Source organism: Necator americanus, chromosome X (genome assembly GCF_031761385.1).
Source record: "Necator americanus strain Aroian chromosome X, whole genome shotgun sequence".
NCBI lineage: Eukaryota > Metazoa > Nematoda > Chromadorea > Rhabditida > Ancylostomatidae > Necator > Necator americanus.
In genome coordinates, this window is record NC_087376.1 from 3,116,871 (window position 1) to 3,260,939 (window position 144,069).

Genomic DNA, 144,069 nt, shown 5'->3' on the forward strand with positions numbered 1-144,069 from the left:
ATCGAATGGAGTCAAATTAGTTTTTATTGATTGGTAACCATGTGAATTTGTGTTCTTTTCGATTAGAGATACTTTCCACCTAGTTGGAACAATCATCACTTGCTCAGCCCACCTATATTGCTAGCGGTGGCCGCGTCGCATCGCAACCGCTGCGCACGTGCGTGTTCACGAATCCACGCCGTATACCTCATTTCTGCCGTCATATCGCGATCGGTTATTTCAGAACGAGTGTCGGTTGTCTCATCTCATCATGTTATACGAAGAAATGAAGAAGGAAGAGGTGGAGGTATGGATTTTCCTCTCATAATTAACCATAGGATGAGGTAAGAGGATATTTATGAAGTCTTTCTGGATGTTAATACAGCGTCGAGAAGAATCGTTGACGAATTTTCTGGTTTAGGCTACATATTCGAGGACTTGTATGCGTGTTTTTTTTTTTCTAGATTTGAAGATTTCTGTGAATCGTGGATTGTTTCATAGTGTTTTTTTTATCGTTGAGTTTCTTGTTCGAATAAAAACAAAGAACTAACAAAGTCGAAATGAGTGATTAGTTTTTTTTTATGTGAGGGAAACATTTGTTTACAAAGTTGGATTTCTTTGAAAATTTTCATAGGTCCCCATGAAAATTGAAAAGTAATGAAAGAAGAAAAAGAAGTCAGTCCATCGTTTTCTTCGTTAATCTTTTGACATCGCAGTTCAACGATGATCCGCACACATTTTAACGGTTATTGTTTATGACTTCTTATTTTTTTTCAAAAGTTTTTTGTACTAATTGGGTTTATTATCTTTGGATAATATTACAAAGAACTTTAGAACAAGAAATGTAAAAGTTTTACGCGTTTTTTTTTTTGCGTGAGATACGCAAAAAAAAAGCGCGCTGTCATTAAAGCGTTTATAATAACTTTTTCTTTTGGATTCTGTTCAAAGTTCTTGGATTTCAGGACGTGATAGCAATGGAAAATCTAGCTTGGAGAGCATATTTTGGTGTGGATCACGAAGAAATAGTAGACGTTTGTGAATTCGACATCACCGATATGGGTGGCCATAAGGATGACGTTGGCGTTGTTCCAGGTAATAAAGTAATGTAATTAACTATACTAGATACTAGAAAAGTAAGTTACTTTTCTAATGAACGCAGTCGTTAACCTCTTTTAGCTCTAAAATCCGTTGAACAACCGTCTAAGGTGAAACGAGGTGCATCCTCGCCGATTCGGGATGTTGTTGTTAACGTTGATGGCGTACCAATTCCTTGGCTAGATGAATATCATCATTTCTGCTCATATCTTTCGGATGTAGTAGAAACTGGTAAATCCTTGGTACCTTGGAAAAATGTACAATCAGCTTTTATGAAATTTCTAAAGGTATCGATTGTTTTTTTTTTCACCATCAATTCATTAGACTAGAACTTATTGGCTGAACTTTATTTGAATGTTTTTTTTTTCTAAGAGAAGGATTAACGTTCTGGAGAAACACTACAAGTTCTGCTGCAATAATATCGACAAGGCGAAGAATGTCTCCAACGAAAAAATCAAGGATTCAGAGATTAAACGAATCTTTCGCTTTGTTTTATACAAATTCTTGACGTTTGAAAATTTTCCATGTACATTCGACAAGTGCGTTTATTCCTTTTTTTAAGATTTTTTAAAGATTTCTCTTTGCTAATTGAAATTGGATTTTATCATCGGATTCAGCTTAATTCATTTGAAATAATTTAGAATATGTGAAGTACTTGTTTCACCACCTTATTGTTGCGATGACATGGCAAAATTCATGGGTTTGTTGGAGGATTTTGTCAACGTGAAGGACACCATCCCTTCATTTTACTCTCCAGATCCAATTTTAAATTCTAAGGAGGTGAGAAATACTGAAAATTTCTTCCTGTTCCGTTGTTGTTTACAGTGACAAGAAAAAAAACCTCTGTTTTGTTTTGTTTTGTTTGTTTTTTTCTTCTCTTTCGGTTTTTCCCCCAGAAACACATCCTAACTGTGGAGGATTTCAAATCTTACTTTTGCTTGAAATTATACGAACCTCAAGGATTACATTTATATTACACTGTTGTTTTCTTGTATAGTAAGTTATAACCTGAGATTTCAAGAAAAACAGGTAGATTCCATCCATCCGTGTTGAATGATAGCATTATTTGTGGATTAGTGTCGCTTCCATGATCGTCATCAGAAATCTAAAGAACGCATGTGCAACCGACTGCACATTCGTTTCAGCCATCCAGAAAACGATAGACATACAGTGCGGTCAGGGGGGAAAAATAGTTGATTTATTGTGTAATATCTCGTTGGTGCTATTTACGAAGCTACGGAGTTTTTATTAGCTACGGATGTGTCATTATGGAATCGCGAACGGTTGGTTGTCCGTGACATTGTTGTGAATGTTAGGGGGAATTTATTCCTGTACAAAATGTTTACTGTGGATTTTTCGGAGACTGTGGTGATATTCGGAATAAGGGAAAGGAAAGTATATACTAGGGATCTATCTAGTTTCATATTTGTTAGTAAAGGAACTCTTTTTTTCCAAGGGTCTCGCGTCCTGGATGATGTCATGGGAATAGTTTTTTTTGCAGTGAAAGACAAAAGATTTCTGTGGACGCGTGGGGGTTTTCCTAGGAACGGAACTTATACGAGTAATGTTAAGTAGTATTTTCTTCAAATTGTTATTTCAAGTAAGATTTTTGTTCAAAAACCACGTTTCTGCAGGCACAATGAGGTTAAGAGGAGGTAAGAGTTCTTTTCTTGTAATTGTGCCAATTTGTTCTAAGCAGAAATTTCTCCTACTATTTGTAGTACAATGAAATATAAACCGTATGACCTCGCGAAAACAAATGGGTCCCTGAATTAAAGGGTAAACTGGGTAAAGTGCCTGGCGTTAATCAATCCGCTACTGATCCGCCCACGCGTTCGCTTCAATTCAGAACCGTTTGAGGTTCAGGAACGTGTAACTAGCCTATGAAAACAAACACTGACTTAATACATCGGCTAGCCTCCGCAATGACTTGAGGCTAGCCGATGTGTTAAGTCAGTGTTTTTATCCTCCCAGTCAAGTCTGGTACCAATTTATCGTCCCTGGCGAGATGAAAAGCTTGGTTGGCACCAGGGCGGAATCGAAACTCCGCTCAATTCCAAATAAAACGGAACCTCTTACAGAAACCGCTATATCTGACCTCCTCCCTATAACACGAAATGAAATATGTAGCATAAAGTACAAAATCAAATATTTGTAACTTTTAAAGTTTTCTGTGAATAGACATGCAATTCTTCCATGTTTTGTAAAGGGATATCATATCGTTTTTAAAAGCACTACTATATCCTCAGTTTATAAGTAGTTTATTTATAGTTCCTATGTTTATTTTTTTTAGGAAAAAGATTATGGAGTTGGCCCAATGCGTTTTCTGCGCATAGATGACAAGGATGTAGATCGTGAAAGTTCTGGAAATGTCGTCTCCAACACCTCAGTGAATCATTCCAGTACTACGATCCACAATCCTGAAGCGAAAACAAAAACACGATCTCGTCATAGAACAAAACGAAAGCGTAAATGGAGATATAGTGAGGTTGTGGAGAAGAGGTCAGAAGATGTTATCAGAGAAGAGGAAAATGATGATGGATACAGTGTTCATCCACGGAATTACAATGAGGGAATGATGGAATTGGACAGCGATTCTGAAAACACATTTGACCGACCAAAGGAGGGATCTAAGCTACGCGAGAGTTCCAGGGTCCGTCAGCAGGATATTGACGTTTTTGAAGAGAAATTCGACAAGACCCTCAATATCAGGGAAGAAATTGAGAATATGGAGAGTCCCATCGATATTAAAGACTATGAAGCTGAGATGGAGGACGATTCGACTGGTTCATACTTGGCGGACATATCGAACCTCAGGTACGTAACCAGTATTTAGAAGTTTTTTTTTTTGAAATTTCGGAGAATTTCCATCTATGTGCAGTGGCGTCGTCATTAAGCCAACAATAACAGTCTTTCAACTTATTGATCTAGTCAAGATGGTTGCGCACGTGCCGGTGCATGAAGCGATCGTTCCTGCACGTTCGCCCCTGCAAGCCTATTTAACGCTATTTCAGTACATTTCTTTCTTTGTTTTTTTTTTCTATTCTTTCTCAACGAAATATTTAGCAAATCATGAAGCAATAAAAATATAACAACAACATCCCTATTCTAGTATTTTAGTGGGAAATTAAATAATATCGTGACTTTATTATAGTTTTACAAATTCGGTCCTTTTTTCAGTGAAATGAACGATGAGGATATGATGTAGGAAAAGGTTACAAGCATTGGAATGAAATGGAATCCAATCAGACGTATGGAATCTTCCACATCCATCAAATTGATCTATGTTCCTGATTTTTTCATGTTGTCTAAGCTAACCTATCTCTATATAATGTTCCGATTTTTTAATCTCACAAATTCTAAAATGTCAATTTTGTTTCTTCTGCGTAGAATATGGATTTTTTTGTCGTTGACTTAAATTGCTTTCTATATAAGTTTTTTTGTTTTTGTTGTTTTCTTGTTTTCATTTTGAGAGTTTATCGTAGTTTCTCATTCTAATCTCTTACCTTTTCTTTTTTAACATTTTGAAATACGTTCACTCGGAAAAAAAAAAACTCTTTTTTCTGTTCGCTCACTATCTATGGTAATACTTGTTGTAGCACATTGTTGTTCTGGTAATATTTCAGTAATGTTTTGAAATTTTCACATATTTTCGTATTATTTCCAACCTGTTAAAGATGTTTAAAGGTTATGTTCGTATTTCTAGTTGACAGTTATTCGTGAGAATCGGTGTATATTTATCAATCGAAGTGATAGTTATCCAGAGTTAATTGGTTAGAGAATCCATACGTACCCAGGAGATCGTATCCCTGGAACAATTCCCTAGGTTCCGTAAATTTAGAAATCAATCAAGCCTTGAACTCTTTGTGCCAGCGATGGATTCATCGCTTCTTACGCTGGAAGAAGAGGAAATCAAGGATTTAATGGATGAGGTAACTCAACGAGCTGTTTTGAGCGTTTTATGCTACTTTGTCGCTCTCGGGAACGAATTTTTACGGTTACAATTAATTAAACGATCTTCTGAAGTTTTAGGCAGAAGATTGCAAAATGTGGATGGTTCCTTCATTAATTTTTTGTGTCATTTGATGGACGGAGGTTCCAGAAATAGGTGTTGATTCTGAGCGATGGTTTTCTTGTAGTTACAGCATGTCTCGACAGTTAATTTACAGTGTAACTCCATGGTGACAGAGTGCAGCATCATTGGTGGTCCAGAACTGGTTCTCCACTTTCATTTTCGTATTTCCAGGACATCAGGAACAGAGGTCAGCCGGATGAATTCCCAGTGTCTATGGAGGTAGATCATGAAGAAGAAATCTACACATCCGAATCTGAGCCTGAGCCCGAACATGATCGAGATACTGGACCAAAAGCATCTAGTGATCGTAAGCGTAGGCCTAAAAAAACCCGAAAACGTGTTGTGAGCAGCGCAGCGCAAAAAGTTGAATTCAAACAGCCTGAGGTCCCTGCCAATGTGGTCCCTCATTCTGATGGAAGTAAATCTGAGCCCAAGCAGGAGGAGGCTAAGAAACCAACTGATGTGGGTAAAAACATAAAGGAAATGCCAGGTGATGTAATGGTTGAGGAAAAGAATGAGGTTCCATTTTCACCTACGTCATCGGATGAGAACAAAGAGCCAGAGCCAGGGTCAGATGATTCGCCTACTGCTTGGGTTTCTGAAGCTGGGCCTTTCTTTGATTATCTTATGGATGTGGTAGATACTGGTAAGTCATCAATGACTTGGGAAGATGCCAAACCAGCTTTTCTGGAATATTTCAAGGTATTTCTCGTGGATTTTGTATCTTTTGATCTTGTACTTGAAATGTTTTTAAGGATGCATTCTACACTCTTGGAACTTATTTCCGACGCTTCAATCGTGAGGAATGTGATATGAGTGAAGGTTCAGAGGTTATGGATATTTATCGATTCATATGTCAAAAAGTTGAGAACTTCGACAATTTTCCTTTCACATTTCGCAGGTTTGTTGTATTGTACATAATTAGTTACGTGTAGGTCTTCGGCGCAAATTATCCTTGAATTATCCATCCAGTTTACTATTACGAGGATAAAATAATTAGCTAATAATTACATTTACAAGAATATTATGATTATTCATTTTCTGTTCGTTTTTCTGTCAATTTAACTAAACCGATGAGTGGAATAATGTCAGTATATTGAAGAGTAAGCGCTTCCATGAAATGGTTATGCCTTTATTATTCAAGGAAAATTACAAAATTACAGTATTTTAGGTTTTTTTTTCCTGGAAATTATTTAGACTATGTGAATTGCTTGTTGATCCGACACGTTGCTACACAAAATTCCCGAGGTATATGCGTGCTCTGAGAAAAGTTGTAGACATAGAGTCGACCATCGGCCCGCCGAACATCGCAAAACAAATCGAAGAGGACACAAAACTCGAATCACTCTTTTTTAAGGTATGTGTCGACAATAGGTGCCTCTAGGCATTTTTCTATCGACTTGTTTATCTGTGCAGAAAGAATTATTTTGCTCATAGCAAAATACAGGACTATAATGCCTTTTAAAACAATTTAAAAAATGGATTTTTAGAATCTTTTATCGCTTCGAACCGGACAAAAATGAATCAAATCCCCATAGGCAGTGTCTCTAATGTGATCCACGTCCTTTTTGGATGTCGTTAGCGTTTCGTGTTAGAATTTGTCAGTTATAGGTTAGGTATTAAGCACAATACAACAGAGCATTTATTCTTTCGATCTATCTATCTGGATTTTTGGATTTTTCCTATGGAAACACCTTAGAAGCTGGTTTCAGTAGTTCGACTTCGAGCAGTATCTTAGTGCAATTAAAGTGCAACTGTTCTTTACCACCTACAATTTTTTCCGAACCTGTGATAATATGGAACGAACAAAGGGGTCTCATGACTTCATTACAAACTCATAGTAAATTTCTAATAGAATTTTAATTTTTATGAATTGCAAACACATTTCAACGGTATGTTTGCTAAACTGATTGCCATACTAGCTCGGAGGAGATTCTAAAAACTCAATGAATTACTTTCTTGAAGGAGAGATCGCTCGAATACAAATATTTAGACTTATAGTTAGTTGTACCGTATTTTTCCAAAACTTATAATCGCGTATAGAAACGACATGAAATTGAGCGCAGTTGAGTAAGCGGCTGCGCTCGAAGCGGTGCGAAGCGTAGCGGTTAGGATCGAAGGAAAACCCTTTCTAGAACCAATCATCGTTGCAGTTCGCGGCGGTCCCGCCTTGATTCCAGCCGCTTGTGCAACCGCGCCGCTTCGAGTGCAGCCGCTTACGCAAGTGCATCGTGTTTCATGTCGTTTTGATCGTACTCTGCGCACTGTTAGACCAGATTCCCAGAAAAATAAATCAGAACTCACAAAAACACGTGTGATCCTGTGTGAGACCGTTCTTACTCAGTGCTATTTTTCAGTCCTCCCTAACATTACTTTTTAGGGTCCAGATGATGATTTTAAGAAATTAAATTTGGCTGATTATGGACTGGACGAAGAGGATGCAGAAGAATACACAAGTAGTTCGGATTCAGATGATTCAAGAAGTTTCTGCTCTGACTCCAGTGATTGTTCGTTATGCAATGCTGAATCCCCGTACAATAGTGATAGCCCCGTAGATGACGTCGAGAATCTTGATGATGATGATGACGATGAGCGCGGCCCACCATCAGAGCGTCAGTCAGCTGGAGCAGATCTTACATTCGATCATAATTTATTTGGTGAAGTGAACCCAGGATATGGGATCGATTCCGACAAAGAAAACGTCAACAAGTTCGCTAGACTGGAATCCTCGAAACACCGGAAACATGAGAATTGTCGCAAACGTGGCCGAAAAGATGAGACCTTTAGGGAAGCGTTTGCTGACAGTACAATTTCCAAGAAGTCACTGATTGACATTCCAGAAGACAGTGGAGCTGCTTCGAACCCAACATCTTGGCAGGTATTTAACAACAACTTTTTTTTAACCGACATTTCCTTCTAATACGTTATTAGGTTGGTGCTAGTGAGGTTAAGTCGGGTACTCTTGTTGCTGTAAAGGATGTCTCTGACTCTATCGTTGCTAACGAGGTACATTTAGAGAAAAACCGGAAGCAAAACCGCTACCGTACACCTTCTCTTTTCAGTTCCACGGTGAAACGGACTCAACCGAAACTAATAAGTACGAATATTACGAAGTTGTTTCTGAAGATGTGATCAAACGTGAAATCGCTGAAGGGGTACTGTTTTAATGATTCCATTCATGTTACTTCCAGAATATTTAAGTAAACTAAACCCTTTTATCAAAACCTGTGCAGAAAAAACGATTTTTGCACTTATTTCCGTGCTTTTTTTCCCTGAAGATAGATGTGCCGACACTTGGGTTCGTTCAGCCGACCGCGAAACTCGTTCGATTGGAGCAACGTTCCTCGCAGGGGGAGTTATTCTAGAATGTGGAGTTACGCTAACAGAATTGAACGTGTCACAATAGCTCGGGCAACCGTAAGCGCCTACGCAACGCTTACGCCTTCAACATTATTCGTTACTTACTTGACAAACGTTACTAAGGATCTTGTCCTAACTAAAATCCATGGCGACTTCGTTTTGGATCCGCCATCAGCACGTTCTATCATACTGAGTTGTTTCTTTGTGGGACCCGCCTTCTCAATGTGAGACCCTGCGATTAGTGTGTCTCGTCTCTGAAAACCACTTCTAAGGATCAATAACGTATTATTTCCTGGAACAGTCTGTTCCGAGGCTTATGTGGATAGAATTTTTTTATTCAAATGGAAACCAGTAAGACAGCAGAGAAGTTGCGCAGAATTTTTGAACGACTTCGGCAGTTTTTTCAGGATTTCTCCGTAACTTTTGAACTGATTGAACTAATTATATGTTTTTAGAAAATATACGATATTTGCGAAGTTCAAGAAGTATACGATGATCAGCTTGGAGGACAGGTATTATTCCATTAATTCAGTAAAAAGATCCCTCAATTCAAGAAGAAAGTGTTAGAATGTAACATATTATTGTAATATGAATATATTTGTTGCCTTTTTAAGATGAAAATTTATGAAAAATTATTTCTGAAAAAAAATTAAAAAAAAATTATTTATGAAAAGTTTTTTTTGTGTCTTCACTCAGCGACTACAACCGCTTGGTTGTGTGAGATGTTTCTTAAAATTCGGTCGTGTCATAAGAAGTATACTGTGAATCCTTCACAAATCAGGAATAATTTATTATAAGTTTTTTTTAGGCTTATGAAGTTGTCGATGAGTATGCTGGACTTCCTGTTGACTGTGAACACGCACATGAATTCCTGGATGATGACGATGAAGATGATCTTCCCGCTGATTGTGAACTTGCACATCAATTTCTGGATGATGATGACGATGATGATCTGGAACTATATGACGAGGAAAGTGTAGAGGAATGACTCTCAAGTCTGTTAGAACCTCAATCGCATACAATTTCTGTACCATATGTATTTATTTAAATTCATATATCATTTCTATATCTAGCTTTTTTCTCCTTAGATCGTTCTTATTTTCATTTGGAGGTAATTATTGATTGGTTTTTTCTTTAAATTTTATAGAGTTCTATGGAGTTTTATTTTAGGACTCATGTGGAATTAGTTCTTTATGTTTCATTCATTTTATTCAGTATTTATATGCATTTATTTGAATTACTTTTCTGGGTCCATGTGCATTTTTCCAAAATTCAGGTACTTTATCTTCTATCTCAATCGTTCTTTTTTGTTGTTTTCTGTCCTGGTGGTTGTTTTCTGAGCAAATTTTGTTTTGAAAAAAATATAAACGCATCATATGTATTCATTTTTGGTAGGATAAACAAAAAAGATAGATATTAATTTATAGAGTATATTTCTTATTTCCCTTGTTGTATGTTTTGCTTTTTTCGAATATTTGTCCTGCCTTTTCATGTAAGTCTCAGGAAAGCTTTGAGATTACTTCGTTTCGATTGTCCTTCTAAGTTATTCTGAAATTCTCTGGTCTAGTTACGGTTGGTTTTTCTATTATAGTAGTATTATAAATAGTATATATTAGTATTAGTATCTGTTATTAGTATGTATCAGTCTTCTTTTGTAAATTATCTAAATTTATCTATATTATTGTTTTTTTTTTCTAAAATTTTCTTTGCAGATTTATTGATCCTTCCTCTGTAAGTATTCTTCTCTTCTTTTCTCTCTGGATATTTTTGCCTTGTTTGGTTTTTTTTTTTCAAAATTCTAAAGCGCCTGCGTTTGAACCCTTAGTATTGGTTCTATTGCTCTTTGACGCGTTTTTCGTTCATTGTTGAGTGTTGAGATCTGGATAAAGGCTACGCTGTTACAAATCCACAATTCAATCCACAATTGAATGAAAATGAAAAAAAAACCTTTTACCACACTTCACCACTCTTGAGAATATGATTGTGTTTTGAAGTGAACTTTAAGTCTCTGGATTAGTCCCTGGATTGACTCTTTTTGACACATTTTTTGCATATCTCCCGCATATTTTTTTGCGTATTTTTTTGCGCTGAATTTCCGACTTCATTCTCGGATAATGTCATCAATGTGTTAGTATTACTATATTTATTTTTATATTTGTTTATCATTTTTGAAAATGATAAGATTGAAGGCAAGGAGATTCGCGGGTACAACGGACCCGAATGCGTTTGTATAATAGATCGATAGCTGGCTATTATTTCAAGGATCATTACGGATATGAAAATGAGCTCTGGATAAATTGTGTTGTTGAATTTGAATACGGAATGATTTTTATGAACTTTTGACAAAAACATCCGTTAAAATGCGGATGACTAATCGCTTAGGAGCATTTTGTTTCGTAGTCTGCGTCTCCAATTCGAATCTCTCTCTTCTTTTCCTCAAGTGATCAACGTTTTAGCCGTCAAAAACACTTAATTTAACTACGATCCTCAAATATCTAATAAAATTGAGGGAAAATTTCCATAGCCTTTCAAATACGGTACCATAAAGACATATTTTAAAAGGTTATCAATGAAAATTACCATTATTTCCCATACCTTTAGAAGAAATCACATTCAACATGTGATCTACCGCTAGATCACACACCTTCATCTCCAAAAATCCGCGAGCCACCAGGTCGGTGGTCTTGTAATCGATACAATGAAGATATATAATTGTAAGCAGTGATTTAATATGAATCGATTAATTATTTATTGCTCAAATATTTACCTTCATACATATTTAAACACTTCAACGGAGAACTTTTTGGGTAGTTATATTCTAATTACATTAACTATTGTATGTCTGATCTATTAAGCAATTGACTTGCGATCTTTGATCTACGTACAATCGTTCGAAGTGCGAGCCACTTGCCAGTTCTTTTTTTAAATGTGTTTTATTGTAGTAAGTTTGACGCATTTCCAGTATTGCACATTAATCTATAAAAACTCAGGAACGTAGCAACCTCCAATGATCCATATCATTTTGTTGGGTGAATAATAATTGGAGTGCCATAGTTTTTGGAATGTGTCCGACTTTCTTATCTTTAGGGTCTTTAGGGTTTACGTATTTGAGGACATTTATCGATTATGCACTAGACTAGTGTATTTTGTTGTTAACGTGTTATCGGAAGGAATACAGGATACCAACAGTTACTTAGACTTTGATCTTTGATGTTTTATCTCGATAACGCGGAAGGATCGCTTTGATGTATTTTGCACTTTTCAGTGTTTAACAAAAAGAAAAAAAAAATCTTTTGATGGGATAAGCGGCACTTGAATGTTTTTCTGTTCTTGTTTTTCTTCCCACACATTAAATTACAACTTTTTTCACGCAAAGTTTTTTTTTTCTCTAAATAAAAAGTAATATTGTGTTCTGGATTGTGATGACCTGGTCTACCAGAGCGAGGAAAAAACCTTCTTTTTTTCAATGGCAGCGGATTTCACTTGCTAATACAATAGTGTATTAAAAAAATATTTACATAGATAAAAATCAGAAAAAAATACTAGTCAAAAGTTAAAAAACGTGTCTGTTACTAATGGTAGCGAAAAATGTTATTGAAAACATTTTAGCATGAACTCTTTTTGTTATCGATCAGATAAACTAACTATTACTTTTGATATGCTCAAATATGTAAAATTTCTAATATCTCAAGAAGGAATACACTAACAGAACCAAATATACATTTTCTCAGAACAAAAATTACCTGAAATACGAGTTTGACGACAACTATGATGTATGTGGACTTTTCTTACTATAAGGAATAGTTCAAAAAGTAAGTTACTAAATGAATTACTACGAAAAGTGCAAAGTCATGTCGATTCTGCGCTCACCTGTTTTTAATTTCTTCAAATCAAAAACTCCGTCACTCTGCTGTTTTTGCTGCTTCCATAATTGCTTTTGCTGGATAAATGACAACAACACGTCTGTATTGAAAATTTAAAAAATGAATTTTTATGAATTTCTTTCTCTGAAAATTTCTAAAATATTTCTGAAAACTCTTGCTGAAAGGACTACAAACAACAAAGTAGATTAGGAAACATTTTAAGTTTTTCAACATTCCTAAGTATTACCACCTACGATGTAATTTTCCAGGATTTTCTCCATGGATTTTCTATTCACAATCATCTCGTACCCAAGTTGGCTCGTACCTTATTGTGACTGTGTGAATTGCGGTCATTTATGTGGGCGCATCGAGAGCGGCAAGAGGTCGAATTTGCACAAGAGCTGGATGGTTGCACTCGCGGCGAACCTCATTGAGGTTGATTGTTAGTTCTTTTCTTGTTCATCATCACAATGTTAGCTTTTACTAGTTTTTTTTTTCGTCTCAAATACAAAATCTAGTGCTAGTTCTCTTCCGGAATCGTTTATTTCGTGGAATATGGAATTGGATATAGTTTAGGCCAAGCGCACGATTTGCGCAACCATCATTAATATTTGCATTCGGCTCTCATCGGAACGTGATCAAAAAATGAGACATCATTAAGTCACGTTCATTTGAGAGTGGAATAGATTGAGGTGATTTTCGTTTTCCACTCTTAGCAATCCTAACTTCCGTCACAATTTTATTCGCACAGTATGAACGTGAGGTTAACATTGTACATGTCCGTTACAATGTGACACCTTCACTCACTTTTCAAATCTCTTGTGTACATTCATTTTACGCAACCACACTGAACACTTTCCTGCTTGGATCTCCTTTCTATTGTATAGGTCCATTCTATGAATTTTTCTCCTCAAAAGAGCATCTCTTCCAATGTTGTCCTAAGTATTTTCACGGTTTTTTCGTCGTTTCACACCTTACACGTGCATCGAAAAGGCGGATAAAATTCCGTTAGTTGGTCTCGCAACGTTTGCTTCGTTCCTTTCCCTGACATGCACCTCAACCGGAGCTTTTTTGTACTTTTCTGAAAATGTTATTTTATATTTTGTTGGTAATTTGCGAGTTGGAGTTAAATTATTTTGGAACGTGTAAACGCTATGTTTTCGTCTTTTTTGCACGGAATATTTCTATTGTAAATAACGATGAAAAGATGTGAATTACATATACTTGCTCTTTGTTTGAACGTTTCTAGAGTCTGAAACTGAAGGATTCTTCAGAAAAATCCAGAGTTCCCGGTCACTTTTGTACCGTGCTCAGTATTTCCACATTCTCCTGGTTTTACACCTAAAATTAAAAATACATATACAAGCATCATCTACCATTCGGGAATGATCACCTTTTGGCATTCACAAAAATGTTTCTTAGGAAAAATAGAAAAAAAAGAGTAAAAACTAAAAAATAAGAGAGTAAAAACTGAAAAAAAAATTAGAAAATTAGAAATAAAAGTAGAAATTCATGTTTTTGTTGTCCTATTACTGAAACAGCAAACTGAGGAATACTTGTTCGATTTCGACGTGAATATTTATTATATTTATCTGTAAAATATAAAATATTTGTAGATATAAAATAGTATGAGATATGGTAGAGTATGGTATTTTGTCAACGATTTTTCTTGAATAACATTGACAACGTCTTTAAACAACAGTCCCTAAAAACCAAATTTGAAACGATAGTGGTTTTTAAATTCTTTGTTTCATCAACGGAGGAACATCTGAAAGCTCATGCGTCCCTCGTGTCATCCTCACCACTCCTCGCACACATCTCACTGCTCCTACAATGGTGCTTTTGTGTGCATTTGCACGCATAAGCCTCGCATCTGTCAGATGCGAAGAAATTTTGTGCAAATTTCTGAGGATCGTCCCGATCACGTTGTCTCGACGAAATCACGCAAACTGTCCTTTTTGAGTGTGTATTCGCGGATTTGCTTGGAATAATGTCATTTCTTACGTTTCCTATCCGGAGGGAATGTAGTACTATGACAAAATCACCTATAAAGAGGATATTAAGGATTTGGACGAGTAATAGCCATGCTCTAGCGAGTAGTATTGAAAGTAGATCTGTCCATTTGGCTCAAATTTTATTTTTTTTTTCAACTTTTTAATCTTTTTTTAATTTTCGCCTCTGAATACTAGATGCTAGATAGAATGCTAAATACTATGTGAAGGAGATTTTCACTCCGATATTTCTCCTCTTTTAATCCAAAGAACAGGAGTGCATTAAAATCGGCTCTACTATGACTGCCACGTTCAACGGATGAACAGATTGATAGAAATATTAAATTTTTAATAAATTCATCAACGCACGGTCTTAAACTACATTTTTGAGCTATGTTCGTTTCTAGTCGTTGGAATTCGTTTTTTTTTTTCGAGAATTTTTGCTGTCTATGCTTATGGTCACATTGAAGGCTGAGCCCTAGCAGTAATTTCCTCAAACCTTTCCGAATATCCTTAATTGATACAACGCCCTTTTTTTAAATTGAAGCATCTATAGCGTCTAACAGCCCAAACACTACCGGCTGCATTCATTTTTTGTATATTTTTATAATTATGATAAAATCCATCTTTTGAAGCAAGTATTAATTCAAATAAAAAAACCTCTTTGTATCTCTCTCTCCTGAAGACGTCAAATGTTTGATTTTTGTTTCTAATTGTGCATTATTCGTGTGGTTGCTCTTGAATATTTGGCCGATATCATTATTTGTTTAGAAAATAGTCGCCGATTCGACGAAATTTATCATTTGATCCTCATTGTTCGACCGCTGAAGTGTATTCGGACCTCCTCCAGAACCGTGTGTGTGTTGTATAAGGATCATGTGCAATATTTTAAGGATTTTTTTGTCCTTACACCTTTTTCAGGTAAGATCATCACGAAAAAACATATAGGTCTTCCAAAGATATGTACATAATTTGTACTTCCAGGTTTCGTGTAGTATTATTGTTCGAGTGAATGAAATTGGTCTACAGGAAGCTGCTAATTTCACTAGGGAATGGCTTTCAATGGCTGGTCCTAATCTGATTGTACCGGATATTAGGGTGAGTGAAAATTAAAGTGAAAAAATTAAGATTTTTCAAATGTGAACAATTTTTATTCCCTTTTATCACTGCGGTAGTCGATTTTTTCCAAACGTAAATCTCTAAACCTTACCAAAAACTTCAGTAAAGTGCACTTCCAATAATAATAATAAATAAATAAATAAATAAATAAATAAAAGAACTATGATAATTATTCTCGGGATTCCTTTAATTAACAAATTCGAACGTTTAAATTCTATTTTTTTTTCAGCAGACATTCGTGAACTCGTTTGCTGCTGGTGAAATGACAGTAAAAAATATCACAGTGAACCGTTTTGTTCCACCACTGATTCGATTTCGTACATATGGAAATACGTCAATATACATGATAACACATTCTGGATATGCCCAGGTTCGTTTCCTCAAACTCATAGTTACCATGTTTACGTCTGTAACTCTTAATAATATAAGTAATAATAGTGTAAATGTAGCTATGCGTAAATTCTTTGGCTTAACAATCCGTTCGGGATGCGCTGATGCGTTTAACTCGGAATCGTTGAGGTTTTAGAAAGTATGGTATAGCCTATACAATGAATAACATGTGGAAGCCATCATGTCAGTGTTTTTACCCTACCCAAATGCGTCTGGTACCAGTTTATCGATTATTCGCATCATCGATCGTGCACTATAGCGGACGGACCACTCACTGACTGCGCTAGTCCCGCCTTATATCCATGTATATATGAGCAATATAGTGGCAGAATGAATATATAAGGAATTTGACTCAATATGTCACTTAAATTTCGCTATAGTCAGCGATAATAAGTGATAAATTGGAAAATTTGTGCTGAGTGCTTGGGAAGTTTTCCGCGAAGTCGAACGAGCGAAACAAATATCTGCTTTTTAAAAGTTAACAATGTAGATCATGGACAAATTTGAAATCCTACGATTTTTTAGGTAACAGCTGAATGGGAACTTAAGTCCGAATTACTTCATCTTCTACGTTTCCCACTGAACGGAACTGTTCTAATGCAAATGACTGGTCTAATCTCTGAAGTAGGCATGAAGGTATGTGGTAGAATTTCTGCTAGTTTTGATAATGTTAACAAAACGAGAATAAATAGTAAATAAATGATAAATGGATGGATTTCAACTCTCCATCCATACGATATTTGTAGAACCATCGTAATAAAATTAATTTTCTGATTATACATACACTTGTGTTGTCACATTTGTTGAAAAATGAAGATGAAACAAATCCATGAAATGAGGTTCAAAAACTAAAAGCAAAAAATAAAAAACGTGGGAATTTAAACTAACCATCAATAAAGAAAATCTTCTAGAACACATCACCAAATCGAGTGGAAGTGAGTCATTGTGTGGCACGAATCCGTGATCTACGATTAAATCTTCAAGGAGGTGTCGCTGCGGAAGTACTTCAATGGTTCAAAACAAGTCTTATTAGTATTATTCGAAGAAAACTGGAAGAGGTTCGAGTTTCTTTTTTTTATTGTTTTTTTATTTTTTCCTTGGATTTCACAAATCATTGTTGATTAACATGGATAGGATATTTTAGGAATATTGTAATGTTATGGAAGAACATTGGATCTCATGGGTAGAAGCACAAATATCACAATTTCCATCAAACATTACTCTTAGCTCCAATCCGGAGGTATGTGGAATTTCTTTAAATATTTATATCTTTCTTCTGTGTTCTCTAACTGAGGTCTTAGGTCATTCTATCCCAATCGCTGGAATCGATCGCTTTTTCAAAAATGATTGTGGATCTACGAATGCGTAGCGATCTTATCTGGAACGGGGATTTGATCGACGGTGACCATGTCGCGAATCAATCAAATTTCCGAGACGGTGCGATTCCGATTTACTTTCGAATTGAACTAAACAAAAGAATTAAAATTAGTTTTGATGTCTAATATTCAGATGGATCCATGACTTCATCTCGGATGATTACTGTTTTTGTTGAAGAACACACGGTGCAGAGTATTCTTGCTGCAACTCATTTTGCTGGTCATTTCCTGTGAGTTCAGCAATTTTAAACTTACATATTTTGGCCCGCAAGTTCCAAGAAATATCCTTAATTCCATCAAATTGGAGGAATTTTCTAGAAAAAGGAGCTTCAAAAAACTGTTACTATTTCTACATGAACGATCAAATAAAACACTATAGAGCTGAGGTTCATATGTCAAGGATAGGCCAAATCCGAACAACAACCCTCTTAAATTTTAAAAATTATAATCTACAATAAAGTTCGTTCCTCAAATCACTAGCACGTAAATACTCATGCAAAAGTTTTTTTTTTCGTGCATTTACGTGCTAGTGATTTGAAAATGGTATGAAACGTTCAAATAAAATTTTTTAAATTTTTTTTTATTGTAGAGGAAAACTTTCGACTATAAGAAAATAACTAAACATCCTGAACATTTTCGGATCTGAGCGCATCTCAGAGAGGGTTCCTTAGGTCAATTTCAAGTGATACGGTGACTTCTTTATTACTGAAAAATTAAACTATTTTTGTTACTTAATTTTTGAATCTAAACAAACGGAGCGAATGTAAAACTTTTGAGTTCTCCTTCCCCATTTTTTCCAAACTTGATTTTTTAAATAGTATTTAAAACATTTGCAATATATTGATTATTTCAGTGCAACTGTTGACAGTCCATTCCTTCAAACTCATTGTGATGTCTTATGTATCGGTACAGTATTGCCAGAGATAGGAGAAGCAATGCCAAATTCTTCAATAACGCTTCAGGTTAGAAAAGAGTTCAGGATCTGTGAAGTTCGGATTCACATTAATTCATATCCGCCACTTATTTACATGGATTTCACAGAAATACATTCATTTTATTCCATAAATGTATCTGGGATACATAGTTAATAAAATATCGAAAATAAGCGTTAATCTAAAGAAGGACAGTAATTTGTTCTATTCTACTGCAACAAATCTCTTCCTGGGTGGATTTGGGTCCTGAAAGGAGCACTTATTTAGTTACGGTTCAGGCATCAACACTTTCCCCTCCAGTTATCGCACTTCAACGCGACAAGGCATTAGTATTTCTCAACGCATCTTTAAATGTGAGTTTAATTTTATTTGTTTGTAAACACAATGTTTTTTCTACTCATCTTTTTTTATATAGACAAGTAAATAAGGATTTCTAACATATAGATGAAAGTCACCTTATGAAACTTATTACGGTGGAATTTTTAGGAGAACAAAATTTTGCATAATTTCCGTAGTTCTTTCTTGTCATCTAGGCAGAAAAGGACACATCCGAAGACAATATTTTTAGAATAGTAGGAAATCTCCACCTTTCTCCTACCTCCATGCAGAAAAGAGGTGGTTGGTTATAAAGGATAATAATACCGCTCTGCAGCGCTTCAGAAGGGAAAAATGGAACAAGTTTACAATAGAATAAAATGTGAAAGGATATGGTAGTGCTTTGAGAGTTCACCTACAGTAATTAGTGGCCGTTCATGTGGCAGAAGATAGTTTTGATCGTATTTATTTGTTGTTTTCTTGCTGTTTCTATTTTTTTATTCTTATCAACCCAATGTGAGGATACATTTCTAGTTATATTTCTTCATACGTGATGTTTTTTTCTAGTTTGTCTCACATGATAAACAAACGAAATTGAATCGAGCGGATATTAGTTGGTCCTGGGCAATCTCGAACTTTTTGATCCAGAATTTTGAAACGTTTAGAGGTCTAGGTTTCTGTCTCACTTTCTTATTCCATCCATGGCCTCTAATTAACCATGGATTTGTTCCTAAAGATAAGCTGTACTTCTTAAGTCAGGTTATTTAGTTAGTTATTTTCAGGTCATCTCAAAGTCAAGTTCAGAAATTTCAAATGGTACGATTGTGAGCATTAATGTGGAGACAGAATTTGAATTAAAAATGGATATTCACCATCGTACGGTATGTCTTTCCAGGATCTACTTTTATAGCACCTTCTAATTGGTCAATTTTTAAGCTGAGATGTGCATCTAGTATGCTGAATGCTCAAGCAAAATTGATGGACAGTAAAATTGGATTAATGTCACAAAAGGTGAGTGAATATAGGGGCGAGGGATGAAGGTTATTCATATTTTTTTATTTTTTCTTCATATTTTCTTCATGCAATGCCTTCGACAAAATTTGAACGGTAACGGCATATCAAATTCGTTTTACCGTTTGAAATTCCTGTACGATTATTTTTAAATAGTGTTTTTCCTTAAAATAGACTCAAATTTATGTCGCGTTAAGGAAAAAAGTAAGAAAGTGAGATACGACTGATCGGAAATAAATTTCTTATAAAATAATTTTTTTTCAGACCATCGATCTGCTTGTGGACATGTCATCACCTTTTCTGGAAGATGCAGTCGATTTACTTATAAGTCGTGGTATACCTGTAACAAAACTATTCCAATTCCCATCTACAAATGAAATTCTAAGCATCCAAGAAAAATGCATAAAACTTGAAGCAGATATCGATTTTGCAACAATGCTTCAATATTCTTTATTAGCGTAACGGTCATAGATATAAAATTATACTACGTAGTAAAAGATGAAATTCACTTTCTTAAAAAAAAATTAGGATTTCATCATGATTTTATATTTTTGTACTGGTACTTCTAAGCATAGGATATATCTGGAAATTCTAACCATATCGATAGGATTTCATTTCATTTATATCCATAAATTTGAGTATCTTTTATAGGCATCAAATATACTACCGTATCAAAATCATTTCTTCAAATGATTTCAGACTACGATACTCTAGTAATAATAGGTACGTATTTGTTATTTCACTGTTACATGGAAACGTTATTTCGTAGCCTTTCTTTCTACTAACAACAATACCGTAGTGATTTCTGCAAATCCAGACGTTGATTTATCAAAAAAACTCGTATTGTCGTATATTTCAAACTTTAACAAAGAAATTTAGAGCTTTAAATATGAGAGGATTTTCTGAGTAATCCTTGTGTCTTTCATTAGCATCGTCTCTTCTCATAGTGGATTTTTTTTTACTGTTCTCGCAATATGATGGTAATTTTTAAGATTTTAAACAAAATGCACTTTGAACTATTGGATTCCGGTTCTTACGGATAAGTGCTTCTTGTGATTCTCTTCGTTGACATCAATCAATGAAGAAACATTGTAACATCTGTGATGTAATGATTATGTAATGTAATAATATAAAAATAATAATATGATAATAAATTCATACCATAATTTTATAACGTGTCGTTCACCACAGAACATCGTTTTTCTTAATGTGTTCAATTTCCTGCACATAACCGCCTCAAGGGGTACCATACATACCGTAATTCTACGATTGGTGCCACTCAGTGTCCGGAATTTTCTAAACAATAAACACCAGAAATCGGCCTGTGCCTCTACGAATACTCCTCTTCTGGAAGTTTGTTTCCGCATTTTGTGGTAGACGATGCATTTAGATCTATTTTTTCCAGATCCTGAACGTTCCATTAAGGGTCTCTTCTCTTTCTTGGGTTTAATATATGATTTACTAGATTTTCTCATTTATGTTTTCCAACAATCCAAATCCTTTTTATTAACCTCAAAATATAAAATGCGTAAACAATGTGCCAATCGAGATGTACACTATTGCAGGAAATTTTTTACAGAGTAACCAGGTTCAGTAAAAAAGCAGACAGTAAAATGACCTGAAAGAAACTACCACATTTCGTATGATCAAGAAGCGAAATCATAAGAACAGGGGTGGGCTAATGCTTCGTTGAGAGACATTAAAAGAAGGACAAAAGACATTCGGCGACATATGACAATTGTGCGAAACGCTTTTACGCTTTTAGCCAAGCCCCTTTATACTTGAAGCCGTAATTTCAACAAGCAAATTAGGGATAAGAGACACGTGTGATCAATTATAGAGAAGGGAGGGAGGGGAGGGGGAGGGGGAGGGGAGGGGGGGAGGGACATAAAGTTCGGGGGATTGAGGAGCGGCCATGGACCCGCGGCGGCCCCGCTCCTCGTGACACCTGCGCGATGGCTGAGAACCGCCTACCCACCTGTCTACTAACGAAGAGAGAGGGAGAGAAACCAACACCCTGAACATGGCAAAGACGACCTACAACATACCACGGGAGCAACGACGAAATACACGTACAGAACGGTGGTTAGTGGACAGGTTTCGTGTGTGTTGCGCGCACCATCTGTGTGTAGTTACACATCTACCCTCGTTTTTAACGCACAACAACTTTTTTTTTTAAAAAAAAAAAGGACTGAGAACAATACACGCTAGACTACTAGAGACACTTGCTACCCTTAACTAGAATGAGAGCGGAGGGCTTGAGGAGCGCTCAGGCAGAGATAAGAATGCGAACGATGCAGGAATTTCATTAAATTGGGTGAAAACAGAGACCGTGCGCACTAGACCCGACGCTACTTTTTCCAGGCCGGGATAGAAAGAACACACATTCCAGAGCACAAGCACGCCGTACACTGAGAATCCACTTTTGGCAATAGGAGAGAACAAATATTGTCACTTAAGGCTCAGCTCGAGGGTATTCACGAAATAATCGGACGTGAACGCTGCTTGAACTACATATACGTATATCATCACGGATAATATGCGAGATATAATATAGAAAATATAACAAATGACAAAAACATGAAATATCAAAGTGAGACAGAGGTGTAATTCTCGGCCATGTTTATAGATTAGAATAAACGACCCATAAGAGAGAGACGGAGCGAGGGATCGGGGATGCGAAGATGGTTTGACGACGGACTGGGGGGGAGCCGACTTCAGCGGCCCGTTGGCGATGAACGGAATAACGACTAACTATAAGGACTGTTCTTGACAATGACAACAGCATACCTGTGCTGCATGTATAGAAACGCAGCAAAATTCAGTGCGCTAAAACGGACGATAATCTGACAAGGTACAGTGAGTATAAACGATGCTTAAAAGAATCTACAATCACATTTCGAGTAACATGACATTCTAACAGAAACCTCACAAGCCATAAGTAATAAACAACAACATCGCAACGACAATAATGGTGAGACACAAGAGAGCACATTGTTGTGGAATCTTATTCTGGACGCGTATTAGCATATGGGTTGAGATTTAGGAAAGGCGTAACGCGGCCCGTGTGTAGGAAGATAGTTTGCGGAGGATCTCTGAGCGTAACAAGACTTGTGATGAACCGTGGATTTGGTGATACACGAGATACCGGATTCGATATGAGAATACGGTGCTGCTGTTGGTGGTAATGGTCATAGTGATGGTTGATTATGTGGCGCATTATGTTTGAAATTATCGGCGATTCGCCTACTCGAGAAAGGAGTAGTGGTACGCGTCGGAGCCGAGTCCCTCAACCGTCGCACTTCCGCTCGACATTCCAGCGTCAGCCAGACCGCGCTGGATCTTCTTCGACAGCTCTGCCACTTCAATTTTCACCGTCGTCACTTCTATGATCAGGCGATTGTACTCAACCTGAAAGTCATGTCGATTAACAGGTGGTAAATTTCCACACAGCAAATTCGTTATTCGATTATTTTCCTTTCTGATCGCCTAAAAAAACTAAGCACCAGCGACGAAATCAGAAAAGCTCTCCAGATTCATCGCCTTTTTTCCAGCAAAATCAGCTATAAATGTGTTTCTCCTTCGTAAAGAGATAGAAGCAAACGTTGTCCAAAACAAGAACGAAGTTGGAAGTGTCATTGTGGGGCAACAAGTGTGATTCCAAGGATTGTTGATTGAAAGAAGGAAAATCCAACAGACAGGGAACGAAAATCTTTCACTAACCGACTAATAACCAGAATTTAATCATAATCTCAGAGTTGTTTTTGTTCACGAATTGTGCACAACATGATTACGTAATGAAATCCAGAAAATACTTAAAAAAATTGAAACCGTTAGATAAACGCTACCTTTTGTACATCATTCATCCACCTTTGGGGACTGTTACCGTCTACTTCACCATCTGGGCGTACGCTATCTACCTGAAAACGAAAACGAGAATATTTCACTGAGGGACAAAGAAAAACGAGTAATTAAGTAAAGTAAAGTAAAGTACACTGTTTACTCTCCAAAAATAAGGAACAGCTGAAGAACTTACAAGCATTTTTAGCTCAGCCTCGCAGCACTCTAGTGCCGGTATGAGGGCAAGCATTTGATTCATGTGTTGGAGAACATGAGGTGGTAAATTCGTTTGTTGCAGCACCGACATATCAAGATAACCCTTCAAAATTAGTGAATGATTCTATTCTAGCAGGGAGAAAACGGTCTTCTCAGAGAAGAAAACAAAATAAACGGTATTTATAAATAGCACCTTATCGACTGCGTATTTCAGTTGATCAGCAACGGCCTGAGTATGAGGTTGCGAGGGACCAGGAGGCATTGGGGCCGCAGCCGTATTCGGCTGTCCCCAGGCAGGTGCTTCTGGAGCGAATGGCTGAGGTTGTTGTTGAGAAGGCAAGAACCATGGCGAGTCACTGGTATGCTGAGAATGTGAAGAAAGGTCGCCCCATTTTCCAGAACCGGGTTGACCTTCGTCTACAAGTATGAACTCAGTAGAACTGCCCCAAACGGAAGTTACATTTTGAAAGGGTCCAAACCGTGTTTTATCGGATTATTGGGGTCGTTTTCTGGCAGCTCACCCCATCCAGTCACTACTATAGGGCGCTTCGACGGGATCGGAAATGGCAAACGTGCCGAGCCATCTTCGTTCTGGAAGGAAGTGGAAATGAAACCAACGATTCAATGACTGTTTGGAGAGGGTGTGAGGGGACTCGACTACTACAGCATCATCGACAGCACGTCAGATGAGATACGGGGTAAGCGTTTTAGACTAACACTTCCATCCACCTTCTTCTGCGGAACTGGGCACTTCATTAAGGCCACTTCCAGATCTTCTTCCTCGCCTTCGCCGATCATCCATAAGCGTACAGGGCGTTCATCTGGAATTGGGAAAAGACCATGTACATGTATATAAAAAGGCATGAGGCAGTATTTTCCTACGCGAATAAATTCAACTGGGATACAAAAGATGGATATGGGGTTTAAGAAAAAATAATCGGTAAACATACTATTTTTCTCTGGATCACCCCAAAGCGATACTCCTGTATCTCGCTGCCATTTTTTCAAATCTCCATTCGGATCGTGCCACATCAAATCGTCTACACCGCCAATTGGGAATTGATTCGGTGCCGCTTGTGGCTTTCCAGACATAATTAACGGAGCTGCCATCTAAATCAGATAAGTAATTTTAAGCGCAGCAAATCAAATCCGAATATATTAATTGGAACAATTTTATGGGAAGGATACTGTAAGACAATGATTGTAACCAACTTGTCCAAATGCTGTCGGACCACGTATACCATTCGGTGCTACACCAATTTCGGGTTTCCACGTTCCTGCTGCGTTCGGTGGTGCCATTTGCCGCATTCCACTCAACTGAATGATCCAAAATTTGATGCTTGAGGGTATAGTTAGTTATGGAGATGTCCGATATTTGATACGAATATGAAGTTTATGAGTTCGCTACTTTTCCCAGAGGTAGTGTAACATATATTATTAACAATCACTGACACATAAAAGTTGCTCAAATTTTCAAGCACGGAATTCGCACTTTGATTCAAATAAATAATGTTAATTAGGGGAATGGTGACATATTTTGCAACTTTTGAATGAAAAAAAGCATTGCTGCGAGGGACTCAAAGAACAAAAACATTCATTTCGGTTAAATACCGCTTCAAACATACCGAAATCTAGGAAAATACAATTTAGGTTCAAATACTACACAAACTATGCAAGTACAGGAATTCTCTGCTGAGAACGATCCAGACTTTTTATTTTATAAGATAGAAAATCCAGCAGCTATTTGGAAAGAATGTTTGAACTATTAGTACTAGTCAGCATTTCAAGAGAGGCTTCTTACCACTTTTTGTCCCCCTAAATTCGCAGTAAAGAAAGTGCATTTTACTTGAAATATATACACCAGAGAAGGGCAAAAAAAGCGCATGGATTTCAGTCATGCGACTTTTGACGAAGATTTAGGAGTGTCGTTCATCCTCGAAATAAAATAGTTTCTTTAGCTGTGATTTTTAGTTTGTTCGAATGATAAAAATATTCCTACGGTTCAACTTGATGCACTTTTTGTGACAAACTCAGATCTGAAGTTCTGTTTTTCGGAATGTAAGATTCTAAAACTTATAAGATATCGATCGAAATGGATCGAGATTGAACGAAACAACTTACAGGTAAATCCATCGGAGGCGGTACACTCATATCCATGCCTCCTGGAGGATAGCGACCACCCGCTGGACCACCTCGACCCATTCCACCTCGCGGCATCCCCGTCATACGTTGTTGATCCCAGGGCATTGCCTGCTTTCCAACTGGTGGACCACCCATCATCCCACCATTAGGTGCCCAAACTAGAAATGAGACTTTTAAACGAGAGTTGGACCAGCACCAAGAAAAAAAAAGAGTGGGAATTCAGGGTGGAGAGCTCGAGAAACTCTCAAAAAAGGAGTGGACATAGCTAACCTTGTGGTGGTCGTTGTACGAACATTCGTGGAGGCTGACCATGTGCGCCATGTTGAGGTGGAGGAGCACTTGGGTGCATCTGACGTGGAGGCCAAGCTCCTAAGCCGCTTGGTGGTCCTCCCCAACCGCCAGCCTGGTACGTTTAAGAGTATTGAGTGACATGAGAACTAAAAAATCATTCATAATGCATACTTGTTGTTGATGTTTCCAGTAACCATCATGTTCCTGCTTCTGTAGGTCGCCCCATAACGGCATCTGGTTGAGGGCTGGTGTTGCACCCATCCAATCACTTCCGCCTTGTGGATCCATCATACCGTTCATACCTCCTAGAAATAACGTTCACTTCGGGAATTACAAATGGGAAAAAGCGTATACGAGAAGGTGCAAAGCAAATCTATAGATAGATTACTGGATTAGACGTCTATGTGCAAAGACAAATTAGGGGAAAAATGGTGGGACGTCATCGCCGTAAGTATAGGCTTTTTTAAGAGAAATGAGCAGAATCAAGCGAGGATGTTTAGGGATGTATCGATAGCGATGGTTGTTCAAACATAGCAAATATCCCGACATCGATAATCCGCTACTATCGTGAAACACACCACAGCGAACAGCAATATTCGTTACAATCAGCAGCACACGGTAAACGTTCTTCATAGATTGAATAGAAGAATCATGGAATAATATTATTATGGTAGCCGAAAAACACAGGGAACATGAAAAAAAAAATTGGAGGAAGAGGAAGTAGCGAGATATGTGCACGGTATTAAGGGGTATAGCCTTTCAGCCATACGGCAATTTTTTTCTCCATCATTCACACGGCTAAGCATGCATTAAGGGTGTTAGAGCTGTTACTTACGATGATGTCCGTGCATGGGGTTAAACTGTTGTTGTTGTTGATCTACGTGAGGGTCGGACCAGATTTTCGCGGCCTCACCAAAGTCGCCTGGCGCCGCTCCCATTGGCGCACCCCAACTTCCTTGACCGCCGGGTGTAGCGCCGATTCCCAGAGCATCATTTACGCCTTGTGCTAAAAATAATATCCTTTAAAAAATATCTACATAATTACATCAGCACTTTTACAATCGGATCCCTATAATTTAACTCACCAACACCTTCCAAAGTTTTTAAAATCTTCTCCCTTAAAAAATGAGGTATTTTCTGAAAGAGAAGAGCTAAAAAAAAAACGGTTTCTGCAAGGTTTAATAGCAGATTTCAAGTAGCGACATTTTTGAAGATCAAAAATCTCCCTCCATCCTACACAAATACTTCGCCGAACTAGACTCAGACCACAATTCTCGAGAGAAATCAGTTGAGAGTATTAGGTATGCATACCTACAACTGTCCATTATTGTTTTATGATCATAACTTACGTCAAACGGTGAAAAAATTCGCGCAATGGATTCAGGATACGAGTACTAATCTGGGAGCGCTGATGGAAGCCTCAAAAAACAAACTCATTTTAATAATCGCTGTAATTTTGGAATTTTCCCCTTGTTTATTTTCCTACGAGAAAAACGATCTTGCTATGGAAAAATGTCAACGAGAAAATGGAAAAAGAGGGAAGAAAAAGGAACCGCAACAAAAAAAAATCGACATTTTCAAGCATTTTATAGAAATTGGAAGGAACAAAATAAAAAATTGCAATGAAGCAATTTTCGTCCATTTTCCAAAACAGTTTCAGTAGTTTTTTTTAAAAATAATTCCTTGATTTTAGGAAAGATTGGCGGTATACCAACAATACATATAGATTAAATCTTGCTAAAATTTTCTAGTTATTTTTCTAACAGGTTCAAGAAGTAAGAGGCAGCCTTTTTTTTTTTGTCTTTTAAACGAAATCTATCTTTTTCAAAGATTGTGTACATCTAGGCAAACATTACCTAATGCGTTCGGATCTTGCCATGGATTACGCATCTGTTGTGGTGACATGTGACCCCATCCAGCTTGTGCGCCCGATGCTCCTCCAGCAGGCATGCCGGATGCCCACGGCTAGAAAAAAGAAAAGGAAAAGTAAATCAGGGAATAGAAGCTTCCGAATTTAACTAATAACAGGATCGATAGGCTAGTGAGTCGACAATAAACACAAAATATAAAGCGTATTGTTCACTGGATGGGCGACAGAATCCAACGTATCGATCGTGTACGAATAGCGCTTCTGAGTGAGAGTGTGCGTGTGTGTGTGTGTGTGCGAGTGTGTGCCGTATGCTGTGCGTACGAACACCGCTACAACTCATAAAAGCGCCTATTTAATTAATTTATTTATTTTCAAATTTATTTAGTACTCATTTGATAATTCCAATTTCAAGTGAAAACATGCTAATGATACATTACGCGAAACGGTATCCCTCAATCCTACACCTATGTTCCTCAGTATACACATCGCTGCGGACAGCGAGGTGATCGATAGACAAAAGAAACAATGGAATCGTCCGCGATTCTCACGAAAAACCCCCCCAAAAGTGCATGGACGCAAAGACGGAACACCAATTCCCATATCCTCTTTTAATGAGGTATGCTGCTCGTATTTTCTGTATCTTCAGCTCATAACGGTACCGTATTCTTATGAAACTTAGTGTTGTTTAGCAATTTAATATTGTGATGAGTGTAGTTGACGCCGATACATCAACAAAACTACAAAATGAGTCTCTACGACTCCATAGTCATCTAAAGTAAACAACAAAGGAAATAAACGTAATCGAGCACCCCAATGTTTTTCGGGATTTATGAAAGCACAATGGAATCCACTATTTTCAAAATTATCGGATCCAATTGTACGCCGTTGTAAAGCCACAGCAATGACAATCATTTTAATGAAAAATCGTTCCACATTTTGCGTGACGATGCTTAAAAAGAATAGCCAGGAATGTGACCACACAGCGTTGGCAACAGCATAGAAATTTTTTTTTCTAATTCTTATAATTTTTCAACTAAAGTGAAAAAAATTAGCCTCGTTAAAATATCGAAATTATCATGTATTTTATTAGTCTTCTTTCTTTTCTCCTTTCATATCTTGTATTGGACTGAGATACCAAAAAAAAAACACACACACACAAAACGACTAATAAAATCGCCCAAGCTAAAGAGAAGATGTTGTACGAATGCGTATGGGTTGCACGTGCGGTGACGAGAAGACAAATGGATAGAGGATATGATAAATTATATGGAAATTTGCTGCTGTTGCTCTTGCTATTTGCTATGAATGCTATAAATCGAACACAATGTCAGCAATATCATAGCAACGGGCAGAAATTAAGCAGATGGAGAAATGTGGTAGCATAACATAGACCATCGAACCAACAACTCTAGCATTCCGATCATGCACAACAACAACAACAACAAAAACAACAACAACAACAATTTTCGCGTTGATATTCATCTGTCAACAAAAAAAAAATCAATGTGCATCAAATCAACTGCTAATATCTGCTTTACTAGGAAGCGGTTCTCCAAAATTACATGAGGGAAAAACCAAAAAAAAAAAGAGAAAAGAAAAACTACATCCTTCGCCTAATAGTCTATCCATGTATGAAATATAAAACAACTTCTAAATCAAGTTCTAGTGACTAGAAGCAAAAATAGGATAATCATTACAAATGTAGAATAAGAATACCTAAGCGAGGAGCTATTCTGATTATTCAAAAACGAAAATGTGCAGCAAATGATCCACTACTATACGACTATCGGTATTTTCCAGAAGGAAAATCCATAGATTCCAGGTGATGAAAAGCAAAATAAGCAATTGAGTGTATCAGAAGAGAGATCCTTCACAACAATAACTCAACTCAGAAACTATCGTGAAATTTTGTCCGGAGGAAAATGTCAAGTGAAACGAAGGAACATTCACATGCATGCAGTAAACGGTGAAGTAAACAAGCGTAAAAATTCGCAATCGATAAGCGAAAAAGTGGACAGAAAATCAATATAGAATTATATGTGCAGGAACAACAACAACAGCAGCAGCAGTGTATTTTAAGCGTGTGAGTAATGTGATAAAATGGTATATATATATATATATATATATATATATATATATATATATATATATATATAGTCGTGTGTGCGTGTGTGTGTATAGTATACATATATATTTCCGTATGCCCAACATTCTCACTCTTTAACAATTTTCTCTTCCCATGCCGGTCGATGGTTATAATGAAATGAGGAGGAGCTCTAATCGGTATGTACACATTTGCTCGATTCCATTCCACCGATATATTCAGCATTTCAAGGAAAAACAGTCGATTAAGGAATTTAAGGAATCGATGAAGTCGAAAACTGGCTGTTGAAAGGCTAGCACTTCGTGCTACCGTACGACGTCTGCGGCGCGGTTGGCTGGCTGTTGGTGAGGAGAAGAAGAAACACGACCGCCGCTCTCTTTCTCTCTCCCTACCATACACACACACATACGCACATACATACACATACACACACGCACACACACTCGCACAGACACCCGAACAGGTTTACAAAGAACCCCTACATCGTTGGACCGTACGCTAAACGTCTACCGTCCGACTCATTCACTTTCACGAAAGCTCAACGACGAACTTCATTAGTGTTCACGTTTTCTTGTTGTGCGTGTCTCATAATAATCCATCTACCGCAGACGTCACATCTTCTTAGCACATGCTCGCGAACTATAGTGGAAAATTACGTCACCGTTATCTTTAGCACACGCTTTGTCTAAAATTTGCGTCTATGGACCGCATCCTTCATCCTTATCTCACATCTTTGCTCTCTTTAAACTCGACACAACAAAACACAACAACGATACAGAAGTTACGATATTTTCAAGCACCTATGAATAATATAAACATTTTGTACCTGTTGAGGTTGATCGTGTTGTGACCGCCATGGCATATCGTCGATGCTAAGATTGGGAAGACTTCGTTCGAGATCCATGTTGCCGGCTACGCGACAACGATATTGCGGATCTGAAAATTGAATGGATTCTTTTTGAAATATAATGACTCGAAAATCCGCGTCATAAACAGCGATTAAAAGAATAATACCTTTAAACATTCAACTTTTCAAATTTAACGGTAGCTTTGATTAAGAATAAAGGAAGAGTTTGGTATCGAAAATAGTAGAAACGTATTCGACGGCTGATACTGATCAAATGCTAGCAGAGAGGATAAGCGGGGCATGTAAATACACAGGAAATGTTGTCGTAATATTCAAATCAGGTGCAGAATAGTTTACTTAATCGATCAATATCCTGATAATTCATTAATTTATTGCATATGATTTAATTTAAACCGAAACAATCACATATACAGTTAATTTCGAGGCGATGACTTCAAAGATGCCAACGATCTCGAAATTAGTTCGAGACTAGAAGCGGTTATGAGAAATTTTACAATCACTTAGATGTATAAAAAGGATAGAAGGTGTACCGACTGAAATTCCTAACTTCCTAACGTCGTTTCCTCAATTTACACAGTGTGCTGTGCATCGCACAAGTTACACTGTGAGCTTCAAGAGAGAAGGATCGCTATTACGTAGGTACTACGCATGCTCCTGTTCTATACACTTATCCTCAAGACTTTAAATATTATTTTTTTGATGACTGATTTATTATCGAATGATACACGAAAAAAAATCCAAAGCAAATACTCGGAACAATAAGCACAATTAAAAGATTTGGGAGCAACTTAGAAGAAATGTTGCTCTATTAGCAAATTAAGTGAACAATTAGCTCTCTAGTTCTCACCAATTTGTACTACAACTTTTCAGAATATTACAGGAGTAATTATAAAAAGTTTAGACCACAAAATAATCTAAATTACAGGACCTGCTATAAAACTTCCGCTCCACTAAACGAATCGAAAAAAACTTCAGTAAAAACTTTTTTCTCTCGTAAACGACAAAATATATATTTATTTTATTTAATTATTATTTATTTTCTTGTATTTTTAAGTAGTAAGCAGATGAATTATGTATCTAGATGACTTAAAAAGAAAGCTCTAGGATGATCTGAGATTAGTGATTGAGGGATCAAAGAGTAGAAGAGTACAATATGGAATGAGAAAATGAGTAAGATATTGGTCAGGCGCTCAATTAAGTAGGTTTAAAATAGATGCAATCAGTGGGTACCAATAGTACGGAGAGCACAGCAAATTTATATTTCAACGAGGGAAATTTAAAGGTGCGGATGAAACAAGAGTTAAGGACTAAGGAATAAATAAGAATCAACTATAGAGACTAAAAATCCGCGCTCAAATATATCAAGTAGAAGACAAGTGTATTCTTTAAAATATAGCAAAATTATCTGGTTCCTAGGCGAAGTCAAAAGATCAGAAATTAAATAAAGTGGAACATATATATGGAGAATATTTTGATGAAAGATTTCAATGAAATACAGCTTCGAAATTTAACCGAATGAGCGCATTTATACCCAAAGGTATACGATTGAATAATAAGTAACCAGTTAGTAGATTCAATATCTACATAGGCCGAAATATACGCCATAAATGCTTTCGTGCATGGATGGGCACACATGAATGAACTCCTGGATGAACACACAACAGCAAAGAACTACACACCAAAAAGATAGGACAAAAAAATCCACAAAGCTAATAAGCTCCAGAGTCAGCAACGACCGATTGGTCCCACGAAGTAAGGCGATAGAATATAGCAACGATGACAGTGGCAGATCATCCAGCGAAGATTACTAGACTTACAACTAGAAAAGTTATGCTTATCAAAATTTTTTAATAGATAAAAACTGCTAATAAGAGAGAGAGGAACAAAAAAAGCTATGAATTCAATGATGGAGCAGTGAACGAAACAGTAATGGTCATTCTTAGTAGAACAGAAACATGGAACGATTCTCACTGAACACTGCTGTATTCCCGGAAAAACAAGGACAACGAGCTTGAACACATCAATCAATCGCGTTGACGCCCTACACTGCGGCCTCAACCATGGAGGCCGGCCACCCATTACGATCGATGGGTGGGTCAGCAAATAGGTCGCCAGAGGATAAGTGAAAATTAAAAAATAATATAAGGATGGTCATAGGATGTGAACAGAAAACAGTGTAGAAAGAGTTCCGAATCTTATTATTGTATTTCCTTTTTTTAGGGAAAATATTTGATGAAAAAAAACAAGGAAGCCTGCCTTGGGAAAAGGTGGTAGATCATAGTAATGTGGAGGTGTTGCGGCAGGGAATTTCATGCTAGCGGAAATTTCATGATGTTGCTATTATTATCCGAAATCCACTCCGAAATCCATAAAGTTTCCCAGAATGATTTTTTTTCAATTAATTCACTTTTCTTTTTAATCTTATCAAAAGGTACAGGCCAATAAGGACAATGTCAAGAAATGTAGTTAATAATATTCCAGAATTTCATTTCTAATGTTGTAAGTTTCTTTTTTGTTTCTAAGATGTAGTTTCCGAGTGGATATGTAAAAAAGCAGTTTTTCAATTTTTTTTTTGGCAAAAAAAGAGAAAAAATCTTCTAAACAGCAATACATGAGGGATGTCTAACAGAAAGCGATTCTAACCAAATTAGGAATCAAAGCGGTTCACTGAATCCATGACTATTTAACTAGAGAAGATAGCCATTTTATTAGGTGTAAGAGGAACGAAAAAGCAAGGATGACAGGGAATTCTATCCATAAAACTAAGAACAAAACAATATGTTTGTAACTCTAATTAATGTCAGATACGAACATATCTTAAAATAAAAATTCTGGATTAAAAGAACAATGCAGCTCTCATTATTATATGCAAGAACCTGAATTCGAAGAAACACGCCCATGACTTCAACTCGCAGCAAAATTCTCTGTTGTCAATTTTTTTTCAGCCAAATGACAGCCAGTATAAACGTTATTTCTAGAGAAAATGAGTAGTGAAGTTGATCGTTTTTTTTTTTTCTTCTGACAGAAAAATTCAATCTCACTTCTAGAATGAACCATATTGAAATGATTGACATGAAATGATGCAAGAGTGCAGGACTCCGACACCACGTTGATGGCGTATTTCTTCAAAATTAATAACAAAAACAGGGTCCGATCTCCAAAACCAAAGATTATAAGCATGATTATCTCATTATAATGATTTTCAACCAACATTAATACCGTAAACAATCACCAATCAGATAAAGGTGTATCCGAAAAAGCTCAGAGATACTATTATAATCCTCAAAAAAAAAGAAGAGTACATATAAAACAATGATACACAATGATTTCACCAGTATTCGTCAGGAAATGAAGAAAACAAGCTAAAATTATAGTTGAGACATCATTTACTCGGCAGAGTACAGGAAATGAAAATAAAAGAGGGAAATTATGTCGTTCATCTCTTGCTGGAATCAAATATCGCCTTTTCTAATTTATAAAATTTGTGCAGAACAATGTAGCTCGCTTCTTCTCGAACAGATAATTGTAGGAAGTTCTTAAGGAAGGTAATGTCAACGTTAAGTATTCTACAATAGCGATTAAGATTTTTTCTGATATCTAGGAAGGCTAAGAAAATGTACTACGATGGACACTGCTTTGCTTCTTCCACCAAAAAAACGTTCACTTCACAGTAGTCGTCGAGAAGTCGCTGAAACTTTACATTATTGCTTATTTTAAAAGCTTACCGGTTAGTTAAGAAAAGGAAAATTATAGAGCAGCATAAGAACAGGGGAACAACCTAAATCCCGAAAACCGAAGAGAAAAAAATATGGACTCTTTCGAATGCCAATGTAACTTAATTATCGTATTTTAAATGCACGTGAACTGGGTTGTGCAGTGAACCGAACGATGCAAGAAGCACTGAGATCAGACGAATTTCCACGGGTCACCGCGAATGTATCGAAATCTCAAAATTTTCGATGGAACGATCCAGTGAACAATGAGGGCACTCCACTGAGTCCTGGGCCATTATAGATGTGAAGTTATGGAATTAAACCACACCGTATGTACAGGCGACGCGATGATCCAATTTCGGATGCCGACCAGCGCCGAAACCGATCAATGTTGAAGGCAATTATGAGGAAATTCGACGTCTGGTTTTGAGGAGATGTGAGTTAATGGTGGTTCTCAGTATTTAGAGGGGCTTTTTTTCGTGATGATCTGGTCAGAATTCGTCGTGCTGCGCCGGCTACCACGCAAGTTTGTTGGATTCGAAAAAAGAGGTAAGCTGTTAGTGAATTGGGTTAATTTGTTTGAGATGTTCGCTTCTATGAGAAGAAGGGGAGCGAGCGGATGGGTAGGATTGAACTGGCTGCGGAAGCTACAGCTGTAGTCCGAACCGCAGGCCCAACAGGACGAGACCGCACAAAGAACGGGGAAGAAGAAGCGGGCAACTGCGTGCACCCAATCAAACGCCTCAATGAGATATTTAGGTGGGAGGAGGAATCGAGCAACGTAACAGTGCTGAAAAAGCATTTGCATCATCTCGCCTCTACATAGTGTGCGTAAATAGACCGGCTCCACGAAAATGAGCGAAAAATTCAGCCGCAGCCACGATGGAGATGCAACACGGCCGATCATCCAGCACTCAAGCCGGTCTGCTAGAATGCGTGGGAGAGAGAGAATGCAGATAAGATGGATGGAACTTCAAGATCGAAACGTCGTCGCCGCTGCGCTGATGCTGCTGCTACTACTGCTGAATGTTGGTGTGCTATATGTGCGGGGTAAGTTGGACAGCGGAGTCTGGATAACGTCGATGTCAGGCAACGATCGGAACACAGAGAAGTAGATTGAGAGCGACGCTGCGAGCCTCTGCGTCCCTGGCGGCAGCGATCAATTGCGCCGAGTCGCCGTTTGGTCGGCGGAGCGAGGAACGGCGCGTCAAGAGGGACCAGTCAGCAACATTATGGACGTGTGGAGGGTGTTGGATAGAAAGACGTCCCAGCGACAAGCGGCCCATCGCCGCCGCAACCGCCGGCGCCGCCACTGCGGGAGGAGCGGCTGCAATGACGGCCGGCCGGGCGCCGCGCGCTAACACTCGGGGACCGTCGCTAACGACGCTCCGCGGTGGTAAGTGCATTGCAGCGTGGACCAACTCCCCACGCTTCGTCCTCATTTCAACCACGTACCCATCCAGGGATTCGTCACTCTCTTCGCTGAGAATGGAAACCCCTGTGCAGAATTTAGTTCAGCGGTCAAACACTTCAGAAAATCATTCTAGAAGTCGTCAGGTAGCGCTAACAATCACTCGAATACTCGATCCCACACCAAAGAAAAAAAAAAGATTCGTTACCGCTAAAACCTTGTTGGTCTCCTTATTGGCCAGCATCAAAATTTGCTTTCATCTTACCCGATTCGAAAATTTCGCTTATGTTCATATGAATGTGAAAAATTCATCGTAATAACGAGAAGCGACCAACATGAGTACACGGATGGAAATCAAAATTTTCCCCTAAAATACGTTGTTTTCCGTCACAATGAGGTCGTAAACGCAACTCATCTTCATCGTGACCATCTATAGAATTTTCCAAGAGAAACAGGGATAATTATTATGTACCGTTAGTTTCATAGTCTTTTTTTTTCGGTTCACTGAACTGCGCTTATCAATACCTGCTCGAACATTCTTTTTAGTGAGCGACAGAGAGGCGCTGCAGTCTTGTGAGAGCTGTACACATATGATCCAAGACGTACAGAAATGTAGGAAAATTTCCTCAAAAATTCACATAGTACAGTTAGTTCGGAGATTTAAAAAAAGACTTACTGCAAAATATGCGAAACTTCAAGGACATTAACGCAAAATTCAATTTTTTTTTTGAATTCAAATTAATAACTTTTAAGGCAATAATTTAAACACTTCAATGGAAAATATCAATGATGAAGATTTCTCCTAATTATTGTAATTTTTTTGCGTGTATTTTGGATTTCTGATCTTTAAATTACAGAAACCGGGATGAACGTGAAAGTGTTACGTCTGAGTAATGAAGAAGTAACTTAACCAGTTTCCCTGTCTATTTCGCTGATGCCGAGGTTAATGCCGAGTTATATAAGAGGTACATAAGAGGTACAACACTTATTCAGGACATAGAGCATGAATATTCCGAGAGTTTTGTAACAACGTGTAGCGTATAATAATAATAATAATAATAATAATAATAATAATAATAATAATAATAATAATAATAATGATAATAATAATAATAATAATAATAATAATAATAATAATAATATTTCGAATAATCTAAGGTGAATGATATAGGTGTCGCAAATTTAAGCTATCATCAACAGAGCATCCGTAAACTTGTTACTCCGTACAAATGAGGACCTAAACCATGGATCTTGGAAAGAACACTAGAAGAAAACCTCTGCAATGCAGTCCGGAAAGCATTTAATTTTTTTTAGATAAAAAAATGGATGCACTCATCATGCTTTAAATTTTCACAAGCCTAAGATTAGGTAAAATTATGACTTGAAAAATGAAGAAAAGAATGTAGAATGGAACAAATTCCATGAAGAAAAAATGAAAGTAGCATTGAAAACCGAACAGATGCGAGAAAGTAAAGATCCCTTAAATTAAATGCTGAACGAAAATGTGAGGAGGAGAAGGGAACTCAAAAGAATCCGATGTTTATGCGGAAACATCCCCCTGAGACCAGTACAATGGACGGAAGCAGATCAGACTATAGATATCGTATCTGTTTAGAATACACAGCGTTAGTTTCGGTAACATGTAATAATTTTTTTTTTGAAGACAATGACAAATTTAAAAAATTACTACTATTATTATTATTATTATTATTATTATTATTATTATTATTATTATTATTATTATTATTATTATTATTATTATTATTATTATTATTATTATTATTATTATTATTATTATTATTATTATTATTATTATTATTATTATTATTATTATTATTATTATTATTATTATTATTATTATTATTATTATTATTATTATTATTATTATTATTATTATTATTATTATTATTATTATTATTATTATTATTATTATTATTATTATTATTATTATTATTATTATTATTATTATTATTATTATTATTATTATTATTATTATTATTATTATTATTATTATTATTATTATTATTATTATTATTATTATTATTATTATTATTATTATTATTATTATTATTATTATTATTATTATTATTATTATTATTATTATTATTATTATTATTATTATTATTATTATTATTATTATTATTATTATTATTATTATTATTATTATTATTATTATTATTATTATTATTATTATTATTATTATTATTATTATTATTATTATTATTATTATTATTATTATTATTATTATTATTATTATTATTATTATTATTATTATTATTATTATTATTATTATTATTATTATTATTATTATTATTATTATTATTATTATTATTATTATTATTATTATTATTATTATTATTATTATTATTATTATTATTATAATATAACACTGAATAATGATTGTGCTAAACGGTCGCATGACCTTGTTTACACCGATTACAAAAAGAATGCCGATCAGATAGATATCGACATAAAATTTGCATAGCCGACCTCAATGGTCGACTGATCCGTTACGGTTCAACAAGTTGTTCAGCAAGCACCAACTTCGACCTTCTTTCAATCTTGGCATCGTAGAATTAAATTGTGTACTATTTCTTCAGCCCTGTATACCACTAAATTCGAGGTTCTGTCGAACATTCTCAGCAAATCTTTTTAATTTTGATTTTGATTGATTTTTTTAACCCTTTGGTCCTGTAAATTTCCCCTCATTTTAAAACTGCAGTCGACTACCCACTATTCTCTGTGTTTATAATTTTCTAGGTCACAAATAATAGAGATAAAAATAAAATAAATATAAGTAAAAATAATAAAAAAATAAACGAAATAATAAAAATAAAAATAGAGATCATCCTCTCGTGAGGATGTATAGAGCCTATTTGCTTCCAGACTTATATGTAATATGCGTCTCCTGCCAGAAAAATATATTTAGTGAGTGATTTCCTAAAAAATTTTCTAATCTCAGTTCCATAGGGACCCTACATTCCTACGCAGCGGGACCCAAAGCTCTAAAAAATGCATGTTTTGAAGTATTGACTCAACTGAAAACAAAATCAGGAGTCGGGAAATACCATATGCATAGGCATTGCAAAGAATGTATGGATGGACCTTCGATCCTGTATTTCCGTGAATGGGATCGAGAAAAAAATCCTTCCGAACCCTAGCAATTTTTTAAAATTATTTTTTTGAGCTCAAGATGGTTCAAATAAATTTAAATATGTGACTACAGTACTTCTGCATCATGTCAGCAATATTCGTGGATTATCCTTGTGGGGACTTGGATTCAGTTATTGTGTTAGTTTTTAAAAATTAGTGAAAACTATGTTCACTGCAACATATCAACCTTTCTGTAGTTTTATTCGCTCTTATGCTGGAAAATTCCTCTCATAGTTCCTTTAACCTTATCATGACTATTCTAAGGAATTTAACTCGGTAGTCTAACGTTTTCTCTAAGCTCTAGCTATATATTTTGATCTTAAATAATTTTATTTTATTTTTTATTTTCCTAGTGCGGTTCTTCCATAAAAGCAACCGCAGTGAATGACCTTCGTTCCCTAACCTTAATAGCAACCCACTTATTTCACTTACTAAGTGCATTGCGGATTATTCAATGAAAAATGGGGATTACTTGAGATGCATAACTGTAAATTTTGCTAAGAGACCAAAGAGGTACTGTATTCGCTCCAGATTTTCTGGTCATGTTCCTGGACTGAGATCATCTCCATGATTTTATCCTTTCGGCTACGTTACAACACAATATCTGCTGGAAGATATGCATGCTGTGAGATTATTTTCCCTTTATGATTATTTCTAAAACAATTAAATTAAAAATTAAATTTAATAACAAAATTAAATAACAAACAAATAAATAATAAAGAATGAATAAATAATACGGAATAAATAAATAAATAAAGTGGATAAAGTGTCTGTCGCTAATTAATCCGCTTGGGATTCGCCACAACGTTAAGTTCAATTCAAAATCGTGTGAAGTTATTGTCAAAACAACAAAAAAAAAAGCAAGTCAGCGTTTTTATCGTCCCAAACAAGTCTGGTACCAATTTATTGACCACAAATGGATGAAAAGCTTGGTTGGCACTAGCGCGCAATCGAACCCTTGCTCGATCATCTTGCAGGTACAGTAGAACCTCTTACCGACTGCGCTACACCGCATAACCAAAAAAATAGATAAATAAAACATTTTGCATGTAAATAAATAAATAAATGAATAAACCATTTTGCATACTGGACATTTAGGGGCAGAAGTGCGAACAACAAAAAAAAATAAAAATAGAAGAGATCATCAATACGGATTGATGTTTTTAAAAAAGTTGTTGACACTACTGACTACAAGATCTCTACTTTTCATCTAGGATTATCCAAAACAAGAGTTCGAAGCACAAGTTCGAACAGGGCACCGGATAAGTTATTACTGCAATAGTCACTAAATACTGCGACCAGCTGTTCAACATCAAAGTTCTAGCAGTAAATAAAATTCCGAGGTTACTTGAAGAAATGTTATTCTAATGGAAAAAAATCAAAAAAAGAGGGGAAAGATGTTCAGTATAACGCCCAAGCTATGCACAATATTTGTAGAAGTCATGTGCAAAATATTTGAGAAGAACTCTTAATCGTATGACGAATTGTAATCAGATCCTGAAACAATACGAATTTTTCAGTGCATTCATCGGTGACTCATAACTAACTCTATCGAAGACTGGTCCCTTTGAAGAGTTGATATTTTCGTTTTCCGAAAAAGTTCTCTCAATAAAAGAATAAATATAGGGAAAGTGAGCAAAGGTTAAAGAATTATGTTCACATAGAATCCAGAGTCAAGAAGACGTCAAATGTAAAAACGGTGGATGACGATGGATGAACGAGGTAAAAATGTATGAGAAGATGTCAAAATGACGGATAATTAATCCTGCGTTCGGACTGCAGAGTTCTATGCAATTCATTTGGAGAAAATACGTATAAAAGCGAGAAATGAGTGAGAAATATTCAGAATTTTTTAAAATAATCGTGTATACACATTTTTTTATTTTTTTTAAACAAAGTAACTGGAAATAAACAGCACATATATGACCGTGGAGGTTAATCTAAACCCATAAAATACGTCTAATAAAATAATTTTTTTTTGGCTAATAGCACCAATTGAATGGTATTTATTAAATATCAGAAAATCATAGCGTCAAATCTTCCAACAAAGAAAATACGATAGTCGTGTGAATCTTTTCTTAATTCTCAAATATCTCGGTATTAGTGCACTTTATGGCAAACAAATGAATCGAAGAAAAATAATATTTTTTAATATTCAGCTATATAAAGATAATATATCTCTTATATAAGTCATTTTGATAAGTGTCTGAATGTACTTTCGTAAAAAAAAATTGATTAACGATGTAGTAGCATGCTTCGAATTTTTTGAATGCTAAAAATAATTTCAGAAAATAGAAAATTAGAAATTAAAAGAATTTAAGGAATCTTTAGAAATTTAAAAATAATTTTATTAGATTGGCTGTTTTAGCATTGTACTTAGCAAGGTGAAATATAAAATGGTAATAGATAGAAAAAAATGTTTTGAATTAATTATCTTCATATAATTGTATGTCAAAATGTTCTCAAAGGGGAACAAATTTCAAGAAGAAAAAAAAAACTAGAATTAGAATGAAAAAACCAGTTTTTTTTTCGCAGTTTATGAGAACGCATTTCGATAGAAGGAAAAGTTTTCTTCTTTTCAAATTTAGTAGAATGAAAGGTATCAAGTCAAAGTGTTGGGAAATGTTAAGGGTGGAGGAGGAGGAGGAGGAGGTGAAGTATTTAAATGTGTTGACTACATGAACAATGCAAAACGGCTGTAGTTCTTTTGAACTTATCACATGACATGATACGTGGGCATTTTACACCACACAGAGAGAGGCTGTATACAGCTTGACTCGGAATGACTGTGAGGAATGGCCCTCACATTGGTATCGCATACTTCATCAAACGAACGAACTCAAAATGTAAAGCAATGGTACCCAGCCAGCGATGCTAAGAAAACAATTCCCTCCCCTACAAAATCAAAGTTTATCCTATGAAGAAATAAGAAAGTGTTCCATATTAAAACAATAAATGAATATGTATGAGTTGAAATGGGATTGAAGTGACAAGTTCCATTTCATGACGTTTATGGCGCATCCAATTCTTTCAACGAGATGGAATAAATCGCGCTCCATTGCCTATACTGTCATAACAGTCGCTCATCGTTTTACAAGGATAATCGATGCTTGCGAACTGTGAGGACGCGACGAGCAGACATCGGACAGAAGAAAAAAAAACGAAATCGCAGAAATTAGTACATATAGAAAAAGAAACACACGGAAAGAATAGAGACGAGTGCGCCGCGAAAACGGAGAGAATAGAAACAGAAGAAAAAAAAGAAGAATAGGTGACAGTAGAATTGCAGTGACAAACTGTGACTCATACTTTCGGATACATAAAAAGTTTGTAGAAATGAAAGATTAGAAAATGCAAGTACCTAAAGTGTACGGAAAATTGACCTTAAAATGAGATATATTTCCACTATTTTCACATCTATGACAGCTTCAAAGACAGAAAAATCCTTCTCAAAACTCATATAATTGTGTAAATAGACTGAGAACAATAATCACCTGTTATCCTATTTATTTTAGGATATATTGGTCGTACATGAGTATTGGACTAAATACGACATGAAAGTTCCCTAGCGAATTGCCTTGGAAGCTAGACGAAATTTTCTGGATGAGCGTATAGAAGCGCACCCGATCAAAAGTCGGACAGCAATCCAGGAGCTGACACCGCTGCTTTATCTCCTTATAAATTAAAGCCCAACAAGGAACGAAATGCAACACTTGAAATTTTTCAGATCAAACTGGCAGGAGAGAATGAAAGAGGAAACGTAAACGTAGCATACGTAAATAAGCCGTAATAATTGAAAACAATAAAAAAAATCCACACAAAGCCAGCAAAACGTAAACGTTTCGAAATATGGAACACTGTGTTGGTTTGGAAGTCAACAACATATTTGACGCCAAAACTCCTCTGGAACTTACATTCCGATTTTCGAGCAGGTTCTACAATTCTACCTGGATGCTTCGCTGGCTGATCGCTGAGTGAAGCTTAGTCACTCATAAGGAAACGGTATTCCCTCAAATGTTTGCGTTTATTTCTCAGAAATTAGCAGAAAATTGTCATATGAGATCAGAGGATTAGAAAGAGGATGAAATGGATATGGATTGTAGTTCTTTTTTTCTTCCAATAATGATGCAATAATGTCCATTGGTCTCAGGGACATGAAAAGTTCACTGCACACAGGACAACTGACACAATATAGAAAAAGTTTGCACACAGTTAGTCTACAAAACAACGTACTTGCATTAATACAATTTAGGCATGCGTGAAGTGGTGGGGTGTCTGACCTTGGACGTCGAAGTAACACATATTTTGGTTGTGTTGGAGACGTTGCCATGGCTAAAAGAAAGAAAAAAATATCGGCATAATTTCTAGGAAATTACTAGAATAGCACGAATTTAATGTGAGAACGATACGGATAACAGGATGCGTAGAAGGCGGTGTAACTATTGCGACTTGTGAACTATGCATTTATGCATTTGTTTACATGTGTCGATGACAAAATTGCACGTGTTTCACAAGTTATGATGAAATCATCTGTTACGTGGCACGAAAGGTCCGAATCGTTCGTCGCGCGCGAGTCGCCGACGAGAATGCAAAACACAAAGTCGAGAGGTTGTCGAGGGCAACACGTACGTATGTGCACATCTGCAAAATGTTACAGGACGCCAACGCTTCCGAGCAGAAGTGACACGACTATTGACTGAAACCATTGTCGTTCGCCACGAACGAATCCTAGTCATCGTTGTCCCTCATCGCTAGCGCCGACGAGACGACGAGACTCGCAAAATGCCCATCGCATTCCACGAATCACTACCGTGAACCCGATACAAATCGATTGCTATCGATATATCTCTGCTTTGGCATTGAGATATCCCATATATTTAACGAAATCAACTAACATCCGTGTGCTTCCGGAAAGAGCTCAATAAACGCGCGCAGGTAAATTGGCGGCGGGCCACAGCGGCCGATCAATCGATACGGCTGCAGACCGCCGACCCCTGCATACTGCGCGATGTTCGTCGGACCGCTGACGTCATTCCAGAAGTTTTCCTGAAGCATTTCACTTTTTAAATGATATATTCTGTACTATAGAGTTGTATTTGTTAGGGGAATTGTCATAACTGTTCCCGAATTTACTTGCGGGTTCTCGAATCAACCATCCAGGAGCGTTTTTCTTAGCCTCACATCTCCATCGAACATTTGGCCTTGGCTGGTATTTATGATCGTTATCGACTATTACTTCAACACATTTTACACTGGTATTGACCTTCTGATGAAATGTTGTGCGAGCTGTCATGGATTAAGCTTTAAGGATTGTTTTTTTTTTCAAAGAAGCAATTGCCAGATCTCGGTTCTTTTCCTTAAATTACTTTTCGTTTTTGTTTATTTGTATGTCTGCGCCTTATTCAGTGCAATTCCGTGCTAATTTATATATTTCACTATTAAAGAATGAATTTTCAAAGCAAATGATAACCATTCTATCCGTGTTTCTCGTGCAAAACTTGTTGCAAGGTTTTTCTTTTTGTTACAATGCATATCAAAGGGAAAGTTTCTTTTTTTGCACCTTCTAAGATCTTCAGATTTTCAAAACTTCTCAATTTAAGAGGATAACAAATGACTGAAATAGTTAGTTGTCATTAGGAATGCGCCATGCTTTGCTGTACACTGATGCTGGATTCTTGGGATTTCACCTTGTGCTTAAACATTCCTGATTTTCTTCCTTCATTACACATATCGTTTGGATGATGACAGCTTTGAAAGATGTTCGTCAGTTCTGTCGTCATAGCATTCCTATTCTGGAATACCAATAAAAGTATGATATTTAGTGTCCTTGTAGGAGGAGTTTGAAAAACAATCTTTAGTGAACGTAATTGAGATGTAAAAAGGAATCAAACAAGTAAAACTCTTCAAAGTGCATCGTTACTCTTTTCCCTCTATTCTATGTTGTAAATCGTTGAAATTCTGTTCGCCTGGTATTGCTGCCTAACATTTTCATTGATGACTTCATTCCAGAAATTTCTCCTATGATTCTCAATTTTTCGGCTGTAAATGTCATTCGAATGTACGAAATTGTTGTTGTTCAAATTAGTTCCATCATTTTTTTTTATAGAGTAGAACATATGGCAGTAAGCGAGAATAAGCAACAAATCGATTCATGTTTTACGGATTAATGATTAGGTGTGTAGTAATATATGTCTTACGTTTCACTTTTGCATTAATGACAGACAATGTCGTCATCGTTAATGACACTAGCTCTTCTGGATATACATCCATCCATCTCTTAAACGTTCATTTTCGTTGTTTCTGCTTCGTTCTTCCATAATCATCTCAATGCTGGTCAAAACTTGCTCCAAATGATCCAACCGGGTCCCACTTGATCGCCTCCAATTTGAGTTAATACGTCGTTTGTGAAGGATTTACTGTGCTATTACGATATTTCTTCAATATGGTGGAAATAGTTAAGAATGTTTCACGATTATGATGAATTCCAGTTTGAGAAACTTCTGGAAATAATCCTACCAACTACTTTGTCAAATTTTTAAGCACTATTTTGTTGTAGAAATGTAATAATATGAAAATTTTCACTGTGATTTTATCATTCGCTGTTGTTTCTGTTGTAGTTTGCTAGCATTTAAGGGAATTTAGGAGTAATATTTTAAGAGTAAATAAGTCTTTTTTTCTCTCTATGAATTGAATCCATCAGAAATATTTAATGTGAAGTTTTCAAAAGTGCGTGTACCTTCGAGGCCTCATGTGACTCATTGGTGTGACGCGTCCTTGACTGGTTCCCCCCTTGTTTCATTAGGCAGTGCATCAGAGCGATGTTTTTCATTCATTTTTTCATCTTATTGCCGCATTATATTTAAGATTCCAGATATGGAATCGGCCGAACGGAACAGCCGAGGTCGATCGGCTGAGTTGGACGGAAGGCGGATCAACGCTGTATCGCCGATGCATCTCGGCGAGTCTAAAATGTTGCAGAGCCTTTGGAAAGAGCACCAACAACAGCAACAAGAACAACAACAACAACAGCAGCAGCAACAACAACAACAACAACAACTGCAACAAGCCTCTTCCACAACGAGTTCCACTGAGAATCGAGGACACATAAAAGGTTGGATTTTTCGCCTGTGATATTAAACTGTAATTCTCCACAAGTACAAACACGAAAAATCCAGAACTCCAGAAAGAGAACCGATCTAGACTCGGTATTTAGATAGTATCTTGGCAAACATCTCATATGTTATGCTATCAACTTTTTGTTATCGCAGTGATATTTGTATTAAAGATACCTCCTCAAACTTGACAATTTTAGATGGGAATATTTGTTAGAAATCGAATTGAAGTTTGAAAATTTCTTTTTGTTTGCGCATTTGGCTCAATAATAATAGAAATAATAGTTAAGAATATGTGGTGAATTCCGAATTTAGAACAAAGGTCTATGAATCCTTAACTTTGTTTTTATTCAATAACTTTTAAACATCGTCTCAGCCGATATGCACGTATAAGCGTGGTTTTCGGTCTATCAATTCCCTTTCTTTTCGAAATCTTTTTATAAAAAATCACAAGCATCCTCAGCCAATATCTTCCAATTAAAAACATAATTTTTGCTATAATGTCGTTATCGATTGAGATATTCAGTAGCATTTAGCTCATTTCCTACATCAATCCTTCCCATATTCTTCCTTCCAGCTTTTTTTTTGCTTCTATTCCACTTTCATTCAGATTGGATCTTTTTTAAAGGTATGGTGGAGAATTGTACGAGAGTTTTTTTTCATATAACAAGGGAAAAAAATGAAAGAAAAAATGTATGATGATTTCTGATTGACTTTATGGGTAAAATTGTTATTATTAACCGATAAATTCACAAATTAAATTTGTTATAGAGTTGTAAGTAGATTATTATTAATTAATTGCATTTTTAAACTTGGGATATTTTCTTTTGGTGTGATCCAGTGGGTTTAGTTTGAAAAATAGTTCTTTACCTTCGAGCAAATAGTTTTTTCCATTTAGAATGTGTTCTTAAAATTCCTTTGTTCCATCTGCTTTCGAATCCTATGTCGTGTTGGCTTGGAAGGTGCGCTTTATTCATTGTCATCGAGGATCTTTAGTCGTAATTAGGGAAGAGTGGACAGAAGTGGGGTTTCCGAGCAATCTGTCAGGAAATTACTATGGGATTCTCGCCAGCTTCTTAATAGGTTCTGTATTGCTCTTTCCAATTTCATATATTACTACTCCTTATTATTTGTTATTTCATATGTATTTTTTTCTTTTTCTCTTGGGAAGTTTTGTTTTTTTGTCCTTTTCTGATTTTTTCTACTGCCTTTACTTCGGAGACCATGCTGTATTTCTGACCAACCACACCTTCTCGGAACAGCAGAGGCTTCGGGAAAAAGCAATCGCTTATATGCTATGCTATGGTTTTCGTTCCTAATTTATAAATTTAGGTGATGATGGAGATCGGAAACTACAAATGATGCTTGAAAAATATCAGAGCCAAGTAAAACTGCAACAACAGCGAGCTCCATCTTCCTCACAAACGAAAACACAATCCAGGAATAATATTAACAAGATCGAAAATCAGTTCGTTTCAAATGTTACGAAAGCATTGAAAATTCATTGTGAAAGTGCATGTAAAAAGGAATGATTACAGTGGTGTAGCATCTGTATCCGTGGCTCCGTCACCAGGACGATCACATCCAATGAGTCATTCACAACCGTGCCTCATCGCGATTTCCGACAAACCACCAGATTAGTGCGTTTTTTTCTCCCGTTTTGCATTTGCAGAAACATTCTAGAATTTGCTCGATGAATTATTTTGAAAAAATTGTAAAGTATAGAACAACGTAAACGTGACTTGGTGTTATTTTCAGCTCCGCCAGTCATGTGCACCAATCTGTGAGCCAATTTCCGAATCGAGTCTCTTCCGGATTTGGATCATGCGAACAACATGAAGGACAATCGAATAGTAATGGTATTCAGCGAGTATGTTATGTTTTTAATTTCTATACTAGTTTGTTACGTCAGTACTAACTATTACTGACTGGGTGGTGAATGCCCGCCCTCAAATTTGTGGACATTGCCCATCTGGATAGCCAGAACGGTGACGTTCACAAAATGAACAGCTTTTTTCCTCCGGTGACGCTAGGATTCCATAGCAGAGCGTTTGGCGAGTTTGTGGGTATTCATTCGTTACTTAGATGTAACTTCTACAGAAATACCGTATCCTCATATGTTTCTTTTATGTTTTTTGTTGAGTTCATTCAATTTAGGTTCCAAACAATCAAAAGTTGATACAGTCGCTACGCGAGGAGAATCTGCATTTGAAGAGGGAAATAGAGGCAAGCAAAAAGAAACTCGTTAAACTGCAACAGGTAAGCCAGTAGATTGTAAGTTTTTTTTTTTCGTATTGAACTTGTTTTCTTTTTGTCATTCGTTTTTTTGCTTTCTTTTTCAGATGGAAGCAGCCTACGAACGAATAGAGAAGGACTACGAGAACCTTCTCAGGGAGAAGGAACGGCAAGAAGGTGTGGAAAAGTCAGCTCTAGTTCAAATGGAAATGCACTTAAAAAGGTTCCTTATTATTGAAAATTTTCTATTTTTTCTCGATAATTCTGGAACATCTCTATTATTTTTTTCTCTATGAATGTCAAAATGCAATTTCTAGAGTTATTTCTGAGAAGGAGGCACTTCAAGATCGTCTCGAACAATTTTCGTTACCTAATGCACAAGCTATGGAGAAAGTGAATCAGCTCAACATGGTATTAGCTGAGATCATACCACAAAGTAAATTACTGACTGCTACTTATGGATCACTCATTGTATTAGTATTAATCGATATGTATTTTCATTGTTGTTTTTTCAGACAAGGAGTTGGCAGCGGTCAAGGAACGACAACGTCTGGAATTAGAGGCTCAGAATGCTACTTTGGAAGAGCAACGAACTCATATATCAATGCTTGAAAAAGCTTTGAGTAATGCTCAGGAAAGGCTGGCAAAGCGTGAAAAGGTACTATTTTTTATATCAAATTGATCCTTAATTCCTTGATCCCTAATTAATTAATCCTCTATTATTATTGGTCTACTTTTTTTGTGTTTAGGTATGCGATGAACTAACATTAGCTGCTGAACGAGCTAATCATCTTCAACGTCTGCTCCATGAGACCCTTCTGGATAAGCAAGCACGTGACGAGACACATGCTCAAGAACGAACTCAATGGGAAATGGACATGACACAACTGAAGATGCAACTGAATAAAGTAAACAGCCGCACTTTTTTTCCTTTGTTAGAAGAGTATAACACTATTAGTTAGCAGAATATAACATTTTTAGGATTTTTCTCAGAATGGTAGCTTGAAAAGGATTAGTCGACTAACAAGCGATTCCGGTGACGAAACAATAAATAGGCTGAAAAAGACCATGTATGCTAAAGACGAACGAATTACACAGCTGGAACGAACCATTGTCGAACTACAGAGGTAGTTTTGAAAATTATTTTTTTTTTCAATGTAGAAATTTTATGGATTTCGGTTGCAACTATTGTTTGACGACCAATTAGATGATGTCTAGTACGATTTTATCTTCTCTCATTAATTTACTGATGTTCCTTTATTTGAGGGTGTAGAACATTAATGTCTGGTTGGTAGGTCATTTGAGTTGGCCACGTATATTTGGTAGAACAGCGATAGTACTGTAAATATTAATGCATACTGCAGTTTTTTAAAATTTCATCCTAGCTCCGTTATTCCTCTCATTTCCTTCGTCCTAGGTTTCCTAAGTACTCACTAAATAAGTGCCTAATAGAGTGACTCAGACCTCAAATTACTCACCAACTGATTATTCACAGATTTTCTCATTTTTAGGAGGTTACATGAGGAAACGGAACGGAAGAACTGCGCATTAGGAGCTCTCAATGATAACTTCGAGTCGAAGATGAAGCAGTTTGAAGACGAAAAAGTGAAGGTTTGATAATCAATTTAAAGAATCACTTAGATTATTCTATTACTTATATAAATTGCGCTGTATCTCGAATTATCCAAACGACGAAAAAGAAAACACATTTCAAAAGGATGATTTTTCTCGCATTCATAACGTTTTGTGGATTTTTTGCTCGTTTGTTGCGTGCTGTGCTGGATATTTGATGAAAGAGATTTGCTGGTATATCCTCAATTTAATTTATTGCTCTGGAGAAATTTGTTAACAACTCCTATGTATACCTGAAGATTTAACGTGGGACGTATTCCTGGCTACCGACAAAGGTGTCCTGAAATGGATCCATTTGGTTATCGTTTTAGCCGGAATATTACTTATTACCACTGTAATTACTCGTAAAATATGCTCAGGTTGATCTTTTTATCCCAGCTTACACATTAATTTTAGGACCGTCGTATCACGCTACTGAGCGATGATCGAGGAAAACTTGGAGAAATTCTGGATGTTTCTTCCAAGGAACGCGATGACGATGCTGCCCTTGGTATGCATAAAATGGAGGAAATTCGACAGAAAATCCAGGAAAGAAAGAGGAAAGGACGAATGTGTGCTGCTGGCGGGTAAGCATTATTATCGTTATAAATTCTGAGTAAATATTTAATATTCGTCTCTTAGGTTGATCGGAATGGGAGTTGATCATTCTCGATCGTCGTCAGGTTCACTTCTACCCCCAGGATCTCATATAAGGTGAGATATCCAGGACTATCAGGTGTATAACTACAGCAAATTCAGGCAGTAGTTCAAAAAAAAAAAAGACATAACCATTCTCATTCCAGAACCTCTTCCGGTCCTTTCGAACAAACAATCCTGGATTCGGCAGCATTACTGTCGGAAATTTCAAATCCTTATGCTAGTCGTCCCTCGGTCTCATCAGGTTATCACAATCTCTTTCAATCCGAAAAACGAGAGGGTACCGACGGTGACAACGTATGGAATGTGTGATATTTTGGGTTTTTTCTCTCTCATGTTCTATTATTATTATTTTGAAAAAAAAAATCGTGTTCTGCTATTTCTCATGGGTCGCCCATTTTGGGCATATTTGCCATAATATAACATAAATTTTAGAATATTTCTGATCATAGAGCATTTAATAGAGGGTAGATATTCTATACTGTATTTATTTTTTCGTCTTATTAGTTGCAAAAGCAAAGGTTTTTGGCAGAATTGATAGTGGGAGCGGCGCAAAATTGCGACATTTCTATTAATTCTGCTTTATCCTTACTACAGTATGCATTTTGCTTGTTGTTATTACTGGCTATATTTTAATCGAATGTTGTTTGGTTACATTATTATTCAGATCCATCCGAGTTGCCAAATGTTCTTCGTGTATAATTGCCGCCGCATGTCATATTTCTACTTATTATGCTTAATGCTCATCGTTTTTTTTTTCTTCATTCTGTCCATAGATTTTTGTTATTTCTACAGCAGTTGTGGTTCTTCCTGTTATGCTTGTTTCTGGACCCTGATATTTCAGGGTGAAGTCACTGATTCGCGTGCCTTACACCAAACTTCTAAGCTTATCCATTAAAATGGTTTCCAATGAAATATTTAAGTGAAAAATTTATTTCACAATTCTTATCACAATGTCACATAGTTTTACAACATTCAAAAATTGAAATAAAATTCTGAGATCTATTGTATTGACAAAATGAACAGCATAAGATACAATATAATCAGATGGTAAGTAGTAATGTAGTGGTAGGAGTTGTGAAAAGTGCAATATGAAATGAAAAGTGGATTATGTTTAGTGCTACGACAGATTTCTGGGATTTCCAGGATTTCATAAGAAATTAATGGATACGATAATGTTTCTGATTCATTCTACCGTAGCACCTTACACTATAAAATAGAGGTTGTAAAAGTACTGAGCATCGACAATAGTTGGCACCGTGTTTGATAGATAATTTCTGCACAAAAGTAAGAAAAAAAAAACACACACCTGGAGTGATAGTAACATGGATCGAATATTCGATATGAACATCATATGAATCTTGAATTAATTCCAAAAATCCAAAAATATCGGTCACATCGTTATCAATTGAGTATTGTTTCCGTGTGTGATAAATTAGGAAAAGTAACGTAGGAACGTGATCGTTGTGACACCTCGCAATACCGGATATTTTCGTTCAAAAGAAAAAAATCGTAAACACTTTTCGATCTCTTCAGCTCAATATTTTGGATGGAACACATTAAAAGTTCGGTTAAAAATACACGGTCGGAGCACCGTCCTGGGTGGTTACCGTAACCGGTACGAGATGAGCTCCGGCGGTTCTCTTTGGTGCCGGTGATTTTGCCGCTTCAAAATTCTTCTCCTTATCAGCGTTTACAACGTAATGACGGCTAAAATATTTGAGAAAAAAAATATGATTATTTAAAAGCTGATTTCACAAAAAGCTGTGACGTTAGAAAAAGCTGCATTGTAATAGTATGTATGAGAGAAATGTGTTGTGTAAATTCTCTCATTCATCGACGGACCCACATCAAAGCAAATGCATAACATTATGTTGTTAAAAAAAATACATATGTATTACAAATTGGTTAGCATCTACCTGGTACCACCGGGCGTTGTGCCAGTTATAGTGATTCCGTTGTCGTTTGCTGTGTTCATCCAACAAATGTTAGTTCGTTTTTGACTCTTCCATCTGTAAACGAGGAATCTCAACGATGTTGATATTCCTCACTTGTAGCTCAATCCATAATCATTTATATGAAATTCCCTTTTTTTTCTGGTGCCGTATAGCAATGCAATGTGAACAAGCACAACATATACTGCTATAGAATGCTTTTAAAGGCAGTGTACCATAAAAATGACATTGTTGAGATCTCTCCACGAAAATATGGGGTTAAGAGGTAGATAAATCAAAAAGGACATGTGAAACTGCTCAATCGATCAAACTTTCCTACGAGACACTTAATGACGCGCTCATTATGCATACGCGTCGGTTCCCTCAACTTCCTTTTCATTAGTTTTACTTGAATACAGGTTGCTGAGCAAATCTCATTGATTTTCGTCCGCTCGCTCGCAGACGCGGCGCGTCGAAAAGTGTCTCGTAGGAAATTCGAACACAAACATTCTTTCCCACGGCATTTTTCAGGGCGATTAGGGGGAATTGAGTGCGGACGCGCGTATACTCGTGATCTACACCCTCAGCCCTAACTTTTCGTGGAAAGTGGATTCCAAAATTGTCAGATTATGTGGTGTACTGCCTTTATTCTGCCTCGATTATTCTATATCTTGATGTGACGAGATTGATAACTATTAAAAATTGGGTAAATGAATTACTAGTTGGATTTTTCGATAGCAGTACATGTGCGCTAATAAAATTATTAACATTAAGCTGTTTGTGATGGTGAACATGGACTAAGCTGAGCATTCATGCAGTAAATATAAGGTTAAACTTACACATAGTGTACCTTCCTGAACACTATCACCAATAATAATGCGAAGATTAGTGCCAAAATAATAAGAATTAGAATTGTCAGCACAGATGTGGAAGAAACGGCGAATGATGGATTTTTGACGGTAATCTGTAATGAAAACATTCTAATGAATGAATACTTGTTATTATTCTGTGATTAATTTCGAATATAACAGAATTTCTAGAGATTTGCGTGAAAATCCATGAGAATTTAGCACATAAACGTTTTTGAAGACATAAAATTTACTGGAAAATTTTCGAAAAAAAAATAAAGACAAAAAAGGTAGATACATAGAGGATACTAAATTGAAAAGGTCTTCAACTTTTTTTTTCTGAATCCTCAATAGATTTGGATTCCCCATTTTTATAGTAGAAGTCCTCTATAAGGTAAATGATGGTAATAGATCGTAATATTTTTGAATATTTTTTTGGGGAAACAGCATTAGTGAAGATTTTATAGGCAACAAAAAAAAAATATGTGAAAATATTTGCCCCCATTGAACACTGATACAGAGTGTACAGAAGATTAACGTGATAACGAATTCAAAAGTTTTGTGGATGTTTTTGCGAACACTTTTTCTATTGTCCTCATTTTGTGACCTAATTTAATGGTGTAACGTTCGAAATAGTTAAATTGTTAGGAATACGTTGACAATTTTCTCTAACACTCATGATATTGCGGAAATTTCTGGAAAATTGTTATGTAACTCATTAAAAAATTTTTTTTCCTATATAATTTACCTTAGCTACACTTGTAGCTCCATCGTCACGAGAGGCAAGAACAACCAATTCACAAATTGCACACGGTGGACGAGTATCCGGTTGAAGTCGTACAACTCCTTCTTGATCCACGAAAAAATATCTGAAAATCTCGAATTTCTAAGATAGCATTGAAAATGTTAGGAAGAACCCACAAAAACTCATCTGATCCATGATTTGGGAGGATGAGGTTAGAGTTGTTGAAAGACGGTAATGCACTCACTGATTTAAATTCATAAGCCTATAATTAGGCTTCTGTTGTCCACGAACACTAATTGTTCCAAGTACTGGCAAGGAGCCAATTTGAAGATGATACTCAGGTTTTTCAAATTCCATTTGCGCACAACAATCGGATTCCGTTTCAACAACAACAGTCAATTTCGCTTTGGTAGTCTTAAATCAAGGATTAATCCTCAGGAAATTAAATAGAGAGGATTTATGGGAAAAATTAGTGCGGATCATTCACTAACCTCTATCCTATTTGTAGCTAGTAATTCGTATTGCATTATTCCGGATTTCACCTTCGGCAAACCGGCAAATGTCACTTGACCGGTTGTTTCACCTACAGCTACGACCGCATTTACATTTCCAAGCGAATAACGTACTGCAGAACCCTAAAATCCGAGTATAAACCAGATTTTTCCATCATCATTGGGGAGACAAGCATCCGACAAACGGATACGTTTCTTTGGATACAGCGGCTAAGCTTCAAATGTTTGCTGCTATTACAGCTTAACTACGACATTCGGATAAACTCTTATGTGGAATTGATGTTTTTTGTGGACAACAATTCATCCATAATGATTAGAATCTCAACATGCGAGGAAATTGCTCGGAACTACTTTGGAAATTTCCTAATTTTCAGATAGGAATAGTCTAGCCATTTACTTTCAAAACTTAAAAACCTCTAATTCTTTTGGAGTTTTCTTTTTTTTTACAAAAGATTTAAGGAGAGGAGTAAGAAAATTCAACGGAAACCAGAAAATAGGTCCATAGCATAGCCATTTTTTTACCACAACACAACTTGTTCGTTTCAGAGCTTGCCATTTAAGTAAGCGCACTCAAATAGCGAATTCTGGAGCATTTAAAGGATTTTCTCAGGATAAAAGAAGCCTAGTGCAGCGTTTTTTTTCGGTGATGTAACAGTAAAAAACCTATGGTTCTTATAAAAATATTTTCTACTCAAATACGAAAGATGTCTTCGGTTTATAAGTTGGTAGAAAATTTCAGGGGACACGTTAATTATAGAAATAATGAAGAGTTTGATTGTTACCGTGTTCCAGCAGCTGAACAGAAGAGTAATGATTGTATGGATTAAGGTCATCAAATGGTAAAAATTATTTAAATTTCTCAAAAATTTATCTGGTCTTTTGGGAAGAAGACGTTGCAGCAAAATTCGGAACTTTTGCAGTGAATTATTCTTTGACTCTGTAAGTTCTGTCGTGTAAATAACTAATAATTGCTGCAATGTACACGTGTAAAGTAATAGAGTTTTCTTCGATTGTAAAGTAAGAAAAAAAAACGTTTTATTTTCCGGATTTTAAGTTTTAATGATTGAAAAAGGAAAAGAATAAAGTTATAACGCAGCAACCCTTTATACTCACCCTCAACGATTAGGCGAGATAATGGATCTAGAAGATTAAAAACGTTTATGCGTCTAAAAAATATTCTTCAACGAATTTTAAACATCCCTCTTTAATATTGTCGTTGTACAGAAGTTTTAGATGTAAGATTTTGAGAAATAAGCAGGCGACGACATCGATTAAATCGCTATGAATTGGATTTCGTTTTCGAAAGTTAACGGAAAAGCCCGCCAGAATGAAAAAAACAGGGTAATGATAAGAGGAGCTATAAATTGTGAATGAGGAATAAAACTTTTTTAAAAACGCAGTTTTGTGTTCAAGAATAATTGGATGAACAAAAAAAACATCAGAAAAGCATATATTTCAGTACTTAACTGCGGAAAAACTCGCTAGAAATGAAAAGAGTTAGAAAAAAAGGCTGTAGAAAAATGTACAACTAATCGGAAAACTTGAAAAGTCGGAAGAAGAATTTCGGAGAGTTCTCAGGAATAGAGGAGGAGAGATAAACAACAGAATTTGCATTGTACACGAAAAATTAGACAAAAATCAGGAATAAGTCAGAAGAAATCACAAAAATCAATCAGAATGCAGGACGTAAATGCACTTGGTGTGGAAAAAAAAGTGATCAATATAATTAAAATAAATCTAAATGGACGTAAACGGGTGGAACTTTGAGACGCAACATTTTTTTCGGAATACCACTATAATCCATAAACAAAAACCATCTCTGCCTTTGCAATGAAAACTCTGTCTCTACAATGAAAATATTTATGAAAAAATATTTCTTATCCATATTCCGTATACTAGAAATGTACAACGTTTATCCGTCTCTGTCTTCCCGACGATATAATCGCTTCACTTGCCGTTTCGACTTTTCTTTTAAAACCTTTGTTAAAGAGACTGGATTGAAAACAGTCGTAGTCGACATTTCTTTTGTAAACAAGCACATTTCTGGATTTTACGATTTTTTAGTGACCGTTCGAAAAGAGAAAAGATACCGCAGATTCGAAAAAAATAAAACTTAAATTATTATTCATAAAAGATAGACTAATACTAACTAGAAGTTAAACTAATTTTTTAATCTATCAGTGAAGCTAAAAGTGGTTCATGTGTGTTATTGCGTATCAAGTCATTTTCAATCCCTTGATAAAAACAAGGATTCTCGAAATAGTGAACAGTAGTCGAGACAAAACTCAAATTTCACCAAAACATCGTTGGGAAATCAAGAAAACCATTAATTGTGATATTTTTTTTTTGCTTTAAATACTCCACATAATTTCGTTAAACCTTCAAAAAAGTGCAGCTCCATCATTCAGTTTTGTGAACTCGTGAAATATTTCTGAAGAGAATCCACTATATGGGTAAACACATTTCTCACAACTCACAATAATCTAACATTCAAGATTATTATATTCAATATTTATGGATTTAATTATGTATTTAAAAGTTTGTCAAATTTTTCTTAATGGAAGTTATGTGAACACTATGAAAAAGAATTTCATACCTGACTTGAAAAAGCCTTTACAGTAAGCAGTACAGTATGAAGTGGCATCGCTGGTGTTATCTGTAACTTATAATTCATCCTAATCCGGAATTAATATTACTACATCATAACATCACTAATAAATACAAATATAGTAACATTCATATTCCCTACCTTGAGCGAATATGAATCGTATTCGAAGCGTATAGATTTTTCCAGATTCAAAGAGAGTATTGCCGTAGCGTTCATATCCGGATTGTTCTTCTCACGTGCCTAAAAAAAGTTCCCGTAACTAAAATTCGTGAAAATTTTCTATGTCAAAATCTGTAAGAAACCTAAACCATGAGAATACCATAAGAATAGAAGAAACGTTATGATAATTGCTGTTAGAGACGATGGGACGATGAAAAAAAAAGAAATAGCTTCAACGGCGCCATTCAAGGTCGGGTTCTCTCGGCAATTACGACCTATCCTTGATTTTTAGTCATCATAGCTTTGGAATTGCTGCCATAGCTATTTAAAATTCCATATTCTTTGTATTATTATTATTATTATTATTTTATTTTACTTATTATTATTTTATATTTTATATTCTTTTATATTTTTTAAGCGGTTCACTTACGTAAACAAAGAATGTTGCACGTGGAGGTGGTGGAGGAAGTTTCACTGTGATTTTACCGTCTCGATCGATAAGAAAGTTGTTCGAAAATTCTGGAACAAATTATTTAAACTAGATCCATAGAGTCTTTCCTTTTAATAACAGTTGTTCTCCTACTACATTTAGTTTGATTCTTGAAATTTAAATGCAAAAAAAAAACGATGAGGGAGGCGAAATAAAAAGAAAAAAAACTAAATTAAAATTTATCATAAATTCGTGGACGGATTAACCAGTCTGTACAAGTTTGGAGTGATTCTCCTCAAACATTTCCCTCAAGAAAAATATTCACCTCCAAAAATCCCATATTCAATGTCATCATCCAATTCATCACCGTCACGAGCGTTAATTGCCTCCGGTTCAATGACTAGCACATCGTCCTGTAATCATAATTATAATTACATATAATTAAGGTTTATTAGAAAATTAACTTCTTATATTGTTAACTTGCTGATTTCACATTTATATATTGAGATTCTTCACCATAATTAAATCTAATGCTAAGGAATAATAAGATTTATTATGCTGCCTATTTGCCCCATTACTCGCGAAAGGAATTGGGAGGCGCTAAGCATATAAGAAGATTGTCAGCATTAGCATTACGGGAACAAATCTATAAGGTTTATTAGAAAATTAGAATAAAGATAAAAATCCAGAAATAAAGATCCAGAATTCCTAGGTACGGTAATACATTTTATGAGATTGTTTATCTGTCGTGTCTAGCATTTTTTTCCAGAAATTTTTAATATTTTAGTTTACAAAATTTTGTTAAGTTTGTTTACTAGAATTATACAGATCATAGCTCATTTTTCATTCATCACTTTTTTCTCCGGTAATTTTCTTATTCTCCCTATATCCTTGTATGCAAACAATGAAGTGTATCTAGAAGGTTTGGCCAGCAGCCTCGGACGTTCCTTAATTAGCACAAGGATTGGAGTACATAGGAGCGCATGCTATTCTAGGATCGCAATATCAATAAAGGGATAGGCATAGCTTCTTGGACCTTCTCGGAACTTTGAAGGAGATTTTTATAGAAATGAAGGGCGAATGGTGGCCATTAGGAACTTTTAAGACAATATTTATAGGCCTAATGAAAAATAACTATTAAAAAAAACTCGTAAATAGAAAAATTGTAATGTGAAAAATACGACGATTTTTTTTTAGCAAGAATTGAATGTAATATTATACTATAATTTTAAAGAATTGAAATTCAAACTAGGTAATTGAATCATATTAATCGAAAAATAAAAAAAATATAAAATTAAAGAAAATAAAAATGAATTGAAATGGAATCTCTTCCACTATCTGGAATTTTATATTAGTTAGCAATAAATATCATTGTATTTTTTAACTATATCATTACAATAGAAAGCATAAAAAAGTAATTAAGGTGTAACTACTTACTTTAATAGTTCGACAAGTATAATACTGTCTTTTAAAATAAGGTGGACGATCATTAACATCTTCAACAGTAACATGAAGTGGAACAGAAGACGATAACGAAGGTTCACCCTGATCACGTGCTTCTAACGTCACGTCGAATTTCCGGATTTTTTCATAATCGATACGGCTCTGAATAATATTTTTTTTTTGTAGATTTCGCTTAGATAAAGATAAAAATTACAATTACCTTGACAGTAACTACCGGTCGGAATGGGTCAGCTATTTCCAGAAGATCTGAGTGAGGTCCAGCGGCTATAGAATACAATACAAAACTATTTGGACCAGGCTGATCCCGATCTGTGGCTTCAAAATCAGCAAATACAATAGTTCCTGAAGAATACGCATAAATCGAATAGTTCCAGAAAAAAAAAAACTATCAAATAATACATCCGAAATCCTACCTATAGGTAGTTCTTCCTTAATAGTAATATTATATTCTGTAGCATCAAATATAGGTGCATTGTCGTTCACATCTTGGACGGTAACAAAAACTGATATATTAAGCTAAAAGAGATTTATTTGTAGCTTATGCAGACAACAAACAATGAGTCTAGTAATGTACGGTAGGTCACCTGACTAAAATCACTGTCCAGATTCTGTGATGTGCACTCGACAACAAGTTCAAACTTCCCCTGACCCTAGAAAAAGGATCTGATAAATATGGGAATTTCTATTATTTATATGCATGCATATGTATGTTTAGTACGTTTGTTTTCTGGAAGAATTCGTGGGCAACTGTTCCTATTTGTCTTCTGCCTCCATAAAGGCTTCCTAAGAAATAACTCACCACCTTATGAATTGAGGATCTTCTAAGTGGTCAGATCACTCTAAATCTAAATCATCTGATTCGTACCTCGTCTCGGTCGAGTTCCTTTTCGATAACAAGATCCTTTGATCCTGGCAAAATGTGTGCTATTTCTTCACCTTTAACAACTCGTAACTGGATGTCTGGTTTCGCACCATCCGTCTTGCCCTCGATCGGCAAATGTCCGATAACCTCACCTGAATCAGCGTAGAAAAGTTAGAGGAAATGTTGTTTGATCAACTACTTTTCTTTATTACTAAGAAGTACCAGTAGAAATTCGTCTATGGATTTTACCAAATTCTTCTCCAGGGCCATTCTGGGCAACTTATTCTGTAGCACATAATTTTGAGGATTTTGAGATGAGTAAAGCAAAATTAACGAGTTAGAAAATGATTCAAGTGCTTACAAAACCTTCAACACTGAATTTTAAAAAAAGTTCTCAAATGGATAGAAAAAAAAATCCACCAATTTTGTTGCCTTTCCTACGGAACAATTTTAAAAAGTTTCGAAGTAACCTCGCTGTAAATGCCAATAAGTAGTTGTAAATAAGGTTGTCTTTGAATTACCTCGTCTCTCCAAGTGCTAACACAAAAAAAGTTTAAGAGGAACACAAGAACATCGAACAGTTTTTGTGTTTTTAAACATACACAGTAACAGACTTAAAAAAGTCAATGAATCATTTTAAAAAGAATAGTTCTAAGATAATTCACCCCGCGAATTAATTCGATAAACATAGAATCCTAGAGAATCAGGTTGTTAAGGTAAAACTAGGGATGTAACCTAGTTCAAAATGGAAAATTTCATTAAAAATTCTTCAAAATCCCCCAAAGTCTTTAAATTTTTTGTTTTTTATTTGCAATAAATGATTAATTTCATGGACTGAATATTCTATCTCTATTGAGAAAATGGAAAAAAAAAATTGGAAACGCACAGTTAAGCTGGTCAGGGATAGAAAATATTTTTCAGTGAAAAACGAGGACAACTGTCACAGAAAGTACAGCGGAAGCTTACAGTAGTGGATGAATGTGATACGAATAATAGAAAACTTATCACAAAAAAATAAAATAAAATAATAAAATAAAATAAAGTAATAAAATAAAAAATTTTAACTTAACTAATTTGATGGAGTTAAATCCTCACGAGTTATGCAAATCAAGAGATTTGTCATCTGAAGCTTGATTATCAAAATGATCCAGATTTAATGAGTTGAGGTCTAATTAGAGAACACTACGAACAAATATTTCTCGGTAAAAAACACATTTTTGTAGTGTAAATGTCAGAATATAGGAAAAGGACAAAATTAATTATTAATGAAAAAGAGGGAAAAGCTAGAAATGAAGGAAATTTCGTGAAATTTCAACATAAAAATATAATGAAAATATAATAATACAAAAAAATGTAAAATTATGTCGTTGAAAATCCCTCAGAAATCTTCAAAGTTCGTTCTGTGAAATTTTATTTACAATATAAATTGATAGAGTAAGCATTCTAGAATCCTTGAAGATGAGGATATGATTAGGAAATTGTACTGTTGTGCTGTAAATAACAAAAATGAAGACATAAATCCACTGATTTTACGATTAGAAGCTTAAAATATTAAATGCAATCATTAGAGCAAATCAATCATGCTTAAAATATTGTAGTAAGAGGATTTATTCGATTCTGTAGTGGAAACATTTCAAAACATCACTTTCCTGATCTTCTTCTTCTTCTTCTTCGTTTTTTTTTCGAAACCATAACCGACCACATTATCATTGCGGATATGTACTTTACTCGTAATATGTCTGATAAATCATCATCATAAGAGGGGAAATGATATGGCGGCATCTTTTACATCCTTCTACGCGAAAGGTCTTTCACACCGGTAAACCATTAAATGATTCGAGTTTTTTCTTTTTTTTTTTGGTGAATGGCTCACCACCTGATCAGACGAGGTTCTCACTCTATTTGTGAAAGAATCGTGACCATAAAAGTACGTAGACAATAAACCCAAACAAAACGTTTAACAAATTGAAATATGAATTTTTCACTAGGATACGATGGTCATCCGGCTTCAAGCAACGTATTTCCCTCTCATTAACTCAAATGTTGATTGAGATGGGGATAATCTGAATGTAATCGTTAGTTAGCGTAAATTATTTGTTTGGTAGCGGTTTAACCACCTTCCAGTGCAGCGATGATAATTACCATAATCAGGTGCGATTTGTCGTCTCGCGACCTCTTCGGGGTGGGCTGACGGTGAGAATTTGTACGGATAACGATGTTTGCTTGATTGTTATAGGAAGGACATATGCCGTAATCATAGAAATCTCCCACTACAACATCATTGGACCGGATTTATAATGGCCCCGCTATTCTTAAGAAGAAATTACGATGTTACGTGTCGGTATACTAATAAGTTCCTCCCCTCCTCCCCCCCCCCGTTAATAATCACACAGTTTAAACGATTCGCCCGTAAATTCGTGTGCACAAATTACAAACCGTCAACGGACGACTAACCGGGTTTCACATCTTCCACGACCGATAAGTATACGGCACTTCTTCCATTTTCCAGTAAACATGATAAATTAAATTCGATAAGCAGTAGATAAATGAGGGATACGGATCGTAAAATCATCGTCGATTCGTGAAAGTCGTGAATATAACGAACAACTTTGTTCTGAACAGCCTAAACGAAGAAATAAAAGGAGGAAGCGGAAGGAAAAAAAGGGAATAGAGAGAGCGGAAAAAGGAGAAAGGAAATTTCGAAAACACAGATATTCCAGAGAATTCTCAAGGAATTAAGGGGTAAGATCCGAGAGAATCAAATAATAAACTCTAACGAGAGTTGGATTCAACCACACAAACAAGATATGTAATGATTTGTCCACACGAGAGGTTCGGTGCGCGAGCGTGGGGGGCTAGCCGTGATAGCTGCTGACCACTCCCCAACGAACGGCCGCCCCCCCACCCTCCTCAGACATCCCCCCCCCTCCTCCCCACCTCGTTCCCCTCACTAACCAAACCTCACCCCTCGTCTTTCTAAGCAAGCAAACCGCCACTGAGAGTCAAGAGCAGCACGATTGGCAGACTACAGAATCAAACAATAGATCCCCTCTTACGGAACCATAACGGTCCGTTCGTCGTCGAGCGCAGATATTTGGGGAAAACGCTAAACAGGAAGCTTAACGCTTTATCACATTAGAATTTTTCTTTTCAGGATTATTTTCTGTCAATTATAACCGAAGCAAATGATCTCTGGAAGAAAAAATAAATTTAAAAAAAAAAAAACGCTGCAAGTTAACTAGAGAAACGGATCGTTAAAATATCACATTTTATTAGAACGATATCATCATTCAGCTCGTCTACAGACTCAATTTACAACGTCAATATTTTAGTGCAGTAATTTTCTGGAGTGGAAAATTAAAGCACTCACGGCTACATTCAAAAGAATCTCTTATGAGTACTTTAAACTAAGTTAAAACACATTACATGATCGTTGAAACAGTGATTTCCTTGAAATTACACGAAAATCACTTAAAATATCGTGAAAATTTATTCAACTCTTCAAAGTGCTCTACCAGAAAAAATATTTTTAAATTGTTCCAAATCCAGTGCTTCCTGTGGACCCATTTGGATCCATTTAGGATTGAGTTTTTATCGATGTACATTCGTTCTACCTCAATAATCCCTCAAAACAGGTTAGAGAATATTTGTTGATATTCATTTTTCTTCCCATAAGAGATTTATTCTACTTATAAGTAGAAAAAAGGTTGCGTTTATTTAAGGAAACTTTTTCTAAGCCATAGTTCCAATAAATTTGAAATATCCCTAGTTTTTATATGTTTGTATGGAAATAATCGTGTTCTACTCAACACCTCATCCATAAATTCATGATGCTTAGCTGATGATCGCTCCATTGACGTAAATTGCGCTAATTCAAGACGATTTTAGTTCGTGAAACGTTCGAATTAATTAGGAACCCGTTTAAATGTGGTTTTTTTTCTTCCCCGACGAATTGCAACTCATATCTGTCATCGCAAGCACGGATCAAAATCTGCAAAAACATGATGTTAATGGGGAGATTTCAAAGAGAATTATTAAGTGAAACTCCTATGAAAATACTATTTGAAGATTTCAAATTTCTAAGAAGAAAATTACAGCAATTTTTCAAGCATACACTCTAAGAACATTTTTTTTTGTTTGAAATTTGTTGTCATCACTCTCAAAATCTCCCTGTGAAGTATTTTAAACAATAATAAATAATTTAATAATAATTTTTAATAGTTCCTGTAACTTATGAAAATAGCTACAGCTATGTTTTAGTTTTGTTTTATTCGTGCTTGCTCTTTTTTTTAAATAGAATCCTTGTATCCTCGAACAATTCTTGGACGCCCACAGCAATAAATTTCAATGTAAACAATGTTGACACGTTTTAGGTACACACGATAGTATAGATATAGGAAAACTTCTTTCCAGTATTATCGTCATAATTTCGATTTTTTTTTACTTATTTGTATTTGTTATTTGTTTATTTGGATAAGAATTATAAACCTTTAAGTGTAGCGTTAAGAAATTGGTCGCTCATGCATTCAAGATCTCAGTTAATAAAGCTTTATGAAATTTATTCGATAATTTGGAATCTTTAAAAAATAAGCAGAACTTTGTCTGTGACTTAAAAGCTTGAAATATGTCTGAAAGAAAAAAAAATATCAGAGATTTTTTTTTGTTGAGACGTAATAACGGTACTGAAAGCATTTAATCCACAAAAATGTCCACACAAAAAAATCACCCACCTTTTCGAACAATTTTGCCAAATGCACTATTCAGAGAGTACCTTAAAATATCCCGGTTTGCATTTGAAAATCCTGACAACGCTTAGAATATCTTTTGAATATGGGTAGTTCTGCTTCTTTCTCTTCTTTAGTAAAATTATAAATGTAGTGGGTTCCTCTGAACCTTCTAGTTCGCAAGGATTTTTTCTCATTGAGAAAATTTTCTTCGGGAAATTCCCGTTTGCCGGAACTGACTATGAATCCACTCTTGTCCAGATTTTTTTTTTTCGTCACATCGCTAGACGATATGGATACCTGAAAGACACTTGAGGTTTGTCGAGTCGCAAAAGTGTGTTGAAAATACGTAGTGCAAGATAGGGATGTTACAATTTGCAAAACTAATAAAAATAGTAAGAAAAAGTGAAATTTGAGTAGATACCGATACTGGCTAATGGATCTAAAAATACTCTTCCAATTTCTATCATAACTATGAACACACACAGTAGCAGAAATATACAAGTTGAACTGCTCAACAAAGTCTTGTCACTTTTCATATCTTTCTGGATCCTACGGATCCGTCTAAAGGAGTTATAGAAGTATAATAATAGTAGCTCTGAGCATATATGTGAAATTATGAGAAAAAATTTTAATTCCTATTTTTACAATTTTTATAATTCTAATTTTAAATTTTTATAAGTACATCCTTTATTAAAATTACAATTATTATCAGCAGAAATATAAGATGTATGCATTATTATCCTTAGCGAAAATATATACAATATTGCTAACAGGGTGAAAAAATCTGAAGCACTCTTAGTAATTTTTTAATCAACTTTATAACAAATATAATTAACGAAAATTATTTTAACTATTAAAGCAAATACAGATTTTTAATACTTATATAAATCAACGTAGTACCTCGTAGTATTTCTTAAATTAGCTGTAACACTGAGACACCTGTCTAGAGTTACATTCATTATTTTTAATATATTATTATGTTATATATTTTTAATGATTTTTTAATTACTAGCCTATATAATTTGTATGTTTCTGGAAGTACAATTACGGAATATTCATGCTCGAAAAAACAAATTGTTACACTAGTAGGAGTAGATCAAAATGATTGAAATTCTCGAACGTTACTAAATTTTTCCGCTTGAGAATACTCAGGAGAATCGGATCACCTTGGATGCGCTGAGTTGGGTATTAGTGGGGGAGGGGGGTGCGAGGGGGAAGATGGATGGGGAAGCACTAGCGCGATATGATGTGGTTTTGCGTGGAATCATTATTGTAGGCCAAATGTAATTAGGGCCTCATATGCAAACGCAGCAAACAAGATTGCCGATGATGGTTACGCACATATTCGTACGAACGGTCCTTTTCATACCCTCCCCTCAATCTTTTAAAGGTGGGAATAAATCCTTGTCCGAAATCCGAAGCATGAATAAATATAAATTAGTTCAAGAGCATCTACATTTAGAAGTACTCAATACACACTCCGTGATATAAAAAGAAGATTTGAAACGGGAAAAAAGAAAAATCTCTGCTAGATATACACTTAAGGAAATTCATCGGATACGGTATTAGCAAAGTTCAACACTTAACACGCATGATTTGTTTGTTTGGCGATGGTTTTTTTTTTCGTTGTTTACCATACAAAGCATGAGCACTCAAGTAGGAAAAGCTGTGCTAAATCGCCTGGTGTTTTTTTTTTCCCCGTTGCCTGCGTTTCGGATAGATCCTTAGTTGCTTCACTCAGTACACAATGTGAACAAGTGTGATGATGTGAGTGTGGTAAAACCTCGACTCGACTGTTCCCTTCTCTCTTCTTCTTCTTCTTGTGGATTCTTGTCGTTTTAAAATTTCCACATTTTCCAGACACCTCTCAACTGAATAGCACAGGATTTTGAAAAATCCGGTGTGTAGGATTTGCTTAGTCCACAGCTGTTGAATTTGTGCTATAGGAACAAAATTTTCGAGAAATAAGATAGAATTCCGTTTGAAATCTTTACTACTGTAGACTGATCCATTACTTAGAACAATCCAGATATGTACTTTTTGGTAAATGTGGAAAAATTTTGAATTTTAAGGAATTTTTTTTCCACGGATCTAGGAACGAAGTTCCCTAATGCCTAATAATTGCAAAAATTATACATAATAGTTTTTAATAAACGTGTTGTTCGCCTAGGTAGAGGCAAAACGATCCATCCTTTAAATTTGAGCCTCTATCCTTTTTCTTAATGAAGTCTTTTAAAGTTTTATTGCAGATAACCATTTTTAATGGACAACTTGAGCTCATCATTTTTGGATGGAAAAATCATTTCAGGATTTATTTGACCACATTTTTTTAGTATTTATAATTATATTGTAAGGAGTTCTACATAACCGACGGCGATAAAAACATCTTGTAGAACTCACCTGGATGTTATCTGAGTGTGTGGATAAGATCAGTGTCCGGTCAAATTTTACATAAGGAAACTTTAAAAAATTCATAGATAATTTTCTTAAAGACAATACAGCATGTTTCACTTCAGGATCGCTGATTTAAGGATAATCAGGAATCTTTGTAGATCAATATCAATATTTTTGAGGATTTTTCAAAGATTTCCTAGGAACTGATCGCCTGAACTTAGAAATAGCGCTACTCTTCACAGGATTCATGAACTGAATTCATAAAAAAAATCAGCGTTATCGATGAAAATTTAAAAATCCTCTTCTACCCTTTTCAATCTTCCAGAAAAAAACTTTTCTCCATAGCCTATCACCTTGCCGTATATTCCCACGCTCACGCCGAGGAATACCATATGCAAATAAACTGGTGTCGTCAAATTTTTATAGGACAAGCGATCTTGAGGGAAATAGTTCTAGGCAATTAGATTCTGTCAGAAGGGAAAAAAAGCAATGAAAGCCAACAGAATCTTTCACAATCTCGTTGTTCAATTCGGGATTATCCAGATTTCATGGTGAAATCACTTTTTTTTCTCATTGTTCCACCACGATACCGAAATCGGTGGTCAGAGAGCGGCGATGTTACGCTAATGACCGACTAAATGAGAGGTGAATGAGAGGGAGAGTTAAAAGGTTGGTTGAGCGCGGTCGGACTCATTTGTCTTGTATGGATTGTGTGTGTGTGTGAGTGTGTGTGTATGTCTACGTGGCTGTGCGAGTCTTCAGAAAACAAACAACGTTGATCAACGCGAAAGCCGAGTTGTCCTCTTCGAACGAAATTCGATATATGTCGCGCACAGCACAACCGTTCGTTGACCAACAAGTCGACGTCGACGTGCATCGAACAAATGAGTGAGGAAAATGAGTACGGTACCGCCGCCTTAGACCATCCTTAACGGTTAATTAACAGTAACAATACTCCATGTACGATTTTCAATGCACCTCGACATGGTAATCTTTCAGTATTTGAGTTCTGTTGTTGAGGTATCTATCCGACACGAGCTTGTTAATATCCTTTATTCGTTTATTATTATATTATTTTTATTTTATTATTTTATTATTTTTTTATTATTATATTATTTTTATTTATTTTATTTTTTATTATTTTATTTATATTTTATTATACTGCTATGTTGTACAATAGAAGTACGTAATCCCATCCAGACTTTTAACCATTTGACCAACCAAAAAATCCTACTAAATAGAAATCTACCTCTACCTTTCTATTCATGGTAAAAATTAATCCTTTAATCCTTAATCCACCAATTATTAATTAAATTAAAAAATTAAAGTGATTACGAAAAAAATCTCCACAGTTCAGGAAAATTAAGATAAACCTCATTCTTATTTTTTTTTCGGATGAAAATCCATACTTAGTAGTAATTTTTGTAACGATCTCCTCCACGTTTCTATTTATGGTAAAACGTTATAGGAAATAAAGTTACAGAAATGATTCAACTCTAAAAAATTCTACCAAGTAGAAATTGTAATCCCAACTAAATTTTCCTTTTTTTTCCATTATAAATCAATACTTAACTAGCATAATATAGATAAGTAGTATTAAAATATTTTAAAGCATTACAATGTCACAAAAGTTTCTTTACACGGTCGTCCCGGTCGTCCACAGTTTAATTCACGGCAAACTGTAAGCAAAAAGAATCCACAATCTACATATCAGGTCGATCGACGGGGGTTACTGAGTAATCTGCTGACCATATTGTTGTTCGAAAAATGAAAATAAAATAAATAATATAGTACAATTGTAAATAAATAAATAAAAATATATAATAATGAATAATAATTAGCAAAGTAATCAAAATAAAGAAAAAAATGTCAAGAAGGTCTTGAGGACAATTTAACACTTGGCAAATTACTGTAGTAGTTATGGCAAAGGCAACTTGGTAGAAAACCGGATAATATTGGAATCAAATTACTTTATAATTACTTCAAGTCATTTCTTTAAGTGATTTGTCAGCAAATTTCTTTTTAATCAATAAATATCATTGAGAATTTCCTTCTAAAAGAGTATTTTCTTTTGTTTTAACTACATTTCAAACATCTTTGTCCTTTCACTACTTCATCGAGTTCTTTTTCGAGATATTCCTTTTCATCGTGTGAAATAGAGACAGTATGCAAACATTATAAGTGCTTCTCTATTCTTACATACACCTTTCATACAACCTTGAATGCGTAGAAACGTTTTTCTTGAACTTAAACTATGTTTACATAGGACATACTTGAGCTTTGTACTTGTATTTCAAGGATTTCGTGTATAATAATGGGACTATCACACCTCTTTTCACTTAACATGCGAAAAATCGGGAGCGAGTACATATAGGATCTTCTAGTTGAGGGGAAAAACTTATTAAAGGGAAATTATCTCTTCTCTGCCAATAAATTGGGTCCCGGTTTTAGTAAAGTTTGTAATTTTTTTTTATTTTTGTCTGTAAGATTCTCTGACTCGGACAAAGTGTGTTCCATTTTTTTAAATCTTTCTTTTCTTGTGCATCATTGGTGTATGTGAATAAATATATAAATAAATAAATTGTTTTGATCGTGTCAAATGAAGTAAAAATCATTTTGCATAACTTCATCATTTCGATTGAGTATTGTTGATAAAATATGATTTGAGTAATGCGGATTGAGTATCCAAGCTGACCAGATCGCATAAACAACTATATAGTATGAGCTGGGGTCATCCTGGGAATCGTGGACACTATGCACACCATCCAGTAAATCATTCAAAACTATTCTCTAACCTTAGTGATTCTCCGTTAGGACCTCGGCTAGTTAAACATTTCTTCTCAGTTTTACAAACCAGACAACAGGAAAATGCTGGTTTCTACCTAGTGGATCCACTTATCACAAAATCGCTATCCGGTTAGTTTCTGGATAACTGGTGAACGATGTTGTCTTTGTGTTGTTAGTACAATTCGACACGTGATGATTTTTCTCCGATCGTTACCACACATTTTCATTGCAGCATTTGCAGTAACACTTTAGGTTAAATAGAAATTCTGAAAAGAGAAAGGAAGTGGAGAAGTTTTTACTTTATCCTTAAAAGGAAGTGGAGAGGAAAGGAAAGAGTGGATGAAAATCTAAGTGTTACAAGGAAAAAAATCTAAAATAGAAAAAGCTTTCATATGAATAAATAGATGTGCTGCTTGCATGAAATACTACTTTTTAGGATCATTTTATTGTGCTAGGATTGTATTCTTGTACCTTTCATCTCTCGAAAATAAACGGATTAAATAATAAACTTACCGGTACTACAACAATCGGATCTTCTAGGATTTTGTACGGATTTTGCATTACTAAAAATTAGGAATTCCTGTTTCTGGCATTCATCTTCTTTGAGAAGAAAATCTTACATTCGAAAATTATAACATATCTTTCCTTGTCTACAAAATTTACAACCACAGTGTTAATTCATTTCTGCATTTATGGGAACATATAAAAAAACAGTATTTTTCAAAGTTCTTTCAAAAATAACACAATAATATAAGTTTTTACGGAACGACTTACTGCCCATTTGATATCCGGCATGATCATCGTTTTTGCTCGGACAATAGCCCGCGGACGCTAGATTATTCCAGATTTGCTCGAACGGCAAAAACGATCTGATTGAACATTTGAGGATTAAGATCATGTATAAAGAGATGCACTTTTATCTACATATAAAAACTGACTGGAAAAATACAAAAAGAGATAAGCTTACAAAAGTTTATTTGTTCGATTTTTCTACTGGCTCTAATCCCAGAAAATACAAGTATTTCCCACTTTGCAAGGATCAGAACAATGACTCCAATGTTCTCCAAAAACAATCTTTCAATTGGGATTCAAAGTAAATAAATAAATAAATAAACAAAATTAGGCATTCACCTCAATAGAGATCCGAGATCGCTTTCTCAGAGAGTTATCGGATCGATACACGTTTCGATAGCCCAGATCGATTGCTCGCACCAGAAATTTCTGGAATTGAGTGATCTAGAGCATCGTTTTTTCATCATCGGCTTATTTCTGTTTCTCTTTTGAAATCTTTTTGATCTTTCTAATGATCCAGGAAGAAGAAGCTGGGGATCTGCAAGGGAACATAGCTAAAACTCTGTTGTAATTTTAAAAATGATGAACACGATGACCTAAATAATGATGAGGATGTAGGTAATAATAGACAAAGTGAAAAACTTTGAAAGAAAAAACATATTGTCAAAATTTTCGTCTAAAAATCGCAAATGGTCCCTAAGAAGGAGGTTTTGAACAAGTAAAAAGGCCAAAGAAAAAAAACCTGGAAAATGTGAAGTTTTAACCTTCATAAGAGGATATACATAAAGGATAATAAAGATCTTCTTTGAATTAGGAAATATTCATTAAATAGACATTTAATGAGATTTACAGGAGATTTTAACTATTGTACAAGTTTAAACTGTAACTTCGCTCAGTAGGTCTTCATATATAGCCATGTATGACCTCTTAGTTAGGTTCATAGTAAGATAGGTTGCATCACATGGAAAGTGAACGGATTATTTATTTATTTATTTACTGGAAAAAATGTGTGCACTAAAAATAGATGGATTTGTCTATTTATTTATTGGATAGAAAATGGAGAAAATTGGCTGAGAAATTATTTATGTTTTAAAATTATCAAAAAATAGATAACAGACGAAAAGAAAATATTTAAAGCTGAACACTAACACATTTGAAGGAGATCAACGCAAAGAAATCGAATTCGAAAAATCGATAGAGTCCGATTGATGGAATTTTTAGTTCTGGAATTTCTGGAGGAAATTCCGTTGAGATCATTAGAAATGCTGGCTGTGGAAAGCATCTAATCACTCATTAAAAGTGCAAAATTTTTATTTACTAGAGTAAGACTTATTTGAAGTAAAACATTATAAGGATAGGAGTTAAGATTAAAATTTAGTTAATGAATTTAATTAAACGAAATAATGAACTCTTAAAGATCGAACAAGTTAATTACTTAAATTTGAACTAATACTCATGAGAATGAACGTAATGACAACACTATCAATGGAGTCAATCGATTTGACATCAAACAGTTATTTATTCGATAACATTGTCACTGTCATTGTCATCAATATCCGGACATTTACTGGACAAAGGTACACTTCAAAAGGTCCGAAAAGAGTTAATCTGGATTTGGAAAAATCGAAAGAGAACAAGTTCTGAGGTGATCATACATAGCTCAAAAGTTCTGGAATGATCACAATATGATTTTTGTGGCGGGAAACAACTTGCTGACCATCCATATCCACTGGGGGTAAAATTGGTTGTTTTTTTTTAGAAAAAATTTTTTCTAAAGCTTGCAAAACGTCTTTTCTTCCCATAATGGGCCTGGATCAAAGGTATAACAACTAAGGTACAATTATGTTTATTAAATGTACATTTTTAATAGGAAAACATTTAGGATTTCTTGTTAGAAGGCGAGAAAAAAACTTTGACTCCCTTCGTCCATCGATAACGCTGGTCACATCCACGGATTTGGCCGAGGAAAAATCAGGTTTGACTTATTTATCTCACTTAGTTATTAAAACATAGTATTTACTTACTATTTTTTGATACTTACTTATTTAACCTACAAATTTAAACAGAAATTTATTTTGGTAAATACTCTTACTATTTATACATATATTCTGCATGTATTCATACTCTTGATACTTCCTTAATAAACTCGTAATTAAATTATTTTGCTTACTATTTTATTTTATTTTATTTTACTGTTTTATTATTTCTACTAGTTTGTTTTTTATGCTCTGTGAACGAATCCTCGATAAAAAAATGATTTATTGGATAGAATCCATAAATAAATTTGACTAAATATTCATAATATAGTTCTTCTACAGTAGCATCTGTATTCATTACTCCACATATGTACAATTGATGTTATCGATTGCTTTGTTGGTCGCAAATTCGAGAACTTCCATAGATGTCTGGAAGAATATTCGTTTAAAAATGATAACACCATGTAAGCACAACTTTTTTTTACCAGTTTCACTCCTTCTTCGTAAGATTCTTCTGATGTCAATCCTGATTTTTCGTCTTCAGAAGAAATAGTATCCAGGAGTTTCCAGTAGCAGGTATCTAATCGTACGCTTGTTGTGAGTTTTACAATTTCATCCAATTTTTTCTTTTTTTCCTCGTTACTTTTGCTTGAAAAACAGTTTTTGAAACAATTTTCTGAGTGAATATTTGAGAACTAGGTAAGAGGTTGTTTTCTTACCTCATTAGTCTAGCATGTGATTTCATAGCACTTAGCAATCCATTCCTTAATCGCTCACCTTAAATAAAAAAGGATTAACTTCGATTATCCATTAATTCCTGAGCAGTTTGATTTGACTTGATTAAAACATCCAGCATTTAAGAGGAAATACCTCGCCATGGTTCCTTTATTACCATCTCCTTCAGTACTTCAAAAAGATTTCTTTTCTTCTTTTCTTGTCGACATTTTTTCTTCTTTTCCTTCTAAAATTCAATTCTTTAGAAAATATTCCCATGAATGTTATCCATATTCATTTCATGGAAAACTAGAAATGTAGGTCAAATCAAGCAGCAAATAATTTGACCTACCTTTTCCTTTCTTCTCATCACTGGTTTACAGTGATGCTTCAATTTACATGGATCAGACAAGAAATCCGTGCCGATCACCTGAAATATTTTCCTCGATAAAAATTTTGGAAGAGTTTTCCGCATGAGAAAAAGTGTCGACCCACTTTGATGATGGTAGATCCTGACCATTCAAGACATCCAGCACATACAAATGTTTTGATATCATTTTCAACTTTTGTGCATTTAAATCTATGCACCAACGATGATCCTGGAATTGCATAAAGAAGAACTTCACGTCTCCCATTTTTCCTTACCTCTTTTTCTCCCTTAAATTTCTGTCCTGGATCTTCTTCCTTTTGAACTTGAGTCGTCGTGCTAAAATTTGACAAGGTTCCTGGAAATTCTTTTAAATATAATAGAGGAGAAGAGGGAGGAGGTGTGAGGAGAAAATTAGAAGTATCTTCCTTCGGGGGACGGGGAATTTGCAATGTTTTGGTGTGCCTCGAAGTTGATCCAGTATTTTGGGAAGCAGTGGTAGGAAAAGGTTGCGTGGGACTTTTTACAGAATAGATTTCTGGAAAATCCAGAGGGTTTCCGGAAGGTGGTAAAAAGGATTGTCTTGTGTTTAGCATAGCAGTGGAAGGTGGAAAAGTGTTTTGTTGAGGGAAATTTTCGAAAAAAGGTCGTTGCAGGAACGTTGCGGGGGTTCCAACGAACATTGACTGAGAAGGATCTGAAAGGTAAAAAGAGGGGTATCCTGCAAATTGTGGAGGTGTTTGTATCGTATAGTACTGTGGAAGTACAGTAGGACATGGTAGATGAGAGAAAAAGTACTCTTGAGGGAAATTGTTAGGATTGTTATAGTTAATGTTGAATGGGTTGAATGAGAACATTGTTTATAATGAAAAGACCTTTATAATAGGCAAAAAATCGACCTTAAATACTATACCCATGATCTTGTATCCTCCCTGAGGCCAATTCTAAGTTGGTGTGAAAATTTCCCTGAGGGGAATTCAAAGAGGTCAATTTCCTAACAGTGAATACGATAATTTCGCCGCAGATGATAAATACCTTAGGCCACATAGTGTTGATATGTTATTGATCCATATCGTCAAGATCCTATCCTTGGACTAATTTGTGATATATATATATATATTTGTGTAATTTATTTATTCACTTGTTTATCACGCTCAGTGAAAAACAAATACATTGAATGGATAGTGAAAAGATGGAAAAGAGAATATAAAGACTCTGGAACAGTTCAGTGTAGGATTTCGGTCATTCCGACCTAAGTAATTTAGTACTAATTACCTGGCTGGGATCGCTCACGGAACTGAATTTAGTAATTTGATGTTAAATCTGATGTTCAACGTTTTGAAAGCAAGGATAAAAGTTTGGGTCCCATAAAGATCCGAGAACATGCAAGGAGTCGCCATAATTTTGTGCACGTACGCGGTAAGTATTCTAACCACATAGATAACTCCTAATTTAGATTTTTTATGAGTTTGAGAAGGGAAATCCATTAATTCCTGGAATCCCACAAAACAACACCCATTAATTTGAATGTGACCTTGTTGAAAATGTTGTTGGTCCACGTAGTAATTTAAAGTTTTTAAAACCCTACTTAGTTACTCTTTATATTTATGTGCACGTCAAGTAGGAACAGTAAGCAATAAAAGTGTAAACAAGTAAATAAACTAAGAAGAACAGCGATTGGAAAAATTTGAAAATGGCAGTCTAATCAATCTAGTTGCTTTTCCATTCAAAAATTTATCGATCGAAAAATGTTTTCGTTTCATTTCATTTTTCAAGGGAGAAAACACCCAATAGCTGGAAAAAAAAATTCCAAACAGTATTCTGAATTACCGTTTCTGGATTCCTATGAATAGGTATCTCGAATTTCAATTTTATTTCAAGGCATGATTTATTTTTGGCATGAATCCGTAATTGTTGGATTGGTCCCGGTAGGTAGTGACAAATCGACGAATGAATGATTGCATCAATGAATGTATGAATATGAGAGCCAATGAATAATCGAATGATTGATTAAATAAGCAATTGTAGAAAATATGTATGTATATATGTTTGAATTGAAGGGCGTTACATAATTTTTTCTCCTCTCAAATCACAAATAATATCCACATTTAATATTCCTTCTTTCTTTTAATTTTTAACCTTTTATCTCTTTGTGCCGTGTTTTCTTTTCTTTCTAGCTTTATTTTTTGTTTATTATTATAATGTATATGCATCATATCTTATTTTTAATTTTGTTTTTTTTTTTCAACTTTTTTGAAAGGTTGTATGTTTTTTTTTTCAACTTTTTTGAAAGGTTGTATTTATTTGTGATTATCATAGTATGCAAGGATTTCGTTTTCACTTTCTAGTCTAATTTTTCCACTGGCACGGAAATCTCCGCTGTCCGATGGAAAAATTCGATCCTTAATTGTTTGCAGGAGTTTTTTTTTCTTTCATATCCAATCGATTTCCTCTCCATTTTCAAATGGTCCCGTCCTCAACCACACCGAAATATGTACTTATGGGAATGAAATAACGAAAAAAATGTTCATTAGTTATTATGAATATCGAACTAATTTGTCCTTTCATAGGGTATCCTGGAATGGTGCCAAGCACCACGCATAAAGTTCAGTCTCACTTTTTTTTCCCATTATAACTTGAATACATCTTCTTCGTGATTTGTTACTTTGATTAAGCACCGTCAAAAAAACTGGATGATTTTTATTCCACTAATATTTTTCCAAATATTTCCAGCAACACGGTATTAAAAATAATTCCAAACATGAAAAGCAGCAAAAAATAGAAAGTTGGTAGGAAAGGGTACATTTTTCCCGATCTTTTTAGATTTTTAGTTAAAAGAGTTCACAAAACAATTGCTGATTGTTGAGCGCCGACTGGAACCGACATATTTACCTATTATTCGTATCATATCCAGTAGGAGTAGAATCCTGACTTTTAACAAAATTAATGTAAACAGCTGCACAAAGGGTTCTCAAATGAACACTACACAATTTTTCCATTCCGCTCTTGCACTCTCTTTACTTTTACTTTTTATTAAATGAAAATAGTAGTTTAAATTTCACGTCGAGAATACTGTATTCTAGAACTATCGTTATCGTTTCCGTAATTATGCATTTGCGGTTTTAGTCTGAGTTCTTCTAGTTGAATTATTTTACTTTTGCAGGAGAAATCCACAAAAAAAAATAAGGAAAAAAAAACAAGGGGCGTCACCCTCAAATTTTAGACAGATACAAAATTTTCGCAGTAATTTGGAATGAAGTTCACTAATCTGCAAACTTCTTTATTTTTTGCTTCTGTTAGCGATGACTTTTCAACATATGCGGATTTAAATTTTGTATTTTGCTCGCTTTGATTAAATATTTCTTGGATAAATTTCCTAAAAAAAAAGATTTTTTGTCTTCTCTGGTTATTTTGATGATAATTTTTTGCCCAGTTACAGATGTAACGTGGTTGAATATTTTTATCCAACTTTTTTCGAGTTCGACTTTTCCTGAGTTTTTTTTTTTTAAATATACCTTTAAGCTGTTTTTTCTTCGTGATAGTATGCCACGTAGAAGTCTCATCGTTGCTGTTTTCTTGTTGAGGAAGATATCTCAAAATGCTGAATCCAGGAGTGGGAAAATGAAAAAATTCTTCTCGGATTCAATCTTTTCGACTGCTCCTTGGTAACAATCCATCAGCTCTCGGCATATAGATTTAACCATATTATTTATTATTTATTTATTATTACTTACCAAAATATTTTGGATAGTCATATACGAAGTAATAGGTTCTATTCGGATTGCGAAATCCTGGATTATTGATTATTGTTCCACTAGGAATGTTGAAGCGAGATCAGCTGAGAAAAATTATTCTGCTGAAAGAAACGACATCGGTGCAGCTTCTCTACATACAAAAGGACGTGTACTGCAACCGTAAACGTACTGTAGTTAAATTTTCTTAGTCCACTAATTACTCTATTTCAAATATTTTCTTACCCTTAACAAGTTATACCGTTTATAATACAAGTTGTTTGTTTACGGACCATATGTTAGATTTTCTCGAAAAATGCAAGAATTATGAGGTGTTCCAGACGATACTAGTAAACAAATTTAGTACGATTTAAAAAAGCTTAGACGGATGAAGACTTCATGACGTTCTTATTTTTTTAGCGTATTATTTTTCCTTCCATTACTTACGACTAATTAGTTTTTTTTCTGTGTTTTGTCTGCTTCCTCGTTAAAGGTTACAGTTAGCTTTCATAGTTTTTCTAGTTTGTGTCACATCCAGGACTAACAGGACTCTCATCGGGCATCATCATGGATAACAGTAAACATTGCGCTGGTAATTTCGAGTTCGGCCGTATTCTATGGAGTAGAACTACGAATAGAGAAAGGTTCCCGGTACTGCAGCACATTTTAACCCTTTAAAACATTTAAAAAATTTTCGTGGATTTTTTTTTTTTGATTATTCCCGAGCAGAACCAATGATGCCAGCTAAACACACAAATACGAACAATGATGGTCTGTTGCTCGAGATCAAGCGTATAAATCCTGGATTTGGAAAAAAAAGCAACAAACAAGAGGTAGCTTTAAAAAAAAGGAAATGCTTCCTGGCGCATGCAGATTTCTGGATTATCAGAGAAATGGAATCATAGAAATTGCATACGTATGAGGCACTTCAAAGCACTGAGATGCTTTGGATTTTCTGGCTGGGCTCTGACGCATGCAAATTTCTAGATTAATTTCTTGAAGAGAAAAAAAAAATTAAATTTAAAATTTTGGTTCCTATTAATTCTTGCGAAGATCTTCCCAATATGTAAAGGAACAAAAGTATTAATATAATACAAAAATTTTTGGAAAACATATTTTCTTCAGGAAAAAAAGGTCGGCACTGAATATCAGATGAAGTAATGTTAAGTTCAAGGATGGTAACAGATTTCGCTTAAATTTTGATAATCGAGGAGAGTTTGTTTTCTATCTCATGCCTTTTCCCTGATTTAAATGGTCCCGTTAAAAAATGAGAGCGTCCTTAGAAGCGGGAAAGTTTTTTTTTAAATTACATTGTAGATGGTCCCATATTCTCGTACATACATTGAGCGCATTTTCGATTTTTTTTCTTGTCAAAATAAACAACAACGGAAAATCCAGGCAATTTCACTTCTTCTTTCATTTCAAAGCATCACCACAAGAATCTGAGGTGGTACGGATTTCAGGTGGAGTATTCGTATCCGGGATCGTAGACTATGGAGAGTTAGGTGATTCCGTCCATTTCTTCCTAATTCCCGTAAAAATGGCATGGAAGATACGGCTTCGAGCGTTCCGGGGCACTATTTTCCGCGACGAGTTCGATTGGAGCGCTCCAGCCTTGTGCACGAAATCGGTACCACCTCAGATTCGGGGGGTGATGCCTTTAAGTTGCCAATTTGAAACGGCTATCGACTTATATTGTAATAATGCTAGGAAATTAGCTGATACAACAACATCCCAAAATTTTACTTTAAATGTACCAGTAGGAAAAAGTATGGGTAAAAGTAATTTGTATCCAGTTGTACAGATTCCTTTTCAAGTGGAACACGAATTTTGCTAGCATCAAATCATATGGCAAAGTTCTTCTAAGGTTTTTCCTCTCTTTTCAGGACACATTTGAGAGAATGAAGTATGTCAAGTGTGAATTTAATCTCTGCTCAGTATTGTATCATCTCATCAATAATGCAACTTTTTTTTTCTACGTACTTGGTTTTTGTGAAAAATTACATAATAAAAGAGTTTTTTCCGATACCAGAAAATACTTGTCCTTTACTATTTACAATACCTCTACATCTTTTCGATACACCTTAAAAAAAGTGGAGTTGGAAAAGGACAACATCAGGTTCAATGCTGACAATTAACTGGGTTCCGATTTTTTTTCCCAATCCACAGAGTCAGAAAAAAGTGTTCTTCTTTTTTCTACTTTTTTTCATCGGCTCACCATTGATGTATGTAAATAAATAAATAAAATTGAAATAATGTATCTCTTCCGAGGTTTTAGTTTACTTTACTTTTACTGTTTTTTTTAACTCTTTCGCGAACAAGCTAAAAAAAAGCAATTTTGTTAATGAGATAAATAATCAAGTGATGTTGAACTTATGTCGTAGGGATTTTGTTTTTATGACCAAGGATTTTTTTTGCATTCTCCTGATTTTTGCTTTTACACAGGAATTAATGAATTAAACATGATCGAGGATTTTTTTTATTATCGTTCACATTATTGTGATTTGGATTTTTTTCCCGTTAATCGATGATCACTGGAAACAATTTGTTTTCTTCGTTCAACAACCTCATTTTCGATTTTTTATCTCATATTCATTCTAGAACATGGATCATCGAGAAATTTCTAAGGATCATATTTGAGTCAAGGATTCATATCGGATCCTATTTCATCCTTTCCTCGATTTTTTTTTGTGAAAATACATATTCATTCCCTTAATAGATTTATTTGATTTAAAATCAAAATCTGTAGAAATGCTTGGATTATTGAATATATTCGGATAGTTTCCTGGAACTAAGCGATTCGATAACCAACTGAAAGTGCATATAAACTGTTTTTTTTTCCTACCAGAAATCCCTCGAGATGTCTGATGTCGTGAATAAAATGTGCAGGCAGGAGCAAATAAATTATGTATATATACATTGATATATAAACAACAATTCAGAAATTTGTTTGTTCTTTTAGTTTTATCTTTTTTTTTGTACGGAGGGAAAAATGTTTTTTTTTGATTAACGAGGTAATTTAATTTGAAGCTTTCATTCTTTTCTAAAGTACATCCTAGAGATCTTTTCGACGTCAATACACGTAGTTATTGAAAAAAAAATTACAGTATGTAGTTTCGTAGATTCATAGAATAATGAGGAGTTCTTTTTGAACACCTCTAAAATGTAACATAAAAAATTTAATATTGCACAATCAAATTTGTAAATATTTGAAAAATATCTAAGCGTTCATGTTTTTGATGTTAAGCGAAGAAAGTGTTCAAAATTTAATAAAAATTTTCTCTCTAAAGGAGTTCTGTGTTCAAAATTTGGTCTTAACTGGAGAGCAACCACAATTATTATCATTATTATTTTATTAGCTAGCAATTCCTGCTTCATAATTTCCATGCTATCATAAAAATTAAAAAAAGGAAAAAGTTAAAATTGATATTAACTAATCCTAAAAATCACTCTACCCTAAAGACGTATGGATGAGGGGGATCGTCGGAGGTGGTGTAGATTTATGCAAAAATCCATGTCACGTACTAAATACACAATAAATCTACTCGTAAGTACATTCATATATCATTCTACGCTGCTTGCACAACTAGAAAATATCCTCAATCCATAAAAATGTCCGTGGATTTCATTTGGTGGAATGGAATTTTTTATTATTACTAAATTGATGACGAATATTTGCATTTAGAACAAGATGCAGTAAGCTGGCAACTGTACTGTTGTCCAGTCATAAATCCAGAAATAATTTATTTATTTTTTTACTATTTCTTATATATGGCTCTATTGTTATGTAATTTTCGTTCAAAAACATAAGCAACAAAAATCAAGAAAAATCCAACTATTCCCTGAGAATCAATTTTCCGTGGTGGACTTTTTTTTCCTTTCCTGAAATATGGTGATGAAATTCTAGAGAAATCCAGGATTAAATTGAGAAAAATAAAATACAGTAGAAAAAAATAACACACTTTATTATGCATAATACTGTACACAAAATTTCATTGTTTTTAAAAAGAACCATAGCGAATGCAAAAAAAAAATACACGTATTTTTAGAAGGGATGGGGGTTGAATAACGGGGAGCTTGGAACGTGGACGTAGAAGTCAGATTAGCACAATACGGCACCGTATTAACTATTGATGAGGTGTATGGATGACACACGTAACTCGTATTATATCTATTTTTTTTTTATAAAAATGTTTCCTTAATTGATTTACCGAATGTGGAAGAGAAAAGCGTTAAATGACGTGGACAACTACTTGTTGATGATGTCATTGTATCATCCGTATCGGATGGGTGAAACATTCCATCACGACGACATTCTGCACACATTGATGTGGATTTCGTGAACGTGGACGTTGTGGACGTGTTGAGCAATGTTGTGAGCGATTTACGCATTGTTGTTATACGTGGTTGTGGTAGAAGTGGTCGTTGTTCATTTGTCCCATCCTCATCACTTGCTTCCTCAGTTGTCGCACGCGAATCGCGAACACTTGGAAACGGTGTCATAGTACGGCTTGTTTGTAGATTTGGTAACGATGTCTGGAAAAATTACGACAATCCTTACTCTTTTAGTTCCAGTATAATAAAAGTAAAAAAAAATCCGTTAAGATGAACCACATATTTCAGGATGCAGAAGATCAAGGAGGGAGATCCAAAAGTTAAGGGAGATAGAAGCCAATGCAGTGGGGTAGTCAAGGAAAGGAGAGAAATAAGGAGCTTATCCGAAAAAAATTTCAGGGAGGAATTCCTTTGAAGACTGACTTTCCATATTAGAGTTATGAGCGACAACTTGATATTTATTTTTATCTTATTATTTTATAAAATTTATTTTTATTTTATTTTTGCCAAAATCCCAGGAATTATACCACAAGGGAGATTAGAATTGTTATAAAAATTTCTTTTTTCAACAACTTTCCTGGATGATTCAGACATTTATAAATGAAGAGAAGACGGCGGAAGCAAATATTAGTGTTTAGGAAAAATTAGCTGATTGCAGGGAACTTTTATAATCTTTCAAACTTTTATAATAAATGTCCAGTACGGTAACCAGGAATACAATAAGAATTGACACTAGAAAAAACCTAATATTGTTAACCTAATTTCGTTTTTTACCTCATCGTATTATGATCGATCGAAATTTTGTGTGAATTTAGGGAATTTGAATTAGAATATCCACAATGTTGTCACAGTATTTTTGCATTTTCTCTGGATTAATGTAGTTTATTTTCAATTTTGTCCGGCATCACATTAATTAAAGGAGGTAAAAAGAAAAACTATGAAGGAGAACATCTTAAAGTTAATCTTAAACTGATCCAGAACCTAGTGAGAATATTTCGAGAAGAAAAAAAAAGTAATACGCTTTTTTTTGTTTTGTTTTGCACACTTATCACCATTGTGAAGAAAAAAAAAAGAAAGTTTAAAAAAGTGTTTGGTAGCGGGTGAAATTTTAATGCACTAGAATTGTAAACGGGATTTTTTTTTTGTCAGAACTTCTGTGAAAGGTGGTAGGGTCAGGTTTGTCCAGCGTATAGTTTTTTTTTTCTACTTTATTTTTTCATTCATGATAGAATTAAAGAATTTCTGCAAAAACTGTTATTTTTTTTCTTGGAAAAAATCGATTCAAATAACAATTTGAAAGAAGCAAAATTTTCCCGTAGCAGACTTAGTTGTAGTCATAATAATCTATAATCCTCAGGCTATCCCGTAATTGTATGCGTAGAATGTTTGCCGTCATGTTACTACTCCGTTTTGTAGTCCACTCGTGACACTTCCAGAAATCATAACAACTTCCTTCTAGGATATAACTGATCGGTTATCAGAAATCCATGAAAAAAAGAGGAGAAGAACGGTAGCGTTTAATCCTAAATAAATTGGGATTTGTGGACATTTAAAAGTAACTATTCCATCACAAAGCTATATAGGTACCTTCTATGGACCACTAATAATATTATTATTTTATTATCTCAACACGCAAAGATTAACGATCCATCTTATACTCATTTTTTATGGATAACGAAAGATATGATTGTGAAAAAAAAAAACCCAATGAGAACTTTGACGTTGACTTTGAATTGTAATAAAATCTTCAGCATGCGCTCTGGATTTTTTCTTGTTTTTTTTTTTCTTTTAAGACGTCGGATTTTTTTTTGTTTCACCACTCTTATCCGTCACGATACGAAGTGCAATTATTGGAAAAGGTCATTTCTTTTGGATTTTCAATGAGTTGACAAGACAACAAATTAAACGATTTTCCTAATGAGCAACTGTTACATTAGCATAAAGTGCACTAATGCACAAGTGATTAAGGTAGAATGAAAAAAAAAACCGTCTCAAAAAAAGGATAAAATCATTTGAAAATTGGCAAAGAAAATATCGGTTTGCGTTTTGAAATCCAGCAGAGTTTTTCACGTTTTCTTTCTTCTTTATCCAGAAATTTATCAACTCCTCATCCAACTACTGATTGTTTTCTGTTGATGAGCTTTAATCCAATAAATCATTAATGAAATAATATAATGATTTATTTTTCTTATCGTTACACTATGGTATATTGTGGATTTATTCCAGAGAAAAAAGTTACCATATAATCTTATAATGCAAAGTGAAGGAGGTAGGTAGATGTGGACAATTTTTTTTTTGCAGCACTGAATCTCTTTTTTTTCTATATGTTTAGATTTTTCCATGAGTCGCATAAATTCTATCATTTTAATCCGAGAGACTTGGATTTTTGTGAAAAAAAAGAGATTTTTCAGACAAACGAGGACATTAATGAGGACATTAATTTTTGTACAAAAAAGTTAAATAACATTAATAGGGAGTTTATAGATTTCAAATACACATTTTTCCACAATTGCGACATCCTCTTTTGAATACTGTAATCGTTTTTTTCTGTAATTCACCACAAAACCTCTATGCTATGTATTTACATAGCATAACCATTAGTAACCAACACTCGACCACGATGCGAATCGATATTCCAAAACCTCTCAGGAGAATTTGAGGAGAAAAAAAGCAATGCAAAAGAAAAATAATTTATGGAATAATCCCATGAATTCTGTATTATGAAGAAAAATCCGATAATTTGCGTTATACCGGAAAAACTGGAGTGTTTTCTAGCAACTTCAACCTAAGAGATCAGAAATCAAAAGTGGTTTATTTTCTGGATTTGGGTTTCTAAAGTTATAAATTGAAATTTGATCAATAGTTACCTTCTTACTTTCATCCATAACACTATTTTGACGCCTAAATCGTCCACTTCCCTGTCGCATACTTTCAGTCGAATCATCCCGATAATTCACGGATGTTTGTCGATCCCGATCATGATTGGAACTGTAAAGAAAGAAAAGAAAAAAGTGCTCATCCATATCTCATAACGATATGCGTTAATGTGCTGTGACTGCGAAGTTTTGATGGAGGATTAGTTTGATGAGGAGAGGGAGGAGGGATAGGCGGGGTTTTTTTTCCTCTTTCCTCAAAATTGTTCTCTTTTTTTTTGCACATGAACGATTGCGTGTTGGTTGCAGAGCGTTAGGTGAGTGCAGCTGTTCGCGAAACTCTCAGGTATCATATAACGGAGGACAGAAAACCGCCGTCCGTCCGTCCGTCCGCCCGTCCGTCCCTCCTTCACCCTCCTCATTCCTCACGGAGGCAAGCGCAGCACCTTTAGCGAGCGGACAATGCGAATAGGCCACCGCGAAAGCCTCTTGACTACTCAACAAATTTGCCTCTTTCTCCCTCTTGGTAGATATGTGCGGATAGCTGTGCGTGTACTTTTTTTTAAATAAATAAAAAAAATTGAATGAAAATTGAGATGAAAACGAACCAAGTGAAAGTATCCGGTGCAATTGTCGTATAATTACGTGAATAATGTGATGATGGATCACGTATCGTATGACAACATTGACAACGTAAAATTCGTACGAATGCTTGACGAAAACGTTTGTTAAATACCGTATAAATAATCGGATTCACGGTACTTGATATATATCCAAGCCATAAAAACACGGAACCAAGCCATGGTGGCATTGTACATAATGCACCACAAAATCCAACAATAAAATTCGCAACAAAAAATGGTGTCCAACAAATAAAGAAACATATGAATACTACAGCAAGGACACGTGTTGCTTTATGTTCATTTGCTAATTCCTGACTTGCTGCCTGAAAATATTCACAATAACATTGATACACTTAGAAATGAGATTTTTTTTTCTTCATCTTAAAAAAAAAAACGTATAACACGCAATCCCAGAAGTGGTGCTGCTTATTAAATTGCAAAGCTCACGAACAATTTATTTTTGATCGATGAAAAGTAGTTTTTATTTATCTTCATTTACAACAATATTTATGTAATTTTTTTTGAGAAATTTGCTCCTTTCCATACTATTCCCTGGAAATGTTGCTACTCTACTTTTTTTTGAATATATAATTATAAGAAATTTGTTCCAAGAAAATGGAATAATGGAGAAGAAAGAAAATGGAATCATTAATAATGAAAGGGAGCGGTCAGAATTCATGGTAAAAATTATTAAAATAACAGTAGTTGAAGGAAGGAGTAATTAAGATTAATTATTAATATTTAGAAATTAGATCAAGAGTCATTTGTAATTTAGTCTATTTCAAATTGTTTTGTTTTTTCCTGATCGATTCTAGCCGAAAAAATATGTTTGGAAATGGAAAATAGGAATTTTTCAGGATGTCGCAACTCATCCTGGTACAATTAACGGTAAAAAAAAACGTAAATAATGTTTGAGCGTGCAATGTCATTCAATTCGTCTCGTTGCTGAGGGAATAAATGTTTGCGCTTCAGAAAAAAAAAACTATCCATAAGGAATCCAGGATTTTCATTCACAACAAAATGCTGTCAGATCCAGGGAGCTCAGATTCTTGTAGTTTTTGATCCTGAAAATTTTGCAGAGAAACTTGGATAACAATACAGATATTTGCAGGTAGGTTCTGACGTATAATGTGATATTGCGAGCAGATAAAACAAGAATTTGTCTTTTTTTTCTCGAAATTTCGTTAAAACAAGTCTACATAGCATGTGATTTTTCCAGAAATATAGAAGCCGCATCAGCCGCATGTTTTATAAACATGACATAATGAAATTTTAATAAGTCTTGGTTAATTCAAGCAAGAAATATTGACTAAAATTTTCATGTATTCATTCGGGGACTAATAATCGTCATAAAATTATCGAATAAAAATATAGAATTTTACCATAGAATTCTCATTTGATCGTTATAGAAAATCATTAAATAAACTTTTTTTCTATGACTTTGGATTCAATCCACGTTATTCTATTCTATGAGGATTTCTTGGAAAAATCAGCAACAATCGGTTTTTTTTTTCTGGAATGGATGGAAATAATGGAATTTCACCAATTCAAGAATTGCAAGGGAGAAAAAAACGAGTAATCCCTGCAAAAAGTATATGGTTTCTTGAAATCAATACTGATTACTTGAGAAAATTTGTGTTAAACACGGAAAAAAATGGGTTAGTGATTTTTTTTTTCAAGATGAGGAAAGAGGGGGGAAAAAAAAGTGAAATGACCTACTTACCTGTAATGAGTTCCTTCTGCCGACTCGTAGTGCAATATTCGATAAATAGCTGGAAGTTCTCGATTTCCAACGATTAATGGTGGATCGTTTAGCGATTGATTTATGTCCTAGTATGGAAGCGTTTTTCGGTATATGTGATGGCGCTTCCAACTCTACGACTGAATTATGATAGCCGTTCGAATAGCTGACTGTGCTTGTTTTAGGACCATTTATACTTGACTTATATGTACTACTAGTAAATGTAGCCGCTGTTGAACTTGAATTTGTTCGTACATGTCCAAGTTTACGATGTGGCATCGTACGACGTAAACCATTCCCATTTAATTTATCGTTAGCCTTTTGACTTAGTATTGATGCTTGCTTATTCAATAATGTTGTCGTCCGTAAATACGTAACAAACATCACACAAAACGGTATTAAAAATGTTAGCGTTGAACCGTAGATAATATAATGTCGACTGAATATCATACATGAATTATTCTGTAGAATATTTGTATGATCATATGAGGCGAGTACGGCAATCGGGCATGAAATGATGAGTGTGATGATCCAGACAAGGCATATCTTCACAATAATCATTGTCTTCGATTTATTACGTGTACGTAACGGTTGTGATATCCCAAGATATCGATCCAACGAGATCACCGACATATGAACAATACTAGCACTACATAGAAATACATCTGCATAGACATAGAGCAGACATAAGGAGACGTTCCATGTCCACACTCCTGTAATGATGAAATAAAAGATGAAAAATGAAAAATGACGGATGAGCTGTGAGAAAATAAAAAAAAAGAATAATACTGGACTTCTTTCGCCAGACTTTGAAAATAAATCAGGATATTGTTCGGATGAAAAAAGTATAATAGCTCACAATTAGTATTTCAAATAAACAAACAAATAAATCTAAACCTATTCTGGATTAGAATTTTCTCGATTTCAGTTTTAAAATGCTCGAAAGGACGAAGCGTGTGGAAAAATATTAGGAAAAGAATTGCCCATGCGAGATTTTATGCTGATAAATTTTATTCCTAGAAATTTTGCAAAGAGTTGTAGAATATCCATGAAGAAATTCCTATTTGAATTCCACACATGACCTTCCGGAAACTGTAGAAAGCGATATTACAATAACTAGGCGCATAACTGAAGCGACTTCAAAATTAAAACCAGGAATAAAAGTGGGAATTCTCGGTGCTTTTACGATTAAGCATACAATTGCACAATTAAAAATATTTAATATTTAATATTAATATAGCATAATAAGTAATTTTTAAATGATCAATATTTGATATTTTATTTTATAATTTTAGAGTGATTTTGTTGAGAAGGTTTACCAAAGATTCCGTTGAGGAGATAAAAAGTTATGTTCTTTATCCTAGGGCAGAAAAATATGTTGCGTATGACAAGAATAATAATAGACGTGCTCTTCATTATCCGAGATTAGCTCGGAAATTAGTAATGAGAAAAGTTGAGAGTTTAATCAGCAGACAATATGTGTTCATTTGCAATTCTTTAATTAACTACTTATAGAGACATAGAGAGAGGATTATTTCCTAGAAAAAAAATTCTCCTTCCTCATGAAACAGGTTGAAAAGAGGTAAAGATTCCTCGGGAATGAAAACGGGAATTCTCAACACGAAAGAATTTTTCGATTCGATCAAAGATTTCCAATTTGAATGACGTAAAAGACAGGCTGACGGAATTTCGAAGTAATTAGAACAGGAATTTATTTATTTGAAATTTTCCTTCGAGAAAAAAATTCTTGTTCTATTTTCTTCTCTTTTAAATGAATTTTAAATGCTCCTATGTGAGCCGCGGGGAACATTTTGCGGGGTGTAACATTGTTTCGAAAATTTCAGGAATATTCAAAAATATCCAGTGCACATCATTCAATGCTACTACACTCTTTTTTTTTGCTTTACGGCAAAACTTTCAAGGATTAGGAGGAAAATAGCGACACAGCAACTACACTTCACTTGGTTTTGAGGGAAAATTGAGAAATTTGAGGGATCGGTAAATTTTAGAAATAAAAGTTTATTTGTAGGAGAGAAAAATTGACTTTATAATAAAAAATTTACCATGTTTAACTTCGACGATAATACTTAGTGGCATAACAAGTAAGCATACGAGTAGATCGGCTAATGCAAGTGAAAATAAGAAGTAGTTTGTGACATTATGTAGACGTCGATCAGTTGCGATAGCAATACAAACCATTGCATTCCCAATAAGACCGACAAGGCATAATATCGGTAACAAAAGTAACGCGAGCACATTCGGTGTATGATTTCCCGCACCAACACGTGCCGATGTGATAGCGGTTGTACCGCCAGCGGACAGATGTACTCGTACAGCTGAGAAGCTCCATTGCGACATCAGAGACTATGTCATTAGTGTTTCAGTTAGCGTATACAAAATAACGAGAAGAATTTTGAGTTTTTTTTTCCAAAAAATTTTTTTTCCTCTCTATCTCTTTGTATTTGAAGAATATACGAAATAGAGGCGAATAAATAGAATATAGATGAAATGAAAAATAATTTGATAAATATGAACTGTGAAGAAATTTCCGTAGTGTATAGTAAGAGAAGAAAGTAGTAGCAGCAGCAGTAGTCAGTCAGTCAGTAGTCAAGCTCAGCCAGCTCGGCCCGTTGGTCGTTCCGTTTTCTGTTCGCGCACTGCTCCAGGACACGCCTCCTCAACACCTCGACCACGCCCCACATCCCGTAACTTTAAGCGCTCGCATGTCACACACACATATACATATATCTATATATTTCGTCGAGAATTTCGTACACAACATTTTTTTTGTGACGACGAGACAAAAATCATCCTCTAAAATTCAAATTAAATCCAGAGATGTTGGTGAAAGAACAGTCGTTTGACGGAAAATCCAGAACACACGAAGATCAGTGTTCTTATTTCCAGAAAAGCGTTCATGAAATCATTTTTTTTCCTGCATGGTTTTTTTAAACAAATCTAGGGTTTGATAGCACAAAAATTGTGCTACTTTATAGGAATATAATTTCCCGCTCCATGTGATAAAAATAATATTCATATTTGTTTCTGGGACCTCGATATACACGATAATAAGGATATTTCTTCCTTAGACTTACTCAAGATAGGATTAATTTATCCAAATTTCTCTAACCACTTCAACTCATCTTAAATGACCTTTAATAGTGTTTTCTTAAGAAATTTTCCTGCAAAAAAAGGCGAAATCCTGGAAGATTGCAAGTAATTGAAGTGTTGTGACAAACATGGATTACGTAGCACTCGCTTTTATCAGCAGCGTGCAATCATGTTGTTCCGGATAGATCCGCGAACATATCTGGAAGTAAAATCAGAAGACTTTCAAAATATCATTTTCTCTTAGTAGAAAGCTTTTTTTTTAGCTGTCAATAGCTTCGTTTTTTGATTCTTTAACGTATCCATTTCAATCGATCCTAAAGCTTGAATGTCATGGTGGGTTGTAAGAAAAAGAAGAAGGAAAAAAAAAAGCTATTAGGAGGAGTATATGAGGTGAATGTGCAAAAGTCTATCAAATTATGTCAAATAAATTAATTTGTCGGTTCCACATTCTTCGGATACTAGCACGAAAAAAACATTTCGCACGTTTCATGCTTATTCTATGGATTCGGGTTGACCATATAAACTTTCACCGCATGTTAATGTGCAATCGGATACCTTACTAGGGACATAGAAGCTAAGCACCAACTGGCACACAAACGCTTATTGCATCCAGAAATATTTTATTGAATGTAAAATAATATAAAATTACTATTGATTCTTGTATAAACAAATCAAACTAGAGCTTGACAACGTTTTTTTTTTCTCTCTCTCTCTCTTCATCTGGAATACGCCAGAATATTCGGGAAGAGCGGGCGATGAGAGCGATGGGAGGCCACGAAAGGGACCATCAACTACATTTTTTTTTGTTTTTTTTTCAATAGACTTCTTATAAAAACAATCCTTATGCGCCTCCTATTCCGAGGATTTTTCCAGATTGTTGAATGGTTTCGAATAGGATGTGCAGTAGAAGACCGCCGTAATATGTTTACAAGATAGAATCCATAGATTTCACCGCATAACACGGATATAGAAATGACAAGATATTTGTGGTTAGTTTGAGAGGAAAAAAATATTGCAACTTGCTACAAAATGAGTTATATGAATTTTTTTTATTCGAATAAACCAAGTCTCAATGACTGAAATATTTTTACCCTCCAGTTGAACTTTCGTGGATACGTATATAAATATATAGGGATAGCGATGCAATCCGTCCTCTTCGGTGTATTTGTCGTTCCACTTGGCGGCGAAGCATAAACAGAATGCGCTTTTTTTTTGTGAATCCATGGGGAGGAATGGATACGAAGAAGATTTGATCGAGTAGTAAAATTGTTGACTTTAAAGGTAAAATTATAAATGAACTCCGATAGATGAGGCCAATATGTAACTCATCACCGACCTCAATCCATTGTTATAATTGCGACTAACAATCATCGATGTACTACGTAACGTGTGAAATCATTTCCGTAATGTGAAATTGAGGAGGGAGGAGGATGAAGGAGGAAAGGGAAAAGTTCCCCGACACGATCTTATCCATATAAAGTGTCAGTGACGCTTTTATTTTTCGCTTTTTTCGTTTTTTTTTTGTATTTAACGCTATACTAACGCTTTTTTTTCCGTATTTCGTATTGTGTTACCCTCCACCTCGTACACCTCAATTTTTTTTCGGTTGTTTTTTGTTTACTGCTGCCGATTTGCCGATTTAAAAACGACGGGGGAAGGCGCTCGCGCCGCTATAGCAGATGTAGATTATGAGTTTTGTCCAATCATTCCAAGATTCGCATCCGGTTCCAGGTCGCTACGGGGACAGAGTAGCGAACTCGTCCGTGTATGTGCGAGTTCGAGGGCATAAATGATCTTTGACCAATTGTAAGTCTAGTGAGGCTAGAGTTTTATTTGAGTAGATCAGATCCAATTAGACTCTGCTGGATATCTGCTTATATGTGGAGATTCGTAGGTTGTTGATGATCAAATAACATGAATCTTTATTTTGAATTCATTCAATCATCTCATTCTCCACACTTTTCTTCACATCCAGAAAATTTTCAAAAATATTCTTTGATTCTGGAACAAACTAAATTTCATGAAAATGTTGCTTTTCCAAATGTTTACACGTCAATTTTCCTCCTAATTCTTCGTATTTTAGTCGCCATTAAGGCAATTGCACCTTCCATGCGCTTGCTGATTCGATTTGACCTTCGTTTTAGAGATTCAATTCCAGGAAAAATCATGTTCTATGTGTTTTTTTTCCAAAAGGATAATGGAAAATGTTGCGAGAATTCAGGATATTTCATTGGACCCCAAGGATAAACATTCAACACACATCTTTTGTGTTAAGTCCACAAATCCTAGTTCACACGCTCGATATGCTCGTAAGTGTCGCGGACGTGTTGAATATTCTCGATGTTAAACACTTTCTTTTCACGGATTTCTTCCACACATATGGTAAGGATAACAAATAAGGATGAATATGGTTTTTTTTTTTACGAATTAAGATACAACAAATTGTAATCCTTGGCTTTTTTTTTTCAGAATGAGTCCACATGAATTACGGGAACAAATTTCCAACATTATCCTCATTCATCTGTCGTTCACACATCAAATCCACGCTTTTGACGTAAAAACTTCTCATTTATGCCTTAATTGAATGCGACGATGTATTTGCTTTGAATGCAGGATGTACCTCAATTTACGGCACGCTCGTAGCGCTTGCAATTCCTCGTTTTTTTTTTTTGTTGTGGAATCATCAACACTACGAACGAAAATGGCTTAGTTATAGTTCTGCGCTAGAAAACAATGTGTTTTGCAGCCTAAAAAAAAGAGGAGAAGAAGGAAAAAAAACGGTGGCTGAACAAATTGGAATTGAGTTTGTTCTCTTTTTTTTTTGTTACAAAAAACATTTAACATTTACTGCAATAAAAATATAAGTAACGTCTAGAAAATAAAATGATTGATTTCCTTGATTGAAAAAAAAAACCTTAACTTCAGATAATTTCTGTTAATGTGCACTATATCACCATTAATGTGAATGGAATAAAAAAGTTTTGATGGGTTCATTTTTTTTCCCCGTCCATCCGTAAACTGTCAATAAATCTCCTTCAATTTAGTTGACTAGATTTCAGTAGCGGGAATCTTTTAGAAGAATTTGAATGTTCACTTAAGGGAAGGGGAAATAGACGATTTCCACGAAAAAATTGGCATTTCAAGGAAATCCATTCCTCTGTCATAGCTATTACAGCATTCAGGATACTTCAGGATTATCTTGAATCTGTTTTTGTTATAATCAAAAAATTTTCCGAGAATCAGTTTAAATACAAGGATTTATTTTGAATGTTATCGAATGTTCCAAGCTTCCATCAATTTCTCCCGCTAAGGTCCCAGACAAAGATATCTCTTCATCAAATTGTACGTAAGAACATTTTCTCGGTGGACTTATAAATTCACTATGTGATCTCCCTGAAGACCACTAGTATAAACGAAAAGAAAAAAAAAGAGGAAGAAGAAGAAGAAGGAACGCGTGTCCAACTTTATTGATATTGATGATTTTGACAAACTCATCTAGCGTATCCATAAGCAAAAACACGTGTTTTTTTTTTCAATCAAAACATCGAGGCCTTGTTTTCTTTTATTCTTGTTGGTGGCATCTGCTTGAATCACTATGGGGGTTGGCGCGCCATAAACAAGTTCGAAATCTGTTCTTAGTCGTAAACGAACATATAAGGGTTGCAAGTTTGATTTACAATTAAATTTTTTTTTCTTAAATTAATTAATCCTATTCTAAAAAGCATATGTTTACCGGTGTAAAGTAAATAATCGTGAAGAAATTCCTGAGAAAATTTCCCCAGATAATAAAGTATTTTCGCAGGAATAAATCGCGAAATCTTCCTTCTTCTTCTTTTTTTTTTCTGATTGTGTTGTCCGGGTTGCGAACGAATTTAGGGACTATTCGCCGGAACTCGTGCGAAGATGTTAGAATAGCGAGTTGATGTCTACTCGTGTACATACACAAATCCACACCGATCCATTCTCTTCGCAATATTACGTTGATGGGACTAAACGACGTAACTACTAATTACTACATATGAAAAAGTAGTGTAAAGTAATTAAAATTTCTAAAAACAACCAAAAATTCCACTGATTAAACCAAAGACCGATCTTTATTGTGGGATGGAATCCTCATATCCAAGTAAATCTCCATAAAAAAATATTATTGAAATAATTCCCATATGCATGAAAACGAAGTGAAAATCCCGAAGCAGTTGAAGAGCGTTCTGATGACTCGCCACTCGAATCCACGAAGACACGGCAGGTCGACGGGTTTTTTTTTTATTGGTCGGAATAAAGGATGTGGGGCTCAAAAAGGACAATTGATGGCCATATCCGGAAGATATATACACACACACACACACACACACACACACACACACACACACACACACACACACACACACACACACACACACACACACACACACACACACACACACACACACACACACACACACACACACATACATTTATAGCCATTGACAAAACGAACATTAGGGGAATAGGAGAATTGCTAGAAAACAAATATCCTTGAAAATGTGGTGAAGTCAGTGTCAAATTCGGATTGCCGTTGCAGAATCCTGGAAATGTTTTCAGAATTTATAAGGGTTTTTTTCTTGGAAATTCTTTTCAGGTTTTGAGAGTATGCATAGATTGCTTGTTAATTAAACGGATAATATAATTTTTTCCTTGAAAATTGTATGTGAACATCAGAATCGAGGTCTGACTCAGACAGTCATGGATTTTTTAAGGATTTTTTTTTTTAAATGCACATTACCCATGTCGTAATAGTTTTTTTGTGTGCTTCTTTGTTTCAAGTCAGTTCCACTCAGTGTTTTTTTTTCGGAGAGGGGAGCAAGCAATTAAAAAGCAATTAAAAAGCAATTAAAAAGCAGAACGATCCGATAAAAAACAAATCAATATATTAATCACGAGTCTTTTTTTTTGTCTACATATCTCTGGATTGATATTTCCAGATTTGTAACTAAATTATGTAAACAAAGATCATCATATGCTATAATGGAGAATTCCCACGTCGCCCACGCCACGTCGTCCACAATTAGCTTCACAAGCACTCGATTTAGATACTTCCAAGCTCGATATTATGATTTATTCGCGGATCGCCGAAGCGCGTGAATATTCACATTGAGTGGCACAATCATACTGACCGACGTTAGCTTAAATGCGGGGGTGAGAGTGGATTTTTTTCAAAAAAAAAAATCCCAATAACGATTTGCATGAAATCGCTCTACAAATACGTTTTTTTATAATCACGTCGTTTTTTTCTCGTCGTTTTTCTTTTTCGTTTCGGAAACGCGCTGCAATACTAACGGAGAAAAAAAATTCCGGATGTTATTTCATCGGGATGAAAAGGGCGTTGTACATCTTTTATGATGAAAATATTTCGAGGATCGTTCAGGAATCAATGTGTCACGTTTCAGTGATGTTTACCTGAATTTGATGGTGTTTAGCGGAAAATTTCCCTTTTCAGAGTGCGGAAAAGGGGAAAAAAGTACGGAGCGACAAAGTATGAACATGTAAGATTCCATTAATTCTTCTCATGACCATGTCGAATTCTAAATATTTATTAAAATTCTGAGCAGAATTTATTTTTTCGGAAATGGGTAAAAACATTATATATGTAGTACTGTAGCAACAAACACTCCTGGTTCCATGATTCTAAGGATTTTTACAATGGTTCTATCATATTTCATCTTAGCTGAGATGAGTTATGCAAGAAATTCTTTGAAGACCGTTAAATCATCTTTTTAGGAAACACCTGTTCATTCGTCAATTTTTCGGCTCTTTGACAGCTCATATAGCAAACATCTACCGTATTGTAAACTAATAAAATTGTAGCTCATTTAAAAAAAATTTTCGGGAAATTTTTTTTTAGAATTTCATTCATTTTTTTAAACCATATAGATCTTAACGTGACAGCACAGATGTGCTTGATTGGAACTGGAGGAACTTCTTTCGTATGCACGATACCTCATGGAATGTCGGCCGCTCTAGTGTGGATTTGTTATGCAGTCGGGAAGGAGAGATGGGGGGTGGTGGAGGAGGAGGAGGAGGAGGAGGAGGGGGGAACTGCATGTCTCTACTTTGCTCTAGTGACTTTATTATGCAGGTTTTCCCTTCGTAGACATGCTATGCATCTATGAGTCAACCGTTATTCGTGGTTGATATATGAAAAACTACTGAAAAATCCATAAAAGAATCCATAAATTAGTAATAGGTCTTTATCTTTTCTTTGCAGGATTTTCTGAGAATAAATCTCAAGATCAGAATTAATCAATTTTTCTTTTAAATCTCAGGTATGATTCGATGTAGATAGATTTGAAGACAAAAAGTTCTTTTTGATTTCAACTTTTTTTTCTTGAAAATTCAATTTTTTTTGCAGTGTTTTCTTGGTAAAATTGGAAGTAACGGAAGTTTGTAAGAATCCTACTCAAAAAAAAAACCCGTGGTATTTTAGGAAAGTTTCGGGAGCGCAGCTTTTTTTTTAGAAATATATTTGTACATCATGTACTTATTTATTTACGTACTTAAAAGTCTAAAATAATCTGATTTTTCATATTTTTATCTTGATGTAAAGCCAAAATTAACAATTACCTACCTCCTTGCCGATAAGAGAAATGAAAATAAAACGATAAAAAAAAAGAAATTTTGATGACATATTGGATCCAACGTAAACTTCTGCAGGAACGTAATGATAAAAAAAAAATTAACCGATGAGAAATTCTACAGATTTTATAAGATTTTACAAGGTGAAAATTGTAAGCCATTTGGTCATGCTTTTCTTTCAAACCTTTTCCTCCATATGCTTTTTTTCCCGTATCCGTATGCCGTCCAGGATGTTATGACAGCTATCCATCAAATGTTTTGCAAAGTTTGCTTTGAATTGCATTTGTGTTCATTGTTCGAGGGAGGGGAAAAAAAGGTTCTCGTTGATTTTTAATTTTCACATTAGTTAGTGGCTTGGTAGGGGATTGCCTCAATTATACTGAGAACTATATGTGAGGATGTTACGGTGTACATAAAATCCATGTGACTCCGTTCACGGATGTGAATGTACTTAACAATGGCATTGTTCCATACATACAATATCCTGAATTTTTCCGGCTAATCTTCAGCTAGTCCATCCATCGCTCTCACGTACTACCACATAAACAACTCTTGAGCTATGAGATCTATTCAAACAGTAAATACTTAATGTACTCTTCAAGACGATGGCTTTCTGTGTGTATATGTGTGAGTGTATGTTTGTGAATGTGTGTGCGTATGTGTGTGTGTGTGTGTGCACGGGCACGTGCACGATTTTGCACTTGACGATTTTTCCCAACTGTCCACAAGGGCAGAAAACGTACTCCGGATCGCAAATCTCCGGGAAGTTCGTGAGAAATCGCAGTAATACCCCCAGTCAAGTTTTGCTGCAAACAAAATCCGTCGGGAAATATGCAGCTCCGGTTGGAGAACAAGCAGCATCGATACTATACGTGATTTTTTTTTCTCCTAACGGATTAATATTTCTGGATATACCCTCTATTTCAACTTTGAAACATGTGCAAGGCATGCCTACTCAGACACTTCTCAGTAACATAAATGTATAAAATATGTATAATATGATAAAATATAATAAAATATGTATATGTAGTATAAAAATGAGAAATTTTTGTCAACAGAAATAGTGGAACAAAAAAGTCGATGGTATGCAGCTAATGCCCATGGATTTCGTCATTTTACCAGGATAACATTTTAAAATAGGATTCCTATGTGTTTTTGTAGGGTAAGCGATGTAAGAGAATGTAATGATGTGATCTAAGAGGAAAGTGAACAACAAGTGTATCCAGAATGTTCCAGGTACTTTGCAAATATTGGAATCCTTCAAGATCATGGATCATCGGGGGAAGAGTTACAGGATCCAGTTATATTGAGCTATTAAAGAAGAGACAGATTTATTTTAGAATATTTACAGAGATCTGAAACAGAAGAAAAAAATTGAACAATTTTGAAAGGTTACGTACAAGAAGTTGTATTATAGAAATAAATACATATGTTCACAAATGAACCCGTATACTGTTGTTACAGTAATCTATGTAGGTTCAAGCTTTACAATTGTGCACGTGGTACAGCGTTATCATAACATTGTCCTTTTAATTTCGCAAAATACAGATCACGAGCCTGCTCCGCTGTTACAGTATCGATCGATGGTGGATCTTCCGGAAAACACATTTTTAAATGTGAAATACGAACAAAAGATCGTTTAATGTGCAGATTAAAGCATGGGAGTAGCAGGACCAACAACAATGCGAGAACGGGCATCATTGATAACTGAAATGGAGCACATTTACTTACTACTCGATTTATTGATTAGTTCTGCAATCAGAATAGAAGATGTTTCTCATTAAATCGTATATAAATGTTGTTTAACTACAGCTGAATTGAAAAATCCCTATGAAATAAAAAATAGAACCTATTGCGTGCGGAAAATGTTTGCGTTTCATTTTATTGCTTTCTACTAAAAATTATTACTTGCCAATCATGTGCAATCCATAAAAATTCGGGAATGATTCGCAATTATTACATGTGGAGCGAAAATAAAAGTATTACATAAAATTTCTCATTTTTTAAATGTTTAAAACCTTTATGTAGCTGTTTGTTCTGTATCTCTGTTACAGCAAAACGAAAATATTGTAAAAAATTGTAAAAAGAGAATTTGGTAAAGCACTGATGATTAGAAATGGGAAAATCGTAACACGGACATCTTCTGATAATTGTAATTCTACTCCATTAGCCATAAATTGGTGAAAAGTCATAGTATTGTCTCGGTAATAGCTTTAGAAAAAGATAAAAACGTATCCAGAAGAGAACAAAAATCTGGATTTGCCTCAAAGGCACCCAACTTAGTATTTTAAGAGCCAAAATCTCAAAAAATGTTCGTTGAAGATGTTTTTCTCGGTAAAGAAATATCAAAAGACTCGTTTTCTTCCAGTTGTCAAGTTAAAAATGTAAAAAATTACGGAAAAATCCTGCTTCCAGACGACTTTTCTTCAAAATCGAAGCAATGACAAGTAAGTTAGATTAGCTATGATCCCTTAATTTTGGAGGAATTAATAAAAAAATTAATAGACGACTCTCTTCACAGCTATTCCTAACGGAATACTTCATGCATTTGTGAGGTGCAACAGAAAAAAAAAGTTATTCCTATATGAATTAATTAATTAATTTCTTAGCATAAATGAGCAATTTTTATAACAAACAGAATTTTTGCCTAGTTGATCTCGATTAAATTAACTTATTAACAGCTTAGGAATACTTGCTGTTTATTTCACAACGCTTAACGATAGTATAATTAAATTTTATGTGCAATTTTATTTTAGAAACGGACGGACGGAGGCTCTATAAAAATGTGTCATATGTGCGGATCGTCAACTCTGCAATATATTATCCTGAAAAGATTTTTCATTTGACGGTTAGATGAACTTCCCAGTTGAAATATGATACCACATGACTCGTACCAGTTGAATATTATGCACATAATTCAAAGATCATAACGTGGATATCTCATATGGATACATATATCCACATAATTATAGTTTAGTATATTTCTATGCAGTAATAATATCTGTTACTTTCTTCCCCTCTTCTCGGATAATTGACAGTTGTATGAAGCGAAGGAATGAGTGAAAGCGATGTAACTCGAGTAATTTCCAGTACAAATGATGTCAGATGTACAGAAAAACCCAGGATAAGCGCCGAAGATCAGAAATCTAATTAATGTCACCAAGAAAGATCGTTGAAAAGTGATTATAAATATTCTTAAGTATTAATTAAGTCGAATAAACAAAGGAATTGTGGAAGAAAACTGGGCCTCAAGTTAGTCCACAAAATAATTAAAAATATTAACCAAAAATGTTGAATTATGTAGAGTAAATTTGTAATTATGCATTTATCACTATCATTTTAACGTTTATACTTAAACCTACCTGAAATTCACCATATGGTGCATATCTGGTCACTTGTTCCAGGACTTTTGATGTAACTACGGTCTCTCGATTCAAAATAGGTAGATACGTGTAGAATACCTAAAAACGAAAGGATTTTAAAAGTTAATTTTTAAAGATCGCTTTCTACTATCCTGAAAACTTGTAGGAATTTCGTAAGGGACAAATAAATATTTTTTAAATGAAGGTCTGCATCCAAAAAAAACAAACAAACAACACGAATCAATTCACTCATATGAACATTCAAATTTGCGAAGAAAAAATGAAGGATCTGAAAATTATTCCTGACTTCCAATATTCAAGTAGGTAGAACTACTAGAACTTATCGTAATGGATCCTGATTCGTCATCAAGAAAAAGTGGAATTATTACGAGAAATTTTTGAGAAAAAAAAAACGTTTTGGAATCGACACGACATTTCTGGTAATAAGTTCAACAGTTTAAAGATTAAACTAAAGACAGTATTTCATTTTCTATTTTTTTAAACTATATAAGTGATGATTCTATTCTAAGAGAACATAAAGCAGTGGAACTAAATATTTAAACTATAAAAAACAAGAAAAAATTAATTCCGCTAACACACAGTTATTTCTTCCGAAGAAGGAAAATTTGTTAAATACAACGTCCTTAAAGTCTTATTGAGCTTTAGATACATTCAACAGGGTAGAAAAGATTCTTCAATAGAATGCTATAGAAATTTTTCCAGTATTTCTTTTTCAGGATACTCAAAATACACTCGGAAATACAAGTGAATCAGTGTGGTGATAAACAGAATGGAAATACATAGAGTTTAAATAAAAGATATCCTGAACTGAGGATTTTAGAGGTAATACTTGTTTATACTTTCGATTTTAGGATTTTAGGACTATTCCTGAGCAAATGCCACTTAGAGATAAGAGAGAATAGCAAATGATCCGAAAATGGTATGGAATTAGTGGCATTGCCGATTAAATTCCCTGATTTTTCGAAAGTTTGTCTCTTTATACGAGTGGGAATTTATTGAAACCTATTATATGTAAATTAATTGTAGGTTTATCAAAACCGCCTTTTATTTTCGTCTTTTTCTATATTTTTCAAAGAAAAAAATCAATTTAATCGTTACCCTTTCTTTTTTCTTGTATTTTTTAAAGAAAAAATTAATTTGATCGTTACCCATTGAGCTGAGGTGGTCATAATTGTGACAACCGCCATCACAGGTGTCATGAGACGTGTTGTTGCAATATTTTCCCTTAGTTGAAATCGTATGGATAACACACGTAAATGTGAATCACTAAGGAATCTCTGGAAAAGAAGGAAACATTAAAATTTCCCAAAATCACTTTTTTTCTACTCTGAAATAATTTTACTTCATACGAGAATCGTTTAGAAAGATTTCACTAACTCTTCTTCGTCGATTCACCAAGTATAAAGTTGTGTACACCAATAGAGCAAAAATATTGATCCCGACTAGAATATTTCCGAACACTATCGTCCCTGCAGTTATAATAAATCAAATGAAAGTTACATGAAAACAACAGTAACATTTTTTACAAGGAAATGTCACAAATAAGGAAATCAACCATTATTCTATGCTTTTTTTTTGGCGATGTTGCAACACGATTGAAACATGAATTATTGTTTTTTTTGTTGTCAACAACGTTGTCAACAACAACAACAACGTTTTCCATCAAAAACGAAGAATTTTCCTCATTTTTTTCTCTTTCAACTCACGTTCTGAATTACCAATGTAAGGTGTTACATAGGGATAGAATTGAGGTGGAGGAGAGGTTCGTATCGATAAAGGTAGACAGAGAAGAATCTGGAAATGAGGATTAATGAGTCAGAGGATCATCTGAGGACAGAAAGAGGAAGTGATGAGGAAAACAAGTGAATAATATGTTAAAAACAATAAATAATAAATAAGAAAAAAAAAGAAGCTAAGCCTGCCTGCACTACTGCCAAGGCAATTCCAACCCATCGACGAACATTCTGAAATTAATCGATGGTAGATCAAAACATTATTTGATCACTGTACAATTTAAAGTGTACAAAAAAAAATTTGGGCTACAATTTAATGTATCGTCACTATATAGTAATAAATAAAATCTTGTTACTTTTTTAATGTTTGATTCACAATTGACACTTCTTCCTAGAACACTCCGTTGGGACTAGAAAATATCCGTATGGATTTATTCATCAGGATAAAGCTTCTGGTTTAATTCTTGGAAAAATGGTGCTGACACAACTACGGTATAATCAAAGGTCACAATTACTGAAAAATATAATTCTGGTCGAGTTCGAAGTTTTTCAGGAGTTAGGAGGAGGAAGGAGTTCAGCAGTTTAAATAATGTAAAAATCCATAAGATTTTGAGATGGACAAAACTAGCGTTAGGATTTTCGATGTCAAATATCGAAACAAATTTCTTTTTTCAATCCAGAGCAAGAAAAAGATCAATCGTACAAACTATACCAATGCCCGAGGATGAGCTACTCATCCCGAAATGGTTTTGGTAACTGTCCATGCCCGATGTGACAACAATAACAATAATAATAGCAGCAATAATAGCAATAATAATAATAATAAATAGTAATGAATAGTTTTGAAAAATTTGTCAAACGTTACCTGTTCGTATGTCACATAAGTAATAGTTGCTAGAGTACGTTCAGCAGCCAGAAAAAATGTGGATAAAGCAAGTCCCATACCCCCACCTGTATGAAGGCTTCGCATAGCTGAAATTTTTCATAAAGATCTGAAGTTGGGTCGTAACCAGCTTGACTTTATAAGGATTTATGAGCAAACAGTGTGTAATTCGATGTTAGGAACACTGTAAGTTAGGTATGAACCAGATCCAGAGTTTCAGTTAGTTTATTAGGTTTTCAATTATACTTTTTTCTTACTGGTTTTCAGCAAACTTGACAAATTTTTTTTTCGAAAGAGGTTCAATGGGAACATATATAGTTGTCAGCGCTTATGTTTACTCAGGTGACCGCAACGCGACACCGCAGCGGCTTACGATCGTGCGTTTTCGACTCAACACATAGTATTTTGTACCATCTGCCTTCCTTAGCAGCGTCGCAGCCGCTCAGGAATTATGATGTCAGCGCTTTTGTGCTCATATTTCAGCTAAAATCGTTTTTTTTCCGGGTCCAAAAATTCACAAAATTCATTATTTAATATTAATTATTATCTGATTTTTACTCGATTTAATTCATTTTCATAAATCTCTTGTAAATTTTTGTGCGTTTGCCTTCTCTGTCTACATTATTTATGTTGCCTCAAATTTTTCTCTAAATGAAATTATTCGGAGATACTGTAGCGTACTGTACATAGCTAACGCTTTTAATAAATTAATGTCAGAAGATAGAGGTGATAAAAAAAAGCCCATTCACTGTTAATGTTAAATTTTCGTATAAAAAAACAGTGCAAAACGACAAAACAACAAAAATTGTTCTTTCCCGTCGTCGGATCTGACTACCATGATTAGAATTTAATGGATCATCCGTGCAGATGAGGATTTTGTTGTGCTCTTTTGCGACAATCAGGATTTGTATTATAATTACATAAAATATAATTTGCATTTGCAACCTGCATTTTTGCCTTTTTTTTTCGCAAGGCTTACTTTTCCATTTGCCGTATTTTATAAAGTAATTATTAACGAGCTATTCAAATGTGCACCTTATTTCTACTGAACCCATATTACTTCATTTCTTATTTTATTCTGCAGAATTGCTTAGTAACAAGTGCAATTACAAACAAATTTATTTTTCCAATAAAACCTTGCATTAATCTTTGTTGTTTGATAAGGAAAACCTTGCACTAAACAAGAAAAAAAAAATTGATTTTTGAAATCCGACTAGTTTGATCTTCAAAAATACTCGTCGACATTTTTAATATATCCTATTTCCACAAGGATAATTTTTAAATTTTCCACCAATCGATCACAAATTCTCTTTACCTTTCAATAAGCATTAAACCTTGGTGATATACGGCACGTAGAAAAAAAAGCCTCCACAAACCCTCTTGTCGTCTTCATACAATTCTGAATCTTTAAGAAAAGTGTTTCTGGAAGATTTGTTTTTCCGAAACAATGAGGGATGAAGGATCATGTGTTTGGCATTGATTAATTCGTTTGAAAATCATCAACACGTTCGATTTCCTCACAAGAATCGTGGAGGTTTACGAGAGAAAAAAAAAAGATGGTCTACGTGTGAGAAGATTCTTGAATACGAACTGAAACATTTTAAGGTAACTGATTGAAGGGACCATGCCAGCTTTTCTGGGATATTTCGAGATATTTCCCACGTTTTTGTTTTTTTTTTTGAATTTGTGCTAGAATAGCTGTTTCGGATACATTTTACACTCTCGAAACTTACATATTTCAACGTTTGAACCAGTTGTTGTACAAAGAAGGGATGAAAGCCCCTGAGGGATGAATAGCTTGTTCGGGATAGGATGGTTTTGAAACATCGACTGTGTTGACTGTTACTTTTACTATCCTATACCAGTCCATTAAAATAATCTAAGAAACCTACCAAAAATATATTGCGGTTTATAGACTTGATATTCGCAACGAATCTCTTCCGGAAGTACAAAAGAGATAAGGAGTTTGTATATAGCATCCAGAAGTACACCTATAACAACTGTTTAAGCTAACACAGTTAACTTGAACTATAAAATGATAGCCAACTTTTTTTTCTTTTTCTTTTTTTTCTTTTTTTTCTTCTTTTTTTTAAAGCAAAACGACGGAAAACGACTAGAACCACAATTAATTCTAAAAAATTTATAGCAAGAACCAGCAAAATTCGGCAAAAAAAAAACTAATTCAAGAAATTGTTGGAGCTAATTAAAAAAATCAGCTGCTACTGATTTTTTTATTAGCTCTACTAATTTATGCGTATACATCAAAACCAATTCATTATCCATTATATTTATATATTATATTTTCTGATGTTAATAGTCGAACACTGCTTGTAAATTTTTTAAAATAAGAACTACCTGAAAAAAACTATTTGTTGATAATGTAGTAACTTTTTCTCTACAAAAGCTACAATACTCTGCACGAACACTGAAAAACCGACGGTGAGTGACGGTGCGGCACCGTCGGCCACCGTCGCTTGCTCATAACTGCTCATAAAATGGAAACTTCAGGACAACTTATATATCATTAGATTCCTCTCTTTGAGATCTATACAAAAACCGGCATATTGTTGAGAAAGGAGCAAAATGACGCCAAATATGCGCCAAAAAGCAATAATTGGAACCTAACATAGCCTAAGGTTATAGTTGAGAAGGTGTTCAGAGACTCAAACTTTCACATTTGGTCAGAACAGCAAGAAATTGTTGTAGACGAGTACTTGAAATTGTTGATTTGTTATTTTTTAGTCATCCGTGCGTCATTTTTAGTCATTTTAATTGTTGTATAAAATAGCGGTCCGTCTGTCTATATGCAATATAAATCTCGCAAAATTCAGGAATAGTTGTGCTCAACCGCGATTTTATAGGCTGTTTTGACAGCTTCTTTCCTTGCAACAAACGTTCAAAGTAAGGATGAACCGCTATTTTATACAACAATTAAAATGACTAAAAATGACGCACGGATGACTAAAAAATAACAAATCAACAATTTCAAGTTTTAAGTCTACAACAATTTCTTGCTGTTCTGACCAAATGTGAAAGTTTGAGTCTCTGAACACCTTCTCAACTATAACCTTAGGCTATGTTAGGTTCCAATTATTGCTCTTTTGCGCATATTTGGCGTCATTTTGCTCCTTTCTCAACAATATGCCGGTTTTTGTATAGATCTCAAAGAGGGGAATTTAATGATATATAAGTTGTCCTGAAGTTTCCATTTTATGAGCAGTTATGAGCAAGCGACGGTGGCCGACGGTGCCGCACCGTCACTCACCGTCGGTTTTTCAATGTTCATGCAGAGTATTGTACTAGTTTGGGAATTTTTCTGTTCAACGTCAGTTCTTTTGATCTTTACAGGGAAAAAATTGTGAAGAAGATGAAATTTTTCGTTTGCTGAAGTAAGAAAAGAAAAAAAAAAGAGAGGTGCTAACGATTTATTTTATTTTCATAGCTGTTCTTCATGTGAAAAACATAAAAAAAATTGTGTTTATTCTCTGTATTCTAGAAAAATTTCCCTACATGGGAATTTTGCTGAAAGTGTTATTTCCAGAAATTGAAGGATTAAAGTGTTGAAAGGATATAGAGGATGGTTAAAGTATCATTACCGACTACATAAACCCTTCAAATTTTTAGGCGAACCAAAAAATGTAATTTTTAACTCAATCTGTATAGAATCCACAAAAAAAATAGAATATGATAGACATTTATGCTTAACAGTGGGTGTTGAAGGCTCAGGTTAGGAGAGTGTGGATCGTTGTGGATCTTATTTCTAGATCCTGGAACTGCTCTCAATTGAGCTGACTACATCAACTAAAAATTCAAATATGAATGAAGACTTAGCATTGAATTCGAACATACAACAATATGTTGAGAAATAATCTTCAGGAAGGATTCCAGAGACTCAAAATGATGCTAATGAATTTTTAAAAGAAAAAATAAATCTTTTTCTCAAAAATACGGACAACTAGGTCTGATTTGCACTTAAGTATCTTCAAATAAACTGAAGGATCTGAAGCAAATATTTGCTCCATATCTGTATTTCCTTATTTTCTTTTTTTTTCTTTTTATTTCTCTGGAATAATGGGCGGAGAGAAATCGAAGTTTATGAGATTAATGGATGAGATTTTCTTGACTGAAACTGGTTAGAAGGTAATTTTTTCTTCAGGATATTCGCACAAATTGCAAAACTTTCGCTAGAGTCTCAGAATCCAGAAGAACTAGATTATTCCGGAGCACAAAAAAAACTTACCTATATTACAGACGATAACTGAAATTGTCATACACATCAGCAATAATCGAGCATTATAATGTAATGTTTTAGTACGAAATATTGCCAGAGTAAGAATAAGGATTCCAAGAGTGACAATAGGTCCAAGAATTAGTCGAAAAAGTAGGGAAAAATGAACGAATGACATCGGTGCATAGATGTTAAGCGCTGCAGCGCAAATTTCACATCTTGTACAATTCATAAACGTTGACATTTTCCTGAAAAACAAATAATTGTTGAAGGAAATGTGGACAATGAATATGCAGATCCACGAAGCAACTCGTACGTATTTAATATATTTTGTAAAAAAAAAAGGAAAAAGAGTTGCTGGATCATGTAGCATAGGATCAGAATGGTGTTAACGAATGACTGAAAAAGAGTTAAGGAGTTAGCAGCATGTCCTCGGAGTGTTAACTGAACTTATTGAGGATATTGAGGATAACAAATCCACAAGAGAGGGAATATGGAATCACCTGATAGTGGACTGACGATTATACATAAATCGGTCGTTATAACTCTCTTATTTTAAATTAATTTAAGTTATTAAGTTATTAGTTTTATTCTAGAGTGCAGTAAAACATTCTAAAGGACATCTAATGAATAATACTATGAAAAACGGACATCGTCAATATTTTATGAATTCCAGTAAATTTCCTTTAATATATTGTAAGTCAATCAATTACGTAGCTACATAAGAAGATTAAAACAAAAAAAAAATTAAATTATCGCTATGCATCGTTCTACAGTAGACAATTTACTTCATATTTCTGAAAAATCATTTATTTAATGAAGTAATGATGAATTTTTACGGATATCACTTCTAAGTGGCAAGGAAAGCATTTCCAAGAAATCCATTGAAAAGAAGCTCTTGTATGAATCCTATGAAATATTTCTGCTGTGTCACGTATAAGATGTCGTAGAAAACCGGAGAAAAAGAGGATTCGAATGGGATGCAATACGAAAAATCCGAGTACACATATGAAAACAGTCCTTAGAATAAAATATTGCTTCATTTATTCATAGCGCTCGTCTCATTTTTCCAGGATTTGCGATTGCGGATGCGAAGCTAGTCAAATTTTTAAGGATACCTGGAATTCTTGGAGAAAATTCCGTCATTAAATATGAGACGATGAATAAAAGAGCATGAACTTTAACTACTATCATTTGTGAAGCAATTGGGACGACATCCACACGACTTCCTCACTGAGTCCAATACGTTTCGGATAATATTTTCTGGAATTTAAGTCGTATGTAAGAAAATGCTCGTATCTACGGCAATGGTCACACGTTCTTAAAGTATCCGATTCCTGCACTTCCTCATACGATATAGGAACAAATATAATTTTTGAAAAAAAAAGAAAAGTGAAAAAATAAGAAAAAAATAAAAATTCTTAGAGTTGGAACTATCCAACTCTTGAAAAGGTATAAGTTCTGCTGCTTTTGTGCTTTCTGAACTATTCGAATACAGAATTGAAGATACGGTAAAATACAGTAATTTGATATTTTGATTAAAATTAATATTTCACGCAAAAGTACAAACATTTGAGATGTGAAAAGAAAGAATAAAGTTGGATTATGCTTGTTAGGCATATCCAGTATTTTTGCACTTTTATGTCAAAATAAGTGAATCGTAGCTAATCCCAATTAGAACAATTTCATAAAGGTTACAATTAGGATGAGATACGGTAGCACAAAAACAACGATCTTTGATGTCTTCTTTAGTGGTTTTCATAATATACAGCGTGATTCAAAAGAATATTTTATATTTAAATCTGTAAATGTTCTTTTCTCAGCTTAGATTTTGCTTTAAGCTGATTAATGTGTAAAGAGATCAGAAATCTGGATTGGCAAATTTTATTCTCCCGGCAATAGTCAAAAAATCTTCCAGAAGAAGTATATATACTTGTGGAAGAAAAAAAACTTATAAATTCAAAACATCGTGATCTTTCAGAAATATTTTTATCCCGATATTCAGGAAATTAGACTAAAAAAACTGAAAATATATTGGAGAACTGTAGTATTGTTCATGTATAGGATAGTTCACATGAAATATGCGTGGCTATGGAAAATCCAGGATTCCTTGAAGCAAAGAAATCACTAAGAACAATGATTAGACCCTCTTGCAAAATTGGCCTCCAGCTCACGGCGCAAAGAAGACACTGGAACGGTACTAGACGAATCTTCCGGATTTCTGGACGAAGGTATTTGGCCGTCAAATTCGGCCAATCTCAATGTTTTGGATCTTGTTGTCTGGTCGATTTTAGAGCAGAAAGCCCGCTCTTTTGAGCACAAATCACTAGATTTGCTGAAAGGAACCCTGGATGTGGCATAGGAACTAATCGCGCGTATCCTCAAAAATTTCCGGAAAAGATTGGGTCCTTGTATTGAGTGTAAAGGCGGTCATTCTGAATGTTATGTGTGAGAACATGCGTAGAATTTTTATTGAATTTATTACTAATTATTATTATTAATTATTATTATTAATTATTATTGAGTTTACTATTGAATTTTATGAAAATTTCTTATTTGGATTAATTGGTGCAAAGCTTGGGTAATTTTTTTGCATCAACCTTCATGTGGACCACCGTGTAGTTGAGCAAATAATTAACGATACAGGGAAATATCAGTTTTACTAAAAATTATCTAAGAAAAATTATGTTAAGTTAAAACTGAAAAAAATGAAAATCCTAGTGTTAAAAAAAAATCTCGGCAGCAGATCACCATTCTTGACGTAAGTTAAACATGTAAAAAACTGAAAGAAAAATATCCCTGTCAGTTTGAAATAAGCGATTTTTTTTATTTTGATTTTCCATGCATTGGGTTTCGAACAATGAACCCTACCGACCCTTGCGATTTACTGATCCAGAAGTATATCATTGAATCACTCATACGGAAAGTAAGACATTAAAAAAGGCATTATTGAGGGCAAAAGCTGGAAAAGCTAATACTGTAGGATCAGCAAAGATTAACTTAACCGTATTGTAGAGCAGTATGAACTGAGTTAGCCTATCCAAATATTTAGATTAAATATAATCCAGAAAAAAAAAACTCCCACAAACGGAATTTGTCTTCAGAACGACAATTGAACTCATCTTGAAAATTCCTTGCTTTAGCAATGGAAATAATTGTTCATAGTTTTTTTCACAGAATAAAAATCAACTAAATAGAATAATTTTGAATTAAGAATGCGGAACAAAATCGACGCGTTTTATTAAAGCATTATTATATTTATGATTTATTTTTATTAAAGTTGTTCCTCCGTCGCAAATATACGTTTAAGAAAAACTAGGAAACTTTTCCTCAAAAAATTAAAATTATATTTTATTGAAGTTTTGAAGAATTTTTGTATTTGTGTTATTTGACATTTCGACAACATCATCCTTAACAAAGGCTTAAAAATGGTTTGAGGGTTTTTTGATCCTTTGCATATCCCATCAAACTCGCCCTTTCTCCTCGCCAAACCTCGTCATCGCTCTAAGCGCAGAAAGGAAGAACCTCCTTTTCTATCATTCCAGAAAAACTGCTTGTAGTATTTCTATTGAAATGGAACAAAAGGAGCTAAAAAATAGAACAGTGGTTCAAGCAGTCCATTATTATCCTAAAAAAATAAAGTGGAAAAATTTATAAGATTAGGTAGGACAATACGAATAGAATCAAAGTGAATATTCTATAAATTTTATGAATATGGTGGATATTCTTATTTTGTTATTATTACATAGGAAGAAAGATCCAGAAACATGTACAAAGTCCACGAACATACGGTATTCCCGAACACAACACCTGAGCGATTTCGAGAATGCTGAGAATTTCCTTAAAAATACGGACAGGTAACATTTTTTTAAAATGTATCATTAAATCAAAAGTAGAAGTTAATAGAGTTCTCATGTATTTACGTAGTAATTTGAGTTTTTTTTTCTGGATAATATAGTAAAACAATCGTGGAATCGTGGAAAATTACGCGAGATTGGAAAGGAATCTAAAAGTTAGTTCCTAGTAACGTGGATTTTCCATTTTCCAGAACTCGAAACAAGAGAAGTTGAGTGGAAAAAACTTTTCTTGTTGACTCTTGTTGTTTGATCCTGTGCTTGAATAAACGTTTTAGTAAATTACTGAAGACGACTATTTGAAATACTGGTTATGGATCACTCGCATGAAGACGGAATTCACAGTCATCCACAGTTTTTCCACGTGCAATTAAATTACTCATACATCATCGTTTCCCGGATTTGCTGCAATAATTCTACTCATTTAGCAGCTCCCGAAGCATCCAGAACAAACGGAAGCATTCGGGATTTTTGATCGAAATGAATAAATAAGTGCAGAATATTTTGTGTTCCAGAACTAAAAAAGAGAGTAATTTGAAGATCCAACTCAAAAATTCATAGAGGTCTTGTATGAGAAAAAGAGACTGATCTCCGAGAATACTGAAAATTAATGGAAGGTGAAAGCACTCATCTGGCAAATCCAGAAGTATCATGCCATCATAAAGAATCCGGTCATCCTTTCTCAGAATTTCAAGGCAGAATATGTTCATCTTATCTTACAGCTTTTAAAATTATCCTGGGAAGAAAAAAGGCTGGACGTAGCAAAAAAAAACACTTAATTGCGAGGAGTAAAAATACTGAGGTAAATACAGTCTTAAAAATAAAATTTAAAAAAAAATGAGAGGTCTTTTTCACACGTACGATTCATACATTATAGTAGATCATAAAACAGAGATCGAGGCCAAGGTTAGGAAAGGTAGATCGTTTCACCTCTTCCCGGACGATTCATGTATGGATCAGACTCCATTGAGGGTTCTCAGTAGGGAAAGGAGGATAATTTGAGAATAAAATGTGTAAAAAGTAATTTTAAGGAAAATGGGATTCTGTGAACGGAAGATGGAAGAAAATCCTGCTATAGGATTGAAATTAACTCGCAAGCACTATAAAAGAGATAAAAGTAAGGATTGCAAAACTTCCGGAAATAATCCTTAATAGAACTCCACCCAATTTTGTGAACCTCAACAATACCTGGATATGAGAAATGGAGAACTGTACTAGGTAAAGCTTACAAAAGGATGAGAAGTGAAAGGATTTGGTCCATGATCTTTAAAAAATTATAAAATTAAAATTAAATTAATTGATTCTTAATGCGAATTAGGCATGGAAGTAATGGATGATTTTAGAGCATTAAGAGGTAAGAAGTCCGGCAATGAATTCACGGTTATTGGTTTAAACCGCCTGAGGACATGTAAGCGTTCGATTTTTTTTTTTGGGGGGTTCCGTAAATTCCTTGACCGCATTCGTGTGGAAGGATTAAAATAGTGGAATGATACATCGAACAGCTTCTGGAAGTCATTCCCTAAGGCAAGACACACGGTAATCAACGTTAAAGGCATTACCTCACGAATCTGAGGTGGTACAAATTTGAGGTGGAGTATTCGTATACGGGATTGTAGATTATGGAGAGAGGGGTGATTCCGTCCATTTCTTCCTAATTGCCGTAAGAAACGGCCCGGAAGATGCGGTGCGGGAAGAAAGTACGGTCAAATTAAATACGGCACAAGGCTGACACGCTCTAATCGAACTCGTCGCAGAAAATGGCGCCCCGGAACGTTCGAAGCCGTATCTTCCGGGCCGTTTTTTACGGCAATTAGGAAGAAATGGACGGAATCACCCATCTCTCCTTAATCTACGATCCCGTATACAAATACTCCACCTAAAATCCGTACCACCTCAGATTCGTTGAGTGACGCCTTTAAATATTTTCAAAGTAAAGTCGAACTTGTAAGAGCATCCACCCGCGTGAAGAATTTTAATTGACTCATTTTAACTAACTTTCACATTAATTTAATGGAATTGTTTGGGGAAATTCAGAAAAAAAACCTCAAATAATTTAAACGATTATAAGTGGATGAAGTTGAATGAGTTTGATATTATTGAGGAAGATGATGATTATTCTGAAAACTTTTAACCAACTCTTACTAAAATTCTATTAATATGTTTTAAAAAATTCTACCGATATCTCAGACACCTCAAATACTTCTTCGTCATTATTATTTTCTGATTTCAGTGACTCCGTTTAATAATTTCATACTATTGAAGAAGTTTACATTACAATTTAAATACTTTCCCAAAACATTTCCTTCCGATATAATTATTGCACATATTATAATTATATTATACTATTATTGCACATATTGTACACATCTATGTTACACAAATATCTTATTATTAATTTATTTTTATTAGATTACATTATAAATATTATATTATAGATTATTATAGTCACTAAATTGCGGAGAGGATAAAGTGGAGGAAGTCTAGTCAAAACTGCTGAGAAACACTGAGTCGTCACGATTCTGGATTGAACTTGAACGGATCGGAATGGATTGATTAAGCGTTTTTTTCTCTTCATGTGTAAAAGTAATGAACTGTGGAGAAAATTCACTCTTATCACTTCTACATCCATGTTCTAGAAGGAACAAAATCCAGGAAGTGTGTGTTTTAGATCCACAATACAAAATAAAACTATTTACAGAACAAATCAAAACAAAAAAAGCTAGATTTCACTAATATACCCTTAAAGAAGTTTCAGGCAGAATTTAGCTTTTTTAAAAGTGAGGAGAAGTCGAAATATGATCTATACATTGAGAATAACGTATTAACTACGCACATATAGTGAAGTGCTAAAAAAGGGTTTTTTTAATGTGAATTTGCGACGGAATTTTACACTCAAAACCCCAGGCTAAAAATTGGCACAGGATTCACAGAAACAGATGGAAAAAAGAAGAGAGAAAAGCGCGGAAAACAAGTCTCTCGCCGTTCCGGCAACGTAGTTCCATCGAAATGTCCTATCAACGATAGGATTGAACGAAAGAGTTGATTAATCAGAAAATGATTAATGCTTTCAAATCCTACGAGTGCAAAAAAAAATTCTCCTAAACGGAACACTACAACCTGCTGCTGGGATGGAAACGACATAGTATGAATGAATAGTGCAAAAACTCTACTAAAGCATCTAATCAGACAACGCGTTCACTTCGACTTAATCACGAGCATAAAACTCTGTGAATAGTGCACTTAAGTGCAATTTTTTTTTTGTAAAATTAAAAAGATCCGAAAAGAAGTGCTCTTAAATGATTTGCACTACTGTCCTGATGATAGTCTTGTTGGTATTAAACTCATTCAAGCGTTAGAATACTTCATTAGCATTACTGTACACAAGGATAACCTTTTCACAACAATTTTCACCAACCACATGTTGTTTAAAGGCACCATAACACATATCTGACGTGGTATGGATTGACGAGGTTTTCCGTACCATTACGGGGGTGGGTGTAGCGCAGTGGGTTGCACGTTCCGCTGTCTACGCGATCGATCAGAGGTTTGAGTTCGCCCTATTGGTCACCAAGCCTTTCATCCTTCCGGGATCGATAAATTGGTACCAGAATTGTCTTGAAGGATAAAAACACTGATTTGACACATTGGCTAGCCCCCGCAAGTCATTGTATAGGCCAGTTACACGTTCGTAAACCTCAAACGATTCTCTGAGTTGAAGTTGAACGCGTAGGTGGATCCCATGCGGATTGGTTAACGCCAGAGGCTTTATCCTTTATCCTTCATAAATTTTCCATGGAAAGCTTCTATATAGGCCCGTAGAAAAACGAAAAACCAGGTGGTTCAGCTCATCTCTCCGTAGCAGCAGTAGAAAGCGGCCCGGAAGGCCCTGTTTCTTTCGACAGCTTGCGTTGCAGCGCGCCGCATCAACGAGTGAGCATTCGGGGATCAATGAGCTTTCCTCATCACCCTATTCAGCTTAAACTAATGAATAGACTGCCGAGGGGAATGGATCGTGTACACGGAGGTGCGTTCTAACGGACCTCGTAGGAATTAAAACGACTCGAATGCCGTTCCTTACGACGATCACGGAGGGATGAGCGGAACCACGTGGTTTTCCGCAGTCTATCACCCTGATAAATAAATATATATATATATACTACGGCAAATTCATGATGTCCTGCTTTTAATAACGAAATTTAGGTCATAGATTGTCGTGCCCGGCACGAATTTCACAGCCGGCACGCGGGAAAGATTGCCATCGGCAAAGTATTAAGGTAGCTTTCCCGCCACAGCCACAGTCTACAAGGGCTGGCTCCCAGTGCTCGGGTTCCAGCTCCTTTCTTTCCTTTTTGGTGTGTGTTTCGTGCCGTGTTGTGGTATCATCATATGTTCGTGTTCAAGGGAACATCATCTACCTCTTTCAGTCGTGCTCTCCCTGGAAGCTGCCACAGGGTCCAAACTGCTAATCATCTATCACTTATAAGCCGAGAACCACTAGTCGCATCGCCACTATCACAGGTCCCGTTCGATACCTCTGTCGTGTCGTGTATAACAAATGCGGTTGCCATTGTATTGATGTCATAAGGATAAACCGCCCTTGTAAATACTTGTGTATCGCAGAATATTGCGTTACTTCTACTCCTTATCCAATTGCGTTACGGCGAGGAGAACATAGGTCATCCCCGAGGACCTTGTAAGGAGGATGGAGCAGAAGGATGGACCCTGGGTGCATCAGATTCGAAAGGGTCAGGGCGTCATGTGCTGCCTAGCCCAACGCGAGTCCCTCCGGATCCGGGTAATCGGCGCCGGATCCTATCCACCGATGTTCGCTGCCCCCTTGCAGAGCGGACCCGGGACTCGACATAGATAAAAAATATGTCGGTGTTACTGATGCCCTATACATTTACATACATCCATTCAGGAACCAAATTTCTAATAACTATTTGGAAAATTGAAAATTGAAATGGCAAACCAAGCCTTCATCTCGTCGGGATCAATAAATTGGTACTAGACCTGTCTGGAAGAATAAAGACATTAACTTGATTATACGGGGTCCCGCATGTTATGGTATAGGCCAACACACGTTCCAAAACCTCAACAATTACGAATTGCAGTAAAACGCGTTGGCGCATCCCAGATGGATTGATATGCCATTGACTTTATCTGACTTTTTCTTTAAAAAATAGTTCTTTAATCCAGAATATTTGCAATGTATTCTTCTCGTCTTTTATTACGATACGGTAGAAAAAAACACCCACAGCTCTTAATGCCATAATATGGAAAACAGATGGTGAGAAAACATTAATCCATAAGAAACGATTAACGGGAAAAGAGTTAGAAAATTTGAAATAAAAATCAAATGATTACGAGATCGTTGGTTTTTTTTATTACTTTTACTTAATTACTATTACTTTATTATTGCTTCTACTTTTTACTATTATGATTTTTGAAATAAAAAAATTTAAATCAATAAATATGAACATTGTCCAGATTTTAAAGGATTTTTAGAAGATTTCAAAAACTAGGTTCACCAGGATTTTTACCAGGAATTTTCCCCGTGAACATTGGAACAGAAACTATACGATAAGATCAATACCAATCTTGGCTACAGCTCAAGCAAATCATGAAAAAAAAAAACTCCACACTCGTACTGTTTCCGTACGGTACCTTTTGTAGGAATGATGCAATTATTTCCATGCACTTAAAGGAAGAATTTCCCATCCAGATTAACCATTGAAAATAAATCCAAATTATTAAAAATAATGAGAATTCTAGAGAGCTAATTCAAAAATTTGAAAGAGTTCTAATGTAGCAGAAACGCTCAATGAATGAAAACTTTTAGAAAAGAGTCGTTGTCGGTCGAAAAGTCGACATCGAACGGCGACGAATTGGTGATGTTTGCAAAAAAATCCAGCGCACATCATTGCAGAATTCATTAGTTGGTTTTCGTAAGATACGTGAGCGCACGTAAGGAATTCGCGACGTCATTAACGCAACAAAAATCAGGTTTCTAGGTGTTGATAGACGCCAAAACGAAGTGTTAAAGACGATATATTGGGGTTAGTAAGAAAACTGGATTTTTTACGACTTTATTTTGTTTTTTGGATTAAGTAGGACAAGCGAATATGAGGTTTGAGGAGGTTGCTATCCCTCTAATTTTATTAACACTGAACCTTTTGTTTTTTTTTTCAATTAAGTATCTACGCATCATGATTATAAAAGTCACGTTAAAATCAAAATTACATCTGAAAAATTAGTGAAATATTTTTATATAATTGTATATTATTTTCTGATCGTACTACGTGTATTTTTTAACAAAGACAAGAGGGTTAAGGGCACATTAAAAGAAAAGGATTTTTAATGATTTTTCAAATTAAAAAAGTTTTAAATTCTTGTTCAAATGATTAGAGAAAAAAGAGCTCTCAAATAATATACATGATTCATGGTCCAGAAAATAAACAAAATCCAGGGGAGAAATTCTCATCAAAATCGATGAGCTTTTTTTATTGTATAATTTAATCCAAGCGCGACATGTCACAAAAATCCTCTTCGTTCGTTCATTACTGAATCTAATTTTAAAGTTTTCGAAAAATTAACAGTATTTACTTAGATCAACAAAACATTTCATATTTACTAGATCATAGCTACGAATCGCATCAAGACATCAAGACAAGATCTATTAAAAATATTGTCCTTTCTATTTTATGCTCGAAAAAATTTTAAAATTTTCGCAATTTTACGATGCGAAAAATAGTTTAAAGAGGAACGCTGCCAACGTTCATTAAATGAATTTTAGCCACAAATCAATGCTGGTGTAACTTGACCTTCATTTTATTGCGAGACACTGGAAGATGCTTTGAAATATCCAGAATTAGAGTAATAGAATACATTTGTGTTTTTTACAACATTTTTTTGAACGAAAACTAAGCATCTCTCTATTAAAGTGATTCTTTTTGTATTTAGATGCTGTCCTTTTTTTGGTATTTTGAGAAAAAAAAGGAGTAATCGATGGAAGTCGTACATTGGAATTTTTTGGAATTTTTAAAATTTTCAAACACATCGTATAGATGCAGAAAACGAATGGTATTCAATTTTTTCTTTCTGTTTTAATCTCGTCAATACTAGGATTTAGAGCATGCAAATAATTAGGAGCCACCTGCACGCTATTCTTTGTTTAAACAAAATCCTAGACGCGCCTTCGATGGATTTTCCTTTGCAGTAATGTAAGAAACGAAGATAATGTGTGTGTAATTAATGTGTAATTAAAATTTTACGATAAATATTCGAAAAATGAGAAATTATAGCGGAATAAAACATGGTAAAACACTCAAGGCTTAAACATGAAGGAACTGGAACAGGAAAAAAAAGATCGGACCGTCTCTTTGCACTTTTTTTTCCATGAACGTATGGAAAATGTTGATTGTCAAGTTTGGACTCAGGTGTGACCAGCTCATCAACTAAAGAACCAAAAACTAACGGTTATTGTCGAAACGAAAAGAAAATGAATTGATCACGAAACGTAGCGCATTGGAAGAAAAATGAGTTGACGAGTTTTTTTTTTTTCATTAAAACTATTTGATTCATTAATTCTTCAAATGACGCAAATGGAACATTTCTTTCCCGTCGCTTCACTAAAATCGTTTTTTAACGAAAAAAAAAGAGCTGTGATTATAATTTTTCGACGCTCATAGCAAAAATTCTGAGTATGATTTAGTTCGAATGGTGATAAGTTGAAAAAATTATGACGAAAAAAAAAAAGAACCTGTCCAATATTTTCTAGTGAGAAGCGGAAAAATAGTGAATAATTATCGCTGAAACGTGTTAGCAGAATAAGCAGCTACCGTATACATGGTAGTGTTATACATTCCTTCAATGTAAAATTAATGAGAACCATAGAAAAATCCTCTGCAGCTTTCCTAATATCCTACTTCAAACTTTTTATCATGTATGCAGAAAAATTCCAAGGAATTCATGAATAAGATTTCAATTCAGGATTTAATTAAGGATTTCATTTTATTTTAAGGAACATTAAGATGACGTATTCGAAATGTTAGAGGGGATTTAGCGCGTATACATAATACATACATAGATATACTGTGCCCTTACAGAAGTTTTTCATTAATTCATAATGAACCAGAAAAAATCCACATTTTTTTTCAAACAATATCTGCCAAAATTAATCGATAACCGGACTAAAGTAATGTAGTAAACTCACCATAGTTCCTACATACTTAAATATTCAGTAATGTCCTCGCCGGAGGCAGTGTAATTTCTTCTCCAGAAAAAAAAACAGGAGGATCTGCGTTTTTTTTCGCTTTTCTCTATAGCTTAATTCATTTTGCTCTATATTATTAAATCTGGACATTAATCGACTCACTTTGGCAAGATCTATCTATCCAGTTTATTTTGAGCATTGAAAAATTTTTATAAAACCACTTATTTTTTTTATTACTTGCGGCTACAAATTATGGGATCAGACTCTGAGGTAGTTGCGACTTGAAGATACATGACATAAGTGACGTAAATGAGGATACATGACATAAGTGACGTAGATTTATATTTGAATATTTATAAAACAGGCATCACAGAACTCATTCATATGCATATTAAGGAGTTTTTAAGTTTTCTGAACTTGGCGGATATGGAACAACCGTTCAAGTTGGTGAAAAGAGCTGCTTTCTCATCTAGAAGAAATTTTTAAATTACGGAAATTTATCACATAATTATTTGTTTTCGACAACATTTCGGTTTTTGAGTTTCTTCTCCAAAAAATGCGAGGATTTTTTGAGATCAAATACACAACGCTGCTCTATTTCGTGGTTTGCTTGAATTTCCAAGTGCCTTTCACCGATCTATGCTAAATGTTTCAATTTTGACACTTGATACCTTTTTAGAACCCTTTCTTCACTCTAATATGCAACATCGAAACCAGGAAACTATGGGAGCTAAAGGTGGATTTCAGGAAGACAACGTGACAGAAAAATTTTACTGTTTTTACAAATTCTTGATTTCCGTGGCTCTTAGAGAACATTTCCAAATTTTACGTCGACAATTCTATTGATTTATATCAAGCTCAATTGAACTTATGAACTTCGAAATTTCTCCTTCGGACTCCGGTCATCCATAACGCAGCTATTTATGGCGAACTCAAAAGGGTCAGCCAGGCATCTCATCCAGAATGAGGCGATCCTGCTTCTGTTCTGTTGCAACACTGACTCAATTATATTTGAAACAAATAGAGGAGAGAGAGTAATGGCGCATCCACAGAAAAGGTAATTATAAAAATTAAAGTGCTGTGTGTTTGAAAGTGCTTTTAAAAGCATGAGGAAAAAGAATTGCGAAAAAAGAGACTTTTTTGACCCTCAAAGTTTCGAAAGGCGTAATTTATGTCTTTTCTTTCCTGGAAACTATTCGTTTCCAGCTCTAACATTATATAATTTACTGATGCATTTACTGAAAAAAGTAGCTCTTCCCAATTTACGCTCTATTCCATAAATATTCTCGTGTAAAGGTATGAATTCTACGTAAACAAACAACTACTTTTTTTAAGCTTTCAAAAACACTTCTAAAAGTTTCTTTAAAGCACTTTTAAAGCTTAAAAAATTCTAATTTTTATAATTAACTTTTCTGTAGATGTGCCGTTACTCTCTCTTCTCTATTTGTTTCAAATATAATTGTGTCAGTGTTGCAACAGAACAGAAGCAGGATCGCCTCATTCTGGATGAGATGCCTGGCTGGCCCTTCTGAGTTCGCCATAAATGACTGCGTTATGGATGACCGGAGTCCGAAGGAGAAATTTCGAAGTTCATAAATTCAATTGAGCTTGATATAAATCAATAGATAAGTTTTTTGTCAGTAAAATTGTCGACGTAAAATTTGGAAATGTTCTCTAAGAGCCACGGAAATCAAGAATTTGTAAAAACAGTAAAATTTTTCTGTCACGTTGTCTTCCTGAAATCCACCTTTAGCTCCCATAGTTTCCTGGTTTCGATGTTGCATATTAGAGTGAAGAAAGGGTTCTAAAAAGGTATCAAGTGTCAAAATTGAAACATTTAGCATAGATCAGTGAAAGGCACTTAGAAATCCAAGCAAACCACGAAATAGAGCATCGTTGTGTATTTGATCTCAAAAAATCCTCTCATTTTTTGGAGAAGAAACTCAAAAACCAAAACGTTCTCGAAAATAAATAGTTCTGTGATAAAATTCCGTAATTTAAAAATTTCTTCTAGCTGGGAAAGCAGGTCTTTTAACCAACTTGAACGGTTGTTTCACATCCGCCAAGTTCAGAAAACTTTGGAAATCCTTAATATAATATTGGGATACCGAAATGCTGCCCACAACGCCTGTTTTATCAATATTTAAATATAAATTTGCGTTTCCCGCATTTTCTTTGCACCAAATGTCATATATCCTCATAGTGCAATTATCTCAGAGTTTGAATCGAATTTTTGTAGATGCTGGTAATTTAGAAAATAAGTGTTTTTGTAAAAAAAAAAATTTCATTGCTCAAAATGAACAGGAGAGATAGATCTTGTCATAACGAGCCGAGTCGAGTCGAGTCCACCCACATGTAATGACATTGAGCAGTATTAAATAAAGTAAGGGGAAAAAACGAGAAAAATACGAATCTACGTTTTTTTTCCTTTTTTTCTGGCGAAAAATTACCGTTCCTACTGTACTCGTTGCAGTGCACTCTTCATACTACGCAGATGACGAGACAAACTCTTCTCACAATCCTGAAAAATTTCCTACACCATATAATGAGGAAAAGATAAAAATGGTTGGGAAAAAAATGATGAAGGAGACATTAATGGGGGAGGAGGGGGGGAGGATACAAGGCGTTCGTTGAACTACTGCACGATGATATTTCTACATGGAGGCGTGGTCATCATTAATACCGTAACAAGGAGAAAAATTCTCACTTTTTCTAACTTATGCTAAGTGACATTTATAATAGTTTGTCCTCCTGACATTAACATCAATTAAACGCAAATCCATTAACATGTAATCTGTTTATTTGCCCTTGAAATCGGAAAACGAATTGCTAAGGATGATAACCTTTCTACGTCCTTTTTTTCCTTTAATAAAAGAAAAAATCATGTTATATAATAACGCGCTTAGTCCGTGGGTATGTGGGTGTGTGGGTGCTTGTGTGTTATGTCACGAAAATACTCCATAATGACGCAAAACTCTGCACCGGTGGGGTGCCGAACCATCGCAATGCATCTTATAGGTGAGCACTCTACCTTTCCACTATTGTCCAGAAATATGTTTTTATGTATCTTAAATTTGATAGGCCAAGTTAGTTTTTGTCATACGTTAAAGGATAAAGGATAAAGTTTCTGGCGTTAATCAATCCGCTTCTGATCCGCCCACGCGTTCACTTCAATTCAAAATCTTTTGGGGTTTGCGAACGTGAAGCTGGCCTATGCGATGACTTGCGGTGGCTAGGCGATGTATCAAGTCAGTGTTTTTATCCTCCCAGACAAATCTGATACCAATTTATCGACCCCGGAAGGATGAAAGGCTTGGTGAGCACGAGGGCGGACTTGAACCTCCGATCGATCGTGCAGGAAGCGGAACCTCTAACCGCTACACCATACCCGCCCTTGTAATACGTTAGTGAGGTTAAATAAACTTCTATGTGAATGTACACTTCCAAATTTGCTAACTATCATGCTATGTAGTAACGGGCTTATTCTTTTATGTGTGTGCGTCTGTGTATGCGTGTCTCAGTCACGAAATTCTAAAAGGAGAGGGAGACGGGTACCAAGGCGTCGGATTTTCTTTGCGCTGGAGCCCCAACGTGGTTATATTGGGAGAGATGGGTCCCACGGCGCGTCGGAATGGTGCGCCGGTGCCAGAGAGTCATAAGGTACGATGTGTCACTACTCGCATCGCTCCTCTCGATCAAAGCCGGCCCGAGGGCGCGGGAGCCCCAAGGCGGTAGAATGGGTTTCTATGGTCCCTTCGCATATCTATTTCCCAGCATATTTCCCTGATGCTGCTAACATCCTTTCTTCAAAAAATGAAAACACAGATACAAACGCCTGTTTGGGTACAATACTAGCCAACACATGTCCACGTGGTCTGAGGTATAGTTTTACCCTCGTCATTACGATGATGATACTCACCTCAATTCGTGTTAGCACATCATTCTGTGCTAATGGTTGAGAGCGGAGGAAATTCATACTTCGAATATTGTTTCCAAATTGTGGAGATTTCAGAGAAACATAGATGTGAAGTTAAGTTTTATTGCTCTCCAAATGTAGTACTGACGCGTTTGGGAAGAACCCTCTCATCTATGCCTAAAGTTTTCAGGGAAAAAATTGAAAAAAAGCACTGATAGAAAAAAAAACAATTATAATTCTACAAAAAAGTAAGTACTGTTATTTTTTATCAACAGGTGAAAGCGAGTGAAGCGAACACTACAAAAAGTTTTGAAATCCGGCTTTAGCCGGACGTTCAGACTGGTAGTCTGATAATCCTCCACGCAAACCTGGAAGTATGAAGATTACGTGGATTTAATATGGAAAAAAATTGTTGGAAATAATTATTTCTGTTTTGTTAAGGTTTAATAGTAAAAAAATTTAATAAAATCAATAATTAAATAAAAAAATGTTAAGTACTGTTAGATTTTTTCGTGTAATGACACAAAAGAATAGTTCAACACTTATCAGGCGTATTTTACAGGATCCGGAGAATGAAGCACTGTACGATCCTGACATGTCCTTAACGTCTAATCCAATAGTAAATAAATGAAGTATTGTAAAGCGTTCGAAGGGATCTATTGAAAAATGTTCGAGGATTAGTTCTGAGCAGATGATTATAAAGATAGCAAAAAAAAATGTTCGGAACAAGGTGAAAGTTTTCAGGATTTTACGACTTTTCTGGAACAATGCGCTATGAAAGGCGATTCTTAGCAAACAGCTTAGAGAAATTGCTTATTTCCGTTGTGCCCACGAATAAGGTGTAGATTTTCCCTATCACAGCATTATTGTTGGAATTCCGTTTAAAGCTACAAGTAAACAACAATCTCATTGAGGAAAACAGTTGTGTACAGAGACAACAATACAGTTATCGAATAAAAACATTAACAATAATAATAATAACAATAATAATAATAATAAAACAATGTAATAAAACAGAATCATTAATCACGTAGAACGTAATAAGACAGAATCATTAATCCCACCATTAACGCTTAAACGGTACTAATTCCGGAAATTTCGAGAATTTTCGAAATTTTTATCGAATATCTGAGAAGAGAACTCAGAAGATTGGATTAACTTTATATTCTTCTTATAAACTTTTTTTCAAGAGGAGATTGAAGAGAACTCTTAGTGAAGTGGGAATACATTAAAGACATCCGCCCACGAATCTGAGGTGGTACGGATTTCAGGTGAAGTATTAGTATCCGGGATCGCAGATTATGGAGAGGGGGGTGATTCCGTCCATTTCTTCCTAATTGACGTAAAAAAAAAACGGCCCGGAAGATGCGGCGTATGCACGCGGCTGGCGCGCTCCAATCGAAATCCTTGTAGAAAATAGCGCGTCGTAACGCTCGAACGTATCTTCCGGGCCGTTTTTTTACGCCAATTAGGAAGAAATGGATGGAATCACCCCCTTCTCCTTAATCTACGATACCGGATACGAATACTCCACCTGAAATCCGTACCACCTCAGATTCGTGGAATGATGCCTTTAAAGTAGGTCTCAAATCAGATTTCAAAAAAAGGAAGAGAAAAGTTTTGCAAATTTTTTGAAATTGCAGGAACAAAAAAAATACAGAACACTGCTTATGTTTTCCTGAAAATGAAAAGCTGTTTTGACTCTTTGTGTGATTTAAAAAGTTAGGTGAAAATTGAAAGAAAATTTTTGCGCAAACTTAAATTGTTTATAATCTGAAGTGGACCGGGAGAAATTCTGGGATTCAAGAAATAATAGCGATTTTTCCACATCTTCTAGCATTCCTAATAGCTAGTTTCATCAATTTTCGACAGCAAATAATTATTCGGCTCTAATTCATAGTCTAGAATTTGATTTTCGCATCCACTAAAACCTAATTTCTGTTAATTAATCTTTTGATCATTTATAATGACCAAAGAATTACATCAATGAAATAATTCTCATTCTAGTCTTGTATATCCATCCACTCTCTCTCATTACACGTTAACATATCTTAATTAAAAATTTATTGGTCGTATCCAGAAGCATTATTCCACATCTACGTTATTCGAAGCCAATTACGTAATTGCCCAACGGTCACAATTATAAAAATTCTTCATCTAAAATATTTCATAAGCAAATCATCGGAAACCCTAAAACTTGGGCAGAGACAAGAAGTCACCACTTATCAGCTTTCTTAGGTTTTTTTTGCATGAATGAAAAAAAAGAAATACAATACTACTTCTCAGACGAAAATATACAGAACAAACAAACAATTTTCAAAAATTACTCTTAAATTTTTTTTTCAAATTTCTTCGACCAAGACTTGATCGCTCTACGAATCACCCATCGTTCCAACAAAATATTTTTCTTCTGAAAAAAATTTATCAGTTGGATTTGGTCCTAATTGAAACGTTTTCTTGTTGTTTCCTCTTTTTTTATTGTTCAAAAATCCCTATTTTCTTACTATTACGTACTATTACATATTTTATTTCTGGACTAACCTTCTCTACCTATAGAGGAGCTCCAAGAAAAGCCAACCTAAAAGTGGATCGTCTAAGTAGAGGTAAAGCAATTCACCTTTTCTAATTTAACCCTCTATCTGTGTTTTTATATAGTACTTTCATAAATGGTAAATTTATATGGGAGGTATTTTGGGAACATTCTAAACGTCACCACTTTGATGACTTGAGCACAGGTGAAGCGTTGAAGCCCATTGCAAAAAAAAAACCGGACTTGCACAATAAATACGTAGATAAATAAATAGATATAGATATAGATACATATAGATAGGTACAATAAAATAAATAGAGAATGTAGATTATATTCACAGCTCATTTGCTTTCTAATGGTATTTTCAAAATTTAATTTTGCCTACTCACAAGGATTCTGACGGTTTGGAACGCATAAATCCATGATTAATACGACGAATTTTGGGCCAGAATTTTGTAATAGTGTTTTACAGCTTAGTTATACTGACTATAATTAAGTACACGCTTCAATTTAGAAGTAAATACATAATAAGCAGACAAGAAAAAGGAAAAAGACACCAGTCAGCTGTCGGAAAACGAAAATAACTGAAATGATTACTGAGTGATTACGTTTATTGAGGATCAATTCCTAGTGATACTAAAAATATTGAAAGGATTTAAAATAACAAGAAGAAATGTCTGGAAGAAAGAAAATTCTGGAAACGATGCGGATAAAAGTCATGCACACAGCAATCACATAATGGACAAGGTGAATGCCGAGTATCGATTTGGGAGGTGTAGATCGAACGATGTGGTAGGTATAGATCATAAGACATTGGAAGATCATGGATATAGAAAATTGCAGGATCATCTACAACCATATTTTAGAAAAATTTTAGAAATTTTAGAATTAGAAATTTATTTTAGAAATTTTGTTTTAATTATTTTTTTGTTTTATTTTATTTTCTTCTTTATTCTTTATTTTTATACCATGAAAAAATTCTAGGCTGGAAATCTCAGAAAAAATTAAACTTTAAAATTTAAAATTAAAAAGTTTGAAAAATTAAACTTAAGGTATTGAAATATCAGCAACAGAAAATTTCGCACTTATAAAAGTTGTAAAATTTGCTAGGTTTGTCCTACGAAAGCTTATATCATAAATGGAAAAGATTAAAGAACATGGATATTTCTATTTTTGTCATCCGTACTTTACAACAAAGAACAAAGACTCCGCGACTAAATCAGTTTTGTCGTACGGTGGAAACTGGGGAACTAATCGCGATGAGCAACGATAGCGTAGACGTAACTCGCCGCAAATGAAATTCTCGCAGAGACAAATTTTTCTGGACCCAGAAACTATTGTTGGATCTTTCCAGATGTAACAAAAGTTATCTGAACTTATATTATCGAGTTTGATAAGCTGTGCACGAGGTTGTTAAACAAATTTATTAGCTAAGGTTTCGGCTATATCGCCTTCTTCAGAGCCTGAAAAAGGCGATATTCAATCTACAATCTATTCAATCCTTTTCTGAACATCCAGGTTGGCATCTCAAACGGTACGTACCAAACGAAATGGTATCGTAAGCCCAGTAATAAAAACATTTTGGTTCATTTTCTTTCTTCTCATCCATTTCATATGAAGAAAGCTGTGCTTAACAACATGTTCCGCACGGCAAGAACCGTTTGTAGTGGACCTGAGGAGAGAAAGGATTCATTAACTTTGGCTCACGAAATTGCTGTTTCGAATGGTTATGAAGTCCGAACGTCTGAAACGAGACAATACCGAAGTGAACGAGCACGGCAAGGGAAAAACCCCACCACAGATAAGATACCTCTCTGTTTTCCTTACATCTCCGATGGAGTGAGCGCTGCCATTAGGCGGTGTCTGAGGAGAGCAGACATGGATAGCTCTGTTTCGGTCGTTGAAATACCACCGAACAATTCGAAACGTCAGCTAGTTCGGAATCGTTTGTACGATAACATCTGAACAACACCGAACTGTATTATTTGTCCCATCGGTAGACCAGGAGATTGCTTGAGATCCGGGGATAATCCACCTGATTTCTTGCACGAACTGTGGCGACGAGTTTATCGGTGAAACGGCACTACCACTGTATGTTCGCATCAAAGAGCACGTGAGCGGCAAGAATAGGTTACGAGAATGGACACCTTTAGGTGCCCATAGAACACAAAAACACGACGGAGCCGATTTTGAAATTAGAGTCCAAATCTTAGCGCACGAATCTAAAACGTTGGCTCGAAAATCACTGGAGGCATTTTGGATCCATGCCAAAAACCCTAAAATGAACCGCAAAGGTGAATGACGGTCGATAACGCAGGAACTCGCGCCATATCTCGAATGGTTCTTCCGATCCGAATGTGACATTCGAACCATTCGCCCTCGTGATCGATCAGTCAGCGATCCATGCTAGGCGTCTCCGATATAAGGTGAACATTCAGTGTAGTCGCTAAATTTGTGATTGAAAGTAGGCTTGGAGTTCATCAGTTTAGTTGTGAAGAGGTTGGTCGTTTGAATTGTAGATTAAATATCGCCCTTTTCAGGCTGAAACGTTAGCCAATAAATTTGTTTAACAACCTCGTGTACAGCTTATCAAACTCGATAATATAAATTCAATTATGCCGAGGTTCATTAAAAGTCGAACTTTTCAACTGCTTATCTGAACTTAGCCAAATATGAAAGAAGCACATTATTACACGATAATTTCAGTGAGATTCATTAAAAAAAAGTGGATATTATCAGAAAATATCATTAAGAAATAGGTATTATTAGAAAAGAAAACAAATATTGTTAGAAAATATATACCTTTTATGAGTATTTCAATGATGAAAAGTGTGAGTAGCATTGAAAAAGTTCAATATGAGCCTTGTACACTTCTCCCAGGAGATAATGGAACATGTAGTCAGCCAGAAAAAAAAACGACAAGAAACCGAAATGTGGAACTTTGCAGTGTTTATATGTGTTATGTTTGTTTGTGTTGTGTTTATATGTTAGGAGTGCCATGGCGACCATCTTATACCAAATGGATTTTTTTCTGGAAGATAAACGCATTTACGATCGATAATTTCGGCTCTAGAACATTAGAATAATTACATTTTTCTGATTCAGTAGAATGGATTTTATGAGAGCTTTTCTGGAAGAACAAATGTCCAATGTAATCAATTAAGGATGACTGAGACGATAATTAGTCGTAGAGTTTGAATTTCTCCGGATTCTTCTAAAATAAAAAAAAAATCACACAACAATTATCCAGACGGGGGAAATCCATATGGTGAATTCAAGTTGGATTTTAAAAAATTAACATATTCGGTATTTTCTTAATAGTAATAGTATAATAAGTTCAATACTAAATAATTACAACGAGTATAATTCAATGTAGCAAAATAAGAACAGAATCTATAGGATCTTCTAAAGCGGTGCTGTCTCAGTGCAACGTCATGTAATGAAATATTGCTGGATCCTCACGGAATGCTCTTCCATGCTTTCAGTGGATTAACGACATTTTTTATTGAAAAAAAGGAGGTTTACATGGAGAATCCGTGCGTAAGCGATTTATTCGTACATAAATTACGCACGAAATGAATAGAGTACAATGAAAAATTTTCGACGATCACCTCCTGAGGTACTCAATTGTCAACCTCACTGACTATACCTATCTAACACTTGATACTTTCAAACAAAAACTAATAATAAAATAAAATATAATAAAATAAATATGTGAATAAATATAATATAATTTGAACAAATTAATGCTAGACGAATGTGAACCAACATTGTCAGTTCGTTACTTAGCAGATGCTCTCTCGGATGCTCCAGAAGCGGAACACAAAACGAAATTTGTCACGTGGGCCTTCTCATTAGCTGAACTCATGAATTATGGCTAGTGCCGGAAATGGCTTTCTACGTCTCCGAACAGTAGCTGAAAGGAAAAGAGGATGAAGGAGGACTTATGAGATGTGGATAGAAGAAAAAAATAATAACAGTTTTAAAACTAATAACAATAACACTAATAGTAATAAGAAAAAGAATAAGAGACGTAGGAATAATGGAATGGGCATAAAAACAAAAATAGTATTAATAATATTAATAATATAACATTAATAATAATCGAAATAAATAGTGACATATGTATGTATGTAGGTGGTTACAAAGTTTAAGTTACAGTTTACAAAGTTTTCGTTCTTATATTAATATTATTATCAATATTAGTATTATCATTACTCCCGTTACCATAATAATAATAATAATAATAATAATAATAATAATAATAATAATAATAATTATTATTATTATTATTATTATTATTACCGTTACCATTTTTTTTAACCTAAAAACAGGCAAAAAATGGCAATGGTAATAATGATAATGATGGGAACGTAATAATAATAATAATCATAATTACAGTTATAATTATAATTGTGATTGTAATTATCATTATAATTGTAATTATAACAATGTAAGGAGGAGAATGCTTAAACCTTTCAACTACACGTATCAGTTCTATGCGAAAAATGATGGACAAAGACTTAGCAGCACAGATTTCCAGGATTATAGCTGATCAATTAAATATATATGCAATATATTTTCATGTAACGTTCTATCATTGAATACCATTTTAATTTCCGATACTTATTAGATGATAGATTATTAAAATTGCAACGTGACAGAAATAAATCTGAGAATATTGTCCTGGAAAATTCTTATACCCATAGTTTCCGTGTTAATTCATCCAGTAAATTGAAAAATGACTAGAGAAGGAATAAACATAAAAAAGGAAGATGTTTTTCTTTCGCCTGTCAGTGGCTTGTTTTACCCCACGTACTTAAGAATAGTGATTTAATGACAAATGAATGAATAATGACGTATAATCTGTGCATTTCATACCAAACGTCCATTAGGATTTTATGGATGGATGATCCGAATAATAAAGCTGCAATAAGTCCCCACCTAATGTAGATTAAGGTCACTGAATTGGAAATTTGTGGTAGACGGGGTGTTTGAGGAGAACGTTGTTTCATTTCTGGATGTACTAGCAGAACATAACAATTAATAATATAATAGATAATTTAACAATACGTTGACGATTTTCCTACTATCTCCCCGTCCTTAATCTTCACCAAAGGTAACTAGTTAGTTTTTCTAGGATATTAGAAGGTTGTACAGTCTCCGGAGTGTCTGGGATTCTAACCAACGTCTGCTGCCGAACTCGTTCCGATGAGATAACTTGAGACGATCTTTCAAAAAATTATTTTATAGGGATTTTTGAATTAAACTGGATAGTTTAAAGGAAACATTTGTGTCATAGTTGGTTTAAGAGAACGAGAATTAGTGAAATAATAACGAAGCAACTGTTTCTATGTCACACTTGAGAAGAATATTTTATTCGAATTTGTATTCTAATATCAGTATAAACAAATAATGTTTTAATTTTAAAATAAGGACCTTAGTGAGAAGAATAAAACGACCCGATTAGGTATCACAAAGAGGTGACCAAGTACAACCGAGAAATTTGTTCGACTCTCCTTTAATTGGTATTTTGTATACAAGTAGATCATACTATTAGCACCGAGCACACAATAAAAACAGGTAAAAAATATAGCAAAACATAAAAACGAAAAAAAAAGATGTAACGAGAAACTCTAATTTTCAACCTGGAACGGATTCCCAGAAAACGACCGACTAAACTCGGGAAGTGGACGACATTGAAAATTTTAGGACTACTCAAGCATACATTCTTTTGTTCTCATGCAATTCTTTGTTTCCTTTCGTTCTCCTATCCTGACAACCATATCTGGATCTACATTTTAGCACTACATATGTACACATGTACAACGAGTATAAGTTAACGAAAAACTTTTAAACAATGACTAACGAAATCAAAGACTTTAAAAAAGATGATTTTTTATATGATTTTTCGATTAATGCATAAATAATGTCTTTATTAAATTTAAACTAATGCACAGAAAAAAAGTGTTTAGCATAATGTAAAATTTTAGTTGAAAGAGCATTTCTGCCTCTAGAAGACTTTTATACTGGTTTAGTTTTTGTTTTTTTTTATTAATTTTTAGATAAATAATTTTGTTAGTGTTTTTTAAGGAAGTGGTGAAAGAATTTGGATCATTCAATGTCTCAGCAACAAATCCTTACTATGTAATTTTTCTATGTTACAAAATGCAAACTTCTAAAAGTTAAAGTCATAATGTGAAGCGAACAGTTACAAATATTTGACTGAATTACGGTAAATTATGTACTTAATTACAAAGCGAAAATAACGTTAATTCTGTTATTTACAATAAAGTCAAACATGTAATTATCATATTCACCCTTACTTACTTAAAATAAAAACTACCATAACGATATTCAATTTATGATAAAGTGACGATATCTTACGGATTATGAAAATGTTCGCTTGCACCTTACTTGTGGATAATGGATAATAAAGTCGATTTTTGTAGACGATCCTAAAAAGTGTGATATTAACTTAAATAACAGCTTATAGATCTCTCATCTTATATACAAATGTCCAAAATTAACTAAGATTATGTTGTTGAAAGTAATTGTGATTATGAGGAGGAAAAAAATGCAAAAAATTTCACTTCGTTCATTTCTGGACACCTCTGAACGTAGATGAAAATTTTTACCGCAAAACAATGACACGAGGTTTAGATCCTGAGCAGAATTGCCGCATCCCACCTTCCGATCGAGAATTTCTCTTTCGAATTCTTCTACCTCCATGCATAAACTTTCGCTTGGTAACATCAGTCATTAAAAACCAGGAACTAGATAAAGAGCGCCACAGGTATCCTGAAACAGAAGGGAAAATAATTTTCGTAGAGAAAGTATACGTAGAGAATAATGCTCCTCCTTATTTCTATTCTTTTATTTTCTGGAACAATCTTCGTTATTTGAGTGGTGAGGGCAGAGACGTATCTACCTTTGACATTTTGAACCACAGATGTCTGGAACTGATTTGAGACATAATATATTATCGATTATTATAGGTAGAAGACATGTTAGAGAGATCAAGGTTGCTTAAAATCAACCAAGTCAATTATCTATTATTAGTATTATTAGCTATTATTATTAGTAATATTAGTGCTATTTTAGTCAAAAGTAAAAATAAAATGAAATATCCTTCAACGCATGGGTACTGATAGATTTTTTTGAACTGAAATCACAAATAAAAGAAAAAATATATATGCGACAGCAGCATGAAAATTAAATTGAATTTCTTGTTCCAGAAGGTTCTTATTGTGGATTCAAAGAAATGATAGCTATACCGTAGTTGTTATGGTGAAAGAAAGCAAAAAAAAAAAAATTAAAGCCATGCCATATAAGGATTGCAAAACAAGCCACTTAAACCAGTATCTATTTTCTACAGGAAAAAACATTTAAATCCTTGAAATTATGCGCTCGAAACTTAATTTTCTCCCTCACTTTCTCACCTGTCATTGATTTTCGATAAAAGAAAAAAAATTCGTTTATTAACATCGCACAAGAAACAAAACTTTCGGAACTATTAACACTTTCAACAACAATTCAATTTTGTTTACATCCACTTTTTTTTCGAATGATCGCTACTTTCCAGAAATTATGGAAAATCTATACCTGCATTGTTGTTGGCTCATAGTACTTAAACATTTGCGATACTTTGCGGAACCAGTTTACTCACACGTTTTGGATGCATTGTACATCTCTTTTTTTTCTTGTTGTTTTTTTTTTATAAACTTATGAAGTGTCTGACCTCCACGTTTTCAGTACATCGTCAGGTAAAAAGAAACATTAAGTACTTAAGAAGAAAATAAAAAGAAATAATACATTATTATTTGTATTGTAGAGAAAATACTGTCAAATATTTTTAAAATGGCCAACATTTAAGCATTATTTGTGGGATTGAGAAAGTAAAAATGGAGGTGGGACCCAAGAAGATTTTTATGCTGATTTAATTTTTGTTAATTTTTAAGTGACGAATTTTGCTAGTGTTTTTTAAAGAGTGGCTCAATGTCGTTAAGTCTTTTCCGATCTTTCTCCTCGGCTTCTTCTTGCTTTGAGGCTCAGCGTATAAGTTCAGATTCTGCGCTGAAAACACCACGAGAGGATTTCGAAGTGGCGAAAGCATTATTTGTGGGATTGAGACAATAAAAAAGATGTAAACAATTAGATTGTTGTAAAGCAACGTTTTTTTAGGTTTATTTTTTACAATTAAAAAAAAATACAGCTTCGTGTTTTTCTCTTGAAGAGGATAACATCCATTAATTGTTTTTTTTCTCGAAGAGGTTAAAATCCATTAATTGAAAAGGATTTTATTGAAAGAGTTGATAGAATTTCAAAGACAAATTTTGTTTACTCATGACATTTTTTGACTTTTCAACCTAATCTATGTATATAAAGGCGGAAATCCATTGGATTTGTGTTATTAGTATTTTAATTCACATCAATAGCTATTAATATTTGACAAAATATTATATTATTATCAAGTTTTGGATCTGATCGAACGTTGAGCAGTCGGCAATCATTTCCTGTCGCTCTCTAATATGCTAAACAAATAAATAGTAATATTTGATTCTTTCATTACTGTTTCGGCGATGATATGATAGTAGGATTAAGTGATTCCTCTTCCTGAAAATGATACAGTGGAGGATGTCTTATTTTCTATTCAACAACAAAAATATAATTTGAATAAGATTTGTCTTGCTTATCATTCCTTCAAAAAAAAATCTTTAATGTTTATTTATGCTGATAGTTTATTTGATTATTTATTTACGTATTTATATTCTACTGTATGTTATAAGAAAAATCATCACGTAAATTATCACACAAATTACTACTAAATTTATTTAATTGAACATAAATTATTAGTAACTCGATTCATCATAATTATATACATACGCAATACGAAAAAAATAAAAAAAGGGTAAAAAAAATAAATAAAGGATAAAAAAGTTAAAGTATGTAAGTAAAAACTAAAAATTAAAAACATTAAAAAATACTTCAAAATTAAATGCCTAAACTGCTATTCCGGCTTTTCAAAGTTTCTGTATTTTTCTTTAGTATAAAACTTTTAAGAAGTGTTGTTGACGTTCACTTTCCTTAATGAATTAACAACTCCCTAAAATAAGAATAAAATAAATAAAGAAAATAAATAAATAAAAATAAAATAAGAAAAAGAAGAAAACAAAGTAAGAATCCCCTGCTTTGTCGCTTCGTGTTTTCTGCTTTCCTCATCATTTCATCCATGAATCCTTAAAATGGTCGAATTGTCATCGTCACTGATTCATCAGCTGCTTTTATTCACCCTTAAGGAACGTAAAATGTCTCTTACTCATACTTTGTTGATGTAAAATAAAATAGCAAGCCATCGAATGTTTTACTTCGACTGCATCCATAATTTTACATAGATAATGAGTAATAATATTAATGATACTAGGTAAGTAATGTTTTACTTAGTAAAATAAGGGAGATTATTCTGATAAGCGAAGAAAATCAGAAAATGAGGATTTTCTTAGGTTATTTTATTCTATTTATTCTTTCAATAAGCTTTTACAGAGTCTGTAGTATTTAATGGATTTCAACAGTAATTTTTTCAAATTTTAATCTATTTTTTAGCAAGCACTTTAGTCCTTTCTAACTACGAATTAAAAGTACTTGGTCATTTTCAGCAATACTAAACTTCTTTCGTATCAGTTCTCATATAAAATTTTTCATTTTGGATTTTTGGGGACAACTTTCGTATATTGTTGAAAAATTATTGTTTATCAAAGATTTTATTTCGTTCATTTAGAAAATTCAATTTAATACATTATTCAAATCTTTAGGATGACTGCAAAGTCTTCTCTCAAGCAGAGAATGCTTCTGAACGTTTAAAAAGTTTTTTTTTGTCGTGGATTTCTTTCAACGCTTTAAAATTTGTGTAATATTTTAGTGGCGGTTAACATCAAAGCCTAAATCCACGAACTCAGACGAACATCTGGCTCAGGTCTGGAAGTAATTCGTAGAAACGGCAGCCTCGAATAACAAATAGAAAGTTTAAAAATATGTGGAAATTTGTTTAAAATAAATGACTGGGAAAATATTAGATGAAACGGAATTATAACTCATCGTACGCATTTTACACAATTAGATGCATTTTTGTTGATTTTTAATATTTTTTAGACTTTTTCATGTGTTGAGGAGCGTCTTTGGCCTTCTACCTCCTTGATCCAATAATCGCTGATCGCTACAGTCATACAGTACGGGTGTTAAGTAATTCCTTACTTTGTATTGTATTTCTGATGTGAAATCAATGTATCTTAATGAATTGAAGCTCTAAACACGAATATTTAGCAATAAAACATTTTTTTTGTGAATAGTAAATATCGAGTGACTATCTGACATCTCAGATATATTAGGGAAATAAAATTCTATCGTGGATTAAATCCCACAACTAATCCATAGCCAAATATTATTTTAATGCGGCATTTTATATTTATTATTACTATTATTATTGTTATTATTATTATTGCTGGCGGATTTTTATGCAATTTGAAACCCACCATACATCCTAAAACTCTCTTAGATCAGATTTTGGTCCCTGTTTAGTAAGAAAAAAAGGTCCTTTAGACTGTCAGACCGTTTGTCGTTAACGAAATGTCGACTTTATGACTGTGAACGCGGTGAATGATTCAACCTTGACTCGCACTACATGCGAGGTTTTTTTTTTCTAAACGACTTCCGGTAAAAGTATTACTCAAAACACGGGAACACGTTCTGATAAAGTAAAAAGATGTCATGTGAAAAGATTTTCCACTGGATTAGTGTTTCTGCAAGGAACCAGTTGAGTACAGATCCTAAATTGACCAACCGGTCCTAGTTTGAACAGCTGGAATTACTCATTATTAAATTCTTGTAAATTTTTAATTGCTACCTTTTTATTCTTACTTTTTGTGTAAATTTCTACAATTTGAATTAAAGAAAAATTTATTGAGTTGATTTTTGATTGAGATCTTTTAAGCTGATATTGGATCAGATAAAATGGGTTTTTAATATGACACTACATAGTTCAGCTTTCTATAGAACTGGATTCTGGATCATGGATCCAGTAGAAAGTATAAAGTTCTCAAATTTTGTATCGTATATATTAGAAAATAGAGAACCAGTGTTATCCTGTTATTGTAAACAAAATCTGCTAAATGAATGATTACTTCTGGAAAAGGAGTGTGACAAATTCTAAAAAATTGAAATCGAAGGCCTATGAGAAATATATCCATTCCAGAAATTATTTAAAAAGACGAGAGCTCATAAGAATCAAATCGGTGGATTTGTTTCTTTCGTTTCTTTTTCTTTTTTTAGAAAATATTTATTATGCGAACGGATTGACACGGTATGCACGTTCATTCCCAACGGCGATATAGAGAGATATTTAAAAACAGCTCATGATCATGTAAGAAATGACGGATCGAAGCCGATGGGAACAACAACAGATGCTCGCTCCTACTGTAAAGTTTTTGATTTACACCATGTTCACGTCCTTTAGTTACACTACGAAGAAATTGAACGTTGACATATGAAAATAGGATTTTTAGATGTTTTTTTTACTGTGAAATAATCGCTCATAATTAGTCCCACTGTTTCTGTTTCTTTTTTTTGCTTGTTAAATGTTATTTAAAAAGATCACATTTTCCAACCTATGCACTTTTTTTTAAATATTCTGATTCTAGTAAGTTAAATGAGAACATAAAGGTAGGGAATTGAGGTCAAAGTCATGAAAGAAATCCGTTAGAATCCTAACAAGAGAAAAAAAAACTTTGAAAGAATTTTAAAAAAATGTTAAATGCGTTCTACGGGGGAGTTCTAGTGAACTAAAGTGATGTCTTCTAATAAATAAACAAATAAAATTAAAGTTAATATTATTTATTAACACAAACATCATTAATTTACAGACTTCATGAACCAGAAGAAAATTACTGCGCCAATCTTACATATTTACTTGTTTATTTATTTGTTCATTTTCTGGAATTCCTTTACAAGCAGTTGAAACAGGAATCTTCATGATACCTGAATGATACCACTTATAATAATCCTTCCTTCCTTATTGAAAAAACAATCTCTTTCAAACATGTCCCATTTCTATGTGAGGTTACACAATTTCTGGATAAGACGTCCTTCCTCATTTTCCTAGCCATAGATTTGAGATCATTGTAATTCAGTGGCTTTAATTGATGGAAAAAAATGTAACCTCAGTGTTTACATGTTTTTTGTTTACACACTTAGATCTTTATTTAAGATTACACATCGAATTTTTTTTCGAAAAAAAAAATTCCATTACATTAATCTATGTAATTTTTCTGAATTTTTTGTATTATTATTTAACGCCGTTTTTATGTCCAGCCTATTTATTGTTGTTTTTTATCGGATAAAATCTTGATAAACTAGAAAAAAAGTATCTAAAATGTTCATGCTGTGCACATATATTTAAACGCGTAGATCCTTGGTATCCTTGCATATGAATAGTTGTTTTCCGGAGCTTTCTGGAATCTTCCATAGAAAACGAGCAGCCCCCATGGGAAGAAAACACTTACAAGAGACCACAAAGCTTAGTGGTGTATTCTATTATGGTTTGTTAGACGAACGGAATTTCTATTATTATGTCTAGGATTTTTCTCACTGGACATACACGAAAATATCCTGGATTGTTTCTCACATCGTTCTCGAGTGTTTATCTCGGAATAGAAGCTAAAAAATCTGTTCAAAGTTCTTTCCAGATTTATAAACAAGTCTCAATCCAGTTTTCAGTCACATTAATATAATTTTTAAATTATTAAATGACATCAATCGCCTGTGTTTCTTCATAACTCGACGCAAAAACAACGATATTCTATTCCCATGGTGAAAAATCCGGAAATCTTGCAGGATTCGTTGATTGATGAGTCCCCTGGTAGAAATTACATGTGAAAGGATGCGTGAGCTCGGAGCAAAAACACGTCAAACACAAATAAACAACGACAAAGCCTAGTATTTTCCCCCCTCCCGGAACGGCGACTAACTATTCCTGGATCATCCTGATTTATCCTTGACTCAACGATGAAACCGAGCCTGACACATTACAAAACAGCGCATCTCTGAGCATTTTAACGTTACGTGTTTTTCAAGTCCGAGTCGAATATTACAGCTGTTCTCGAATGACTGCAGTTAAGCACACAACTTAACTATTTTTTAAACTAATTTTTTCTCACCAAAAAAAAATTCAAATGTGTAATATGTGAAATGTGCGAATCTCGAGGAGAAAAATCCTTGGACTTTGTGGATTTCATTTGAAAGCTTCTCTTTCTTCTATAGACAGCAATGACTTCTGCAGTGACTTCTAATTGTTTGTGCTATTCAAGATGCCTTTTTTTTCTGGATCTATGGAAAAAATTATATATGGTACTGTAATGAAGGAATGGGAATGAAGAGTCACGCTCTGCATTAGCAAACATTGTTTATGAGTGGGTGGAGCCGGCGTGGACGACGATGCACGAGTGGACGAGTTGTCTCGCCAGGGAAACAATATTTCAATTATTTTAATGTCCTCGGAGATGTTTTGTGGGAGATTTTTGCGGATTATCATAGCGAAGTGAGAGTACTACAGGAAAAATTATTGCTTGTGACGAAAAAAAGAATCCTTAACCATTTTCAAGGAACTTTCTAGTTTCGGTTGCTTAAAATACGGAATTTTCCAAGTTGAGGAGTGAATAACTAGGGAAATTTGATTTTATAAATCCACAATATGCTTTAATTGGGCACATCTTGGATACGGTATAAATTCCAGGTACTAGATTTTCACTTACTGCTATGGAACTCGTTATTAGAGTAAAATTTCTTCAATCTTGTATACTTCTGGGCTGATAATCTCAGTGGGAGATAGTCAAATTTGATTTTTCGTGTTTCTTTTTTTTCGATTCTGAGCTGGGAAATATCCAAGGATCCAATCCAAGGATGAAAACTTCTGTGGCCTGGTCAGTAAACAAAATCTCCTGGCGATTTGTTTAGGTTTACAATGATAAATTTCATTGTGTGCAAGAAGCAGAGGCGGATTTGTGATGTTATTTCTGGAACCTCTACTAACATCCCATTTTTCGGGATCCGATGATCCATGATGATGTTCTCGGAAATCTCGGATGTATATTCCATCGGATTCCTTGCGAAACTTTTTTGATCACTTCAATAACGGACGTGCTCAGTCAATTAGGGGTGAGAGAACTCGTATGACTCGTTGATCGTAATAATGATCCGAGAATTATGCTAATGATATCAATCGATATGGTATGAGTTGCCCTGACCCTCAACCTCAATGTGTATGCGTGTGTGTGTGTGTGTGTGTGTGTGTGTGATATTATGCGGGCGATATGCTCCGCCCATTAGCCAAGACGTGTAGGAGCCGAGCCGGGGTGTTGACTCTCGAGAGTTCCGCATCCTTTCCGTTCGAGACATCAGTGAAGGGGAGTGGAGGGAGGGTTTTTTTTTCCTCCCCGATCCCTCCCATCTCCTCCGACATGTTATGCTTCGCTCATTTCGTGTGCAATTCCTGCAACGTTCTGCACTAATCCAGCACTAATTACATCATATTATAAGAATTTTTGCAAATTTTTGCAATTCATCCAATACTAATGACCCTTCTACAATTTTTTTTTATATCTCTTTAATTCATTAGCTAATTTTAAAAATGATTAATGATTACTTTTTTATAATTATGAATATATACTTTGCCTGGATAAATTAAAATTCATAGATCCATTCATTTGACGTTACCAGTTTGAATACGAGTCACATTACTTCATTTTATTTCATAGTTTTTCCCCGTATATCAAATGTCAGCCAAAAATTATATCCGATAGAAGCGGAGTTTTTTCCAGGGAATAAATATGAAGGATCGTTTAAAATTAGAATTTTAATCAATTAATTTCTGGAATAGGCAAGAAAACATTATAGAATATTCCATAATGACAGTAAATCATCAATATCAGCTTTTTTTTCCTCCCTTCTATTTATTTTTTTTTCGGCAGAATGAGCGCTTAGTTTCTTTTTCCAATCTGATTATGGACATCGATGTATGATTAGTGTGTCCCAATCCAGAAATGTTCACGTCCCATACATCCAGTGAGTGATCTAGTCTCTAGTGATTGTGTTGTTGGCGGCTGTATTCGCTAACAAACCATCCCGAAAAAAACCCAATAAAGCGAATATTTCCTCTTATTTCACCTCAGTTCACCTCATTTTACCTCATTTATTCACTACTGTAAAGATCCATGTTACCCATAGGAAATCTGCGCCTCCATCTGCCACAATCCAATTGATGTCCGTCAAATTGGATCACATGCACCAGTCCAGACTATTCAGCGCTATATATCCAACCACAATTTTTTTTCTTTTAACATTTTCCGTCATACTGTACTTACATTAGGTCATGTTTACGTATTTATTAACGTTCATTCACCTCAAATCACTCATCATTTGACTCATTATGAGCCATCTAAAATGGAATGCAACGTTATCCGTTTTTATTTGATCCACATTCAATAGTTCACTAATCCTGGACTACGACAACCTCCTCAATATTTCCTCTCCCCTATTATGTTCTATCTTTTCTTCCCCTATAACCTCATAAATATCTGTCCTTAATACGCAGATAATCCTGGATATTTTCTGGAACACATTCATTCGTTTTGATATTCGTGAGGAGAGGAGAACGTTTCGATGCGCAGGCGGTAACCACTTATATTGGGGAACATCGATGATGTTATGACCGTTGCACATCTGTTTGTCTGGACAATCGAGCTATTCACCTTCCGGATAACATCCATACTTTTAGTTAATTTTTCTTCTCTGTCGTCTCTGCATTTTCGGCATTGATTGTTTCCTGTTGTGGCTGCATAGGCGCAGCATGTTGATTAGGTATCCATCGATGTTGGCGGGTGGAATGACTTTTTTTTGTTGTTGTTGCAAAAATTGAAAGCACTTTTCTTTGTTGGATTCTAGGATACTAGGATCGGATAGGTTAGGTGTTGAATAAAAGAAAAAAAAGCTTTTGTAGTTTATTTGCAGTTTTATCGCTGTTGAAAATTTGTAAACGGAATTTTCCCATTGTGTTTGTCATAATTTCCTCCGCTCTCTCCTCTCTTTCATACGTGAAACATTGAAGTGAATGTTGAGCGGAAGAGTTTGTGTTGATGAGGAGGACAAGATGAGGGATGATGAGGGATCGGTGATGTTTCAATAAATATAAAATTACGTACGTAGGGCGGTACATTACGTCGTCGTCATCGTCACCATTTCCACCCACATAAGTCCATTTAAAATCTACTTACTCATTACTAACCTCTTTAGCATCACTCAATCCCTCATCACTTTTCATCTTTTTCCTTTCCCTCTTCCTCTCTCTCTCTTCCTCCTAGCAATAATTCTAACCGCTAGTCTTCGGTAGGTCAATTATAGACGTTGATTAGATGGCGTCAATTCTAATCTCTGTCTTCCGTTTCAGGATTTTTTTCTCCCTTCGCACCCTTTCAATTACTCTAATTGATTTAACAAATTGTTATTCGTACAGGATTTCCTGGAATTTCTTTTCTTTTCTTTTATCTGAAACTTCTTCCATATTACCGCCGAGGCCGTTAGTTCAATGCGTGGGCGAGAACAGCTACGAGTTCAGTCACATCAATTCTAGTTGACATAGAAAATTGCGAAAAGTGGGTGACAAAAAAAAATTCCACTGAAACTGATTATAATTACATTGTGACCTTTTATAATGATAGTAGTTTAATTTAGTGTGAATATAATTTTTTTTAAATAGGAAAAAAATAGCTCTAGATCGATTTCCGTTCTTTCGTTCGTTGTTACTAATGGAAGGCGAAAAGCAGCTCTCACGAAATGCTCATTTGGAACTAGTCAACAGACATCATTTTTGCATGCTACAATGCTTTTTTCGTTTCCGGAATATCCTAATTCCATGCTGAATGCTGGATGAGCACATCTTCCATGTGCATATGTATAGCTTCCACCAAAATGAAGTGAAGTTTATGAATTCCGTCCTCCGATGAATGATATGTACAGCACTTAATTTTAAGGAACGTTTCCAGAAACAGAAAAGATTCACTCCTGGAAAGTTTACATTCCAAATAATCAGCGAAAAAAGTACTCGGCGTAGAAGAGTTCCGGCAACCATCCATGAAAATCATCTTTTAGAAATTTTCTTCGTTATGTTTGACTTCGTTGATAACAGTTCTGCGTTCCGTTATCACAGAAAATGAGGTCCCATATGCCTATCTGTTTTACTCGTATAATATTTTCTCCTCTCTAAATTTCGGATGCTTCCAGGAATTTTTTTTCCAGGAGATTTTCGGTGATTTTATGTTAATTAAGATGAAAAGAGCTTTTCATATAAATTATACAAGTTTAATTTTATTTCCTCCTTTTTCACTGCGATTGAATCCTAGAATTAAGTACAAAAATAGAAGATACGAATATTTTTCATTTGCCCCTGCATTCCTTCTTTTTGAACTCTCTCTCTCTCTCTCTCTCTCTCTCTCTCTCTCTCTCTCTCTCTCTCTCTCTCTCTCTCTCTGAATATTCAAAGTCTTCATTTAGCACTAATTTTAAAGTTATTTTATTTGGCTGGTTACGAGATTAATCCATGAATTGGATTGCAAGAGAGGAATACCGTAACTGGTACTGTTATACATGTTTTTTCGTTGTATAGATTCCAATCGAACTCAAAGAATTCTAATTTTGAAGTTTTTTTTTTAGAAAAGTTATTTTTTAAACCACAAACTCTGATTACAGCAATTAAAAATCTAGAAATTCTAAATACAGAAATCTCGATTCTTTTAACACATCCAAATATTAATTCCAGGAAATATTTTCTGTAATGGTTACTTGAAGATTATCCCGTGGATATTACTGTGTTTCTCTTGTGTCCTTGTTTCGTTGTTCGATCTTTGTTTTTTGCGATTCCTGGTTACATATCAATTCTGGATTCGGTGATTCTTGAATATAAGTATTTGTAAAAAAAAATCAAATGCAAAATGATTAGAATTTATGTTAAATAAGTTGGAATTGAATAAATATGTGAGTCATTAAGACTTCGTTCCGGAAATTATTCTTTAAGTGCAGTGAAATTAAATGGGTTTAACTGTGGTACATCCGGAAAATATCATAAAATCGAGGAAATTATGTAGAAACAATCTAATCTTCTCTCTTCTTTTTGAATCAAAAATTTTTATTCGATACGTATGTGACCTTCATT

At 34.7% G+C, this 144,069-nt stretch overlaps 10 protein-coding genes across 18 annotated transcripts; 6 read left to right on the top strand and 4 right to left on the bottom strand.

Annotated features, from left to right (window-relative positions):
* Window positions 1–250: 250 nt before the first annotated feature.
* On the top strand, window positions 251–4,282 carry RB195_021352 (uncharacterized protein; the record flags this gene model as incomplete). 2 transcript variants are annotated; one of them, XM_064208048.1, is made up of 7 exons in its annotated part: window positions 251–286; window positions 942–1,071; window positions 1,156–1,361; window positions 1,447–1,613; window positions 1,716–1,854; window positions 3,368–3,891; window positions 4,255–4,282. In XM_064208048.1, the coding sequence occupies 7 exons, from the start codon at window positions 251–253 to the stop codon at window positions 4,280–4,282; spliced, it is 1,230 nt and encodes a 409-aa protein (XP_064063929.1). The 2 variants fall into 2 exon arrangements, with proteins under 2 accessions (XP_064063929.1, XP_064063930.1); XM_064208049.1 differs by having other exon boundaries at window positions 266–286.
* Window positions 4,283–4,949: 667 nt separating this feature from the next.
* RB195_021353 (uncharacterized protein) lies at window positions 4,950–9,497 on the top strand (the record flags this gene model as incomplete). Its single annotated transcript, XM_064208050.1, has 9 exons — window positions 4,950–5,006; window positions 5,321–5,851; window positions 5,905–6,050; window positions 6,347–6,506; window positions 7,530–8,027; window positions 8,081–8,155; window positions 8,212–8,304; window positions 8,965–9,021; window positions 9,318–9,497. 9 exons carry the CDS (start codon window positions 4,950–4,952, stop codon window positions 9,495–9,497), a joined length of 1,797 nt encoding a protein of 598 aa, XP_064063931.1.
* A 5,742-nt stretch (window positions 9,498–15,239) lies between these two features.
* On the top strand, window positions 15,240–19,968 carry RB195_021354 (uncharacterized protein; the record flags this gene model as incomplete). The annotated part of the gene is made up of 13 exons (XM_064208051.1): window positions 15,240–15,284; window positions 15,348–15,461; window positions 15,712–15,852; window positions 16,398–16,508; window positions 16,784–16,930; window positions 17,017–17,112; window positions 17,174–17,309; window positions 17,382–17,478; window positions 18,102–18,210; window positions 18,459–18,533; window positions 19,278–19,376; window positions 19,432–19,506; window positions 19,771–19,968. The coding sequence occupies 13 exons, from the start codon at window positions 15,240–15,242 to the stop codon at window positions 19,966–19,968; spliced, it is 1,443 nt and encodes a 480-aa protein (XP_064063932.1).
* Window positions 19,969–22,752: 2,784 nt separating this feature from the next.
* Window positions 22,753–30,993, bottom strand: RB195_021355 (uncharacterized protein; the record flags this gene model as incomplete). Of its 3 annotated transcripts, none has more annotated exons than XM_064208053.1 (15): window positions 22,753–22,917; window positions 23,355–23,426; window positions 23,543–23,665; window positions 23,756–23,979; window positions 24,042–24,153; window positions 24,292–24,383; window positions 24,513–24,672; window positions 24,775–24,879; window positions 25,684–25,862; window positions 25,975–26,107; window positions 26,167–26,300; window positions 26,831–27,001; window positions 27,852–27,960; window positions 30,796–30,905; window positions 30,984–30,993. In XM_064208053.1, 15 exons carry the CDS (start codon window positions 30,991–30,993, stop codon window positions 22,753–22,755), a joined length of 1,899 nt encoding a protein of 632 aa, XP_064063933.1. The 3 variants fall into 3 exon arrangements, with proteins under 3 accessions (XP_064063933.1, XP_064063934.1, XP_064063935.1); XM_064208054.1 differs by having other exon boundaries at window positions 24,280–24,383; XM_064208052.1 differs by having other exon boundaries at window positions 24,280–24,383; window positions 30,796–30,993.
* A 4,522-nt stretch (window positions 30,994–35,515) lies between these two features.
* Window positions 35,516–38,343, top strand: RB195_021356 (uncharacterized protein; the record flags this gene model as incomplete). Its single annotated transcript, XM_064208055.1, has 2 exons — window positions 35,516–35,600; window positions 37,625–38,343. The coding sequence occupies 2 exons, from the start codon at window positions 35,516–35,518 to the stop codon at window positions 38,341–38,343; spliced, it is 804 nt and encodes a 267-aa protein (XP_064063936.1).
* A 7,644-nt stretch (window positions 38,344–45,987) lies between these two features.
* Window positions 45,988–51,041, top strand: RB195_021357 (uncharacterized protein; the record flags this gene model as incomplete). Its single annotated transcript, XM_013441984.2, has 14 exons — window positions 45,988–46,225; window positions 47,559–47,694; window positions 47,765–47,866; window positions 47,985–48,096; window positions 48,384–48,485; window positions 48,569–48,684; window positions 48,779–48,897; window positions 48,977–49,119; window positions 49,211–49,369; window positions 49,443–49,588; window positions 49,973–50,072; window positions 50,490–50,659; window positions 50,715–50,786; window positions 50,876–51,041. The coding sequence occupies 14 exons, from the start codon at window positions 45,988–45,990 to the stop codon at window positions 51,039–51,041; spliced, it is 1,881 nt and encodes a 626-aa protein (XP_013297438.2).
* Window positions 51,042–52,300: 1,259 nt separating this feature from the next.
* RB195_021358 (uncharacterized protein) lies at window positions 52,301–70,760 on the bottom strand (the record flags this gene model as incomplete). Of its 3 annotated transcripts, none has more annotated exons than XM_064208056.1 (16): window positions 52,301–52,439; window positions 53,503–53,627; window positions 54,260–54,380; window positions 54,501–54,670; window positions 54,748–54,891; window positions 57,365–57,424; window positions 57,518–57,616; window positions 57,966–58,054; window positions 58,291–58,378; window positions 59,403–59,570; window positions 59,629–59,771; window positions 59,843–59,945; window positions 60,014–60,079; window positions 60,295–60,443; window positions 62,746–62,914; window positions 70,713–70,760. In XM_064208056.1, the coding sequence occupies 16 exons, from the start codon at window positions 70,758–70,760 to the stop codon at window positions 52,301–52,303; spliced, it is 1,881 nt and encodes a 626-aa protein (XP_064063937.1). The 3 variants fall into 3 exon arrangements, with proteins under 3 accessions (XP_064063937.1, XP_064063939.1, XP_064063938.1); XM_064208058.1 differs by lacking the exons at window positions 62,746–62,914; window positions 70,713–70,760 and adding exons at window positions 52,649–52,741; window positions 60,504–60,561; XM_064208057.1 differs by lacking the exons at window positions 62,746–62,914; window positions 70,713–70,760 and adding an exon at window positions 60,504–60,561.
* A 2,564-nt stretch (window positions 70,761–73,324) lies between these two features.
* RB195_021359 (uncharacterized protein) lies at window positions 73,325–89,709 on the bottom strand (the record flags this gene model as incomplete). 3 transcript variants are annotated; one of them, XM_064208061.1, is made up of 11 exons in its annotated part: window positions 73,325–73,396; window positions 73,453–73,615; window positions 73,687–73,744; window positions 73,838–73,928; window positions 74,034–74,111; window positions 74,177–74,280; window positions 81,991–82,315; window positions 84,982–85,102; window positions 85,596–85,933; window positions 87,979–88,064; window positions 89,415–89,709. In XM_064208061.1, the coding sequence occupies 11 exons, from the start codon at window positions 89,707–89,709 to the stop codon at window positions 73,325–73,327; spliced, it is 1,731 nt and encodes a 576-aa protein (XP_064063940.1). The 3 variants fall into 3 exon arrangements, with proteins under 3 accessions (XP_064063940.1, XP_064063941.1, XP_064063942.1); XM_064208059.1 differs by lacking the exons at window positions 81,991–82,315; window positions 84,982–85,102; window positions 85,596–85,933; window positions 87,979–88,064; window positions 89,415–89,709 and having other exon boundaries at window positions 74,177–74,905; XM_064208060.1 differs by lacking the exons at window positions 73,325–73,396; window positions 73,453–73,615; window positions 73,687–73,744; ... (1 more) ...; window positions 74,034–74,111; window positions 74,177–74,280 and having other exon boundaries at window positions 81,962–82,315; window positions 87,334–88,064.
* Window positions 89,710–98,559: 8,850 nt separating this feature from the next.
* RB195_021360 (uncharacterized protein) lies at window positions 98,560–107,545 on the bottom strand (the record flags this gene model as incomplete). 2 transcript variants are annotated; one of them, XM_064208062.1, is made up of 9 exons in its annotated part: window positions 98,560–98,781; window positions 100,437–100,535; window positions 101,606–101,734; window positions 101,835–101,926; window positions 102,164–102,251; window positions 102,380–102,421; window positions 103,056–103,162; window positions 104,966–105,064; window positions 107,314–107,545. In XM_064208062.1, 9 exons carry the CDS (start codon window positions 107,543–107,545, stop codon window positions 98,560–98,562), a joined length of 1,110 nt encoding a protein of 369 aa, XP_064063943.1. The 2 variants fall into 2 exon arrangements, with proteins under 2 accessions (XP_064063943.1, XP_064063944.1); XM_064208063.1 differs by having other exon boundaries at window positions 107,314–107,344.
* A 19,885-nt stretch (window positions 107,546–127,430) lies between these two features.
* On the top strand, window positions 127,431–127,781 carry RB195_021361 (uncharacterized protein; the record flags this gene model as incomplete). The annotated part of the gene is made up of 1 exon (XM_064208064.1): window positions 127,431–127,781. The coding sequence occupies one exon, from the start codon at window positions 127,431–127,433 to the stop codon at window positions 127,779–127,781; it is 351 nt and encodes a 116-aa protein (XP_064063945.1).
* Window positions 127,782–144,069: the final 16,288 nt, after the last annotated feature.